Below are 144,179 nucleotides of genomic sequence, written 5' to 3' on the forward strand. Positions count from 1 at the left end.
AGTGCAGATGCCACCACAGTGAGGGCCCGTCCTTCCTGATGGGACATCAACCAGCCCCTCTCTTTTCCCTCCCCCACTCTGCTCCCTGGTTAGCTAAAGACTTGCCTGAAGCTCTGGGCAGCTGCCTGGAGGAACCTGGCATCTATGCATCCAGCCTGCAGCACCACCTTGTGGCCACTCAGGGCCAGACAGCCAAGCACAACCGCGTTCAGAGCCAGACCCAAGCCACTGCTCAGTCTGTGCTGCCAAGTCCCCCTCAATCCACGCTTGGTGCTGCTCATCTGGCCTACCTCTGGGAATCCTGGCACTTAGGATGAGAGTGCTAGAATCTTACAGCGTCACAAAGAGTTATGGGGAAAGTTTGTTTTAAGTCCACAGGAAAGGATTTAAAAAATCCTAGGTACACAAACCAATTATGTAACTTTGACTAAACTACCCCTCTGCTCTTGGAAAATGGGGCTGAGCAGGGGAGAGGGCTCTGAGACACCAAAAAAGCACAGACTTCACCTGTTCCCACTGCGAATCGGTAGGGGAAGTTATGCATCTCTAATATCTGCCATGCTGTGGATGCTTCTGGAACACAACAGAAAAGGCCAAAGGTCAGAGTCATAGTTCTTCACCCTCCTGGCTCCTGTTCACAGCTGGGAGTCTGAGACCTAGAGAGGCATAGCTGTGCTTCAGAACTGGGGACTTAATTTGTGGAAACCCTGTGTGAAATGAGTATGTAGGGTCCCTTGTTTAAAACAAGAATTTCAAGACCATAGCGAGTGGCTCACATCTGTAACGTTTGCTGCTGCTGAGGTCTCAGCATGGCCATTCGAAGCCACTTTGGGCAGGAAAAGTCGATGAGACCTTTCAATAAACTTCCAAAGTCAGAAGTGGAACTGTGGTACAAGAAGTAGAGCATTAGCCTTGAGGGATAACAAAGCTGAGGGACAGAACCCAGGCCCTGAGTTCAGGCCCTAGGACTGGTACAAAAAAAAAAAAGGAAGAAGAGAGGGAGAGAACAGGCTAGAAGTAGATACCACCACCAAGGCCCACCAAACTAATGCATAAGATACTTTTCTGAAGAGCAATGCCTGGATGTAGGCGGCAAAAGCCTGTCTGCCCCTGCTTCCACTAGAGCTAAAGTCTATTCATACCTAAAGTCCACTGAGGTACTTCAGGCACACGTGGCCTGGCCCACCATCATCCTGCTGGCTAGCATTCTCAGGGAGCCAATGTCTACTGACGGCATTTATCATTTTAATGACAGCTTCCACCAAGGATTAATATCCACACAGCGGGTACAGGAGCAGGGGTGTCCATTGCACAGTATTACCTCAGGTAATGAATTTTCATTATCATCCCATTATCCATCAGCATCTAATGTCAGTCCAGGGCTCTACTTCCAATAAAGCTAATATCTGTGCAGTTAAGTCACTTGCTTTGTGCTTTTTCTTCTTTTTGTTTTATTATGCTTACTTAAATATGAGTATTTGTGAGGACTATTGTGTGTGTTGAGCTAGGAAGGAAATTCTTCCTGTGTCCTTTTGATTCTCAAAGCTATATATTATTTAATGTTGCACACTCATTAGTCAAGATATTCTAAATTGGGCACACAAGCAGTTTTGTTTCTTCGTGTATACATGTGTATATGTAACATGCAAGTAATTATTAAATGCAGGATATAAGCTGCAGAAGAAGAGAAATTGGAGAACAGAAGCATCAATTTAGGAATAGTTTCCATTGTGTGTGTGTGTGTGTGTGTGTGTGTGTGTGTGTGTGTGTGTACTTGTATGCACGTGCGCGTGCACCCCAGTACTGGGGCTTGGACTCAGTATATTTTTTCCACTTAAGTTTGACACTCCACCACTTGAGTCACACCTTCCACCTGCAGTTGTGGGTTTTTGGTGATTCATTGGAGGTAAGAGTGTCATGGAATTTTCTGCCCAGGCTGCCTTTGAACCACAGTCCTCCGATCTCAGTCTCTCTCGTAGCTAGGATTGCAGACATAAGCCACCAGACTCAGTTCATCTTCATTTTGAAAATTCTTTCTCTTGCCAAATTTATGAACCTGCTGCTGCGCAGCTCCCTAAGATCTGTCCATTCCTAGGGAAGATAGCATGGAAGCCATACTGCTTAGGAACTTGTGTAAGATACTTTGTCTTCTGCCACAGGGCATTTCAAACCACCCAACTCAGTTTCTTTTGGGCCCATTATTCTGTTTCTACAATGTACTCAGACTCCTTTCCCGAGGTCTGTCTGCCACCATCTGGCCTAGACAAGATGGAGATGTGGAGATAAAATGACTGTCTGCTGGGATGGAGACTGAGGAAGCCTTGTCCCTTTGTCTTCTCTCTCAACAGCCTTGTCCACAGCCTAGAATGCCATGATTTCTCCTTGAGTCAAGCTATGACAATGAGTCACAGACAGTCCTACACAGACAGAGCTCTAGGGCCCTAGACCACTCTCACAGTGTTCTCTGTCCTAAAAACTGTTCATTTGGGGTTGTTTTGTTTTTCATTTTTATTTTAATGTGCTGGTCCTGAGGCTTAAACTCAGGGCCTGGGCACTGTCCCTGAGCTTTTTTGTTGCTCAAGGCTTATGCTCTACCACTTGAGTCATAGCTCCACTTCCAGATTTTTGGTGGTTAACTGAGAATAAGAGTCTCACATTCCTGCTCTGGGGTTAACTTTGAACCACCATCCTTAGATCTCAGCCTCTTGAATAGCTAGGATTACAGGCATGAGCCACCAGCACCCAGCCTAAAAACTATTTTTAAGATAGCATGGCTGATAAGACTCTGATGCTAAGGGCAAGATTGTGAAGCCTAGAGGAATGTAGTTGACAGGTAAGACTACATTCATGTGCTGCCATGTCTACCAGCCACTGTGATGCCCTTTGACACTAGAAACCCCAGGAAACAGTTTCACAGTCATCTTGAGTCTGGATGGGGCCCATAACTGTGATTATGACCAATGCACTTTATTCTGTTTGCTTTGTGCCAGCAGTGGGATTTGAACTCAAGGGCCGTGTACTCTCTCACATTTGGCTACCCACCCCACACCATGGTTGGTACTCTTATCACTTGAGCCACTTCCAGCTTTTGGTTCAGGCTAGTTGGAAATTCAAAGATGTGTCTCTCCAGACTGGCTTTGAACCATGATTCTCAGATCTGTGCCTCCTGAGTAGGGAGGATTGCAAGTCTGAGCTATCAGTTCCCAGCAAGACACAGTACTTTCGATGAAGGACAATTCAGAGCCAGGCCTATGCTAGCCCCAGACATAAGATTGTTTGTTTGTGGTAGGGTTACTTGCTATGTAGCTTAAGTTGGCCTTGAACCTACCATTCTCTGCCCAAGCCTCCTGAGTGCTGGGATTGGAGAAGTACACTACCACACCTTGCTCAGACCTAAGTCTTTTGTTTTTGCAATCATAGGAGCCCAGAACTGCCATGTACAAATCATGCTGATGCCACCTTGAGCCCTAAAACTGTGTCCCAGCTCATCCCCTTCCCCTCGCCTCTTTCTCATTCTCTCTCTTACTGGGGACCAGATCCAGGACATTTCACTCCCAGTCCTCTCTCTGTGTCCCCAGTACCTCAATCTCTCACTTACTTTTTTTTTTTTAAATCAAGGCTGGTGCTCTTCCACTTGAGCCACAGCTCTACTTCCAGCTTTTTGCTGGTTAATTGGACTTAATATTCTCATGGACTTTTCAGTCTGGCATAGCTTCAAACTACTAGCGTCAGCTTCGTGAGTAGCTAGGATTACAGCCAACAGGACCCCACTTCAGGTTCAGTCTCCAGGGACTGCCCCCCTCACAGCCCACTGCCACACTCCCCACTTCTTACTAAAGGGAACATGGGCACCTGAAGATGGAGAGAAGGTTCCTAGAAGACCCCAATCTGATGCTGGCGTTTTAAGGGTCTAAGCAGCCACTCTGCTTAGGAGTGGCAGTCTCAAGGCCACTCAGAGGCAGCCCCTCCCTTCATTCAATCAGTACCTTCCCTGTCCCCCCCCCTCTCTCCCTGGCCTCTTCTCCCCACCTCTGCTGGAGTCTGTAATTGAACTCGATGCCATCTCCTTCCTTTCCCTCAAGGAGCTTACCTCCAGATTTGGGGCACCTTGAGAGGCACAGAGGGTGGAGAGAGATCAGTCCAGGGCAGCCTGGGTGCATGTGAGACTACTGGGCTTGGAAGGAAGAGAAAAGAAGGAAACCTAGTAGCCAGTGGCCCTCCCAGGTGATTCAGGGACATGTGGCACTTCCCTAAGCTGTGGGCAAAGTCATACTTCACACAAGCCTGAAATCCTTCCCCCCGCCAGACACAGACACAGGCTGTAATGCCCTGCACTTGTCCTGCCCAACGGAGAAATCCAACATCTGTTGCAGACACAAGAGGCAGGGAGGGTGGGTCTGGGGACAGGGCAGGAGTGGCTAGGGCTCAGCATGTCTGCTGAGTCCTCTCAAGAGAGAGTCCACTCAGACCTCTGTGAACATGTGTGTCTCATACCGGAACAAAGATTTCCCTGTCTGCACACCACTACCCCCATGACACCCTGGTTAGCTCTCACTTAGCCTGCCTGTCTCAGCCACCTCCTCTAGGAAGCCTTCCCCAGCCACCCCAGGCATATAAATAATTCTCTGCCTGGATGGGTGCAGGACCCTTCTTAGTGATTGGGGTTGAAGCTGGGGTTGGGGAAACAGAGAGGCAGAGACAGAGAGAGGAAAGGGAAAGAAAGGAAAAAAAGAGAGGGAAGGAGGCAGGGAGGGAAGGTAGTCAAGAAAAGTACATGGCTGGCAGACCTTCTAAGCAAATGTGTTTCTTAGACCTGGCAGCAGAGCTAACTGATCTGGTGGGAAGCCTTTTCTGTAGGAGAAGAGTGAGAGGTGATAAGATCAATAGAACTCAGTGACAAAGGTAATAGGAATCTGAGAGTGACTCAAAAGAGCAGGGAGACCCAGATGTGAGCCTCATCTCAGTGGGTGGGATACCTCCCACAAACACTTAATAGTGGTTGGCAGAGACTCACGCCTTAGCCAATCCTGGGATGTGGTCCAGACTGTGGCAGTGCAAGGTAGCAAGCCACTGTAGGTATGATTTCAGATGTAGAGTTCATCTGACAAAGGAAATCTGCAAGAATCTAGTTGTGGCTTACACCTGTAATCCCAGGAGGCTGAGATCTGGTTCAAAGCCAGCCCAGTCAGAAAAGTCTGTGAAACTCTCATCTGCAACTAGTCACTAAAAAGCTGGAAATAGAACTGTGGCTCAAGTGGTGAGGCACTAACCTTGAGCTAAAGAGCTCAAGGACAACACCCAGGCCTTGAGTTCAAATCCCAGGCCTGGAAAAAGAAAAAGACAAACAAAAAACAGTTGCAGTAGCCTGGGAATCCAGGTCTCTGACTTGCCATAGAATTTGTACCCCACCAGAGGGCGCAGCTTTCAGCAAGCCTGGCCTACTAGCTCTGGCCCAGCTGCTTTGCTTCCTCCTCCCTTCTGTTGCTTTAGGGGAGGAAGTGAAGGTAAGAAGAGGTGAGATGGGGTGGAGGATCCTCACAAAAAAAAAAAAAAAAAAAAAGCACAAAGGCAATAATTGTCACAATGGGCTTGACGTCCAAACACAGGTGCCCAGAAAACCACCACTGAGTCAAAGACAAATGGGAAAAGGAAAAGACCCATGTCAACATAGTCATTATAAACATTGATCCCAGAAAATCCACCACTACTGGACATTTGACCTACAAATGTGATGGCCTCAACAAGAGCCATTGCTAAGATGGGGAAAGGCTCCTCTGAGTATGTCTGGGTCTTAGATAAACTGAAGGCTGAGTGTGAGTGTGATATCACCATTGAACATCTCCTTGTAGAACTTTGAGAACAGCAAGTATTATGTGACCATCATTGGCATCCCAGAACACAGAGACTTTATCAAGAACATGATTACAGGCTGACTGTGCTGTCCTGATTGTTTCTGCTGGTATTGGGGAACTTGAAGCTGATATCTCCCAGAATGGGTCAGACCCATGAGCATAGCCTTCTTGGTTCCACAATGGCTGTGAAACAGCTAGTTTTCAGTGTTAACAAAATAGATTCCACTGAGCCATAAGAGATATGAAGAAATCGGAGAGAAGTCAGCACCTACATTAAGAAACTGGCTACACCCTGTGCCAGTTTCTGGTTGGAATGATGACAACTAGAATGATGACATACTAGAACCAAGTGCCAATGTGCAGATGGCAGTGTGCAACTGCCCCATTCTAGACTTTGGATGGCATCCTGCCCCTTTGTGCCTACCCCTACAATACTGATGCTGTTGGTACTATGGGCTGAGTGGAGGGAGCATCGTGTTCTTAAACTTGGCATTCACAACTGAAGTGAAGTCTGTAGAAATGCACCACGAAGCTTCGAGTGCAGCTCCTCCCAAGGACAATATGATGGACGCTTCATCGAAGCTGGAAGCTGGTCTTAAAAGTCTGGTGATGTTGCCACGGTTCCCATGGTTTCAGGCAAGCCTGTGTGTGTGGAGAGCTTCTCTGATTCTCCTCCTCTGGATTCTCTTGCTCTTTGTGATCTGTGACAGTTGCTGTGGGTGCCATCAAAGCTGTAGACAAGAAGGCTGCTGGACCTGGCAATATCACCAGGTCTACCCAGAAAGCTTAACACCTGTCCCTTTGGCTTAACCAGTGGCAGAAGAAATGTTTGTCTTAATTGGCCAGCTAAGTTTAATAGTGAAAGACAGGAAAATGATAACCATACTTTGCAAAAACTTCAGAAGGAAAGGAAAATGTTTTGTGGGCCTTTTTTGGGGGGGGGATGTAGAGCAGTTTTAAGTGATTTATTTTTAGAAATCAAGTACTTTTCAACAGAAACATGACCAACAATCTATGACAAAATTTTGAGATGCATTAAAACAGTTTAATGAGAAAAAGGGAAGAAAAACACAGGGACAAATGCAGAAGCATATATTTGAGGTCCCAGCTCCCCAGCTCCATCACCTATACAAGGAACCATCTGAGAGGACCACTGCCAACCTCTAGGATTTACAGAATTTTAACATATCCATTCTTCCTTCTACACACTGCTATTTGAACTCAGGGACTTAATGCTTCTAGGCAAAGCTCTGTCATTTGAACTAACATCTTTCTTTGTTTTAGTTATTTTTCAAATAGAATGTTAACATGTTTACCAAGTTGAACCTCAGACTGTTATTCCCCAAACTATGCCTCTTGCTTATCTGAAATTGTTTTTTTTAAACAATTATTTACAATAAATTGTTTTGAATATCTCCTGTTCTCAGACCCAGGAACAGTTAATGGGAAAGAACAAGTCTTGGGCCAGGAGTTTGGCCTAGTGGTAGAGTGCTTGCTTAGCATGTATGAAGACCCAGGTTCAATTCCTTGGTACCATATACATGGATAAAAGCCAGAAGTGGTGCTGTGGCTCAAGCTCTAATCTTGAGAAAGTCCAAGGATAGTGCTCAGGCCCTGAGTTCAAGGCCCAGGACTGGCAAAAAAAAAAGAACAAGTCTTCATTCTCTTGGAGGTCTCTAAGTAAGGAGGAAGATGGATGAGAAGCCCTGGCTGGGCCAGTAAGCACAGCCAGGGTACCAGCTATGAAGAGGGCAAAGGAGTAGAGGTAAGGTGGTGACTCTGATCATACCTTCTCTGTATTCAGAGAAGCACTTGCAGGGATGTAGAGAGGCAGTTCCTGGAGAGGGACCTTCAAGAGCCAAGCCCTGGAGGAGGGAGGGGCTGTGCTCAGGGGGCTGCAGTGAAGTCACCGTAAGTTTATAGGAATGGTTGGTGATGTGGCTCAAGTGGTTGCCTAGCAAGTGCAAACCTCAGTACTGTCACAATTAGGAGAGTTGGAGAGAGAGAATACAAGGCCCTGGGTGCAAGCCCCAGTGTCTCAATGTACTCCTAGCTAAGGAGGCTGAGATCTGAAGAATTTCAATTCAAAGCTAGTCCAGGCAGAAAAAAATGTATAGGACTCCATCTCCAAAATAATGTGCAAAAAGCCAGACTTGAGGGGCCGGGAGTTTGGCCTAGTGGTAGAGTGCTTGCCTAGCATGCACACAAACCTGGGTTCAATTCTTTGGTACCATATACATAGAAAAAAGCCAGGGGGGGGAGGGAAATGGGGACCAAGACATGTGAAGGGGACCAAGACATGTGAAAGGGTATCAATATATGGGAATTAATGCACCATCTATCTGGCAAATATCATGTAACCCTTCTATTAATTACAAAAAAAAATATATGAAAAAAACAAAAAAAGAAAAAAGCCAGAAGTGGTACTGCGGCTCAAGTGGTAGAGCTCTGGCATTGAAAAAGCCCAAGGACAATGCTCAGACCCTGAATTCAAGGCCCGGGACTGGCAAAAAAAAAAAAAAAGTTAAAAAAAAAAGTCAGACATGAGATGTGGCTTAGTAGAGCATCAGCTGAGCAAGCCAAACAAGCATGAGGCCGAGTGCAAACCCTGCAAAGAACGAAGGAAAGGGAAGGAAAGAGAAGAAAAAAAGAACGATTTGTGGAGAGAAGTGAGGCCAGCATTGCCCCTGAGAGGCCTGTATGTGGGGTGTATGTGCTTCTCTACTACGAGGGAGGCCAGTCAGAGGCCTTTAGGAGGGGTAGGCTTTAGCTGCACAAAGACCCCATGGCTGTGTGATTGAAGAGTGGGGTTGGCAGGCCAGGAAGTTGTTTGACCATAGACCAGGATGATGGTGACTCAGTGGTAGAAGAAATAGAAGAAATGCTGAGATCTGTGTCTATTTTGGAATCATAAACATAAACAATAACAAAATACTTGCTGATAAAATGTCTGGTAAGTATCAACATTGAGATTTATGCATTACCTCTATAGATTTAGATTTAGTTCCTTCTGTGTTATAAAGATATTCTCTACTCGAGAAAATAAGAAAGAGACCAAATGTTTTGTTCCAGTTTCCATACCAAAGAGTGGCAGACTCTGGATTTTAAAAAGCAAGTCTAGGGGCCAGGAGTGTGGCCTAGTGGTAGAGTGCTTGCCTAGTATGCACAAAGATCCAGATTCGATTCCTCCATACCACATACATGGAAAAAGCCAGAAATGGTGCTGTGGCTCAAGTGGTAGGTCTCTAGCCTTAAGAAAACCCAAGGGCAGTGCTCAGGCCCTGAGCTCAAGCCCAAGACTGGCCAAAAAAAAAAAAAGCAAGTCTAAGTTGGGGTGACAATGGCTCATGCCCATAATCCTAAGTACTTAAGAGGCTGAGATCTGAGGATCATGGTTCAAAACCAGCCCAGGCAAGAAAGTCTGTGAGACCCTTATCACCAATAAACTAATCAGAAAAGGCCAGAAGCAGTGCTGTGGTTCAAGTGGTCGAGGGCTAGCCTTGAGCACAAAGAGGCTCAAGGATAGTGCCCAGGCCCTGAGTTCAAGCCCCAGGACTGACAAAAAGAAAACCAAAAGCAAGTCTGTTTGTTTCTAGAACTCTTAAAAAAAACTCTGCTAATGCTAGACTGGACAGCAGGATGTGAACAACATGGCATGAGGCAGTGCTAGCGTATTGGCTGCTGGCCTCTACTCTTACAGGAACCAGCACTTGGGTTTGGCAGGGACCTTGCAAAATCTTGCACTCAGCCTTAGAGCTGCTCTGACCCAACTGGGCCAGCTGACCTGGGGTGGCAGGGGGGAAGTAGCTGCGGCAGCTTCTAGTCATAGCAGCTTGGTGGTCCAGCTCAGATGCAGAAGTTCTGCCCAGAGAGTGAGGAAAGTCCCAGCCAAGCCTAGTCCCTTACCTACCTCAGAGCCCGTGTTAACACAATGTGAAGCCAGAACAGCTCGTGAGTCATTGCTCATGGCCTGTGAAGGCTGACATACAGGGATCCAGTTCCCCCACATTTTTTTAAATTCTTATTATTCTGGTACTACAAGGGCTCAAACTCACAGCCTAAGAGCTCCTCCTTAAGTTTGCTCAAGACTGTCTCTCTACCTCTTGAGCTACACTTCTACTCTTTTTCTTTTGTCCATTGAGAGACCTTGAACTGTGGGCCTGGGCATTGTCCCTGAGCTCTTCAGCTCAAGGCTACCACCCTACCCCTTGAGCCACAGTGCCACTTCCTTTGTGACTCCTTTTGGAGCGTGGCCTAGTGGTAGAGTGCTCACCTAGCATGCACAAAGCCCTGGTTTCGATTCCTCAGTACCACATACACAGAAAAAGCTGGAAGTGGTGCTGTGGCTCAAGTGGTGGAGCGCTAGCCTTGATAAAGCCCAAAGACAGCGCTCAGGCCCTGAGTTCAAGCCCCGGGACTGGCAAAAATGAAATAAAATAAAATAAATAGCCACACACACCAAACCTACACATTACATTAAAATAGGGCCAAGTGTTGGGTGTTCACGAAAGAAGCAGATCAGGAAAGAATATTCCAAGAGATCTTCATCCTTCTCTTCAGCCGAAAGGTATGCAGGCTCCATCACTTCTCCAGCTGCCCTCCATTGCTCCAAGTCCTCCAGTTTTTTTCCTTGAGAATCTGTTTCTTCTCCCGTACTCTCTTTAACCTATCGAATGCTTCTCGCTCTTTCATCCAGCTCTGTGAGGATAGAAGCAAGGGTTCACTCAACCCAGGGAATGACGATATACATGTACAATGCCGTTCGCACACTTGTCAGTTATCTTGAAGGCTTCATCCAGAGTCTCAAAGGAAGCCTGCAGTAAAGTCAGTTCCACCAGAAGGTCTTCTGCTTTGGCATAATTCCTCTTTAATTTAGTCAAGTTTTCACCACCCCTGGCTAAACAGGTCAGTTGGTAACTGTCAATTCCTTCATGGTAATGTTCAAACACTGGTAAGGTGACATCTATGTTATCATCTTGACTGGGGTCTTCATTTGGCTTCATGCACATTTTGAATAACAGTGAAACTCAAGTCCCTGCTGTGAACTTGACCTCAACAAGTGAAAAGGCAGTTTCTCCCAGCTCATCACCCATCAGCATTTTAGCCTCTCTCTTTCAGGATCTATTGAAACCAAAGAGTTAAGGAATCAGACTTTTTTCTTCAGTAGGTGTCAACCTGTTCGTGTTCCTTTTAAATGAGCCTTCACGATGGTCTGTGCCCCTCTCCAAGGGAAGATCTCAGTCCAGTCTTGTGACAATGAATTGGGCTGGGACTCGTGGCCTGGCAATGCCACAGGGTCATGTCACTGGATTGCCCATCTCCCATTTCCCAAGTCCTTGGCTTTTTAACAAACGTGATGAGGCAGAGATCCTCAGAAAGACTGATAGGGCCACAGGGAAAATAGTTTGCCCCTCAAATAGGTTGTCAAGGAGAGCCAAGGCCCAGGAGAGCTGAGAAGGCTGCTCAAAGGTCTCTCGAATTCAAATTCAATTTCCCTAGATGATTATCAAGAGTCTGGCTTGGTACAGACACCCATTACCGCCCGAGCACTTTGGAGCCTGAATGGAAAAGCCACATTAGAAGGGGGAAGTACAAAGGAGATATAGGAGATATTTCCACTCTGGTCTTGCTCTGGGGTCTTCTGTGAGCCCCCTCAACTCCCAGCATGCCTTCAGGGGCGGCTGTACCCCAACTTCATCCTTACCAAGCTCCAGCAGCCATCAGGCAAAGGAGGCAGGTAGGAGGAAGTAAGGAGGGGGTGAAGGGAAGATAGGAAGGAAGCTAGTTCTGGTCTCCCACGGGAATTCTGAGGTGACCTTGGGCAAATCACTTCTTTCAGGACCTCAGCTTCTCTATTTGGTGATCCGAGTGTGAGTGTCTGTCCTAAACCATGTCAGGGCTGATATGAGGAGCCAGTAAGATCAGGATAGAAAAAGTCTGGGAAAAAACAGAACCTACAACAGGGCCCTACAGTGACAGTTACTGATTAAAGTGAACAGAGCCTCTCCTTTTCCTTCTTCCTTTCCTCTCTCCCTCCTTTCTCCCTCCATTCCTTCTCACCTCCCTTCCTTCCCTCTGAGCGACAGAGAGAATGATTCAGCAGATCACTGCTCTTCCAGAACCTGTGGTGATGGTTGCGGAGATAGGAGTGGGAATCATCTCAGCCTGGAGGCTGTGACCTTGGCCTGGTTTGCTCTGATGGAGCAGATGTGGAAAGCTCAGAGCAGCCTTAAAAAAAGCAAAGGCCTATGTTCCATCTTCCACCTCATGGTGCCCTACAAGAGCAATGGAGTCCAAGGAACACTTGCTAAAAACCAGTGGGAAGACAGAAAAGAACTGGCCTTTGTGTAGAATTTCATGAAGAATGAAAATACTGCAATAAAAGGACTTTGATTGAGGGAAGGGAGTGTCTTTCTTTCTTAGCTCTGAGATTCCACATTAACTCTTATTAGAAAGAAGACATGAGATCCAATCCTTACTCCCCTCCTTTTTTTTTCTTTCTCCAGTCCTGAGCTTGAACTCAGGGCCTGAGCACTGAGCACCTTGGGCTTTCTCAAGGCTACAATTCTACCACTTGAGTCACAGCACTTCTTCCAGCTTTTTCTATGTATGTGGTACTGAGGAATTGAACCTAGGTCTTCATGCATGCTAGGCAAGCACTTTACCACTAGGCCAAATTCTTGGCCCCGATCCAATTCCCTCTGTGTCATTTTTCTGAACTAAAGGATCTTGAACCAAAGGCATGCTGCTTCAAAACTCCAAGAAGGGGGCCAGGAGTTTGGCCTAGTGGTAGAGTGCTTGCCTAACATGCATGAAGACCCAGATTCGATTCCTCAGTACCACATACATAAAAAAAAAAAAGCCAGAAGTGGTGCTGAGGCTCAAGTGGTAGAGCTCTAGCCTTGAGAAAATCCAAGGACAGTGCTCAGGCCCTGAGCTCAAACCCAGGACTGGCAAAAAAAAAAAGAAAAAAGAAAACAACTCCAAGAAAGATCTGTGTGCTGCAGCAGACAACCTTAAACATTCACAGCCTTTCCTGCCAGGTACTGAGAGCCTTCATCTTCCTATAATTAAGCACTTTGCTTCCCACTCTGAGCTTCTCCAGAGATGGTCTAAGCCCCAGACCTCCCACCTAAGTGAGACTCTATTAAAGATTGCATAGGTTGGGGAAAGGCTTGGCAAGTAGCCAGATCCTGAGCTCCAGGATTCCCAACAAGCACCCAGGCAATGCACAGACAGACCATTTTCTCACAGACACACCCTAACTAACTTCTCCCCATGGCTCTGAAACTCATGTCTCAGTGACCTGCATGGTTTTCCTACTCCCGCTTCTCCAGGACTAGGAGCATTTGGCTTCCTTCTCTGTCCTAGAGGGCAGTAGGTAAGGTAACAATCATCTCACTTGCAAGCTGAGTGTAAATGCGAAGGGGGAGGAAGGAGGACGGTGATGTCCTGCAGACCTGGTCTCTGGGATCAGCCAGAGAGAATGGACAGGAAGACAGAACAGGAACACATCTTGCAAGCCTGGAGGCTGATTGGATGTGGGAATGGGGACAGGGTGGGCTGGTTTGTGGTTGGCTTTGAGTGCCGGCCTGGCTGCTGTGTAGGTGAAGGAAACATAGCAGGAGAAACCAAAGGCGAGGGATGTAAAATGAGGGCACAGGAAATGTGCTCACCTCTGAAAAATTCACCTTTCACATGATAGGAAAAAAACTAAATTAGAGAATCAGAAAAGAAGTAGATGAAACAAACAATTGTATAGTAGGTAATTCTGTGAGATGGAAGATATGAAGAAAAGTACAAGAATTTATACTAAGATGAATCCTGGGAAGGGATGGCAGGATAATTCCACTTTTGTAAAAAAAAAAAAATAGATGAGTATGCCAGGCTTACACCTGTAATCCTAGCAACTGAAGACATTGAGATCTACCACTTGAGCCTCAGCACAATTTCCAGCTTTTTCTAAGTATGTGGTACTAAGGAATCAAACCCAGGTCTTCGTGCATGCTAGGCAAGCACTCTATCACTAGGCCAAACTCCCGGCCCTGTTTTGTTTCTTTTTGAGATCGTGTCTTGCTATTAAGACCAGGTTGGTTTTGATCTTGAATGGTAGATTTTCCTGGTTTAGTTTCCTGAGGGCTAGGAGTACAAGTGTCTACTACTACACCTGATTTTACATGAATTTTTTTAAACCTGAAATAATAAGCATCATTATTTTATTTTTTATTACTTTATTTTATTTATTTATTTGTTGGGGTTTTTTTTGTGGGTAATGGGGCTTGAACTTGGCCTGAATGCTGTCCCTGAGCTCTTCAGCTCAAGGCTACCTCCCTACCCTTGAGCCAAGTCCCACTTCCTATTTTCTAGAGGTTAATTGGAGATAAGAGTCTCAGGTCCTTTTGTGCGTGGGCTGGCTTTGAACCTTGATCCTCAGATCTTCTCAGCCTCTTGTGTAGCTAGGATTACAGATGTGAGCCACTGAGCCTGGCTAAAAGTTTTATTTTATTTTTTTTTTGCCAGTCCTGGGACTTGAACTCAGGGTCTGAGCACTCTCCTTGGGCTTTCTCAAGGCTAGAGCTTTAACACTTGAGCCAGAGCACCACTTCTGGCTTTTTCCCCCTATGTATGTGGTACTGAGAAATCGAACCTGAGTCTTCATGCGTGCTAAGCAAGCACTCTATCACCAGGCCAAATTCCTGGCTCTAAAACACCATAATTTTTTTAAATGGTGCTATCTTTATAATGAGCCACAGGGAAATATATACATATGTATACACACATATGTCATATATATGTATATGTGCATCTATGTATATGGTATGCCTGTGTGAGCAGTGGAGTTCAGTCCCAGTGAGATCCAGTGAACCAAGCCCCAGCCCCAGCCCCTCAGGATCCAGCTGAGGTCCGCAGCCCAAAGCCCTTCTCCTTCCCATGACAGAGTTGCCTTCACTGTGGCATGTTAGTCACTGTAGTTAAAGTGAAAAGAAGGAGGCTTGGAAATGTAGCTAAGGTATAGGGTGCCTGTCAATGGGAATAAATGTCAGCAAATGCAAGTCCAGTGTCAGACCAAAAAAAGAAAAACAAGAAGCAGGGGCTTCACTGTGTCTATTCTCCTCTATAGCTCATTTGTGCACTTCTCTATGCAAGTTACAATGTGTCCTTGGGCACATGACTGAAATTGGCAAAACATCCCAGACCTTTTCCTATTCTTTCTTTTTTGGGGTCTGAGATGGAGACACAAACTCAGTACCTAATGCTTTCACTCATTAGCTAGCACTCTGCCAACTGAGCCACATCTCCAATCCATTTTCCAACTGGAAATGTTATTAATTCACTCTGATTTCAAAGTGACAGCCCATTGTTGTTTTTGTTCATTAAAATATTCCTTTTCCTTTTAAACACCCTATGAATATAAGAGCATCTGAGTGATTTCAAAATCGAGGTCACTGACATTCTCTGCAGTCTGGGGGATCCCCAGGCAATCCTGAGAGTTTCACAGGTTCACAGGAACCTTCCAAGAAGCTCTGCCAATTCTGACTTCATAACTCTGACATCTTTGGTGCACAATGCCATTTCCTGGCAATTGCTCCTCCCCACTCCCGCCCTCTCCTCACCACTGCACTGTTTGCCCCAGCACTGGCAGAGTTTGTGAGTCAGCGACAAGAATTCATGAAATTCCAGCAGAGCTGGAGGAGTCCTAGGAGAGAATGGACTCTGATCCCCTCATGTGAGAATTCATTCCCTTTCTCTCCATCCATCATGACTGAGCTTCTCCTCTCTGGGCCAAACCCTATGCCAGGCTGTCTCCCCAAACATATCCTTGAAGAACATACCTACTATCTGAGGCTAGAGACAGATTGTAATGACTGCTGCAGGGCCTACCTGCTCAAGCTGTTGCTTTGGGATTATTCCAGTGCTAACTCTGGAGCGGACACAAACATTCAGATGATAGCACACAGGAACTGCCTGTGACTATATGTGACATTCTTGAATCAGAGATATCTGTCAATTTCCGTTTCCCACAACACAGACTGGGAAAAGTGACCTTCAGATTCCAGGGCCTTCATTCTGGCATTGACTTTTCCCTGCGCCAAAGGAGAAAGCCTTGAAAGGATTTCCTTTTTTGATAATCATTTGTCTTTAACCATTGAAACTTGTAGATAAGCATAGTACATCAGAGAGAAGTCAACTGTCAGCACAACCTAAACACAAACTGAGAGGAAAGATGGTTGTTATTTAAATATCCGGGAAGGAAAATGCAAGTAGCCCACCCCCAGCCCTGCTGAGAGGGGTTTTTTGACGGCCTGTTTACAGGGTCCCTCTCACATAGTGTCTCTTCAGACGAGGGGCCCCGAGCTCAGTGTCATCTATATGCTAGGGGCCAGGAGTGTGGCCTAGTAGTGATAAAGTGCTTGCCTAGCATGCATGAAGCCCTGGGTTCAATTCCTTGGTACCACATACACAGAAAGAGCCAGAAGTGGTGCTGAGGCTCAAGTGGTAGGGTGCTAGCCTTGAAAAAGCTCAAGGATATGCCCAGGCCCCGAATTCAAGCCCCACAACAGGCCCCCCCTACCCCCCCAAAAAAGTACTCAAACCTGCTGACCAATAACTCTCAGGGTGAAGCCAGAAAATGGGCTTTTAATGAGGTTCCCATTAAAAGACAAATTGTCTTCTGTCAGGTAAAGGATTGCAAAGTTCTACCTCTTAGATCTGTCTATCAAATAAAAGGAGGACATTCTAGTAAGAATGTTTGTGTGTGTGTGTTTGTGTGTGTGTGTGTGTGTGTGTGTGTGTGTGTGTGTGTGTTGTGGCTTCTAGAGGGAGTGTTAGGAGGAAGGAGGATGGAAAATCTGTTTTTTAGACTAGAGACTAAAACGAGGGAATAATATTTTTCTTTCACTTTAGCTATATTAGTTAGGAGAAATGTTCAAGAGAAATCTACCATGTCTTACTGTTTTTCATCTTGAATCTCTTAGCTCATCAAATGCTGGTACCTACTGCATCCCTGTGGGAAAATGTTTACAAGTGCTGTCTGGAGACTCTCAGCCCACGTCTGTGTCATACAGGGTTTGTCCAAGAAACCTTGGCAAGGTCCAGAGCACTTGATTCCTAGGGTGCCAGGTAGCACAAGTGGCCAAGGTCCAAGTGGGAAAAATAATATCTAGCAAGCTGTATTTATTTAACGTGCCTTCCACTTTCACCCTAAAGAAAGTCATATTTGTTTTGAGAATTCTCTTAGCCATGGTTAGTCATAGGCATAATTCCCAGGAGCCCAGCCAACCCTGGGTGGACTGAAACCAGTGAGTCACAAAAAGTACAAAGCTAAAGAGTGGCCCTGGGGACCTTGTGGAATATTGTCACCCTGCCTAATAGAACAGACGTTTTCCCTCATTTCTTAATGCGCCATCTCCCCAGGAGCATGAGAAAGTTCCAAGATCAAAAGCTGATAGCAGTGCTGGCTCTGCCCACAGCCTCCTCCTCTCATTTGTGCTCTCAGAGTGAGACTTAGCCTCCAGGAGCACTTCTGGTTCACAGGTTGGGGGAGGCACAGAGCAGCCCCAGTGTAGCCAAAGGTTGATGTAAACCCGGTACTCCTCACAACTTATTCCTGGGCAAAGGAACGATGATACTTAAAACAACATCAGATTGAAACTTTACAGGAAGTGGAGGCATGGCTCAAGTGGTAGAGTACCAGCAAAGAAACCAAGCAAGACTAAGAGTCCCTAAATTCAAGTCCTAGTACTGACACAAAAAGCAAGGAAGGAGCCAGGTACTGGTGGCTAATTCTTGTTATCATAACTACTCAGGAGGCTGAGATCTGAAGATTGTGGTTTGAAGCCAGCAGGAACAAGAAAGTCTGTGAGACTTATCTCCAATTAACTCAAGAAAATCAGAAGTGGCACTGTGGCCCAAAGTGGTAGAGTGCTAGCATTGAGCAAAAAAAAAAGCTCAAGGATAGCATCCAGATGAGTTCAAGCCACACAACTACAGCCTAGTGGTAGAGTGCTTGTCTAGCACCTACCAAGACCTGGGTTCTATTCATTGGTACCACATACATAGAAAAAGCCGGAACTGGTGCTGTGGCTCAAGTGGTAGAGCTCTAGTCCTGAGAAAGCCCAAGGATAGTGCTCAGGCCAGGCCCTGAGTGCAGTCCTCAGGACTGGCAAAAAAGAAAAAAGAAAACAAGAAGGAAGGAAGGGAAAGAGGAAGAGGGAAAGAAAGGACAGATATAAAAAAAAATTAAAAGCAGTTCACTCCAGTTGTGGAATGTTTATTTCCTCACAAGAAAATTAACCACTATGAATGACTGTCGCTTGACCTTAGAAGGGAGTGATGACTTAGCAGTGTCCAAGGTGGATGTGGCACCCAGCTTCATGGTCTTGATGGTCTGAGCACCTTTACGTAAGCTCAGATGCTGTCACTTCACTCCATCAGGTGCTGATGGACATGTAGATGAGACAGACGGGTCTAATTTGATTTCTGCAGGTATGTTTTGCTTGGCAGTGAGGCCTTCTTTAGGACAGCTATGTGATTATTGACAATTGTTTTGAAAGAGGGTCCTTTCTTGCTTTTAGGGATCTCCCGTTACAGTCCCTTGACCTGGCTTTGCCTTCTCTGCTAGATGCTATGCCTCTTCCCACTGCCCAGCTCTTTCCCACCCCTACCCAGAGGTCCTCTGCCCTTCTAGAAAGTTCTTTTCAGCTGTGACTCTTTTAATACAGTGGATTGCCATATGGGACACATTTGGGGCATGGAAATCCCCAGGAATCCCATGTCCAGTCAGCATCTAGGCTGTTCTCAAATCACCTCCTTTTGTGACCTGAGTACCTGTGGCTGATCTAGCAAAGCCTCTCACCAATAGACAGTTTTAGGTACGGATCACAATCACAGATCAGTGCTTATACCCACTAAATGTCAATATACACAGGCTGGATTCTCTGGATGGTTCCCTGGAAGCCCCTTCAATTGGCCTAAGTGAGAAAGAAATTCTCCTTTTTCATGGAGTCAAGACAGAGAGATAGACAATCCTGTCCCAGGGTCCCCTTCTTCATCATCCAGAGTTTCAGCCTTCTTGGTACTTTTGCAGAGGAAGGTTAGTTTCTTAGCATGTCCCATTCAAGTTGTCCTGTCTGATTTTCAGTGCTCCTGTGCACACTCTTAGATCAACAGGAAGGTGACTCCACCCTATCAGGTGCATTGGCTCTATACCTAGGATGCTCATAGAAACTCAGTCAGATATGGATTTAGATCTGGGTCCTTTGTTTGATAATCCCCATGTCCTTAGGTGAGTTGAGACTTTCCTGGCACCACAATCCTTATCTGTAAATTGAGTTTCAAAAGCCTATTTCATGGGGTTCGAAAAGAGTGTGAAGCAATAATACTTCAGGCATCAGTCACAGTGCCTGGCTTATAATAAATGTTCACTTAGTTGTCCATATGGTCCTGTGGAGATAGGAGGCCTCCTGCTCTTGAAAGGGCTGTTCTCCAGCAGAAAATGTTAGTGATGAGGTGGGGTTGCTGGCTTGGCTCCTGGAAGCACTGTAAGGGAAGAACATAGCTCTTATCTGCCTAGGCTGCTCAGTTGCTTCAGTTGACCTTCAATATCTCTTTGCTCCACATTTCTCCCCCTAAAACTGAGACATCAAATAGAGACAAACCCCATGAGGCTATTATGAGGAAGAGATTAAGCAACATATGAAAGGTACCTGGTACAAGGCTTGGGGTTTGGGGTTCCTTGGCAGTTGTAGATGGTACTTGGTATGTACATATCTTAATCCACCAAATATCCCTGATCATTAAAGGGAAGTATGCTGGGCCAGGAGTCTGGTCTAGTGGTAGAGTGGTTGCCTAGCATGCTCAAAGACCCTGGTTTGATTCCTCAGCACCGCATACACAGAAAAAGCTGGAAGTGATGCTGCGGTTCAGGTAGTAGAACTCTAGCCTTGAGAAAATCCAAGGACAGTGCTAATGCCCTGAATTCAAGCCCCAGGACTGGCAAGAGAGAGAGAGAGAAAGAGAGAAGTGGGGGAAAGGGTATGTTTCAAAGGGCTGCCTATATTCTAAAGAGGAAGGTGTCAATAGGGGAAAGAAAGGAGCCAAAGATATTTGAAAATGTCCTCAAGTGGTCACAGTGTTAGGGATGGTATACACCAGTAATCCTAGCACTGAGAGGCTGAGGTGCAGGATGGAAAGCTCAAGGCAAGCTTGGACTACAGAATGAGAGAGAGAGAAAGAGAGAGAGGGGGGGAGGGAGAGAGAGAGGGCATCAACCTTATCTCCAAGGATGATTTACAAGTCTTTTCTACTGATAATGTGATTTTTTTCATATGAACAGGTTGTAAAAAATGAGCATAAGAACATGATTGTGAAGAGGGGCATGGTGTTTACCCACGGGGCGTGGACTTGGTTTGTTACTGGATCAGTTACCAGTGAAGGTACAGTGAAGGGGGTCTCCAAAAGGGAGGAGGCCTCTGCCTGGCCTCTGAGCTATGAGTTTGTGATGTCCTACAAAAGAGTTTGGGAAAGCACTAATGTAGAGACCAAGAAAGTTTATTAGTAAAGCAAGACAAAGCAATGATGGACAGCACACAACCCAGACATAGAGGAGGGCACATCTGGTAATGGGTGCAATGAGTGTTGGGACATCCCAGGTATTTATAATGAAAAAGCAGGATGGGGGTTGACTCAAATTCATGGTAGGGATGAGTGGTCCTCTTTGATCTGACAGCTGCTACATTCCTTCATTCTTGTAGCGACACTGTTTTTTGTTGTTGTTGTTTTGTTTTTATCAATTGTGTCCAGAGAATTCAAGGTTGGTCTAATCACTAAATGTGGGCCATAGATGTCGTCATCCCTTCAAAGAAAGAAAGAATTCTGTTTCTTATCCATCCTTGAGGTAGGCATTTTCAAACATATTTTGCGCTGAGAGTAATCGTTTTCCCGTGTGCTTCCCACTCGCATTTTAATTTTTTTAAGATATCCTTGCTCAGTCCTGGAGCATGCTAATCAGTAGACAAACAGTTGCTCTTTCTCCAATTCTGTCATCACGATTTCCCCCCTTTTTGATAAACATTGCAGCTTAGGAATGTGAGGCTTAAAGCAAAGAAAACAGTGCTTATGCACTTTTAAGTGTTGGTCTCTGAATTTTCAACTGTTTCCTCTGTTTCGTTTTCTCTGCCTTGGATTCATGGGCAGTTTATGTCTGGTAAGCAAGTTCCTGTTTGGTAGCCATCAGCAACATCTTATGATGACTTTTTTTGCTGGTTACTTTTTTATGAGCTTACATTAGTTATAGCGGGGGTAATGTCACTGTTACATTTCCACATGTGTCTACGATATATTTAAATCAATCTTGTCCCCTCTATCGTTCTCTTTTCCCAAAACAATTTCAGCAGGTTGCTTTGTTCTAGTTTCAAAATTGCAAACAATCCATTTCAGCCATATGCATCCTCTTTCATTTTCCAGGTTAGCTCATCTCCATCCCCCTTTTACACTCCCCTCAGCCTTTTCTCTTTCCCTGACCTCCTCTCTCCCTATTGATCAATCCTTTTCATTGTGCTGTTCACATATGCTAGCAATAAATATCAAAATTATTCACCTTCTTTCTCCTTTCTCCTTTCTCTTCTTAAGTAGTCCCTTAGTTAGATTCGTGGTCTATATTTATGTAATTATATATATGGGTACATATAAATGTACACGTCTATGAATACCTATGTTTTTTTAGATCTAGCTTCCATATATGGATGGAAACATGATAGTTTACTTTTTGAACTTGTGATTGTCTCACTCAATATGATTTTCTTCAGTTGCACATATTTTCCTGAAAATGACATTTTATTCTTTTTATGGCTATGTACTATTCATATCTACATATACACACATATATGGTACATACATCCACTTTTTGTATGTATGTGTGTACATATGTGATATATTACACTGTGTCTGTGTGTGTGTGCATGCACACACATGTGCACCAGTACTAGGGCTTGAACTTAGGCCCTTGAGCTCTCATCTGGTTTTTTCCACTTAGAGCTGGTGCTCTACCACTTAAGCCACTCTTCTAGTCTGGCTTTTTTGCTAGCTAATTAGAGATAAGATTCTTATGGACTTTCTGTCCATGCTGGAATCCTCAAATCAGCCTTCTGAGCAGCCAAGAAAACAAGCATAAGGCATCAATATCAGGCTACCACATATTCTTTATACATTCATCTGTTGTTGGAAGCCTTGGCTGATTTTTATCATTTGATTTTGTTGAATGGTGCTTCAATCAACACAGATCTATAAATGTCTTTCCGGCATGCTGATTACTCTCTTTAGATTGTATTATCTCCTGGGCACAGTGGCTCACTCCTAGTTACTCAGGAGGCTGAGATCTGAGGATGACAGTTCAAAGCCAGCCCAGGCTCTAAAGTCTGTGAGACTCTTATCTCCAATTAACCAACGGAAAACCGGAAATGGTGCTGTGGCTCAAGGGGTAGGGTAGTAGTCTGAGCTGAAGTGCTCAGGGATAGTGCCCAGGCCCAGAGTTCAAGTCCCATAACCGACAAAAAAAAAAAAAAAAAAAAGAAAAGATGGGGCCAGGAGTTTGGCCTAGTGGTAGAGTGCCTGCCTAGCCTGCACGAAGACCTGGGTTCGATTCCTCAGTACCACATACATAGAAAAAGCCAGAAGTGGTGCGGTGGCTCAGGGTAGACCACTAGCCTTGAGGAAAGCCCAAGGACAGTGCTCAGGCCCTGAGCTCAAGCCCAGAAAAGAAAAGAAAAAGAAAAAAGATATTGTATTACTAAAGTAGGTCAAAGTCATAAGGCAGTCTTATTTTCAGTCATTTGAGGAACTTCCATACTGATTTTCCTAGTGGCTACACTAGTTTACATTCCCACCAACACTTCATGAGGCTTCCTTTCTTTCCCCAGAATTCTCAACAGCATTTGTTGTTGTTACTTGATGGATGCCATTCCAACTGAAGTGAGATGGAATCTTATGGCTAAAGATCTTAAGCATGTCTTTGTGTATGTATTATCCAATTGTATTTCTTCTTTATGAATACTTTAAAGAAAATATTGAACTCAAGCACACCTGTAATTTCAGCATCTGGGAGGAGGCTGAGATCGGAAGGTTGTGAATTGAGGCTGTCTGGGCTACATAGTGAGACTGTCTTAGACAAAAAAAAGAAAAGAAATCTTGCAGAAACACTTTTTACTGGTGGCAATAGGCACTGGTATTGTGGCTTCTCAGGACCCACTATCCTTCCCACTTGGTTTGGTATTTGGGAAAGCCATGGGTACAGATGATGAAGCTATATAAAATTATAAAGGGAAAAATACCTATTTTAAAAGAAGTCTGAACCTTAGATTTCGTATGTGATGAATTAAATCTCTATTACAAATGTATTTAATAAAGGTTTAATAGATTTGTATTTGGAAAAATGCAACCATGATTTGAAAGGGCATGGGGGCAGCTCAGTGATGGGTTCCACCGCAGCTCAGAGAAAGAAAAACTAGGTTTACCAGGGATGAGGTGGCTGTGTGCCTAGAGCAAATGTTGACAGAGATTTAGCCCTGTTGCTGTTGTATGTGGATTGAGGCCAGTTTTGCAAGAGTGAGGCTTAGGCATATAGAGGTTTTGTTTGTTTGTTTTGGATTTTTTTTGGGTTTATTTGCTGGTTTTGCAGTACTAATAGTAGAAACTAGACACATGGTTTCACAAAGCTAGGCAAGTTCACTGCTGAGTTACATCCCAGCCCTTTACGTTTATTTTTAGACAGGCTCTTATCAGGTTGTCCATGCTGGCCTCGAACTTTTGATCCTCTTGCCTTTGTCTCCTGAGTAAGGATCCATATTTTTTTTTTCTTTTTCTTTTGGGGCTTAAATTTGGAGCCTGGTTGCTGTCCTTTAGCTTTTTTGCCTAAGACTTGTTCTGTACCTCTTGAGCTATGGCTCTACTTCCAACTTTTTGGTGATTAATTACAGATAAGAGTCTCATGAACTTTCTTGCCCACGCTGGCTTCGAGCTGTGATCCTCAAATCTCAGCCTCCTGAGTAGCTAGGATTACAGGCATGAGCTGCTGCCACCTGCCTGGGACCCATACTTTTAAATATCCCCCCACCCCAGACCCTCTCTCTGTGTGTGTGTGTGTGTGTGTAAACCTTACATTTTTTTTTTTTAAAAGGAGGCCTCATATACTTGCTAAGCAGGTGCTTGTTCTGCATTACTAGTACTAGAAAGTACTACAAAGCTACACCTTAAGTCTTTTTTGTTTCAGTTTATTTTTGAGGTCGGTTCTCAGTTTTGCCTAGGGTAAACCTTGGACTGTAATTTTCCCTTCTCTACTGAGACAGGTGACATGCTCTCTGGCCAGCCCTGTAGGATTTTGCAAAAGTATTTTACTTTGTATCGTTTTGTCTTCAGGATTGGTATATGATTATTGTGGCAAAAAATGCCAACAGCAAATGGGCAAATCTAAAGTATTCAAATCCCATGAAACAAAACTCACATACTGGTGGGGATAGTTCATTTTTCTTAAATCGTATTTTCTAGGCTTAGGGAAAGTCATGTTACCAGGCTTAGAAAATGCTCCCTTCCGGGAGGCCCTCCCTGAAGCCCCTGGCCAGGCTGGATCACAGGCTCTCCCAGCATCCTTCATCTCCTGCTCACTTCAGATTACATCATGTGGTCGTTTTCTGTGTCCATGGGGTTCCCCCCAACTCACTTCCACCCGCAGGTTCCTCTGCTGGTCTTCAGGGATTCACAGCCCCCTCCCCCAGCCTCACAAGGCTAGACAGTAGAGTGCATCAGGAAGCATGTGAACGGAACGGAATGGCAGAGCCATAGTGCGGTGGATTAACAGCATGACTCTGCCTACTACTTCCAAGCTTGCACATTTATTTCAGATAGTTTAGCATCGTAAGCCACTCAGTGGTTGCTGCCTTCTCCCTTTGTCCCCGTGGTCGGTGTTCTCTCTGTCTGTGTTTGCTGGGAATGGCAGGAACTGGTTTCAGTGCTCCTCTCAGGCCAGAGCCCAGGGTCGGGCACCGGGCGCCTTCCTGGCCAGGTGTAATCAAGCCCAGACTTGCGAGAGAGCCATCCTCCCGCCCCCGCCTCAATTAACTCAGACTGTCCACACCCTCAACAGAGGCTCAAACACGCCCTCACGGAAAACGGCCTCGGGGTACAGAGATCCTCTAAACTAGCACCACTGGCGTGTCTGGGCCGGCCGGACGCCGCAGTCCAGGTCCTCACTTCATTCTGGATCCGGACCTCACCCCGCCCACCGGGAAGGGGAAGGCCCAGCGGCTGCCGGGCGCCGGGGGGTTCGTGGGGGCGCGCTGCGTGGCTGCCCGGCAGCGCGAGGGGCGTGGCCTCAGGGCAGCGCGAGGGGCGTGGCCACCCTCCGGGCTAGCTCGGTGACGGCGAGAGGCCACGCCCCCTGAGGGGGAGGGCGGGAGCGCGCGCGCAGGACCGGACTCGGCCCCGGAGTGGCCAGGCTGAGCGCGGCCGGCGGAGCGCAGGGCGGTGGCGCGATGGCTCCGGTCGTGGACCTCGAGGGCTACTGGGGTCCCCCGACTTCCACGCTGGACTGGTGCGAGGAGAACTACGTTGTGACCCGGTTCATCGCCGAATTCTGTGAGTGTGGCCTGCGGCGGGGAGCGAGGGCGCCGGGAAGCGAGGGCTCGGGTCTGAGGGGAGACGCCGTGTGGAGAAAGCGAACCTGACCGCCAGAGGAGACACCAGGCCCGGCCGGGGCACCGGGGCCCTGGGGACCCGACCGGGAGCTCCGTGTGTCTGTAGGAGACTGTTAGGGGTGGTCTGGGCCGGCTACGGCGTAGTGGGTGTCAGGTTGGTGGCCCCCGCCGGACCTAACTGGGTGTGGGAATTGGCACCTGGGCGGCAGTGTGGGGGCTGTGGGAGCGCCCCGAGAACGGCGGGGCAGGGATGGTCTCCGCCCACCGCCCCGAGGGCCCAGGCACCTGCTGGGCTGCGGCCACCTCCGGCTCAGCTCCAGGTCCCGCGGGTGTGCGGGAGCGCTGTCCTTTCCCTTTCTCTTTAGCCCTTCTCGGTCACCTGCGGGCGGGGACAGTTCTACCGTTTGTGATAGCCGAAATCACCCCCACTCCATCTCTTCAAGTACTAGAAAGCAAGATGTTGTCCAAGAGTGATTCCTTCCGTGTCACCTGCATTTCCCCTGCAGGAGCCGGGCTTCCGAGTCGCTGCTGCACTCTGCCTTATCACACTTCCTAAGGTTAATATTGGTCATCGCGGGTCACTGCTGCCACCGAGTGCCTCTTTTGAGGATACCAGTGTCCCCTTGCTGCGCTGCCCGGACACACTCTGTTGATCTGTCAGTGTGTGTGTGTGTGTGTGCCTCTCTCCCTCCCTCTCTCTCTCTCTCTCTCTCTCTCTCTCTCTCTCTCTGGTGGTTTTTAATAATTGGCTTCAAATATTTGCTGCTTTCAAGAGTAACTAATTTCTCTAGAAATAAAGGCAAAGTGAAGGAAGCAATAAGGCACAGGAGAAAAATTTTGCTTCAAGATAAGGAAAAACTTTCTAACCCATGATATTGTCATGGAATAGGTTGGCTTTGGGCGGGATAAGAGGACTTTGTTGCTGAAAGTGTTAAAGCAGACATTGCTCTACTAATTCATTCATTTTTAGAAGGAATGAATTGTTTAATAGTGGAAAGGAACTGGCCTTTCTTGGCCTGTAGGTCCCTTGCAGCTTTATTCATCTACATAGGAAATAATGAATCTTAGTTTAGAATGAATGTTGTAGATTAGAATCAAAAGAGAAATTGGCAGTTGAGTCAGGTGGACTAAGAGAGTAAGATACTAGTGTTCTGGCAAATAGCTCCGAGAAATGGGAAATGGCTTTAGTCCTCAGTGTCCTCAGGAGAGGAAACTGAGCAGACTTTAGGAAGGTTTTGATAGAAGAATCAGAGAGGTTGCGTGATGGGGACAAAAACATCAATGTGCGAGAAGTAATACACTCACTATCTAATGAATGTAACTGTAACTCCTTTATACATTACCTGACAATAAAATAATAAAAAAAAAGAATCAGAGAGATTGCAAGATGAGGATGGGTGAATGTGTTTTAGCCCTTGTGCATGCACCTTGGGAAAAATGATCTGGAGTAAGTTGAGGTTGAGTCATCTTGCCATAGCAGATGCAGTTTTATCATATTTACAGAATGAAAGCATTAATGACAACACTAAGAATAATTGTAGTAGTGATAATAATTAAGTGTCCACTATGTGTCCAAGTTTGCTAACTCTTTCTCTTCTCTTTTGACCTGTATAATTAATTAAAAATAGGTATTGTAATCCTCAATTCCTAGAGTAGGAAATTGAATCTACAAGTATTAACTTATCTGAAGTTTCAGTATTGTGGTGTAGAAGTAGAATTCAAATGAGTTCTTATTAAACTTTTTATTGTGAGTTTGACTGTGAGATGTCTCCCCCATGTTCATGTGTTCCCTTGGTCCCTAGCCAGTGGGGTTTTTTTTGTGCAATTGTGTGGAGACTTCAGTTGTAGGAAGTAGATCCCTGGGGAATCCCTTTTCCAGTTTTTTTTTTCTTGGCTTCCTGTCCACCGTGAAATGGAGACGTTTCTCTATCATGATATTCTGCCCAAGTGCATATAGCCAGCCTAAAAACCATGTATTGAACCCTCTGTAACCAGGAGCCAAAGATAAATAATTTGCCCTTTTAAGTTCTTAGAGCACTTTGGTTATAGCTGTGCAAAAGTAACAAACTATCATATCTGTTATCATAAATGACCTTCCCATCACTGCTTTTATTATACACTCATTGTTTTGGCACTATAGTCAAGGCTGTAGGACAGACATAAAGTCCTATACAATAACAAGATAAATTGGTCAATTATTCAAATTATTTATTTTCTGTTCAGCGATTCTTCAACATTTCTGTATGCATGTGTACACAAATTTTGGGGGGTTGTAAGGTAATGTTGAGTGTAAGGGATTGCATATTTAGATAGGGCATTCGTCAGTTTTAGCACCTAAAAAACGGTCTTTTTTTTTGCCAAGTCCTTGGACATTTTTTGCTCAAGGCACTACCCACTTGAACTACAGGCTTCATACATGCTAGGTAAGCACTCTACCACTAAGCCACACTCCCAGCCCTGAAAAACTATCTTTTTTATACCACCAACATAATTCAGGTTCATTTTTGTTTGTATAGGTTTTAAGGACCAAAGGAAAGGATAGAGGATCTCTCTTTAGTTTTGAAATAATACATCCCTTGAAGGTGGGAGTAGTTATAGGTGTGGATGGTCCTTGTTTTGTGTGGGAACACGAGATAAGGTAAAACTCTGCAAAGCAATGTTTATACTTGTTCTATGACCTTGCAAAAATTTTTTTTTTGTCAAATGTAGCAAACTCTCTTATAGTTGCTTGTAAATATATAGGGGAATGAACAAAAGAAGCAATGTTAACATTTATTTGGCCCATTCTAATTTAAATATTAAGAACAGCAAAAATAAGTACTTTATTTCTTTGTAAAATAACATGGAGTAAAATAGCATTGAGCTGGTTGTGGTGCTCAAGCCAGTAGTAATCCTAGCTACTTTGGAGGCAGAGTTCCAGTAATTGAGGTTTGAGGTCAGCCTAGGCAAAAAGAAGTATGAGTAACTCCATCTCAGCCATTGGATGCAGTGGCATACCTGCCATCCCCAGAAAACATGTGGAACCATAAGTAGCCCAGGCTAGCTGGTGTGTCAAGTGAGACCTTACCTGAAAACCAAAACCAAGACAAAAAGGGCTTGAAGGTATAACTCAAGTGGTAGAGCACCTGCCTAGAAAATACTGGGCTCTTGAGTTCTATCCCCTGTAGTGCCAAAGGGAGCAGTTTTAACAGTGTTCGTATTCTTATATAACTTAAGACATGAAATGAGTGTGTTTTTTATCCTTTCTGAATTAGGATCAGACTTATATTTTTTCACCTTTAATATTGTGAAATGCCTTCTAAGGTTTGTCTAATTTGAAGGTTGGGTTGATTTTGTTGTTGTTTTCCCCAGTCTCATTTCTGGAATATTTTTATCCTTTCACCAGAGTTGTGTTCATTCATGAGTTTGTCTTAAGTTTGTTCCTGAAACTACTTTTATAGAGTCTTTTTTAAGTATACTGTCAACATTTATATGATTGCCTATTTCTTCAGTAACTATTTACATTTATTGGAATTTCACAGCCAATCTTATACTTTATTTTTCTCTGCTTTCCTTTTGTCATTATTGGCACTTCCCTCTTTCTATTATTCACATTTGTAAAATGTCATGTAAGTTTATTATTAGGAGACAGACAATTATGTACTTTGCTATTTGTAGAGGAATTGAATAACAGAGATGCATAGTGACTTTGACAGCAACAGATTTTGAAAAAGTGACTTAGTTGGGCACAGACTGTGATATTCTTTTATTATTTATGTTATGATTTATGGATTGGAAAACTGTCAACAAAGTTTGTATTGTATTCAATTAGTTAATATACAGTAGTAACTAAAATTTTAATGTTGTTGTTGGCTTATTTAACTATACTCTGGCAATTAAAATCTTTGTCATGGCACTGGTGGCTGATGCCTGAAATCCTAGCAGCTCAGGAAGATGAGGTTTAAGGATCCTGGTTTAAAGCCAATCTGGGCAGTAAAGTCCGTGAGACTCTTATTTCCAGTAGAGATGTGGCTCAAAGTGATAGAGCACTCATTGACCATAAAACCTTAGGGACAGCACCCAGGCCCTGATTCAAACTCCAGGACTAAAAAAAAAATGTATATATTGGAACCCTGAGAAATGAAGAACACTACCTATATATTAAGCCTCCGAATAGTCCTATTAAGTAGGTGATTTTCCCCACTTTAAAGAAAAAAAGCTGAGTCATAGAGAACTTAAATAATTTTATCAGTGTCATATAGCTGTTACATAATAGAAATAATATTTAAATGTGGGTATGATAATTTTTTTACCAAGATACAAAATTTATAGGAAGTAGAATTTCAAATACTATTGTTTGTTCTTGTTTATTGGTGCTGGTAGTAGGGCTTGAACTCAGGATCTAGATGCTATCCCTTAGACTTTTGTCCCTTGGCTTAATATGTGAAAATATAGTTATATATATATTTTAATTTTATATAAACTATACTTATTTATATTTGTTTACATATTAAGCGAAGGGAAATATATTTGCTGATTCCAGGGTCCTATTTGCTATCCCTGAGCTTTTTGACTCAAGGCTAGTACTCTACAACTTGAGCCACAGCTCCACTTCCAGCTCTTTGGTGGTCAAGTGAAAAATAAGTCTCCCACAGACTTTCCTGACTGGACTTGGCTTTGAACTACAATCCTCATATCTAGATAGGATATCATATCAGTCCTCATATCTTATATAGGATTACTGGTGTAAATCATCAGTGCCTAGTACCAAAAATTAATTGAGAATTCCTAATTAGGGCTTTTTAAAGGACTAGCATAGTCTGAGGAGGTAACCTAGTTGGTTAAACGTTCATGGATGGAGAGAATGAATGGCAACTTATAATATGACCATCTACATTTTTGGCCTCTGGCTGGGGTGATTCAAAATAGATATTCTTTTCTTATGGATCTGTTGCTTTTCTTCATCCTCTTCATAGAAACTAGAAAGAAGTGAGGTAGAAAGCCCTCAGTTATATTACAGGACTCACTTAGACAAAGAGAGGTGTTTTTCTTTCCTTGCCACAGCGTCTTGAATCCGCTGCCCCTGCTATCCATGTGCCCAGAGAGCATCTGGGTGTCGGTTGCTTATGGTGTTTTGCTGCCTTTCTTTCCCTATTCTCACTGTATTTCCTGATTAGTAGCTCCAGTCAAGTAAATGAACACACATTAGACTTCTTTTGGTCCTGAGGCTCTGTGTACTGGTAGGGGTGACATTTTATTATCTTAGGGAAAATAAACCCTTCCTTGAGGATTATTAGCAGACAAGCAGCACAGCTTTTAATTGGAATTTCAGTACTTAATTTATAGTTCAAAAGTACTATACTTTTTTTTTCTTTGCCAGTCCTGGGCCTTGAGTTCAGGGCCTGAGCACTGTCCTTGGGCCTTCTCAAGGCTAGAACTTTACCACTTGACCCACAGTACCACTTCTGGCTGTTTTTCTATGTATGTGGTACTGAGGAATCAAACCCGGGTCTTCGTGCATGCTAGGCAAGCACTCTATCATTAGTCCAAACTCCTGGCCCCCCAAAGTACTATACTCTTATTTACAGTTCAAAAGTGCTGCATATTTTTACAGTACTTAAAATTTCAATATTTAACTTATAGTTCAGAGGTACTATACTTTTACTTTACAGTTCAAAAGTACTCTACTTTTATTTGACTAGTCAGCTGAGGGATGAACGTCAAATAAAAGTCAAATTAAAAAAGAATGAAGTTTGGGCTGGGCATTTAGCCTAGTGGTAGAGTGTTTGCCTAGCAAGCACTAGTTCTGTTCCTGTGACCTTAGCTAGTATAGGTAACCCATATAAGAGAAATCATATAGCACTTGCCTTGTTGTGACTGATTTCACATAGCATAATGTCCTCAAGGTTCTTTTTTTTTTTTTTTTTTTTTTTTTGTGCCAGTCCTGGGGTTGAACTCAGGGCCTGAGCACTGTCCTTGAGCTTTTTCCTCAAGGCGTGTGCTCTACTACTTTAGTTATAGTACTACTTCTGGCTTTTTTCTATGTATGCGTTACCAAGGAACCAAACTTGGGTCTTTGTGCATGGTAGGCAAGCACTCTACCACTAGGCTAAACTCCCAGCCCTGTAGCAAGTATTTTTTAAGACTGTATAATATTTCAGTATCTGGGTATACCACATTTTAAAAATCCTTTCTTCTACTGTTTCTAATGCATGAATATTATTTATAGTGTTTCTGCAAACATGGGTATATCAGTATATTTTTAAGTGTCAGAAGTATAATTGATGGATTGTGTGGTAATGCAACAACTATCTTAACCTTTTTTTTTTGCGGGGGGGAGGGGTGGTGGTCATGGAGCTTGAATTCAGCCTGGGCTCTGTCTCTGAGCTCTTCAGCTCAAGGCTACCTGGGCTTGGGCATTGTCCCTGAGCTCTTCAGCTCAAGGCTACTGTCCTACCCTTGAGCCAAGCCCCATTTCCTGTTTTCTAGAGATTAATTGGAGATAAGAATCTCTGGTCCTTTTGTGCCAGGACTGGCTTTGAACCTTGATCTCAGATCTCAGCCTCCTGAGTAGCTGGGATTACAGGTGTGAGCCTCCGGGGCAGCGCACGCGGTCCTTCTAAACCTGTGTGCATAACCACCACCGTACTCTCCTTGCTTTATTCCATTAAAACTTTTCAAATCCCGCAATTTATTATCTTAAATAAATTATACTTTTAATATACTTTATGCTTGTTTTAATTAGTCAAAGGTACATTTTACTGTCAATTAGATGAGAGCTAGTCATTGTTATCATACTCTTGATCATATGATAGACATTGCTTAAGTACATTGGTATAATTCTAATTTCACAACATTTTCATTGTAGATAGATTTTCATTCTTCTTGTGGGTACATATGATTTTTTTAAATTTATTTTTATTTTTTTTTACTTTTTTATTTACTTATTTTTTTACTTTTTTTTACATATGATTTTTAAATATTGAAAATAGCTAATAGAAATAATAACTAAAAGTCAGGGGGACTTAAAATGCAATGTTTCTCTGTGTATTCTAAGGTATTATAATAACTTTAGTTATTTTAATTTTTGGTCCTCTTACTGACTTAGAATTTTATGGTAGAAAGGGATTAAATAGTTTTTTCAAAGTCTTCTAAATTACCAGTGATAAAATGAGGTTTTGAATTCATGTAGTCAAACTCTCTCTCTCCTGCTCTCATTTTTCCCTCTGCCTCATTTTTTTCTCATTCAGTTTTACCTATTCGTTTATATTTGCTTACAATAAAATTCATCTAAGTATATGTTTTGAAAAGTTTTGGGAGATGTATACATACACCTGTATAACCACCATCTCAGTCAAGTTATAAACTACTTGTCACCCTAAAAAAATACATAGCTGTGTACTCATTTCTAATCATATACAATACTTCTTGATTTCTGAAGTAGTTAATAGTACAGTCTCACTTTACAATGGTAGATACTGACATTTAGGAGTATTAACTTGCCAAAGATCACACATTATTAAGTGGCTGAGCCAAAGCAACCCCAGAACCATATAATTCCAAACCTGTGTGCATAACCACCATACTCTCCTTGCTTTATTCTATTAAAACTTTTCAAAGCCCAACGTGTCCATGGCTTACGATTGGGAACTACTGATCTAATTTAAAAATAAGGAAAATGCTATTGAGATGTAAATTGATCTCTCTAACTCTTCGCTGCAAATTAGTTGTGAAGCCTAGACTAAAATCTATATTCAGTAGTTTCTGAATGTTTGAGCAGGGGGCGATGATGTCTATGTTGCTAATGTCCTACTGTTAATAAGTTCACCAAATCACAAAACTTTCACAGAAAAAGAGCTTTTTATGAATAATTTTATTATGGTGAAGATACTTAACACTGAAAGTACTTTAAGCAGTGCTCTTCAGATTTTAATTTGCATGTGAATATCTTGAGAGATCTTGTGAAAACATCCACTTCTGGTTTATTAGGCCAGAATGTAGTCTTACAGTCTATTTCTTACAAGCTATCGTCTAGGCTGCTGGCCTAGACACTATATACAGTTGAAGAAACAAGGTTTTAGTAACAAAGCACTTTCACATCTTTTTTTTTTTTTTTTCCTGTGAGGTATGGATGTTATATTTGTTTTAAAGAAATCCAAGTTCTGAAAAAAAAAAAAAAAGAAATCCAAGTTCAAAAAGGTGAACAATTAGTTCAGGATCAGGGGATAAGTGCTGGAATTTAGTTTTCTAAATTTAAAAGCAGGTTAGATGTTGATTCCCCTGCTGTCTTGTAACAGCAGGGGAATCAACTATATTTAAAGGAAAAAGTTTCCTTTTTAAACTGAAGCCATCTATATATGTTTTGTTAGAACCTACTTTAGATAAAAATACACAGATTGAAAGAAGCTAGTGTGGTGAACTTGCCTATAATTTCATCACTAGAGAGGTTGAGGCAGGAGGTCAGTGCTAGCCTGGGCTATACAGCAAGCCCCCTTCTCAAAAAATAAAATGGAGAAAGGGAATCACAGAAACAGCAGGACAAAGGATAAACTAATACAACAAAGATACTCAGTAGACACTGTGTTGGAAATGAACTTTACAATCTGGGAGAGTGGGGAGTGGTAATGAGGAGAAAATGAGGGAGGGGATAACAGTGTTTAAAAAGAAATGTACTCATTATCTCTTTATATAACTATAAAACTTTGTTCATCACCTATGCATTAAGTTTAAACAACAAAAAATCAAAAACAAAAAAATGCAAGGACCACAGAAAAGAATACATAAATCAGAAATTAAAGGGATCGAGGGGGCTAGGAGTTTGGCCTAGTGGTAAAGTACTTGCCTAGCATGCACAGAGACCTGGGTTTGATTCCTTGGTACCACAAACATAGGAAAAAGCTGGACGTGGTACTGTGGCTCAAGTGGTAGAGCTCTTGAAAAAACCCAGACAGTGCGCAGGCCCTGTGTTCAAGGCCCATGACTGGCAAAAAAAAATAAAGGGATGGATAAACATCAACTATACTAACAGTAATAAAAAGAAATGAAATGGATGTGCTCACTTTGGCAGCATGTATACTGAAATTAGAATGATATAGAGAAGATTAGCATGGCCCCTACACAAAGGTGACACAAAAATTCGTGAAGTGTTCCATATATATTTTTTTGCAACTTGGGAGGGGGTGGGGGAAAAGAAACTGGGAGCAAAACATGGGAAGGGGTAACAATGTTCAAGAAGTAATATATTCACCACCTTATAAATGTAACTATAACCCCTCTATACATTACCCTGACAATAAAATAAAATTGAAAAAGAAAAAGAAAGAAAGGAAAGAAGGAAGGAAGGAAAGAAGGAAGGAAGGAAGGGAGAGGGAGAGAGAGAGAGAGAGAGGGAGAAAGAGAGGGGGAAGTAGAAGCCAGGTATCAGTGGCTCACACCTGTAATTCTAGCTACTTTGGAGGTGGAGATCTAAGGATTGTGGTTTGATGCCAGTCCAGGCAGAAAAGTCCATGAGACTCATCTCCAATTAATGCCTGAAAACCAGGGAGGAAAAAAAGGAAAACTTGAAAATTATCATTTCATAAGAGGAGTCATGCAGTATATGTCTTGAGAAATGAGCTAAATTAAACTTGTTTAATTGCAGAAAGACTTCATTTTCATTTGTTCCTAAGGCCTTTTCTAAGTTCAGACCATGTTTTAGACTCATGTCTATAGTTACCAAACAGAGAAAACTTTTGAACGCTATCAATTACTTAGCATTACCTGGGTGTCCAAGGTATTAATTAGGAAGCCCTGACATCTGTTAGCAAATAGTTGTAGAAATTGTTATATTATTATTATTATTATTATTATTATTATTATTATTCCTGAGGCTTGAACTCAGGACCCTTAGCTTCTTTTGCTCAAGGTTAGTGCTCTACCACTTGAGCCACAGTGACATTTCTGGCTTTCTCTGAGTAATTTATTGGAGATTAAGAGTCTCATGGACTTTTCTGCCCTGGCTAGCTTTGAGTCAAGATCCTCTGATCTCATCCTTCTGAGTAGCTAGGATTATAGGCATGAATCAGTAGCAACTGGCTAATGACTGATTTTTTATTAATGGAGTAGTAATTGGTGCATGAATGACAATAGTATAATTACCATTTGAGGAACTCCCAAGTTGTTTCTTTGAGGATTTTTTTTTTTTTTTTTTTTTTTTTTTGCACCAGTCCTGGGCTTCTTTTGCTCAAGGCTAGCACTCTACCACTGGTTACCACAGCACCACTTCCAGCTTTTTCTGTTTATGTGGTACTGAGGAATTGAACCCAGGGCTTCATGCCTGCTAGACAAGCACTCCACCACTAAGCCACATTCCCAGCTCCTTCTTTGAGTTTTTGGGCTGTATTGGGTTTTTGTTGTTGTTGGTTTTATTTTTAGTCAGCTGTTTCTTAGCCAGTAGGAAAAAACAAACAAAAGCCCAACTAACCCAGAGCCTTTTAGGTAGTAAAGAAGAGCATTTCAGAAGGAGCAGACATGAAGAAACACTTCAGGACTCAAATGACATGAAAGAGTCCACGTGAGACAGTGAAGAGCAGTTTTATGGTGGCATGAAAGTCTTAAGTTTTCCTACTCAGAGGAAAGTAAACATATAGGATAATAGATAAGCCGGTGTACTTGGAATAAGTGTCAAATTTTCTTTCTGGACTTGGCTGCATTTGGGGCTTATAAATTTGGGCAGCTTACTTAACCATTCTCTATAATTTTATTTTCCTTAAAGCAAGAAAAATGATATTGACCATCGTTTCAAAAGCCATCTGCCCCCAATATACACGTAATGTTGGGGATTGAACTCAGAGTCTCACGTATGTTAGACGAACATTCCACAACAGAGCTAAGTGAAAATTTTCAAATAGAAAAGTTGAGGGAATACCAAAGTGAATTCTACAGACTTTCCCTCCAACTGGTTGTACCATTTTATATTTTCTGTTTTTTTTAATTGTATTTTATTGTTGGGGTAGTGTATAGAGGGGTTACAGTTACATGGTCAGGTAGTGGGTGCATTACTTTCGAACATTGATACCCCTTCTCATGTTTTTGTCTCCCTTTCCCTTCCCCTACCTCCTCCCTGTTTTGTTTTGTTTTTGCTTTTTGTTTTGTTTTGGGAAGCATTTCATTGTGCTGGCTTCCTACATTAGTCTCCTGAATGCTCAGGCACCATCCTACTTGGTTTATACTCATAACATTTGATCCAAGTTCTTGTCTTAACCATCTAGTAGGTGTATATACTTGTATCTCATTGTAGTGTCCAGTTTATTATTAACTTCAGTCCCTTCCTCATTTGGCTTGCCCTATACATACTGTACTCTTTTCAAAGCAAGGTATTTACATATAGACTATGGTCCTGTTCCCCTCTTATTGTTCATGTTGTTACTTAAGAGATAATAATATATTGTCTTATGGCATGCTGCCTGAAGCTGGAGCAGAGAGCAGTGACCATCAAGCAGGCAGTGGTCTTTGTGGATAAACCAGCCTACCTTGGCTCAGGCAGCCCTGGTCCTGTGTATCCTGTCCTAAAACAAACAAACAAGCAAAAACAAATATATAGTCTTGTAAAGTCATAAAGTTGGGGGTGATTATACAGTACTAGATAACTTAAAACAGTGAAATTGAACTTTGAGGAATTTTGATTTCCTGTTATATGAATTCAGGGTACTCCAGATTATACCATACTTTTAATTTTAGAAGATGAACTTTTGAGAATATTTTTTTTGGTCAGTTGTTGGACTTGAACTGTGCACCTGGGCATTGTCCCTGAGCTCTTCAGCTCAAGGCTGCCATCCTACCCCTTGAGCCACAGAACCACTTCTGGTTTTCTGGTGGTTAATTAGAGATGAGTTTCATGGACTTTAGTGCCCCAGCTAACTTTAACTGTGATCCTCACATCTCAGTCTCTTGAGTTGCTAGGATTTATCCCTGTAATGAATTTCTAAGATTTAAGAGAGGTATTTTATACTGTTACAGAAGAAATGGCTTGGGGGTTACTTCAGTTTCCCAGTTCTTATGTAAAAATCACAAGAATTTGAGAGCCACATGGAATGTGACTATCACAAAAATCACAGGTGGAAGTGTTAGCAAGGATTTATTGTATAACAGGATACAAAAAAGGGAAGAACAAAATATCTCCTAAAATTCAGAGGTAAGAGATGAGTTAAAAATGGTATCCAGTAGGTTTTATATTCTGAGCTGGGGAAATAAACATGGTCATGTTGTCTAGCAACCATAATCATTAGTGGCAGTAGTTCTAGGAGGCCAAGATAGGGGCTATTTATTCTCAAAAAAAAAAAAAAAAGATTATCTAGTCCTGCTGATACATGGGGACAGAGATGATGACTTTGAGGATTTTAATTTACCAGGCCAGCCTCTACTTTTTTGTTTCTCTATGGGTTTGAGGAGTTTTGCAGCTTCTAACATTGTAAAGGGAGAAGCCCCTGTATGTTTTCTATTCTTGTAAAAATTAACCTGTAAAGAAGGGGTTACTACTCTGGTTTTTCAGTTTACTTTCTGGTTCTAGTTTCTCTGTATGTCTCTTTTATTTAATATTTATTATTATTAATTTCCAGGTTATCCATTATATCTTGCCTCAGGCTAGTGAAATAAGTACGTTATGGTTGATATAATTCAGTTACACAGCTGGAAAAAGAGAAATTTTTGACTGATTGTAGGTATGAACTCTTGCTCCTACATATGGCTTTGGGGCTGTGTGTGTATGTGCACATGCTGGTCCTGTGCTGGGCTTGAACTCAGAGCCTAGGTGCTGTCCATGAGTCTTCTTGTTCAAGGCTATCACCGTAGTTAGAGATAAGCTAGCCCAGGCTGGCTTCAAACCATAATCTTCAGCTCTCAGCCAACCAATTAGCTAGGATTTTAGGTGCAAGCCACCAGTAACTGTCCCTACATATGTTCTTCAACTTCAAAGCAAGCCAAGTGAAATGTTTGGGTAAGGGTCAAGGTGAAGTAGATTCCAAAGTTATGTGCATTTAAAACCTTGCTATTAGCATTAATTTTTTTTAATGACTTGTACTGCTTTATTCACTCTAAAGCTGATAACAGGAAGGTCTGTATAAGATAATGAAACAAGGTTTCTGGGCTGTTTTATCTGCTGAATATTAGCTTACACTAGTTATTTTTGAGATAGGGTCTTTATTCTTGTCCAGGTCTACTCCTGGATTGTGATCCTTCTAGTTTTCGCTTCCTATTATAGCTGGGATGAGAAGCACAAGCCACCGTGCCCCACCTCTTCTATTGAGACTCATAGACTTTTTCTGCCTGGGCTGGCCTGGAAATGCAGTCCTTCTGATTTCAGACTTCCATGTAACTAGAATGACAGACACATATCACCATGCTTAGCCCTTGGTTGACAAGGAGTCTTGTATGTATGCCTAGACTGGAATCAAATCAGGATCTTTCTGATCCCAGCTTTCCAAGTACCTGGTTGAGGTTACTATGCTTTCCTTGGATTACTTATCTTTGCATCAAGGTTTAGAAAAGTGCCTACCTCAGAAAACTGAGATAATCATAGACTCTTCTAACACCCCCCACCTTTTTGGTAGCAGTCACATTTCTGTTCTACTAAGGTCTTTAATATCTGAAGAGTGTTTTAAAATAAATTTTCTGTCTTTTCTGCTCACCAATGGAAAAGTCCAGTGCCAGTTACTCAACCGTAGCTAGAAGTAAGAGACCCTCTCTCTAATCACAGTTCACATGTCTATTAATTTTATAGTTCATTGGATAAACCAGTTGTGATTCTAAAATCACTATTTGGGAAAATTGGTTCCTCTCTCAAGTATTGAAATAGGTATATTAAATTCCCCCATTATTAGTTTTTGCCTTTTATATTTGAGAGTTTGGTTAAAATTTATTTAGACTTATTATATCTTCCTAATGAATTGAGTTCTTTTTTGATAGATTTTGTTTGAAAAGGGTTTTTGTCTAATATAACTATGGGTTTTTTTTTGCTATATTTGTATGTTTTTCAATCTTTTACTTTGAACCTTTCTGCATTCTTACACTTTCTCTATTTGAAATGCTCATAAACTGAAAACATAGTCTTCCTTGCATCTGTAACTTAATGAGAAAAGAATACATTTTATGAAGGTCTTTATTGCTAAAATATGTTGAGCAATGATATGAGTAAACAGTTTATGCTAAGTGCTGAAGGAAGAAACATCTTGTGATACTTTCAGCAAATATTTGTTGAGTGGGCAGTTGGTATTACGCATCGATTTTAAAAGGACCTTAGATTTGTTTTAGTCAGGTATCCAGTAAGAGGCACATATACAGAAATAATTGTCACAAAGAAAGAAGTTTCTATACTTTTAGTTTCATAGAAATTGGAGATGTGTACACCATGCAGGGTAACATGGAGAAGGTCTAGGGTCAGTTGGAGTGGGGGGCTCAGAGATTGGGAGAAAACATTGGCAGTCACTGTGTTGTGGTTTCTGTGGGAAGGAACAGTATAACATAAAGAAAGTTTAAGATTGGCTAGATTGAGTTTTGAGACAAGATTTGATTGTGTATCTCAGACCAGCCTCAAACTCATTATCGTCCTGCCTCAGTGACTCATGTGTTGGGATTATAGGCATGTCCTACCACAGCCAGCTAATTTGAGTAGTGAAGCTTGGCATGGTGTTATTACCTGGCTCTGGGTGACTGGAGTGGGGTAATAGCCTAGATAGAGTATGAGAAACTTGAAAGGAGGTACAGATTGTGACTATCTACTCCTAGGAAACATAATCCTGTCAGGGTCAACAAGACCCAAGATATCAAAGCATCAGATAGAGAAAATATGGTTCTTTACAGCATTGCACTAAGTGACTATATTGTGGCAGTGGAAAGAAAGCAAATATGACTGCTGTTTCATGTTCTTGAATTATAGTGAGGGGAGATGACAAACAGGTAAACCAGTGCCCACGGAGAATAGGGAGCAGAGGAAGGCAGCGTTGCCTGTTAGAGTATGATAAAGAGTTTGGCTGTTTAGCCAAACTAGGATTACCTGTAATCCTAGCCACTCAGGAGGCTGAAATCTGAGGATGAAAGTCTATGAAACTCTTATTTTCAATTACCGTCAAAAAGTGGAGTTGTGGCTCACATGATAGAGCACTGGCCTTGAGTGAAAAAGTTAAGGGACAGCACTCAGGCCCTAAATTCCAAGCCCCAGTATTAGAGTGTGCACATGTGCAAACCCTTCCTTCCACACAGAGTTTGGCTTTTATTTGCATTTGTCAGCCTTTGCATAATTTAGCTAAGGGAATAATTGTTTTATTGTTGGTTCAGAAGAAATGTCTGGTACAAATATCAATGACTAATATTTGAGGAGTTTTTTTTTTGCTATACTACAATTATATGATAAAAAGGAATTTGGTATTTAGGATTTTTTTTCATGAAACGATGGTTACTTACAAGGATTTAGATCACAGTGGGAAATTAAAATAAGTAATTAAGATGGAACTTTAATGAAGAATGCAACAAAGCAAGCCTATGAGCTATGGCTGCATGACTTTTTTTTTTCTTTAAACAAAATTCACATTTTATTTAGATTGAAATAAACTGTACAAAATTGATTTTCTTCACCAAAAATAACAGCAATCTTTTTCTGTATTATTTCTAGATACACCACAAAACATTTATTTTTGTAGGTTTTTCTTGTAAATCAAGACGAGGCAGTAGATATATAATCACGAAAAAAGACAGAAGCAAACAGACAAGGAAGTTGCCTGTGTAGCTGGCCTTGGCTTCTGTCTTGACCATGAAGCAGAAGTATTCAACATTTACTTGCTGAAAAGCTTATGAAAATGTAGGCTCAACAAAGGAATGTAAACAGCAACAATCAGATGTAAAGGGCTGCATGGCTTTTTAAGTATGATCAGGAAGGCTGGAGTGAGCTTAGTGGTAGAATGATTTCTTAGCATGTGAAAGGCTATAAGTCAGATCCCAACACCAAAAGAAAAAGGGAAACAGAAAACAAAAAGGAACTTTCCATCAACAACTGGGCATGGTGTGGTATACTGTTATTTTAGCTCTAGGAATTGAGGGGCAGGAAGATCATGTGTTTGAAGCCAGCCTGGGGTACTTAGCAAGGCTCTGTCAAAAACCAGAGAAAACAGACTTTTCATCAAGAACGGTATAAAGGTAAAATTTAAACTTCCATAAAGGCCAAAATAAGAGAAAGGAAATAATAGCTATGTGGGTCAGAGAGGACATGTTGTTCTCAAAATTACTTTGGAGGGGGACGGGGGGCCTTGAACTCAGGGTCTGGGCACTACTGTCTCTTTTGCTCAAGGCTAACACTGTACCACTTGAGCCATAGCACCACTTCTAGCTTATTTTATTTATGTGGTACTGAGGAATCAAATCCAGGACTCCTTGCATGTAAGGCAAGCCTCTACCACTAAACCATATTCCCAGTCTTCTAAAGGTAGTTTTAAGCTAGAGAAGAGATGGATGGTGGGTCTGTAAATAATAGATAAATGGGTGGGAGAAAGCCAAGCAAAATGCAGTGATTGCATGAAGTAAATTCAAATGCCTTATACAATACATGGAACAATAGAAACATTTTCACAAAGAAAATCGTAATTGATAGCATTTTACAGCTTTAAACACTTTACCTCATAATCAGCATGTGCTTTTGTTAGTTTTTTTTTTTTTAAATTTTATTACTAGTCTTGGGGCTTGAACTCAGGACCTGGGCATTGTTCTTGACCTTTCTTAAGGCTATCACTCTATCACTGGAGCCACAGTACCAGTTCCAGCTTTGCCATATATATAGTTTCGAAGAATCAAACCCAGGGCTTTGTACATGCTAGGTGAGCATTTAATCACTAGGTCACACTCCAGTCCCCTTGTTAGGCTTTTTTTGTGTGTGTGTGTGCCAGTCCTAGGCTTGAACTCAGGGCTTGAACACTGCCCTAGGGCTTTCTCAAGGCTAGAACTCTACCACTTGAGCCTCAGCACCACTTCCAGATTTTTCTATGTGTGTGGTACCCAGGAATTGAACCCAGTGCTAGGAAAGCACTCTACCACTAGGCCAAACTCCAAGCCCACAAAACTATTTTAATTGTTTTTATAAAGGAGATTATATATGTATGTGGTACTGAGGAATCAAACCTGGTTCTTCATGCATGCTAGGCAAGCACTCTACCACTAGGCTAAACTCCCAGCCCACCTTATTAGTTTTTTAGAATTAAATTTTATTTCAATGAGAAGAATAGGAATGATTCTTAGAATATTTATAGAATAATAATATAATAATAAAATAAATATTTTATTTATTTATATTATTGTAAAGGTGATATTCAGAGGAGTTACAGTTATGTAACTTAGGCAATGAGTACATTTCTTTTTGAACAGTGTCATCCCTTCTCTCATTTTTTTCTCCCAACCCCCAAGTTGTATAGTCATTTTCTTTTTTTTTTTGCCAGTCCTGAGGCTTGGACTCAGGACCTGGGCACTATCCTTGGACACTTTTTTGGTCAAAGCTAGTGCATTTTCTGTGTATGTGGTATGGAACACAGGGCTTTATGTGTGCTAGGCCAGCACTTTACCACTAGACTATGCTCCAAGCCTGTATAGTTCATTTTCAACATAATATCTACTGAGTATCACTGCTGCATTTGTTTGCCCTTTTCCCATCATTTCTGTGCTCCCCTCTTATCTTCCCCAAAACAGATGAACTTATAAACAGAAGGTACAGAAAAAGCATTTGGCAGAATTCAACACCTTATCATGATGAAGACTCTGGAAAAGCTAGGAATTCATGGAATATTCCTCAATACAATAAAGACTAGATATGACAAACCTACAAGCCAGCGTTGTACTTAATGGTGAAAACTTAAATGAGATAAGGATTTCTACTTTCTATACTACTCTTCAATATAGTACTGGAATTCCTACCAAGAGCAATAAGGCAAAAAACAAACACTTGTTATAAAATCAGAAAAACATGCAGATTTATATGTCCTTTTCCTTTTCTCTGTTTTTCCTTATCTTTCTGCTTCATCTCTTCCTCCTTACCTTCCTTCTCTCTCTTTTCTGGTAAGGTTAAATCAATCATTCCTTTTAAGAGTTGAACAGTACTGAGCAAGGTTCACTGAACCTCAAGGTTTTTTCTTTTTTTCTTTCTTTGTTTTTTCTTTTTCTTTTCTTTTCTTTTTTTTTTTTTTTTTTTGTGAGTCATGGGGCTTTAACTTTGGGCTTGGGCACTGTCCCTGAGCACTTCAGCTCAAGGCTACTGCCCTACCCCTTGAGCCACAGCAACATTTCCCACCTCAAGTTTCTTGATTTGTAAACAAGGAATGTGACATCTAGATTACAAGTGATATTTTATATCAAAAGTCATTACATAAATGAAGGTGGCAGTAGTATGATCCCAAGAATATAAACTGAAAACAAGTTAATATATTTCTGTTTATTTTCTTCTATCTTTAGAAAATTTATTCTCTTATTTAAAATGATTGTGGAGTTTTTAAGTAATAAATCTAGTGTTCGGTTTGCAGCTTAATGGAAGAGACCAGGGGCATGATCCAGTTATATGAGTGGGTTAACAATAGTGCCATTTTAGTTGGATCACAGAGAAATCTCTGTTTTGTACCAGGGCACACTTGTCTTGGATGACCTATCCATTTTCTCTAGTTTTCTTTGAAACAGTTTTTTAGACCTTTAGAGCTCACACTTGGGGAGTGAATAACCTGGTAACAAGTATCTTATTCCGTTGAAACTTGGCCTAAAGAATTCTGGTAGAACTAGCACAATTTGAAAGATTTGGGGATGTTGAATCTGAGGAGGCATGAACATTACTCTTAATCTTTCCATACTACTTAGGAAATTAAACACTGTTTAGGAATCTAAGGTAAAGAAATTTATGTTGAGTGCTGGTGGCTCATATACGCCTGTAATCCTCGCTGCTCAGGAGGCTGAGATCTGAGGATTACATTTCAAAGCCAGGCCAGGCAGGAAAGTTCATGAAATTCTTAACTCCTGTTAGCTATCACAAGACTGGAAGTGGAGCTGTGGCTCAGAGTGGTAGACTGCTAGCCTGAGAAAGCAAGCTCAGGAACAGCACCCAGGCCCTGAGTTCAAACTCCATGATCACCAATAAAAAGAAAAAAGAAAAAGAAAAATTGCTAGGCTTATTTTTACTTAATATTTTATTTTAGAACTAATATTTGTTTGCTTGTATCACTGAATGAAATACTGCTAAATGTAAATAACCAATTACACATTTTCAAAAGGAATTCGACAACTCAGATCTCATGTTTAAACATGTCTGAACTTAACTGTTTGCCATTATTCATATTTAGCTGGAGGTTGACCAAAAGAAATTAGAGACTTACTTGCTGAGGAAGTTTGAAGAATATTTAAAATTAATAGGAGGCTAATAATAAATTTAAGAGAGAGAACCACCAATTAGGAAAAGAATAAAGTCTTTTTCTGAGAATAAAGTCTTAATGGAAATTAATGCTTTAAGATTTGAATAAATAGTTATGATAAAATAAAGACTGCTGATGTTTTTATTTTATGGAATTACATATAATATTTTATTGACAAGAATATGAGTTGGCCATGTGCTGATTTTGACATTATGACAGTATAGAATATATTGTGGTAAAGATGTAATAAGTTTAGAAGGACTCATCCTTCTGTATAGAGCAGATTCACTTTGTGGCTTTATTTAAAGGCAAAGGGTATGGGACAACAAGAGAAAGAGAGGACAAGGACAGTGGATGTGGAAGCATCTCCAAAGCAAGCACTGAAGGTGTGAAAGATGGCAAAGAACAAAACTATCCAGGGCTCTTGATTTGAGCATTGGTCTCTTCATATCAGAATTGAACCACCCAGGCTCTACTAATTAAATCTGGGCCGCAGGGTAGCTCAAGGTCAAGATTCCTATGGGATATTTTATGTTTCTCTGATCATGTAGGGTTTTTTCTCCCTACCACATTTTATTGTGGTACTGTGCATTGAACTCAGGGCCTTGCACTTTCTTAGCAAGTGTTCTACTGCCTCATTGAACAACACTCCCAAACCAATTCTTTATTCACATAAAACCTTAGTTTTAGCTGGGCATATGATTCAAGCCTGTAATCCTGGCTTTTGGGGAAGCTGTGCTTTTATTGTAGCACTCTTCACAGTAGCCAAATGATGTAATCAGCTGAGGCACCCAACAACAGATGAATTCATAAGAAGATATGTTACATATATACTATGAGCTATTAACATAGCTATAAAGAGAATTGCAGGAATCATAATTAGTGAGACAAGCAAACGAGGCCAAAAACACAAAGTGGGTATCATATGTTTTTTCATGTGGAAGCTAGACCTAAAAGACATACATAGATATAAAATACATGGACATAAACATGCATACACATGTATAATTACACGTATATAGGTATATGTTTAATATACACACCTGTATGTGATATAAATTATATACGCACAATAAATTATATGTATGTAATATATAGAGCATATATATAAATTATATATGTGCATGTAATATAAACTATATAATATGGATAAACATAGAACATGAGTCTAAGGGAGAAGAGGAACGGGAAAAGGAAAAAGACAGAGGATGAGTAATTTTGAGAAACGCTGCAACTATACATGAAGACAACCCCAAGAATCTGAACGAAGCTATTGATCAATAGATTAGTAGGGTGGGGAAAGAGAAAATAGGTTCTGTAGTGTGCGTGCGTGCGTATGTGTAGCTCTTTCTCTTTTTCCCTTTACTCCCCTCCCCTTCCCATCCCCTCAAACATTCTACCATTGAACTACATCAGCAGTCCCTTTAGAGTATATTGTATTAGAAAGAACATGTAATTAGTTACTTGTGACTGAGTATTAGCCCTACCCAGTGAGCAGATTCATTCAAATTTCTCTTTGGTAAACTTCCTTTTACTACCAGTTATATTCTTTTCTATTTAAAAATGCTTTCAACAATTAAATTTGATAAAAAGCCCTTATACGCTTGACCTCAGGGAAGACTTTAAATTCTGAGAATTCATGCCAAGATTTCAAGGAAGAAATGCTGACTTACATTAACTAAGGAATATGCATATCTCTAGGGAACATTAGTTTTTTTTTTATAGTCTTTTTAAGTAATGTAAAAAATACTAGTGGCTTCAAGGACGGTGCCTAGGCCCTGAGTTCAAGGCCCAGGACTGATTAAAAAAATATATATTTTATATATATATATATATATATATATATATATATATATATATTAGTAGCTTGGTGCCAGTGGCTCACTTCTATAATCTTAGCTACCTAGGAGGCTCAGATTTAGAGGGTTGAAGTTTGCAGCCAACTTAAAAACAATAAAAAAGAAAAACTTCACAACACTCTTACCTACAATAAGCAAAAAGCAGAACTAGAGGTATGATTCAAGTGGTAGACTACCAACTGATCAAGCAAGGTTAACAAAACATAAGATACCCTAAGTTCATGCTTCAAATATTGCCAAAATAACTGTATCAGTATAACTTCTTAAATTTGTTAGTACATTTTATGTACCAGCCACCATGCAAACAATTTAATTATAAGAATCTGTGTGGGTGCATGGTCTTGCATGTTTAAAGTTATTTTTTCTGTGGGAAGAAAGTAGGTAAATTCAGCAGAGGAATGATTATTTAAAAGTATAATGACATGGGGCCAGGAGCGTGGCCTAGTTGTAGAGTGCTTGCCTAGCATGCATAAAGCCTAGGATTCTATTCCCCAGTACATAAACGAAATAAGCCAGAAGTGGTGCTGTGGCTCAAGTGGAAGAGTGCTAACCTTGAGAAAGCCCAAGGACAGTGTCCAGGCCCAGAGTTCAAGCCCCAGGACTGGCAAAAAAAAAAAAGTATAATGACATACTTTTGGTTGTAATTTTGCATAACCAGTTGGAATACCATGTGGGATTGTATTCTACCATAAAAATCCTAATCAAATTTATGCCTTCTCTTTTTCCCTTACCATCTCCTAGTCAACTTGGTTCAAGTTCTTATCACTACATCATATTTAGAGTTTTCACCGAAGCATCCTAGTTTGTCCTCTGGCAATCTCCAGTCATTCAAGCTTTTCTTAAAGTGAATTATCTTCGCATCTTTACACTGTATCTTTGTTTTGTTCATTGCGTCCTCTAGAACAAAGTACAAACTTCTTACAGTTTGGTTGGAAGATCACAGGTGTGCCTTCCATGTTCATCTTCCTTTCAGCTTATCTTAGTAGCTTTACCTCTGATACAACTTGTTCCTAGACATAATGTAAGTCACTTCTCACAGTTCCCCTAGACACATCGTGTTCCTTCTTGATTTTACACACATTTATGTTATTTCTGCCCTGAGTACTGTTTGTTCCTTGTAAGTTCCCGAGTTCTAGTTTTCTTTTAAGGCACACTGATCTGCTATGTCTTCTGTGAAAATTTCACTAATTATACAAAAGTACGAGTTAATTATGATATTTTGTATCAACTTTAATTATGCTATACTGTAGTTTTGTGTTATATTCCTATAAATTTTCCTTATAACATTTATTGTTTTTCTTTCTCCATTCCCTTCCCTTCCCTTCATTCTTTTGTTCTTTCTGTTTTGTTTTATTTCCTTTGCATATTCTGTTTTTATTTATTTATTTAGTCGGTTGGGGGATTTGAACTCTGGTTCTGGGTGCTCTCCGAGTTCTTCAGCTCAAGGCTACCTGCCCTAACCATTAAGCCACAACGCCACTTCCGGTTTTCTAGTGGTAATCGGAGATAAGAGTCTCACGGACTTTGGTATCCGGGCTGGTTTTGAACCACGATCCTCTGATCTCAGGCTCCTGAGTAGCTAGGATTACAGGGGTGAACCTCTGCACCCAACTTCTTACTTTTTTTTTTAATTGTTGGGATAATGTATAGCATTCGTTAAGTAGTAGGTGCATTACTTCTCACACATTGATATTCCCTCTCATGGTTTTGTCCCCATTTCCCTCCCCTCTCCCATACTTTTCCAATCCCTCCCATACTTTTTTTTTGCCAGTTGTGGGTTTGAGCTCAGGGCCTGAGCACTGTCCTTGGACTTTCTCAAGGCTAGAGCTCTACCACTTGAGCCTCAGCACCACTTCCGGGTTTTTTCTAAGTATGTGATACCGAGGAATTGAAACTGTGTCTTTGTGCATGCTAGGCAAGCATTCTACCACTTGGCCAAACTCCCAGCCCGTTTTTTTTTTTTTTTTTTTCTTTTTAAAGCAGGCCAAGTGCTGGTGGCATACATCTGTAATCCTAATCTTAGATACTCAAGAGACAGATTTGAGGATTGCAGTTCAAAGCCAGCCCAGGCAGAAAAAGTTGGTGAGACTCTTATCACCAATTAACCAGCAAAAAGCCAGAGGTAGAGGCTATTATTTAAGTGGTAGAGCACCAATCTTGAGCAAAAATAAAAACAAAAAAGCCTCAAAAAGACACAGGTGCTTGAGTTCTTGAGTTTAAGCTCCAGGACAGGCACCAAAAAGCAAAACAAAACAAAAACAAGACTGAGTGCCAGTGGCTCATGCATGTAATCCTAACTACTCAGGAGTCTCAGGTCTGAGGATCGGGGTTCATAGGAAGCCTAGGAAGAAAAGTCTATTAGCATCTTACCTCCAATTAACCACGAGAAAACGGAAGGTGGCTCAAAGTGGTAGACCACTAGCTTTGAATAATAAAGCCTGGGACAGTACCCAGGCTCTGAGTTCAAGTCCTATAATTGACAAAACAAAACACAAAATTCTAGAAGGTAAACTTTATTGTATATGAACTTGCATTTACAATCCAATGTGTAAATATATTGAATTTATATTTTTCTATCAAAAGTGAAACTTTTTCTTGAGCCGGGAGTTTGGCCTAGTGGTAGAGTGCTTGCCTAGCATGCATGAAGACCCATGTTCGATTCCTCAGTATCACATACATAGAAAAAAGCCAGAAATGGTGCTGAGGCTCAAGTAGTAGAGCTCTAGCCTTGAGAAAAATCCAAGGACAGTGCTTAGGCCCTGAGCTCAAGCCCAGGACTGGCAAAATAAATAAATAAATAAATAAACAAATAAAGTGAAACCTTTTCTTATCAGTTTTTCTCATATATAATGTACATTTACGTGTATTATGCTTCTGATTTTTACATGTTTTACTCTTGATCATGTAAGTCAAAGATAAGAGCCTGACATGTGGCAGTGAGAAGAATGTAAAGGACATGACTCCAGTGAGCATTTTTCTCTCTTGTCCCTTGAACTTCTGTCTCCTGTGATAGCTTAGTACCTCTTCCCACTTGCACAGTATTTTGTCACCACAATAGGTATTATGTCTAATCTAAACATAAAAAATAATATTTAGAATAATTAAATAACCTGAGTGTTCACAAAAGAAAATATACCAATAATAAAGAAGATGAGTAAGGTGGTACACACCTCTAATTTCAGCAGTCAGAGAGCTATGACAGGACAATAATGAGTTTGAGGCCAATCTAGGCTATATTGGAAGTTGTATGCCAGTCTAGAGTACAACTTATTTTCTTACAAGATAGTAAAGTCCTGTCAGAAAGAAAAAATAAGAATGCGGGGATAGAAAGAGAAGGGAGGGAGGGAAGGAAGAGACAGACCAAATGTTATTTTCCCCTCTAAGTAAGAAACCATATTTCACTGTTACTGAAATTCTAGGGTGAAACAGTCAGTCTGACTTATTTGTTGAAATAAGTTTGCTTAGTTTTTTTGTTCAATATATTCTTGAATCACAGTCCTTTTACTGATCCTATCTTTGGCTTGGATTTACAGGTATGAGCTATATTCAGTAGTAGTTTTACTGGTTCATGGAGTAGTTCTTTGTTGAATTTTTTGAGTAACTTCCATACTGCTTTTCAGAGTGGTTGAACAAGTTTGCATTCCCACCAGCAATGTGCTAAAGTCCTGTGAACCCACATCCTTTCCAGCATCTATTATTGCTTGTATTCTTAATGAGCATTTCTTCATATGTCTCTAGGCCATTTTTACTTCTGAGAAGTCTCTAGCTCATTTGCCCATTTATTAATTGGGCAAAGCATTAATTATTATTAATTTATTATTGATTCTAGTTTTTTTAACCTCTCTGTATATTCTGGATATTAAGCTTTTGTCTGATGTATGCAAAGTAGTGGAGTGTAAAATCAAACCTCGAAAAACAGTAGCCTTGCCGAGTGCGGTGGGTCACACCTGTAATCCTAGCTACTCAGAAAGCTGAGATCTGAGGATCTCAGTTCAAAGTCAGCCCTGGCACTAAAGAACCTGAGACTCTTATCTCCAATTAACCACTAGAAAAGGGGAAGTGAGGCTGTGGCTCAAGGGTTAGCGTTGAGCTGAAGAGCTCAGAGACAGTGCCCAGGCCCAGAATTCAAGCCCCAGCCCCCCAAAAAACAAACAGTAACTTTCCTTTATGCCAATAATGAGAAGATGAAGACTGAAATCAGGAAGGCAATTCTATTTGTCATGCTCTTCTCTCCAAATAAAATACCTAGAAATTATTCTAACCAAGGATGTGAAGAAACTGTACCAACCCCCCCTCCAAAAAAAAGCCTATAAAATTTAGAAGAGGGAAATTGAAAAAGACATAAGGAAATAGAACGACCTTCTGTGCTCCTTGATTAGCAGAATATTAATATTGTGAAAATGGCTATCCTGCCCAAAGCAATCAACATATACCCATCAAACAATACCCATCAGAACCCCAACTTCATTCTTCACTGAGATAGAGAAAACAATCCAAAAATTCATATGGAACCACAAAAGGCTTCAGATCAAAAGCATCCTGGCAGGAAAAGTAGTGCCAGAGGAAGAACAATTCCAAACATTAGACTATACTACAGAGCTATAGTAATGAAACAGCCTGATAGTGGCACAAAAACAGGCCTGCAGATCAATGGAATAGAATAGAACAGAAATGAATGCACAAACATACAGCCATCTAATACTCATAAAGGAGCAAAAACATAGGCCAGAAGAAAGACAGCATCTTCAACAGATGGTGTTGAAAAAACTGGATATCCACATGTAAAAAACTGAACCTGGATCCCAGTCTATCATCTTATACCAGTATCAGTTCAAAATGGATCACTGACCTCAATATAAGACCTGAAACCATGGAACTATTATAGGAAGGGGGACTCTTCATTAGGACTCCTCAGCACAGGCAGGAACTTTCTGAACAAAGATTTAGAAGCCCAGCAAATCAAACAATTGATAAATGAGACCCCAATAAGCTAAAATGTTTCTACATAGCAAAGGATACTGTTAAAAGCTAAAAAGAAGCAGGGTGTGGTGGCATGTGCCTATAATCCTAGCTACTCAGGAGGCTGAGATTTGAAGATCACAGTTCAAAGCCAGCCCAGGGACTAAAGTCCAAGAGACTCTTATCTCCAGTTGACCATCAGAAAACCAGAAGTGGCATTGTGGCTCAAGGGATAGGGTGATAGTCTTGAGCTGAAGAGCTCAAGGACAGACTCCTGGCCCAGAGTTCCAAGTCCCATGACCAACCAAAAAAAAAAAAAAGCTAAAAAAGACAGGAAAATGTACTTTTGTTCCTGACTTGAGAAGAAATAGTTTCAGTCTTCTCCCAAGTAGTATGAGTTACTATAGGTTTGTGGTGGAAAGCTTTTATTATAAAGCATATTTATCATATACAACCTTGATTATGTTGACATGTGTTTCTTCTATTCCTAGTTTCTACAGGGCTTTTATCATGAAGAGATGTTTGAGCACTTTTTCTAAAATGATCATATGATTTGTAGAGAATTCTCAGTTTCATTTATCATGTTTTACTTGTATTGCTTATTACCCATATTGACACTTATTACATGACTAATTATTATTTGCAAAAATGAGTATTATTATTTTGCAAAAATAACAAATGTCAATAAGGAAATTTATTTGATAGGATTTATTTTGATTTGCTTACATTTTTGTAAAAAATTTTTGTGAAGTATAGAAATTTTTTTCTTGTAACTTTGAAGGTATCATTCTACCATATTTCTAAAAAATCACATATTTTATTATTAAAGGCCAAATTAATTTATCTTATTTTTGTGTTATTGATAAATAAATATAAACATCTCATGTTTTTCTTATATAGGGAATACAGTGAGTAACCTGATTATGATCATACCTCCACTTTTTGGTGCAGTTCAGAGTATGAGAGATGGACTGGAAAAACGGTACATTGCTGCTTATTTAACACTCACAGGTATGTATAACCCTTCATCTGAAAAATTATGTACAAGCCGGGCATGGTGGCTCACGCTACTCAGGAGGCTGAGATCTGAAGATCGAGCCAGCCTGGGCACTAAAGACCAATTAACTACTAGAAAACTGAAAGTGGCGCTGTGGCTTACGGGGTAGGGCAGCAGGCTTGAGCTGAAGAGCTCAGGGATAATGCCCAGGCCCAGAGTTCAAGCCCTATGACTGACAAAAAAAATTATATACAGTATTCATATGGATTGTTTTTCTTATCATTTCTAAAAATGGTTATCAGTAGGCATTTTTCTATGTTTATGGTACTGAGGAATCAAACCCAGGTCTTCGTGCATGGTAGGCAAGCACTCTACCACTAGGCCAAACTCCCAGCCCCAGTATTCTATTTGTTATACAACTTGAACACATTCTTGAAGTTCACAGCTAAATCTACAAATATTGCCAATTAATTGAAATAGGCTTCTAGTAAAACATTTTAGAAATTGCAAAATACTTTAAACATATGGAATAGAGGTTATGTAATGAATATACTCACATATCTTACCACATAGCTTTGTCAAATTATTTGTTTTGTTCTGTATTATTTTATGAGTGTTTTGGGGGATTGGTCCCACAGCCTCCTGTACATCAAGCAAGTACTGAACTACATTCCCAGCCCTACTTTGTCAGTTCTGAACATTTTGTAGTATTTGTTTTAGATTTTAACTTACCCTATTTTAAGGAAGTTTACTACACTGCAGATAAAATTCATATTTCCTTTGTAATCCTTCATTTTATCTCCTTTAGCCTCCCCACTCAACCTTGTAAAGAGCTAATTTCTGTCTTAAATCTGATCTTAAAATTTTCTCACATGCTTTATGTTTATCCTCCATATATATGTGCCCTTAAAAATGGATATGGTGGGGCCGGGAGTTTGGCCTAGTGGTAGAGTGCTTGCCTACCATGCACAAAGACCCAGGTTTGACTCCTCCGTACCACATACATAGAAAAAAGCCAGAAGTAGTGCTGAAACTAAAGTAGTAGAGCACTAGCCTGCCTCAGTAGCACATACATAGAAAAGGCTGAGAGTGGTACTGTGGCTCAAGTAGTAGAACTCTAGCCTTGAGAAAGCCCTATGACAGTGCTCAGGCCATGAGTTCAAGCCCCAGGACTGTCAAAGAAAAATGACATGAATTAAAAAAGTTAAAAGCTAAGACATGTGAGATGTGATGTCTACAGAATAGTGGAAAAGAAGTCCCTCTTGGTCTCTGCAGCAATTCAGAGCTGAAGACTAATGGCAAACTTGGGCTTCTGGCACCCCCTAGTGCTGAAATGGCTGTATGGAAAAATGGGTGGAAGATCTATTTAAAGAAAATATGGCAGAAAACTTTCCAGACTTGAAGGGAAATGCAAATATCTAGGTAATGAAGGTCAAAGCTCACCAGTAAGAGTCAATCCAGATAAGGAAACCTTAAGATACATCATCAGATTGTCATATATTAAAGATAGAGAAGAAATCCTGAAAGCAACAAAAACAAATTGAATGACATGAAAAGAACTCTCAAGATACTTGTCAGAAGACTTTTCAGCAGAAACCTTACAGGCCAGAGAGAATGAAATAATACTAATCAAGGTATAGAAAGAAATAAAACCCCAATACCAACCAAGAGTACCGTACTCAGGCTGTCCTTCATAAATGGGAGGTAAAGCTACGAGTTTATCACCAAGTTTTCCTTACAAGAAGTTTTTCAAGCATATAGAAAAAAGGCATCACTAAGCAACTTAGAAAACATCTGAGGATATAAAACGAAGTAGTATGTGAAAATATACAGACATTGGGCACCTGTGTCTCATCTAGTTACTTACAAGGCTGAGATCTGAGGATCATGGTTCAGAGCCAGCCCAGATAGGTAAGTCCTTTATACTGTTATCTCCAGTTAGCCACCAAAACAGCCATAAAATGAAACTGGCTCAGGTGATAGAGCACTATCCTTGAGCACAAAAGCTCAGGGACAGTGCCCAGGCTCCGAGTTCAAGCCCTAGAACAGACACACACAAAAGGGCCGAGGCCCTGACAAAAAAATGTTTTTTAAAATTTCTTTTTATGTAATCCAATTTGAGTTTTAAATTTGCAAAACATAAAGATGTTCTTGGTAACCAAAAACCTATTGACATAGTGAGAAGTAAAGGATCACAACATACTAGAGAAAAGTCATTTGCATAAAGGAAAATAGTGTTGGAAAGAACATACAGAGCAACTAGAAGACATAACACAACTCAATTGTAAATCCTAAGCTATCAGAAAAACCATGATCTTGAACAAAACTGAATTAAATTCGTCCATTAAAAACCTAATGCTATGTGATGATGATTCACACCTGTGATTCCTAGCTACTCAGAAGGCTAAGATCTGAGGTTTACAGTTTGAAATCAGTCAGGTCAGGAAACTTGGTGAGATTCTTATCTCCAATAAACTATCAGAAAGCCAGAAGTGGAGCTGTAGCTCATCTGTAAAGTGCTAGCCATAAGCCAGAAAAGCTAAAGAATCGGGGGAGGCCTAGTTCAAGCCCCAGTATTAGCACAAGAAAAGAAAGAGAGGAAGAAAAGAGGAAGGAAGGAAAGAAGGAAGGAAGGAGAAAAAAGAAATGAAAAAGAAAGGAAGAAAAAGAAAGGAAAAAGAAAAAATTGGTTGAATAAATTAAAGAGGGAAACCCAATTATGTTACTTCTAGCAGACTTAGTTCATCTGTAAGGACACTTACAGAATGAAAGCAAAAGGATATTCTATAGACGTTGAAACCAAAAGAGAGCAGGAATAGTTACACTAATGCCAGATAAAAATAGACGTTAGTGCAAAAATTGTAAAAAGGCAAAGCTGATCATATAATGGTAAATGGGTCAATTCGGCAGGAAGATATAAGAAATATAAATACATATGTACCTAACATCAGGGAATCTAAATATAGAAAGTGTTTAGATCTAAGGGGAGAGATAGTTAGTATTGTACATTTTTTGCTCAAGGTTAGTACTCTGCCACTTGAGACACAGTGCCACTTCTGGCTTTTTCTGTAAATGTGGTACTGAGGAATGGAACCCAGGGCTTCATGCATGCTAGCTAGTTAAGCACTCTATCTCTAGGCCACACTCACAGCCCATGCCTTGATTTTTAGAAAACATAATTTTTTACCTAGACTTAGGGAAAAAATGACTAATCAGAAATTAAAAAGATATAACACAGTCATTATCACAAAATATAGATGATCATAACTTTTATGGATAATTTTAAGTTTGGATAAAAATACTTATAATCTTGGACATCCACAACTTACCAAGTATCAATAAAAATGGTATCTCTAATCACTGAGACAAACATGAAATGAAATGTTTAAGTAAATAGAAAAAATAATTGGATGTTTCTTCTACACAAAAGTAAACTCCAAATTGGTCAGAAATCAAAAAGTAAAAACTAAAATATTATATGTACTGAAAAATCTGTAAACTCTTCCATATGCTGCATTTAGGAACAGACTTTCTATAATTCAGATCTAAAAGCAGAAAGGTTGACAAATTGAGTTATATAAAAATACAAGCTTTTGTATGATACAAGAATATTAGAAGCAAAAGGCCAAATAGTGTATTTGTAATACCCACCACAGTAAAAGGTTTAGTATTCTTTATGTAAAAAATAATTTTTAAATATTTATATTATAGGACCAAATATCTATTGGGAAACAATACTCAAAGACAGAAAATTTTTCAAGAAAGGTATTTTTTAAATACCAAGAAATATGTAAAACTTACTTGATCTACTTGTAAAATGAGAGATGCAAATAAAAAGCTCCAGTGACAAGTATTAATTCTTTTAAGATTCTTTTAAGAAGGTTCAAGTGTTTAACACCATTCTACTTTGGTAAGACTGTGGAAAAAATAGGCATTCTTCACATATTACCAGTGGTAATGCAAAAATTTTGTAGGTAAATCTATATCTATATCTACCTATCTTATCTATCTATCTATCTACTCTTTGATTAGACAGTCCTACTTTTAAGAATTTTCTGTGAAGATAAATCAGAAACTGGCTGTATAAATGGTGTATCTACATCTGATATGAAGGGATTTAAGGAATATACTGTTAATGCACAGTACAAAACATTATATATAGATATATATACAATATACAACTCTATTTAAACAGAAGCAAAATATACATTTTTTAAATAAATAGTTCCTTATTATCCAAAGAGGTTAAAATGACAGAAAAACATATGAGAAAATGCTCATCATCCCTCGTCATAAAGGAAATGCAAATAAAAACAACCCTAAGATACTACCCAATTGGAATGACCAATATTCTTCCGAGAGCAGACGAGATCGTGTGCGTTCAGGGTGGTATGGCTGTACACAGAATGACCAATATTCTGAACTCAGAAAACAACAAATGCTGGTGGGGTTGTAGAGAAAGAGGAACCCTACTGCACTGCTGGTGGGAATGTAAACTAGTTCGGCCATTCTGGAAGGCAGTTTGGAGGTTTCTTAAAAAGATTAAAATAGACCTTCCCTATGATCCTGCCGTAACACTCCTGGGCGTCTGTCCTGAGCATCATAACCCAGGATATGATAAGGACACCTGCTTAGCCATGTTTATCTCTGCACCATTCACAATAGCCAAGCAATGGAAGTAACCCAGATGCCCTACTGCAGATGAATGGATACAAAAAATGTGGTATATATACACAATGGAATTCTACATAGCCAACAGACAAGATAAAATAATGGCATTCGCTGGGAGGTGGATGAAATTAGAGCAAATCATGTTGAGTGAAATAAATCAAGACCAAAGCAACAAAAGGCACATGGTATCCTTAATATGTGGATCTTAGATCCAAACAGTACAACAGTGAAGACTCACTATTTGGGTACCCAAGGTTATGGACATGGTCTTGGAGATACAAACATAAGTACATAGACATAAAAATCCATGCTGGGCTATATACTCTATAGACAAAATGTTTGATTACATATATTAATATGTATTTATGACATATAAACCCTCAGTTTAATTTTAATTATGTTCCAAAGTCTGAGTGCCAGTGATTGTATATAGAGATTCCCTTCTTGAATACTTGTTTGTTAAACATGACATTTGAAATATGATGTAAAAATCAATGTTAATAAATTCTTTAATTAAAAAAATAAAAAATAGTTTCTTATTTAAATTTTTTCTTTTCTTTTCTTTTTTGCCAGTCATAGGCCTTAAACTCAGAGCCTGAACACTGTCCTTTGGCTTTCTCAAGGCTAGAGCTCTATCGCTTGAGCCACTGCACCACTTCTGGCTTTTTTCTGTGTATGTGGTACTGAGGAATCAAACTGGATGCTAGGCAAGCACTCTACCACTAGGCCAAACTCCTAGTGCTTAACTTCTTTTCTTATTTTAATATTTTCTTATTTAAAAAAGAAAAAAACAAAACACATCAAGCTGGGAGCTGGTGACTCACTCCTGTAATCCTAGCTACTCAGGAGGCTGCGATCTGAGCATTGCACTTCAAAGCCAGCCCAGGCAGGAAAGAAAGTTCATGAGACTCTTATTATCAGTTTACTACTAGAAAACTTAAAAGTGGGTGCTGTGACTCATAGTGGTAGAGAACTAGCCTTGAGTGAAAGAGCTAAGGGACTATGCTCAGGCCCTGAGTTCAAGTCTTATAACACTACCCAGAAAAAAGAAAAGGGAAAAAAAATGAAATTTCATTTCATTTATGTTGTAGTTCATCCCCTTTTGACATTTTGATGTGACTTCAGGGAAGAAATGATATGGAAAGGCCAGAGCAGAGTCACACTTCTCTAAGCCTATCTTTTTATATTATTATACAAAGAAAAACAAATGAACTGTGCTGTATATGAAATGGATAACTTTATATCATCAAAGTAAAAGAACAAATCCAATTAACTTTCAACATCTTCCTCTCGTGACTTTTTTCCCAATTTGAAAACAAAATAAAATGGAAGGGAATCTTGAATCTCACTTGGCTAAATTTATTTACTCTTTATTGTTCGTAGTAGTACAGGTATAGTAATGCTGAAGCTGTTTTCATATACATTTTAGAATATTAGGAGCTAGGGTTCTCACTGTTGAGAGAACTAGACAGGTTTGAATGGGGGAAGGTAAGGAAGAACACTGTGGTGTGGGGTTTGAGTTAGAGGTATCATTATTTTTAAAAACTCCTTACTAAAAGGTATGAAAATTTCTTGGCAAAATAGCTAAATTTCTGGACTCTCTTGCAATGCCAGAAGATATAAGAATACTCAGAAAATGAAGGAAACATGTCAAATGACACAAAGAAGTTTTGCCAATCCAGCATAATCTGAGCTTCAAAATGAAAAATAACGATAATAGATTTAACACAAATAAGAGCCCATAAACTCTTAAAATTCTGGAAAACAAATAGGAAAAATATTTTTGGAAAAATATTAGAACAGCAACTTAAAAAAATGTAAACAGAATGATAGGATAACTGAGTATAATGGGTTCACTAAAGAGTCCCAGTGAGTTTAGAAAGTAGTGGGTGGATGTGTTTGGACAGCGTGATTAAAGTGTTTCCTCACAGATTACTCATTTTGAAAGGGAAAAAAGGATAACAGTAGGGGAAATCTGGCAGACACCACCTTGCCCACACAAGCAGAGTTAAAATCATTAATGGTATAACCCAACAGCAGATTCTACCTGGTATGATGTGCTGTCAAAAGTGCATAAAACCTAAAATGGAGGGGTGTTCTATAAAACACAACTGTCTATGTGCATCTAAAATTTTGATATCAGAAAAGAGAATCTGGAATAGTTCCAGATTAAAAGAGATATAACAAATAAAGACAGAATGTCTTATGCCCCTGGATTGGGGCATAAGGTAAGAAAAGTCTAAAGTTCAATTTTAGCCAAATCAACCAAACTCAAAGATGGCATGCATATATGTAAGAGGATTAATGCTAAATTTCCTGAATTTGATCATTGTGATCACTGTTCCTACCTAGAAGGTACAATATCCATTGGGGATTACTCAGTTACCAAAATCTACTAGTGCTTAACTCCTTAATATAAATTGGTATGGTATTTCATATAACATATGCACATTACTCTCATATACTTTCAATCAAATTTCTATAAAACATAATGCAGTGTAAATGCTGTGTGAATTGTTGTTATTAGTAGAATCCAGGACCAATTGACAGAGAAGGCCTACTATCCAAGCTAAAGTATTAAGTCAGTCTCAGATGGTGAAACAAAATAACAATGTGTTTGTTGGTTTATTTTATGTACTTCTTAATAGGTAGATAGATAGATAGATAGATAAAATATGGCAAAATGTTCATGTGTAAATCAGTTTTAAAGGTGTATGTGTCATGGTGATATTTTTGTAATTGCTGTGCTAACTTAAATATTTTCAAAATAAGCAGGTTGATTTTAAAGAAGCAAATATTGAACACTTACTGTCTGTATAATAGTATACTAAGCAGTCTGTTGAATAAGAGATTTGGAGTAAGAAATGGTAGGAACAAAATGGGACAGTGATGATAGGAGTTATATCTTTGCCAATTTAATCATGCTTCTCTTTTTTTCTCAAACCCTTGTGAGGAATATATTCTTTTTTACTTATGTCTGTTCTTCATTTTTTTTTTTTGCCAGTCCTGGGCTTGAGCTCAGGGCCTGAACACTGTCCTTGGACTTTCTCAAGGCTAGAGCTCTACCACTTGAGCCTCAACACCATTTCCAGCTTTTTTTTCTATGTATGTGGTACCGAGGAATCAAACCTGGGTCTTCATGCATGCTAGGCAAGCACTCTACCACTAGGCCAAACTCCCGGTCCTGTTCTTCATTTTTGCTTTGGTGATTGAACTTATATCAACACACAGGGTACACACTTTTTCCAAAATATGCACTTAGATTTTAGAGTTGAGGGAGATTTTGCAGAAGGAACTTGGAATTCAGGCTTTGTGGGCAAATACTTTAGGGACAGACTGTTAAGAATTTATGAGAGTCATTGTGCTTTGGGTTGGTGCTTTAATCATCTGAAAATTCAGTCATTTTCAATATTTTTGATAAATATTTACTGAAAATATGCTAAATATAGTTCTTAAACTAGATTTCATTTATTGGAACCTGTAGTCTATCAGAAGATGCAGTCAAATAATTCCATAAATAAGGGCTTACAACTGTGATATGTAGGGAGGAAAGTTACTTAGGCTTGCGATGTAAAGTAGTGATAGAGCATGTGCTTAGCATGTACGAAGTCTTGGATATAATTACAGTATCACAAAAAAAAGAAAGAAAAATTACCAAGTGTAATCAACAGGAGCTTTCCTTTTTCATAATATTTCCTTCCATCCTGAAGAATTGTCAATTCTCCCAGTAAACCTAACTTTAGTTTAACTTATCATCCTAGTCACAGCTGCTTTGGAACCAGTCCCTTTGTCTTTTTTGGGGGGTAGAGGGCAAAGTGTCCTTATGTTGGCTGGTCTGGAACTTGTGACTTCAAGCTGTCCTCCTACCTCAGTCTCTCAGGTAGCTAGGACAGCAGATGTGCTTTTCCACATTCCTCTTCTCTTTGTCTAATACTGTCATCCCTTTTTTTTTTCTCAGTTTTTCTACTCTGGTAATCCAAATATATACATTCTATGAAAGGAAGAGGTGCTTATAACAAATAGAATAATCAAAATTGTCATCACTGATTATTTTTCTAACAAGTCTCTTTATAAATTTTTCTTTTATTAACTTGAAGGGTTAACAACCTCTTTTTTTGTGTGTGTACCCATTCTGGGCCCAGCTTGGGAGTTATGCCCCTGAACTATTTTGCTCAAAGCTAATGCTCTACCACTTAAACTACAACTCCCACTACCTTCTTTTTAGTGGTTAGAAATAAGAGTTTCACAGACTTTCCTGTCTAGTCTGCCTTGGAGCCATTATCCTCAGATCTCAGCTTCCTGAATAGCCAAGATTATAAATGTGAGCCTCAGCATACGCCTTTATTCTTTCCTTTACAAGATTTTTTAAAAAGTATATACTATGTGGCTCAAAGACAAGGTTCTGTGATTCTAACTTAGACATGAAATAAAGAACAAAAAAATAAGGTCTTTGTCCCCTTAGAGTTTATCTTACAGTGGTTGATGATGTACTTCAGATAATAACAAGTTTTTTTTATGTGAAATCTATTTGTGGTTTTGCATTTTCCAAAAGAGCAAATAATTACTAACAAGAAAGATAAATTATCAAAGGTAAGAAACAGAAAAAACCTGAAAGTCCTTAAAAAGGATCATTAGAAAGCTTCATGGCATTATAAGATAATAATTTGATTGACATTATAATACCAGCACTGACAAACAATCTTTATTACATTAGGAACACTCATCCTCTTGTCTTACTTTTACTTAATTTAGTTTATGTGATCATGATTGTCATTAACAGATGTACTTAACTGTTATACCTTTGATTCTATGGAAACATGGCCTTCTGTCATTTATTCTTGCTCACTTGTTTTGCCTCGTGGTTAAACATTGATGTGATTTAAAAGGAACTTATAGTACTTTTTTCACTTTCAAGTTACTGCCATGAAAAATAAGTTAGCTGCTTCAAAATGTAATGATTGCTCTGAACATAGTTTTCCTGCACACAGGTACATGTGAGATAATGCTGACAGTGATCATTATAGACATTACTCTTATTTTACAGTAGAGACACCAAAATCTCAAGGAAATTAAACTTTCTAAAGTAGACAAATAGTAAGTGATAAATATAGTTTATCAGGGTCTGACTCTGAAATGCTTGTGTACTTTTTCCAATGTGATCACATCTGAGCATATCTGTATTCTGTTGTAACCTTTAAAAACCTTTTGCTGGTAGTCTGCCAGAATACTTAAGAGGTTTCAGCTGAATGAAATTCTTCTATATGCTTGCTTGGAAGACTAATAAAATAGTGTGAATAACCTCATGATTCCAATTCCATTAATATTTTGATTTTATAGTCCCCTGGGAAAACTTGTTTCAGTTACCTGTGTTTTAGAATGCCCTTGATAATTTATGTAACTATAAATTTTAGATGAATTTGGACATTTCTAGCAAGCGATTTAAATGTAACTTCAAGTCAAGCATCATGACAGAATGGTGCCTTAAAAGGTTACCTTGCTGTTAACAAGGTGTCTATCTCATTTTGACAGAATCAGTTTGCATTCAAGAAGGATAAAAGAAAAAGTTTTGATTATCTTTTGATTATGTCAAGATTTCTAATTTTTATAAATGGCCAATCAAGCCAGGTGCCAGTGGCTCACACCTAGCTACTCAGGAGGCTGAGATCTGAGGATCACAGTTCAAAGCCAGCCTGGGCACGAAAAATTTGTGAAACTCTTATCTCCAGATAACCAAGAGAAGACCAGAAGTGGTGCTGTGGCTCAATTGGTTGATCGATATCCTTGCGCTGAAGAGCCCAGGCCCAGAGTTCAAGTCCCACGACCGACAAGAAAAATAAATGGCCAGTCAATACTATTTTCACAGTATTGATTGTTCTTGACACTTGTTTAATTCTTGAATTTATTTTTTATTGCCAGTCCTGGGCTTGAGCACTGTCCTTAGATTTTCTCAAGGCTAGAGTTCTACCACTTGAGCCTTAGCACCACTTTCGGCTTTTTTTTATGTATGTGGTACCAAGGAATTGAACCCTGGTCTTCGTGCATGCTAGGCAAGTGCTCTACCACTAGGTCAAACTCCCAGCCCCTAATTCTTGAATTTTTTTATTGTAATTATTTGAGTTTTTTTTTTCAGGAACTCTGCCCCTTTTGATAAATTATAGTGTATTAGTGGTGGAAACTGCTTTATTAAATTCCACTTGTGTTCTCCAGCCATGCCTGCTTTGCTCTGTAATAATTTGTCTCTTGAAATGAGATAATCCTATTTGAAAATCTTCATTCCTTGGCATATTGTTCCTAATCTGGAGTCTGTCCATTATTTTCCACAACTCTTCCACTTTATCCTACATTTCAGCTACATCAGACTGCTTGCTGATTTTAGTTCATCTCTACTTTTAACTTCTCTGTCCCAGCATGTGTATCATTCAGGATTCTGTGCTTTGTTTTATTTAGAAAGCCTTCTCTTAAACCCTCCTCAATCTCTTGGCTCTATTTTCTATGTTCCCACCACGTATGGTGTGCACTTTTATGACGACACTCATTATATTGCATGTAATTATCTTTGTGCTTTCTGCTTTCCTCTAAGACTCCTTAGTAGTCAAAGGGGGAAAGTGGCAAAAAGCGTAGTTGGACAAGAAGAAAGGTCACATAGGGTCCTGAGTCAGCAACCTGAATAGCTGGGACTATAGATGTGTTACTACACCTGTCTTGGTTAACTTTTTTTTTTTTTTTTTTTGGTCCTTCATGAGGCTTGAACTCTAGGCCTGGGTACTGTCCCTGAACTCTTCAGCTCAAGGATATCGCTTTACCACCTGAGCCACTTCCAGTTTTCTGGTGGTTAATTGGAGATTCATGGACTTTACTGCCCAGGCTGGTTTTGAACTGTGATCCTCAGATCTCAGCCTCCTGAGTCGGTAGGATTACAGGCATAAGCCACCAGCACCTGGCTCTTGGTTTACATTTTAAAACATGGCTGCTGTGTAGAAAATGGAATGGTGAGCAGTAAATGCAATGTGAAATCCAGGTAATAAAAGCTATTGCATTGGTCCATGTAGCATCCCTAGGATGACACTTGTAGAGACTCATGAGAAGTAGATGGGCTTAGGAGATACTTTCAGATTATGCCTATAGGATTCACTCACCCGTTAAACATGTGTGAAAATGAAAGAAAGAGGGCCCTGGGTGTAGCCTAGTGGTAGAGTGCTCACCTCCCATGCACAAAGACCTGGGCTCGATTTCTCAGTACCACATACATAGAAAATGCTAGAAGTGGTGCTGTGGCTCAAGTAGCAGAGCGCTAGTGAAAAGTGAGCAAAAAGTGTCCAAGGACAGTGCCCAAGCTCTGAGTTCAAGCCCCAGGACTGGCCAAAAAAAAAAAAAAGAAAAGCCAGAGTTTCAAATATCCATTTTCTTGTTTGGGAAGCTGTATAGGTAGGAGATGGAGAAAGCTAAGGTGTAGAGGGAAGGTCTGCCATTCTGTTTTGATGCTGTCTAGGAATGCCTATGAGACATTAGTCAAGTAGTGATTTGCACGTGTGAGGTTGGGGCTTAGGCATCGTTGCCTTATTGAAGTTAGTACTTAAGGGCACTGGCATAGGTGCAGCCACCAAGTTGAGAATGTAGAGCACCCAAGGCTTGCCGACACAAGTGCATCACTCAGAGGCAGGCTTGGAATGTAGACATATTTGAATTGGCCCATATTTGAAGTTTAAACCTTTTAAACTAGTTGCCTACTTTGGAAAACTGACAATATATATATGAAAATTGAGATATCTACCTTGTCTTAAATAAACAAAAGATTTCACGTTGATGCCATAGCTCAAATGGTATAGGGAGAGTGCTTGCCAATCAAGGCCCCAGTGCTAAAGAAAAATTAGCATATCTTGGTTGTATGCCTGTGACTCACACTTATAATCCTACCTATGGAGGCTAAGATCTGAGGATCAGTGTTTGAAGCCAGCCCAGGCAGCCAGGAAAGTCTACAGACTTTTATCTCTAACTGCCAAAAAGCCAGAAGTGAAACTGTGACTCCAGTGGTATAGCATTAGTTTTGAGCAAAAAAGCCCAGGGACAGCGTCCAGGTCCTGGGTTCAAGCCTCAGTACTAATGTGTGCTCACATAAGCACGCAGGCACACACACACACACACACACACACACACACACACACACACACACACACATATTCCCAACCTGTAAGCCTATATTTTTTCCCAGTAACACCCAGCCTGAGCTAATATCTTTAGTATGGTCTTTCCAATTTCCCACAATCTTTACTGTTCTCTCTCTCTTTTTAACCTGTTTTATCCAGATGCAAATCTAGGTTTTGAATGTACCTCTCCAAACTTCCAAACTTAGACATAAAGAATACAAGGAGTGGACAAAGAAGCCTATAAAGAAGCAACTATGAGATAAGAGAACCGGAGAATAGACTATTACAGAAAACTTGAGAGAATCTCAGAAGGTGTATTTGAATGAAAGAGGGCCCAGGTTGGCTTCAGTCCTTGGTCACTCTCTAGTGACAGTTTTTACAAAGAATACCTACAAGTCATAAGTTTACTCTCAAAATAGTCTTAAACCATGAGCATCCTACCCAGGACCTCCCAATAACTAGAATTACAGGTATGGAGTGCCACACCTGGATTATGATTTTTGAACTGTTTTATTTGGTGCTTCTAACTTTGTCTTAATTCATGTTCTTACCATAAAATGATCCTCTCCAATTTTTTGGATCATTTTTTTTGGAAATTTATTTACTGAAGGAATACTTTTTAAAATACTTGTAGCATTCCAAGAAAATTTTATGTGCAGCTTTAAATTAGAACTTGTAATGTTTAATTAATTAGCTAATTAACTTTTTGGTACAGTCTTAAAATGACTCTCAGGCTGGTCTTGAAACTCTTGAGTTTCAAACAGCCCTCCTGCCTCAGCTTCCCAAATAGATGGGACTACAGTTAATTACACCTAGCTAATTAAATTTTTTAAATTTATTTTTACCTGATACAGAAAAACATAAAAATTGTGCACATTAATGGGATGATGCGATGCTATGACACATGTATACATTGCATAAGGTTTTAGTCAGGGAACCTTTTATCATTTATTTAAGATATACAGTTTCAAAATCCTTCCCTTCTACCCTTTGAAATTCAGATTGAATTATTACTTCTTACTTTTACATCACATAATTCATGAAAATTGTAGAGTTTCATGCTTTCCCAGATACTGCCAGAATTGGTGGAATTTTGGGCTGTTCTTTTGCTTTCAGGACTGGGTTTTCACTGATAGGAATGTTTGCATTCCTTCCCTGTATGTCATAGTTTTTCCTTTGGATCTGGGTATGGGTCAGCGTTATAAAACATTTTAAGAAGCTCACAGTAAGTCAGTATTTATACCCTACTTCATTTTGTTTTCAGTATTTTAAAGTGTCTGAGAGTGCTTGGATTAGAGAAGAAATGACCAAAGTGCTTCCTGAACTTACTGTAAGATGTGGAAAGTGGCTAGGTTTCCTCATCTGGTTCACATTAGGCATCCTGATTATTTCTTCTTGCTTCCTTTTCTTCCTGTTTCTTACAACTGCTTTCTTAGATTATAGACACAAAACCAGTTTTGTACTTGACTAGTTCTCTTCCTTTTCCTCTCTAGACTCTTATTTGCCAAACTCTATGTTTTTTCATGATCTCTACAATTTGCCTCTGTATTTTCTTAAGATCTTGGTTTGGTTTTTTTTTTGTTTTGTTTTTTACTTACTTGGATTTTTCATGGAATGAGGCACAATGAAATCTTGTTCTTAAGTAAAAGTTCTGTTCTTTTGAACACTCACTCAGCACAACTTTACACAATTTTTGAAATTTATCTTTGTTACTTCCAGGAAAGATACAATGCAGAGAAAGGTTTTAGAGCTAGATTGACTGTATTTCTTGTCTTATTTCTACTATTTATGCAACCACAGATAATTCTTTTTTTTTTTTTTTGCCAGTCCTGGGCTTGAGCTCAGGGCCTGAGCACTGTCCTTGGGTTTTTTTCTCAAGGCTAGAGCTCCACCACTTAGCTACAGCAGCACTTCTGGCTTTTTCTATGTATGTGGTATTGAGGAATCAAACCCAGCTCTTCATGTGTGCTAGACAAGTACTCTTTCACTAGGCCAAACTCCCCACCATGTTTGAATTTTTTTTTTTTGCCGTTCCTGGGCTTGAGCTCAGGGCCTGAGCACTGTCCTTGGACTTTCTAAAGGCTAGAGCTCCACCACCTAAGCCTCAGCACCACTTCCAGCTTTTTTCTATGTATGTGGTACCAAGGAATCGAACCCAGGTCTTCGTGCATGCTAGGCAAGCACTCTACACTAGGCCAAACTCCCGGCCCTGAAATTATTTCTAAGGAAAGAAGCTGAAAGGAATAAAGAGCAGAAAAATAAAGTTGATGTAGTGTTTACATAAGATTTCAGTAAGCAAAGACACAGGTTAGCAGCAAATAGGACTGGACAGTAGGTGTAAATAGATTCCTGGCAGAAAGAATGGGTGAGCATAGGATAGTATGAGCTCAGAAACAGAGGGAGAGGCTGTCCAGTGTTGCTGGATCACAGGTCACAGTGTCAGAAATGTGTGAAGCCTGATTATAGAGCTCTGTGCCTGCTTTTATAAACTAAGTAAGACAAAAGTAAGTTTCAGGAGTGGAATGTATATCAGTGGCAAACCCCCAGGAACCTATTTCCTGCAATTAGGCTTAACTCCTAGTAGTCCATTTAGCTGTGAACTCATCAATGGATGATGATGTTAGCACCCTCCTTATCTAATCACTTCTCAAGAGTGCCACTAGCTGAGGATCAGGCCTTCAGCATGTGATCTTGTAGAAGGACATTCCACACCCAAATTATAGTATTATGTAAATATATCTCAATAAAGATGGCTAGCAAACTAGCAAAAAAAATCAGTAGTTTGCTTTAAAAGAACAAAAGTATACTATTGTGTGAAGAAAGGTGTTATTCTAATACATCTCTGTATTCTATATCTATGCAAATGTCAGTTGCAGCAGAATATTTCTTCAAGAAATAAAATCAAGGAGTAAATCTAGTGCTACCTGCCCTGAAAGGAATTTGAAAACAGAGAAGGCCATAGGTTTTCCATCAGAGTACTATCTTATGTGTTACTCAGCTTGCAAATCAATTATAAAGATCTCTAAAACATCAGACTTTTGATGCTATGTCATTTTGTGTATGTTTGTTAGTACCAGGTCTTTAATTCAGGGCCTTATACTTTAACTCACTTCTTTTGCCACTTGTGCCATACCTCCACTCTGGTATTTTTTCTTGTTAACTGGAACTAAGTCTCTATTGGACTTTTCTACCCAGACTGGCCTGGAATTGTGATCTTTAAGGTCTCAGGCCCCTGAATAGCTAGAATTACAGGCATAAACCATTGGTGTCTGGATTAATGCTATACAATTTATAATAGCAAGAGAACATTTTTTAAATGTTTGGGTAAAAATATTCCTTGAGTGAGGCTTGATGAATTGGCTATTCTACTTTTAGAATAAATAATCTCACTTCACTTTCACTTTTTATAGTGATTTTTCTTGGATGGCCTCATATATAATATTTACCATGATTTTAATCCTCATTCCTATATATCCTTAAGTGATTAGTACCTCTACACTCATTCTTGCTTTCTTTGACAGCTTTCACAAGGGTCCCTCCCATGCTACTTTGACTTTCTTCAGTGTTTTTGCCTATCTCCTCCAGTAGACTATATGCTTCATTAAGAAGAATAGTTGAATCTTATCTTTCTACTCCTCAATCTATAACTGAACTTAGCAAATAGGAAATACTTAGTAGACGTTGAACTAAACCTAATCAGAAAAGAAAACATATTACTAGGTATAATTAGGTGTTTAAAAAGTGAAACACAAGGCCGGGAGTTTGGCCTAGTGGTTAAAGTGCTTGCCTAGCATGCATGAAGACCCAGGTTTGATTCCTTGGTACCACATACATAGAAAAAAGCCAGAAGTGGTGCTGAGGCTCAAGTGGTACAGCTCTAGTCTTGAGAAAGTCCAAGGACAGTGTGCAGGCCCTGAGCTCAAGCCCAGGACTGGCAAAAAAAAAAAAAAAGTGAAACACAAGACTTATTAAAAATAGACCTTAAAGTTTCATTTTGTTAAAAACACCTAATTCAATACTAAATTTTTATTAGTCACTGAGTTTGTTGTAAGCACTGAAAATGCTTGTTGTAGAAACAGTAACTCTCCTTTTAGTCATTTCTGATAACTAAATGCAGTACCATTAACAGGCTTGGGAACACCACTGGGTTCTCTTAGTAAGCATACCATTGTTTGGATCACTAGCATAGGGAGTGCTAAAGAGTAGCTGACTAGCGATACACATTTAAGCTTTTCCTGTGCGCCCAGTAATATAGTTAACAGCAATGACAGGATATTGTTAGTCTAATTTCCTATCTAGTGGGAGGAACGTAAGAAAACATATAATGTTGGCTGGGAAAGTGCAAGGTGCTAAGTTCAAACTCCATACCTACCCAGAAAGAAAAAGAAAACTTCTAATGTGCTTGTTTCCATCTATATCAAAGTCTGAATTACAGAACTTACCCATCATTAGCTGTATCATTCTATAAGATTTTAAAAACTTTGTTTCCCTAAAACTTAGTGCTTTCATACATTATTGTCTCCTCAGGTCACTCAGTCCACCGCCAAAGAATTTAATGCTAATTGTTTTTTATTTGTTTGTTTTAATTTCAGTGGTAGGAATGGGATCCTGGTGCTTCCACATGACTCTGAAATATGAAATGCAGGTTAGTAATGACACAATTGATTATTCCTCAAATACTAGACATGTTTCAGATGTGAGAAAAGAACACACACAACTAAAGGGTAAAGTGATGGGGTGGGATTTGTAATCTCTGGAATGTCCTTCATTTCAAAGGGCCCAGACAGACTAAGTAAAGAAGCAGGCAGATAAATTATCATCCATAAAAGAATGAAAGCAGTGTAACTTTTTAATAGCTCTGTTTAGTTATATACAATTAAAGAGAATTAAAGCTGGGAATGTGGCTTAGTGGTACAGTGCTTACCTAGCATGTATGAATCCCTGGGTCCAATTCTTCAGTATCAAATACATAGAAAAAAAACCAGAAATGGCCCTGTGGTTCAAGTAGTAAGTAGAGTGCTAGCCTTGAGCAAAAGAAGCTCAGGGACAGTGCCCAGGCCCTGAGTTCAAGCCCCAGGATTGGGAAGAGGAAGAAGAAGAAGAAGAGAGGAAGAAGAAGAAGAAGAAGAAGAAGAAGAAGAAGAAGAAGAAGAAGAAGAAGAAGAAGAAGAGGAAGAGGGAGGAGGAGAAGAAGAGAGGAAGAAGAAGAAGAAGAAGAAGAAGAAGAAGAAGAAGAAGAAGAAGAAGAAGAAGAAGAAGAAGAAGAAGAAGAAGAAGAAGAGAGGAGGAAGAGGAGGAAGAAGAGGAGGGGGAGGAGGAAGAAGAAAAAGAAAAAGAGAAAGAAAGAAAGAACATAGATATTCAAAAGACTGAGAACTGAACAAATTACAAATTACAGATGAACTTCCTTGAACTTGCTTTCACTGGTTTCTCCCCTTTGTTTTTGCTTTTCTTCCTTTTCTTTCCTCTAAAATTTTTAATACTTTAAGACTTTAAAAATAATCATGTTTGGGGGGGCCAGGAGTTTGGCCTAGTGGTAAAGTGCTTGCCTAGCATGCATGAAGATCCAGGTTCGATTCCTTGGTACCCCACATACATAGCAAAAAGCCAGAAGTGGTGCTGAGGCTCAAGTGGTAGAGTGCTAGCCTTGAGAAAGTCCAAGGACAGTGCTCAGGCTCTGAACTCAAGCCCAGGACTGGCAAAAAAAAAATAATAATAATCATGTTTGGGGCACAGGAATTTGGCCTAGTGGTAGAGTACTTGCCTAGCATGAATGAAGACCCAGGTCCGATTCCTTGATACCACATACATAGAAAAAAGCTGCAAGTGGTGCTGAGGCTCAAGTGGTAGAGCTCTAGCCTTGAGAAAGTCCAAGGACAGTGCCCAGGCCCAGAACTCAAGCCCAGGACTGACAATAATAATAATAATAATAATAATAATAATAATAATAATAATAATAGGCCAGGAGTTTGGCCTAGTGGTACAGTGCTTGCCTACCATGCACAAAGACCCTGGTTCAATTCCTCCGTACCATATACACAGAAAAAAATGCCAGAAGTGGTGCTGTGGCTCAAATGGTAGAGCTCTAGCCTTGAGAAAACCCAAGGACAAAGCTCAGGCTCTGAGCCCAAGCCTGGTTCCATATATATATATATATATATATATATAATAATCATGTTTAGATTGTTTTAGGCTCTTACTTTTTTTTTGGTCAGGGTAATGTATAGAGGGGTTACAGTTAGATTCACCAGGTAGTAGGTGAATTACTTCTTACACATTGATACCCCATCATGTTTTTGTCCCCATTTTCCTCCTAGACTCTTATTTTTATGAGGTGGTTAGATTAAAGGAAGATCTATGTAGTTGAAAATGTACACTCCCAAAATTTGAGCCAAATGATTTTCAAACTGTTTTCAGATGATTTTCATACTGAAGGGCAAAGCCTACAAATATTGCTTATTTTGAAAATATAAAAGGAAACAGCTAGGGCTGGGAGTGTAGCCCAGTGGTAGAGTGCTCACCTAGCATGCACAAATCCCTGGGTTCAATTCCCAGAAACTGCATACACAGAAAAAGCTAGTACTGGTGCTGTGGCTCAAGTGGCAGAGTGCTAGCCTTGAGCAAAAAGTGTCCAAGGACGGTGCCCAGACTCTGAGTTCAAGCCCTAGGACTGGGGGGAAAAAAAGGAAGTAACAGTATCTACTTCTTCACTCTACTTTTAGTCTTTCTAAGCACTGTCGCAGGAGTTGAACCATTATTAGCCTTGTAAGAAATACTAAGTTTATTTATTATTTTTAAAGCAGTGTTTTTTTCTTTCTGCTTGCTGATGGGTGAGACAGTTTTACTCTGGGTACGTTTTACTTTGTTCCGTTTTACTTTGATTGAAGTATTTGAGTTAAATGCTCATTTTGCTAATGAATAGGCTAGCCATTAGCAGATTTGTTTTATCTGCTATTAATTGCTATTAAACAAATTTTCATCTAGAGAGTTAGCTGGTGTGCTTAATTTTTCCATATCCCAGCTACAGATAGGGACCTTGGGCTGGAGTGTGGTGTGGTGGTAGAATGCTTGCCTACATAGACCAAGCTCTGAGTTCGATTCCTTGGTACCACATACACAGAAAAAGCCGGAAATGGTGCTGTGACTCCAGTGGCAGAGTGCTAGCCTTGAGAAAGCTCAATGACAGGGCCCAGGCCCTGAGTTCAAGCCCCAGGATTGGCAAAAAAAAAAAAAGATTTAGCCTAAAATGTTGTTATAACTTCATTTTTTCCTGTCCTTTAATTAAACCATACAATAGTCTAACCTTAAAATGAAGTTGATGTCCTTTAGATCATTAGTCCCAAAGAAACATGGAAACAGGGAAGTAATGCTGTGGTTCAAAGTGGTAGAGCGCTAGTCTTGACCAGAAAAGTTTATGAATAGCACTTATACCCTGAGTTCAAGCCCTATGATGGAACCAAAACCAAAACCAAAAACCATGAAGCAGCTATTCCCCCTCCCCACCATTGAAATATTTTTAAATATTTAAAATGAGCTTTATAGATTTGTAATACACTAAATATACTTAATGTCAGCTAATGTGAGTTCTTAAAAGTGTCACTGAGTGTTTGATTATATAGGAAAAACAGTGATTTTGAGAATAACATAGCTATGTCATTGCTTATCTCTTGGTAAAAATTCAAAAAAATCTGTGTCTACAATATTGAGTTTAAGATTTAGAAAAACAAGAATTGTTAAATAAATTGCATCTATTCTTGTTGATGTAGAATATGAAGTGTTAGTAATGCAAATATCACTATTTCTTCTCTACTGACAAGTCTGGTTTATCCCAGCTCATTTTCTAGCATGGTGGGGAATGACTTTGACAGGTTGATGACTTTTCAAGATAACAGAAATATTCAGGTCTTCCACCCACTGGGCCACCTCTAATATTTAGATGTAAGTGATATTCCAAGAAATGCTCTTAATAGACTTGAGTGTTACATCATTTCATTTTAAAAGGAAATAACTAGGGTTACTGAGTAGGATTACAGTAACTAGGATTACTGAGCACCTGTGTAACTAGGGTTACAGGTGTGAACCACCAGTGCCTACCTAGCATTAATCATTTTTCAGAGGTAGCTAACAATTCAGTCTTACTTTGTCTTTCTAAGTGAACTAATCCAAGAGCGGACTCTTACAATATTTTTGAACCAGACTACTCCTCTGTACACTAGAGGCTACAGAATATATCCTGCTTACCCTAGATTGCCTTACCCCCCAAAATCACAGTAAATGCCTTTACCCTTATTTTCCCTTTGGTCCTTGTACCTTCTGATAATACTAGTACTTCCCTATATAGTCTTCTGTAGTGTGGCACTGTATAACCCCGCTTGGGAACTGTAACTATCTTTTCAATGGAAATTGCCATTTCATCTGTTGGCCTCGATCTGAATAATAACAAAACCAACATTTAAAATCATATCCTCACCACCATAAACATTTTCAATGGCTTTACCACTCTTTTTCTCTCTCTTTTTGGTAGTACTGAGGTTTTGAACTTGTTAGGTAGGTGCTCTACCACTTGAGCCATACCTCCAGAGGATCTTTTGTTGTTTTCATTACTTTCTCACTAGGGTCTTACATTTATGACCAATTTAACTTGGATTGTGATCCTCCTGTTTATGCTTCCCACATAGCTAGGATATTAGGCATGAGCCCCTGTACTGCACCTTTTTATTGGTTGAGATAAGGTCTGATGAACTTTTTGCTCTAGCATTACACCTCAGTTCCCCTGATAGCTACCTACTGAGTAGTTAGGAATACAAGTGTGAACCACTTGAAGCCAGCCATCATTAAGAAAAAAATTTAGCTGGGACTGAGAGTTTGGCCTAGTGGTAGACTGCTTGCCTAGCATGCATGAAGACCTGGGTTCAATTCCTCAGTACCACATACATAGAAAAAGCTAGAAGTGGTGCTGTGGCTCAAGTGGTAGAGCTCTAGCCTTGAGAAAACCCAAGGACAGTGCTTAGGCCCTAAGCCCAAGCCCAGAACTGGCAAAAAAGAAAAAATTTAGCTGGGCGTGTTGGCTCACACCTGTAATCCTAGCTACTCAGGAGGCTGAGATCAAGGTTCAAAGCCAGCCCGGGCACTAAAGGACCTGAGACTCTTATCTCCAGTTAACCTCTAGAAAATGGGAAATGGGGCTTGGCTCAAGGGTAGGGTTGTAACCTTGAGCTGAAGAGCTCAGGGACAGCACCCAGGCTGAGTTCAAGCCCTATGACCCACAAAAAGAAAAAGAAAGAAAAGGAAAAAAAATTAAGAAACCTTTTTTTTTTTTGCCTAAAACATTTTCCTGCTCTGTTTGTTTCTTAGCCCCCTCTTGTTTTATATTTCTTCTGTCAGTAACTAAACTTCAAAGACATGGGGCTCTTTTTCAGTTACTCAAACTCCCTTCCTGTCATAGAACATTTCCATATGCTATTCCATCTTTTAAAGCTTCTTGTCTTACTTCCAGTGCCTTTTTAAATCCCATGTACATATATTTCAGGTCTCATTTTTGTGTCATTGTATTATAAAGATTTTGTAAAACCTTTTCTTGCCCGTCCTGAGTCTTGAATTTGGGGCCTAGGCACTGTCCCTGATCTGCTTCTGCTCAAGGCTAGTGCTCTACCGCTTGAGTCACAACAAAACTTCTAGACTTTCCTGATTGGTTTATTATAGATGAAAGTCTCACAGACTTTCCTGCCCAGGCTGGCTGCTAACTGTGATCCCCTGAGTGGGTAGAATTACAGGTATGAGCCACCAGTGCACATCTTTAAAACCATTTTTTATGATCATAATATCCTTCATAGTACTTTTCATAAGTATAATTAAATTCTCATTCATACAATTAACTGTTTAGGGTGTCTTTCTCCTATTCTACAATGTTAATCACCATGAGAACAAGAACTGTAGTGAAGGAGTGACATTGTCCAAAAAGAAATGTACTTATTACCTGACTATAACCCCTCTGTTTGTCACCTGTATAATAACTAAAAAACAACAACTTTTTATCTCTATCACATAGGTGCTGCTTAATAATTTAGTCAACTGAATAAAAGAATGATAGGAGCCGGGTACGGTGACTCATGCCTGTAATCCTAGATACTCAAGAGGCTGAGATCTGAGGATCACAGTTCAAAGCCAGCCCAGGAACTAAAGACCAAGAGACTCTTATCTCCAACCAATCACTAGAAAAGGGGAAGTGGGGCTATGGCTCAAAGGGTGAGGTAGTAGCCTTGAGCTCAAGAGCTCAGGAACAGCACCCAGGCCCAGAGTTCAAGCCACATGACCCACAAATATAAAAAGAGTGATAGAAGTTAATTCAGCTCCTTTCATGGACTGAGTGGATAGTCTGTGACATAACTCTGAGAAAGTGGATTTTTTCATGTCCTGTCCTCTAAATGTGTTGCTAGAAAGACTGTAGAAATGGGCTGTGGAGCCTGGTGCAGTGGCTTATGCCTGTTATCCTAACTACTCAGGAGGCTAAGATCTGAGGATCAGAGTTTGAAGCTAGCCCTGGCAGGAAAGTCCATAAGACTCTCTTCTCCAATTAACTACAAAAGAAAAAAAATGGAAGTGGAGATATGACTCACAAGGTAGAGCCTTGGGCAGAAAAGTGCAGGCGCGCGTGCGCGCGCACACACACACACACACACACACACACACACACACACACACATCTACAATACTTTCCTTAGTGTTCAGCATGCAGTTTAGTACATAAAGGCTATAGTTACTATTATTATTGTTGTTGTTGTTGTTGTGCTGGTAATAAATATTGTAGAGACGTAGGTTACTTGGGTTAATAAATTTGTTTCTGTGGCCATTAATATTTTTATTTGTGTTAGTAAATATTTTTGTTCAAGTTATATAGGAAGGAAGGAAATGCAAAAGACTTCTGATAGGACCTACAGATATGTAGGTAGTGGTCACTATTCTTTCCTAGAAGAATAATATAGTTTGTGATAGCAAATGGTATGAGCAGCATGATTACAAAGCCCCGCTGCGGGAATGAGTGAGTTCGGTATGCTACTTAGGGTATTCATTAGAACAGATAGATAACCTATTTATTTAAATGCAACCTGTTATACATACACACTCAGTAAATTAACTAATGGTAAATATATAAAAGTATATCAGGTATAAAGGTATTGTGTTTCAAGCCTAAGTTGACCAAAAAAAAAGTTAGCAGAACCTCATCTCAACAAACAATTTGTGTATGCTAGCTCATACCTCTGATCTTACTATGTGGGAGATGCAGGTGGGAGTACAGAGGCTGGCTCCCGGTAAAAAAAAATCATTGAGACCCTATCTGAAAATTAACTAGAGCTAAAAAGGGCTTGAGGGTATCATTGAAATGGTAGGGTGGCCACTGAGCAAGCAGGAGGTGCTTAGTTCAAACTTCACTACTACCAAGAACTTTAGTAATTCTATAGAATTAGTAGAAGAAATTAAATAGTAATGGATCATCTTTGTTTTCTTCTTTTGAGCTGGTAACTGAATGCAATACTGAACATATACTGTACCATTAAGCTATACCCCCACCCCAAGAGATGTCAGTCTTAAGTCATTCTAGTATTTTAGCATTCTGATATTTTATTTTGGTGTCTATAATTGGAGCTTTATCATATTAAAATGTTTTTTTTTGTTTCATATATAGCTGTTGGATGAACTCCCAATGATTTATAGCTGCTGCGTATTTGTGTACTGCATGTAAGTACTTAAATTTAACTTAGTTATTTAATATATATGTATATAGATGTATAGATGTATATATATATATATTTTTTTTTTTTTGCCAGTCCTAGGCTTGAACTCAGGGCCTGAGCACTCTACCACTAGGCCAAACTCCCGGCCCCTTAATTAGAATCTTAATGTAGCTTAAATTGTGTAATTTGCCTTTCTTTGAGTGAAGAATATGTTATTATGCCATAAAGTATTGAAGTAGTTTCCCAGTAGTGTAGACAGTTTCTTAACAGAAATTTAGCAATTAAGCTATGTCTCTTGCCCATTTTTGGAGATGGATTCTAGTGAATTTTTCTGTCCAGGTTGGCCACAAATCATGATCCCCTAAATCCCAGCCTCCTGAATAGCTAGGGTTATAGGCATGAGCCACTGTCATCTAGCCAATACAATGTTTTTGAGTTTCACTTATGTTATTAGTATACTAGTACATTCTCTTTTTAATAGTAGCAGTCTGTTATACAAATGTACCATTCACCAAAGATGGACATTAAGATTGTGGCCAATTTGGTGCTACTTTGAGTAAAGTGACTATGTACAGGTACGTACAAGTCTTTTATGTGAATATATGTCTTTTGTTTTGTTTTGTTTTGCATTTGCCAGTCATGGGGTTTGAACTCAAGGCCAGGGTATTGTCCCTGAGCTAGCACTCTACCACTTCAGCCACAGGACCACTGCTGGCTTTTCTGTTTACGTGGTACTAAGCAGTGGAACCCAAGGCTTCATGCATGCTAGGCAAGGACTCTACCATTAAGCCACATTCTTATCCCAATATATATTTTCATTTCTCTTGGGTAAGCACCTAGAAATGGCATTGTTGATTATATGATGAGTATATATGTGACTATATAGGAAACTACCAGCCATTGTCCTATTGTTGGTTATATCATATTTATTTCTATGAACAATATCAAAGTCACATTTACACCATATTTTCCTGACACTTGGTATTAATTATTGATCAGTTTTACTTCAGTCATTCCAGGGAAGATTGAATACACCTCTGTGGTGTTTCAATATACACCTCTCTTAATGACTAACGACATGGTCCATCTTTTTACTTGCTACTGGGTCATTTCTATATTATCTTCAAATATTTTGCCCCATCACCTTTCTTTTGTAAAGAGTTTCGAGCTTTTTTTAAATTCTTTTAACCTTATAAATTTTTTGTATATTTTGGGTTCAATAACACAAAATAAACAGAAATAAAAATTTGTATTTCATCCAGGCACTGGTGACTTACACCTATAATCCTACCTATTCTATGGGTCATGGTTAGAAGCCCGAAGTCTATAAGGCTCTTATCTCCAGTCTGTTCTATTGATTTCTGTGTCAGTACCATTCTGTCTTGCTCTTATAGTACTGTTGTAAATACTGTAGTCAAACAGAATAAGTCTTTCAGTTTTGTTATCAGTATAACTTTGGAAATTTTAAGCCTTTTGGCATTTTTACATAATTTAGATAATTTTAGATAAATTTTACATAAATTTGTCAATTTCTACCCCCCCAAAAAGTCTGCTAGTGTTGAATGTGATTAGGATTAGAGGTGTGGCTTAAGCGGTATGCACTAAATTCAGGCCTCCATACTGCCAAAAAAATTTTTATTGTAATGACAATGACTCTAAACTAAACACTTGATATCTTAACACTAGCAAGTCTTTTAAACCTTAAGCGTGGCATAATTCTTGCATTTATTTAGATTGTCACTAATTTCTCAGTTCTTTTTTGTTTTCAATGCATAGACCTTGCTAACTTTAATTCTATATTTTGTATTATTTGGGGTACAATTTTAAATAGAGCCAACATTTTAAATTATATTTTACTATTTGCCTTGATTGATTGATTCCTTGCTAGTCCTGGGGCTTGAACTTAGGGCTTAGGTGCTGACCCTGAGCTCTTTTGCTCAAGTCTGGCAATCTACCATTTGAGCTACCACTTCCAGATAATAGTCTCGAGGACTTTTTTGCCTAGTCTAGCTTCCAACAGTGATTTTTTTCATCTTAGCCTCCTGAGTAGCTAGGATTACAAGTATAATAAGCCACTGGTGCCTGGCTTATATTTTCTTTTTGAACGACTTAGGTATCAGCATAAGTTAGCTTCGGACTCTCCAGCTTTCAGGAGGCAGCCCACTGTTCCAGCTTCAGCCTTCTGGAGCCTGTAGGCAGGGCAGGACTTCAAGGAGAAGAAGAGTAGGTGGGAAGAAATGTTAAGTAATAAGCAGATCACCCAGTCTGTGGCAAGTAGTAAAGCAGAATTCTGTTAAGTTCCTTCTCATCTGTTCTAAAGAAAACTTCTCTTGTCTTTTTTTTTTTAAGGTTTGAATGTTTCAAGATGAAGAATTCAGTAAACTACCATCTGCTTTTTACCTTAGTTCTGTTCAGTTTAATAGTAACCACAGTAAGTTATATTTTGTCTAACAGATTAAGTGAATTTTCCTGTTATGAAGTTTTGCACATTTTGGTTCTAATGTTTACTTTCAGCTGCTCAAACTGAAATGTTTCTGTCCAAAAGTGGAATTTCATTTTCAGATATTGCTCTTTAATTTCCCATTCAAGCATCACTCTCTGTAAAAAGAAGAGATTAAAAAGAGAATATTTATTGGCAGTGAAAAATAGTTAATTTTCCTCATGGATGTATATAGCATCTCCTACTTGCTAAAAACAAAAGAAAAAGAGAGAAAGATTAGCTGTATCCCATTGGCCCTGTGTGACTGTTTTACCGGCCAGCCTTTTCCTAGTAAGTTAAGATAGCCCATCATCTCATCCTACCCTATGTTTTTTATCAAATGAGTCACATTTTATGTTAAGAAAATATTAATCTCAACAAACACTGAAAACCTCCATCCTAGGCACTGGAAATACAAAGATAATCAAGACATAGTTGCTATCCATGAAGAGTTAATTGTTATTTATTTATTTATTTTGGTGGAAAGTTAAAGGAAGAAAATTGAGAGTTGAAGCCTATACTGTACTCTATAAGGAGAACTGAGGGCCCCCCTCCCGAAAAAGATACAAAAATTTCATTGCACTCTTGCCTAGGGACCTGATAAACGCCTTGTCAGCAGTGGAAATCTAACTCTAGAGTGACTCCTTTATGAAGCTTTCCATGACCTACTAAACCTTTTTTCCTAATGGCTGGTACTCTACAACTTGAGTTATATTTTCAATTCCAGCATTTTGCTAGTTATTTTGAGATAATAGTGTCGCATAGTGTTGTTTTCCTGATCTGACTTTGACTTAGGATCCTCAGCCTCTGAGGAACTAGAATTGAAGGTGTAAGCCGCTGGCACTTGGCTGAACTGTTGTTTGTTTTGTTTTGCCAGTCCTGAGGCTTCAACTTAGAGCCTCGGCATTGTCCCTGAGCTTCTTTTGTTCAAGGCTAGCACTCTACCATTTGAGCCACAGCACCACTTCTGGCTTTTTCTGTTTATGTGGTACTGAGGAATCAAACCCAGGGCTTCATGCATGCTAGGCGAGTACTAAGCTACATTCTCAGCCTTGAACTGGTTATTTTTGAGACAGGATTTCACTTTCTGCTTCAGCATGTACTTGGACCATAGTCCTTATATTTTTCACTTTGCATCATAGTTGAGATGATAGATACACACTACCTACCCATATATTAGTTGAGAAGTGATCTTACAAACTTTCTGCACAGACTTCCTTGATCTGCATTCATCCTAATCTCAGCCTCCCACACAGGTAGGTGTGAGCCACTGGTGGCCAGCTAAGTGTTTGAGATTCTATCCTCAAGGCAATATGGATTCATTAGTTGATTTAAAATTGGTATGTGTGTGTGAGGGGAGCATAGTCAGGTATGTTTTAGACAGATTACTCTGATTATCAAGCATGGATTAAAAGAATGTGGTAGCTACACTTGGGGACTTTTCATATACTTCTGTAAGATATAAGACTCAAGACTAAATTCTTACAACTTTGAAGCTGAAAATATATAAATGTCAATCTGTAGTAGATGTGACCCATGAATAAAGAGGGTGGGGGTAGAGGAAGGAAGGAAAAAATGGTTTCACAGTTTGTGGCCTAGTGGTTGCCATACACACAATATCTTTTTTAAAAAAAGAAATTAACCTTGATTTTTCATATTTCAAATGACATATTTAACAAGCAAGTATTCAAGAAGGGAATCTCTATATACAATCACTGGCACTTAGATTTTAGAACATAATTAAAATTAGGCTGAGGATTTATATGTCATAGATACATATTAATCTATGTAATTAATCTTTATGTCTATGTAGTTGTGTTTATATTTCCAATACCTTGTCCTTAGCATTGGGTATGCAAATATTGAGTCATCACTCTTGTACTGTGTGGATCTAATAGCCACATATTAAGGATACCATGCACCTTTTGTTCCTTTGGTCTTGACTTGTCTCACTCATCATGATTCACTCTAGATTCATTCACTTCCCTGCGAACGCCATTATTTTATCTTGTCTGTTGGCTATGTAGAATTACATTGTGTATATATACATAAATATATCACATTTTTTGTATCCTGTAGATACTGGATATTAAGCATTTGTCTGATCTATTGTAAATATCTTTTCCCAGTTGGCTGGCAGTCTTTTTACTTTAGCAGCTCTGCTTTTATCTGTGCAGAAACGTTTTATTTTTAGGTAGTCCCATTTATCGAGTCTCTCTCCAATTTGTTGTGACCCTGGGATTCTGATCAGGAAGCTTTTGCCTATGCCTATGAATTCCAGTGTCTCTCCAACTCTATCGTGTAGCAATTTCAAGGTTTCTGGTCTGACGTTGAGGTCTTTGATCCATTTTGAGTTAATGCTTGTGCATGGTAAAGGGCTAGGGTCAATTTTTAGTTTTCTGCATGTGGCTGCCCAGTTTTGCCAGCACCAATAATTGAATAGGCTGTGTTTGTTCCACTGTATATCTTTGGCTCCTTTGTCAAATACAAGTTGACTATAGGTATGTGGTTTTATTTCTGGATCTTTTATTCTGTTCCATTGATTTTCTGGTCTGTTTTTGTGCCAGTGCTATGCACTGCTCTATAGTAGAGTCTGGTACTGTAATACAACCTGCATTGCTCTTTTTGCATAGAATTGTTTTGGCTATTCTAGGTCTTTTCTTATTCCATATGAACCTTTGGATTATATCTTATATTTCAGTAAAGAATGTCTTTGGATTTTGATGGGGATTACATTGAATTTGTATATCAATTTTGGCAGTATGGCCATTTTCACTGTGTTAGTTCTCCCTACCCATGAGCATGGGATGGCTTTCCATTTCCTGGTGTCCCCTTTAATTTCTTTTGTTAGGGTTTTATAGTTTTAATTAAATGATTCCTTTACATCTTTCATTAAGTTAATTCCTAAGTATTTTATTCTTTTGGAGGCTATTGCAAATGGGATCATTTTCTTGATTTTGCCTTCTGTTTGCATACACACAATATCTTAAATGTGATAGGAATCCTGAAAGGTGAGCAGCTTTTGAAGGAATGGTAGGTTTGTAGCATGGCATAGCAGTCGATAAATTAGGTTAAATTAGTAAGGTATATTCGGTTTGATGTGCCCAATATTAATGTCACCATGCAAGCTGCTCTAAAGATGCAGGTTATGAATTGACCAGGCTATAGGTCGTACTAGAAATGTAGAGATAGGCGGAATGCCACAGAAATAACATAGACCTGCCAGATGCAGTGGCTCACACCTGTAATCCTAGCTACTCAGGAGGCAGAGATGTGAGAATCAAGGTTCAAAGCCAGCGTGGGCACAAAAGAACCTGAGACTCTTATCTCCAATTAACCTCTAGAAAACAGGAAGTGGAGCTTGGCTCAAGGGTAGGGTGGTAGCCTTGAGCTGAAGAGCTCAAGGACAGTGCCCAGGCAGAGTTCAAACCCCATGACCCACAAAAAAAAAAAAAAAAACATAGACCATTAAAATGACTAAGACATAACCTTACGGAATAAAGACACTGAAGGACTGATGCAAGAAATGAGCCAGCAAAAAAGACTGAGAGCAAGAAATCTGAGTTACAGAAAAGTGAACATAACTTGAGGAATAAAAAATGTCCAAGAAGTAGAAAGTATAGTATTAGTTGCATCTGAATGGATGAAGACAGGATTGAAGAGTGAGAGCTGAATAAAAGAAATGTTTCAGGGGCCAGGAGTTTGGCCTAGTGGTAGAGTACTTGCCTAGAATGCATGAAGATCCGGGTTCAGTTTCTCAGTACCACATATATAGAAAAGCCAGAAGTGGTGCTGTGGCTCAAGTAGTAGAGCTCTAGCCTCGAGGAAAACCCAAGGACAGTGCTCAGGCCCTGAGTTCAGTCCCTAGGAATGGCAACAACAACAAAAAAATCAATTTTAAGACAGGCAGAAGATGATTCCAACTAGTTGAGATGTTAAATAGGAGCTTTATAAAGTACACATACATACTATTTTCTTGAGTTTCCATGTATGGCATTAGAGCCTAAAATTAGGATTTCTGTGAAATGAATATTTCTAGGTAAGTGAGTAGTTTAGAAACAGAAGACACTATAAAAATTTGAGGGCCAGGAGTGTAGCCTAGTGGTAGAGTGCTTGCCCAGCATTCCTGACGCCCTGAGTTTCATTCCTTGGTACCACGTACACAGAAAAAGCCAGAAGTGGCGCTGATGATCAAGTGGTAGAGCGTTAGCCTTCAGAAAGCTCAAGGACAGTGCCCTGGCTCTGAGTTCAAGCCCCAGAACTGGCAGAAGGAGAGGTGAGGGGGAGGGAGGAAAGAAAGTAAGAGAGAGAAAAAGAAAGAGAGAAAGAAAGAAAATTGTTTTAAATTACTTTTGAGTATCTACTATATCTAGACACCTGGATGGATTTTAGCTTTTCAGTCCTCATTTGTATTACTCAAGAAAGGAAAAATAAATCTTTTGATTAAATGACTTGCTCAAGACCTGCAGCAATTACATGGCATAGGTTGAAATTTTGTCTTCTGACTCTTAAGTCCAGTGTTATTTCTACTAGTGACCAGTTGTACTTCAAGGGCTGTCAGTATAACTGATTCACTTCTCATGAGTGTCTGTGTATCCTTGTCCCTCCATGACAGGCCAGAGTAGTCTACAGAAGATTTGAAATGTTTCATTATCATATCAGCTAGCACTTGGATAAAACCTTCTGTAGTAGTTAGGTCCTGGTCCTCTGTGCCATCATGCCTAATCTGACTTGTTTGACATAGCTGGGATCAGGTCCAAGAAGGACTGGGGAAACAGGAGAAGTTTGGACTCAGCAGAATACTTGGAATAGGATTTTGTTCTCTATAATACAGGTCACTAATCATGTGTCTTTTAACATCTTGCAGGTTTACCTTAAGGTAAAAGAGCCTATTTTCCACCAGGTAATTTTATTTAATTACCATACATTTTGTTGTTTACATACCTGCTTTTTTGTTTTTCTAATCTAGGAAATTATGTGCATGTACAGCTTTTGAAAATGAAATAGTAGAAGTCCTAAGAATGTTCAGGGTTTTAAGGCGTTTGCAAATTCAAGGGTCTACAGAAGCCAGGTATTGCTCATGGGGGAATATACCTTGTGTAGCCAGTGCCCAGGTCCAGCGTGTTAGGATTCATCACACCCTATAAAACATTGCTCTTTACAAGCAGAAAGAGCTAGGGAGCATTACACATACATGCAACAAACATGCACACACAATGTCTTTTTATCTTGTTATGATCTACAAAAGACAATGCAAATTCCTTCAATATATCTCCCTTAATATACTTTAAGGGCCTGGAGTGTGGTAGAATGCTCACCTAGCACGCACAAAACCCTGGGTTCGATTTCTTGGTGTCACGTACACAGAAAAGCCAGAACTGGTGCTGTGGCTTAAGTAGTAGAGTGCTAGCCTCGAGAAAGCTCAAGGACAATGCCCAGGCCCTGAGTTCAAGCCCCAGGAATGGCAATATATAAACATATTTTTTAATAAAATTTTTGAGGTATGAGATTAATTACATTGAATGAAGCAAACACAGGAGACTGTTGTAGGAAATGATGTTTTAAAGTACATACTAGTATGTTAAACTAGAATGAAATAAAATTACAGTCTGCAAATAGATTATTTACTGAGTGCTTTGCTTCCTATCACAAGGATTTCTAATCTCACCAGCAGACCTACAAATCACTTATTAATGCACATATATTATGGAAAATAACTCAATATCCCCCTTGACCTTGTATCACAACTATGTACTTAGTACTGGAGTTCAACTCAGGGCCTTGCAAGTGGTTGTATTCACCTATAATTTCAGCCCTTAGAAGGCCGATGATTCTGGAGGATTGGAGAGTTTGAGGACAGCCTACTTTACTAAGTGAGACTGTGTCTCCTCCATCCCATCCAGCTGTCCTCTCTCACACACACAGTCATGTAAAATACCTCCCCCCCAATACACACACACACAGTTAAAGTTATATAAAAGACAAGAACTGTTCTGGAATAAAGAGGACTTGAGACTTTTTCACCATAGACTGAAAATAGCAGTAAAGGGAAAAGAAAGATGTATTATATGATATGAACATTTCACAAGAAGTGACAAAGGAATTGTCTCAGTTCATCTTCCCAGGTATAGCATTAGGTTTAAATAGAGGATAAAATTGGGTTCATGGGACAAGAAGTCTAAATGATTATTAAGCAATCTCATTCATAGTCCTATTGTTCCTAGAACCCAAAGTAGCTAGTTACAAAGACAGAGCAAAGACATGTAAAATGGAGGTGAGGATGCCAGCTTTTATATGGTCCTTCCACTTAATTTATGGTAAGTAGTAACTACTTTTTAACATAAACAGTTCCTAAGTATCTGTTATGCTAATTTTTTCCTTAGAGGTTAGCACAACTATTATGTAATTGCACATTTTAAAAACTCTGTTTTTTGGCCGGGAGTTTGGCCTAGTGGTAGAATGCTTGCCTAGCATACAGGAAACCCTAGGTTATATTTCTTGGTACCACATGTACAGAAAAGACCAGAAGTAGTGCTGTGGCTCAAGTAGTAGAGCACTAGCCTTGAGAAAGCTCAGGACAGTTCCCCCACCCTGAGTTCAAGCCCCAGGATTGGCCAAAAAAAAAGCTATAGTGAAAGATTAATCATGTTTACACTGAATTGACTTTGACTGCAGAAAGCACTTTCTTTGCCAAAGAATGATGATTTCGTTTCTTTTCCCTATCCAGGTCATGTATGGAATGTTGGTCTTTACTTTAGTACTTCGGTCTATTTATATTGTTACGTGGTAAGTAATAATATAACTAATGTATTCTGAAATTTGTAACAATATATCTGAAGCAAAAATTGAGTAAAACGTAACTATCAATATTTCTATGTCCAGAAGAGATGTTGATAGGAAATTATAGCCTAACATTTATTATAGCATAAGAATTACCTGTTCTTCCAGAAAGTTGTTAATGGACATTGTATGAAAATGAGAATTCCAAAAATCAAAGAATTTGAGGAAAGCTTCAATTTTCATTCTTGGCATACTTTTGGATGTGTATAATGTTGGTTAGGATATAAAGACCTTGAAGAATCCTGTAATAGCCAGACACCAGTGGCTCATACCTGTAATCCTAGCCACTCAGTAGTTTGCATTCAAAATGAACTCAAGCAGGAAAGTGTGAGTCTGTGAGACTCTTATCCCCAATAAACTACTCAGAAAAAGCTGGGAATAATGCCATGACTCAAGTGGTAGAGTCCTAGCCTTGAGCACAAAGAGGCTCAAGGATAGTACATAGTAGTCCCTGAGTTCAAGTCCCAGGAATGGCCAAAAAAAAAAAAAGATATCCTATAATAAAGATATTTGCCAGGCACTGATGGCTCATGCCTATAATCCTGGCTATTCAGGAAGCTGAGATCTGAGAATCAAAGCCAGCCTTGGCAGGAAAGTCTATGACATTCTTATCTCCAATTTTAATTGTCAGAAACCAAAAGGTGGCACTGTGGCTCTAAGTGGTAGAGAGCTTTGAGCAAAAAGAGCTCAGGAGCTGGGTGCTTGTGGCTCACGCCTGTACTCCTAGCTACTCAGGAGGCTAAGATCTGCGGATCTCTTCAGAGCCAGCTCAGCCACAAACGTCCAGGAGACTCTTATCTCCAATTTACCACCAGAAAACTAGAAATGGTGCTGTGGCTTAAGTGGTAGAGCACTAGCTTTGATCTGAAGAGCCCAGGCCCTGACTTCAAGCCACATGACCACATTATTAGGGAAGCCTTTTTAATGATACCTCAATAAAAGCTGTCATAAATAAAAATAATGGTTTAATGGAAAGTCATTTGGGAAATAAGCCTAATTTTAGTAAGATTTCATGATGATAAAGTAAGAAATAACATTTATGGGAATGCTTTAAATATGTGCTGGCCATATAGCAGGTACTTCATAATTAGATAGTATGATTTGTGGGATTGTTCCTTCCTTTTCTCTTGTAAAATAAAGTATTTTGAGATAATTATTTAATTTGTTACTGTCTTTTATTTCAGCCATTCTAATTTGTGCACTAATAATTTTACTATCAATTTGCATTTTCCTAATAACTAATGATGTTGAATATATATTCTTGTATTTATTTGCTATCAGTATGACTGCTTTGGTGAAATACCTGATCATGTCTTTGCCCATGGTTAGCATAGTTTTCCTGCTTTTATACTTAATTTTGAGATTCGAACTCTTTATAAAATACATGGTTTGCAGATTGTTTCTCCTGATCTGGATCTTGGCTTTCTCTTCATTGCAGGGCCTTTTAATGAGCAGATACCTTTATTTATTTATTATTTATTTTATTTTTTTTTTTGCCAGTCCTGGGCTTGGGTTCAGGGCCTGAGCACTGTCCTTGGACTTTCTCAAGTTTAGAGCTCTACCACTTGAGCCTCAGCACCACTTCCAGCTTTTTCTGATGTATGTGGTACTGAGGAATCGAACCTGGGTCTTCGTGCATGCTAGGCAAGCACTCTGCCACTAGGCCAAATTCCCAGCCCTGCAAATACCTTTAATTTTGATGAAGTCAAATTTTTAGTTCTCCTTTTATGTCAAATCTAAGAACTTAGCTATAGGCCCCAAAAACTTTTCCTTCCATACTTTTTTCTAAAAGATTATGGATTTTTATATGTTTACATTTAAGTACATGATTTATTTTAATTAAATTTATATAAGGTCTGAAGCCTGAGTTGAGGTTTTCTTTTTATCTGTGAATTCTAACTGCTACAAGACCACTGATTGAAGTACTATCCTTTCTTCAGTGAATTACATCAGCATCTTTGTGAAAAAATATTTGGGTATACTTGTATGATTCTATTTCCATTGTATCTATTCATCCATTGATCAACATACTTCTCTCTCTTCTAATACTACACAGTCTTTAGTACTGTATCTATATAAGCCTCTAAATCATAAAGATTTATTACTTTCCATTCTTTTTCAAAACTTTTGATATTAAGATCCTATACCTACCTACCTGCCTACCTACCTGTCTGCCTGTCTGCCTGCCTGCCTGCCTGCCTGCCTGCCTCCCTTCCATCTTCACTTCTTTCTTTCCTTCTTTCCCAATACAGGGAATCAAATCTAAAGCCTCATATATGATAGGCAAGCACTCCACTGAGATACATTCCCAGCCTCTTTATGAATTTTAGAATAGTATTGTTTATATTTAAAGTCTTACTGGGATTTTGATAACTTATTATCCTTACTATGCTGAGTCATCCAATCCACCAAGAAAGTATATCTCTCAATTTATTTAAATGGTTTTCTTTTCATTAGCATTGTGTACTTCTCATATTTAAGCAATTATGGGTAGCATTATTTTTGTTTGTTTCATCTTACTCATTTTTTTAGCAATAGGACTCATCAAATAAAGGGTATTTCACATGCTGTCATTCTACCACTGAGCCCTGTGTTGCATTTTTAATTATATGAAATATTCATTGCTATTATATAGCAAAACATGTATTTTGCTTTATGTTTACTTTCTATTCTGCTACCTTGCTAGTCAGTAATTCAGAAAGTATTTTTGAGATTTACTACAAATGGAGACTTTGATATCATCCCCTCTAATATGTATGCTTTTAAATCTTTCTTTTCCTTTTTGCCTTGACAAGACAGACCTACCAGGACAATGTTGAATAGAAATTGTAAGAGTAAATATCCTTGCTTCCCAGGTTTAGGGGATACGCATGTAATTAACTGTCTTTAAGCATAGTGTTAGCTATAAGCCTTTTGTACATATTTCTTTTTTTTTTTTTTTTTGCCAGTCCTGGGCTTGAGCTCAGGGCCTGAGCACTGTCCTTGGACTTTCTCAAGGCTAGAGCTCTACCACTTGAGCCTCAGCACCACTTCCGGCTTTTTTTTATGTATGTGGTACCGAGGAATCGATCCCGGGTCTTCATGCATGCTAGGCAAGCACTTTAACCACTAGGCCAAACTCCTGGCCCCTTGTACATATTTCTTATCAAATTGAAATTTTTACCATTTTACTTTGTAAGGGCTGCCATAACAAAATACTACACCTTACATGGCTTAAATAATAGATATCTATTTTCCTAAAAGCCAAAACTATAAGATTTAAGGTAGACAAACCCTTCCTTACCTTTTCCTAGATTGCTGGCTACATTAGTATTCCTTGACTTATGGGCTATGCTTTTGTTGTCACGTGGTCTTCTTCCTGTCTACCTAGGACTGCCTTCTTTATTATGGTACCAGTCTTCTTCATTTCAAATGACTCCATATCAAGTAATATCCATAATGACCCTACTTAAAACTAAAAATACATTCTAAAGTATAGGATTAACAATTCAATTTTACCACACCCTGTTTAAAATACAATTATCTGAAATATTTTTCTTACATAAATTCAGAATAAGAACAGACAATATTAATTGTTTTTCCTTCAATTGTAATATATTTTTAGAAAACTCTATACAGGAGAGAGAAAATGTATTTTTCTACATTCTTACTGTTACCATTGCTTTTTCTTCCTTCCTGGTATTCCAAAATCCTTCTTTCCTCCTTTCCTTTTTGCTTCTTTAGCCATTCTTTCAAGGTAGGTCTTTCTTCACTTGATAATGTCTTGACTTTTACCTTATTCCTAAAGAACATATTCACTGGATATACAGCTCTTTTCTTTCAGAACTTGAAAAATATGCTGCCCCCTTCTGGCTTTCACTTCCTTTTTTTTTTTCTTTTGGCCAGTCCTGGGGCTTGAACTCAGGGCTGGGGCACTGTCCTTGGACACTTTTTGCTCAAGGCTAGCACTTGGCCACTTGAGTCATAGAGCCACTTCCAGCTTTTTTCTGTGTATGTGGTTCTGAGGAATGGAACCCAGGGCTTCATGCATGCTAGGTGAGCACACCACTAGGCCACACTCCCAGCCCTCAGCTTCTTAAATCTTTATGCTTACAGGAGGTTTTTTTCTTTATTTGGGGGAGATAGATTGGTTTTGCTGTTTTTACTATTCTCTTTTTTGCTACATTTAAAAATTTTGAGGCTGGGCATGGTGGCTCATGCCTGTAATCTAATTATTCAGGAGGCTGAGATCTGAAAATTGTGGTTCAAAGCTAGCCCCGGCACTAAAAAGTCCGTGACATTCTTATCTCCAGTTAATAACCAAAAAAAACCCAGAAGTGGCACTGTGATTCAAGGGATAGGGCGGTAACCTTGTACTGAAGAGCTCAGGGACAATGCTCAGGTTAAGGGGTAGGGCAGTAGCCTTGAGCTGAAGAGCTCAAGGACAGCACTCAGCTCCAGAGTTAAGTCCCACGACCAGCAAAAAAAAAAAAAAAAAAAAGTCATTCAAGTATTTTTTTTAGTCCTCTTTCTTTCTTCCTTTTGATACATCAATAACACTTAGATATATTAATAAAACTTAGATTTTTTTTTTGTATACCCACATAGGTCTCTCAGTGCTTCCTCATTAACTGTCAGAAGTTCAGGTTCTGTCTTAGTCTTCATTGGCAACCCAGTGGGCTGAGAGGGAATTCCTGCTTCTGAAACAAGCCTCACCAGCCTCACTGATACTATTCTAGCAGAAAGAGGCAGGAATCCATAATAGTTTCTTACCAGGTGATCGCCACAGACACTCCAGTTGTTTTATTACATAAGGCTAATGACAAAAGTTCTGATTCTCCAGTAGGAGTAGTAAAGATGGAGGTCCAGTCTCCTAACACTGCTGGATGAGAAGGAAAGTCCCATGTTCTCTTCTTGGTCATCTTAGCTGGGTAAAGGATTGGAGTACCTTTCTGTGGCCTATAACAACAGAAATCTGGGCTCTAGGTTTGCTGTGTGGGTTGGGTTGGGGACCAAAGCCTTTTTGTATGGTGTTTAGAGAGAGTGTTACCTAGAAAGTTTTCTTTCTTTCTGTGCTTTCGTGGCCTGTTGACTGAAGACTAGGTTTTGCTCAGGCTCTTTTTGTTTGTGTTTAGTATTGTTTCTAAGGTGGTGGCTTCTTAGACTCCAAGACTAGAGTATGTTAAACAAAAAGAAAATGCATAGTATATGAACCTAGAGAGTATTATGCTAAGTGAAATAAATCAGGCATAAAAGGAGAAAACTTCGTGATCTCACCTATATGTGGATTCTCAAAAGGTTGAAATCGTAGTACAGAGTGAAATGGAAGATACCAGTGATAAGAATTGAGGAGGGGGGGGAATGGGAGATGTTGGTCAGAGGGTACAAAGTTTCAATTAAATAGGAGAAATAAGGACCGGGAGTTTGGCCAAGTGGTAGAGTGCTTGCCTAGCATGTATAAAGACCCAGGTTTGATTCCTTGGTACCACATATACAGAAAAAAAAAGGTGGAAGTGGTGCTGTGGCTCAAGTGGTAGAGCACTAGCCTTGAGAAAAATCCAAGGACAGTGCTCAGACTCTGAGTGCAAGCCCCATGACTGGCAAAAAAAAAATTAAATAGGAGAAATAAAATTTTAGTATCTGTTGCAGATCAGGATGAGACTATATTTAGCAATAATGCATATTTCCAAATAGCTAAAGAGTAAATTTCAAATATCACTAAAAGATAAATACATTAGCTTGCTTTAGTCATTCTACATTGTGTATGAGTATATATGAACACCATATTATGCCCCCCCAAGTATATAAAATTATGATATCATGGTTAGAATAATATTCGTGATTTTTTTTTTGCCAGTACTGGGGCTTGAACTCAGGGCCGTGGGCTTTCTCAAGGCTATAGCTCTACTACTTGAGCCACAGCACCACTTCCAGATTTTTTTCTATGTATATGGTACTGAGAAATTGAACCCCGGTCTTCATGCATGCTAGACTAAGCACTCTACCACTAGGCCAAACTCCTGGCCTAATATTCATGATTTTTTAAGTGAAGGAAACTACCTATCACTTCTCAATTCTTAATTTTTAGCTATTTTACCTAATTCTCTCCAAAGAAGACTCTTCTAATATTGTTTTATTTGTAATGTCCAAGAATTTTGTCATATTTAGTGGAAAGAATAGGAAAAAGTATACGCCTTCTTCCTAAATGCAGAAGTCCCCAGTTTATTCTGATTTTTAAATCTGCAGAAGTGTGAAAAAATAAAACATAATCATTGACTTAAGTCTGATAAATATTATACCAGTACTTTTAGAAACACATTGACAAATCTTTAAAAACCCACTTAATAGAAGTAATCCTATAAAATAAGATCATCTTTCATCTGCCTTGCCACAACCTCTTTCTTATATTTATATTTGGTGATCATTTCATTTAGTGTTATCATCTACTTATCTGTCTGCCAACTGACATTATGAGCTTTTTAAAGTCGTAATTGACTTGGTAATTCCTGGAGTCCAAGATTGTGCTTATCTATAAAAGTTCTTGATATCAAATTGAAACTGTCAAAATTCTGTTTTAATATGTCTGCTAAGATACCTGAAATTTCCTCCCATAACAAATACATGGAAATTCTAGATAAAATGCAGCAAACATTGTTTGAATTCTAGCTGAGCTGAAGGAAACATAAGGAAAATCAAAATTAAAGAAGGAGCTACACTCAGGAGGCTGAGATCTGAGGATCAAGGTTCAAAGCCAGCCCAGACACAAAAGCACCCAAGACTCTTATTTCCAGTTAACCTCTAGAAAACAGGAAGTGGGGCTTGGCTTCAAGGGTACTTAAAGGGTAGGGTGGTAGTTGAAGAGCTCAGGGATAGCACCAAGGCCCAGTTTAAGCCCCATGACCCACAAAAAAGAAGAAGGAAGAAGAAGGAAGAAGAAGAAAGAAGAAGGTAGAAGAAGAAGGAGGGGGAGGAAGAGGAGGAGGAGGAAGCAGAAGATGAGGAACAGTAGGAGAACCAGGAGGCCGCAAACAAGCAGCTACAAAAATTTATGAGGAATGGGCCAGGAGTTTGGCCTAATGGTAAGAGTGCTTGCCTAGCATGCACGAAGACCCAGGTTTGATTCCTTGGGACTACATACTTAGAAAAAAGCTGGAAGTGGTGCTGTGGCTCAAGTGGTAGAGCTCTAGCCTTGAGAAAGCCCAAAGAGTGCTCAGGCCCTGAGCTCAAGCCCAGGACTGGCAAAAAAAAAAAAAAGCCCGGGCTGCCTTTGAACCTTGATCCTCAGCTCTCAGCCTCTTGAGTAGCTAGGATTATAGGCATGCAGGCAGGCAAAGAAACTATAAGGCTTTCAAATTTCTACAAAAAAATCATTTCTAACTAAAACCATATAGTCAACCAAATGAAATATGGAGAAAATATTTTTTCATATGTTAAAGTTCTGTTAAAAAGTTTTAAATCCACTGTGTGCTGGTGGCTCACTCCTGTAATCCTAGAGCTACTCAGGAGAATCTGAGGATCACAGCTCAAAGCCAGTCCAACCAGGAAAATCCATGCAATCTATCTCCAATTAACCACCAGAGCACCAACCTTGAGCAAGTGAGTTCAGGGACAGTGCCTGAGCTCACAGCTTCCCCTCTCCCCCCAAAAGCTTGTATCCCATAAACTATTACAGAAGGTTTCTTCTGTTAAGATGATTTGATAAGAAAGGCATAGGATTCAAGATAGGAGAGCCAATCTAGAAAAGATGTGGGACAATTGTCAAGGTGAAGGAAAGGAGCTCCTCAGATGATAGTACAGCAGACAAGCAGACAGTCTAGGCTGAAACCCTACTCCAGACAAATTTTGAGGGCCTTCTGTGTTTTATATTCTTACCCCTGATGACATATGGGTAGATGTCCCCAGAATCTCGTCTGTACTTAGCTTGCATGGATCATGTGCTGATGAAGTTCTTGCTCTCTCTTCTGTGCCCTGCTACCTGGATAATCAAAGACATTCATTTCACTTCACCCCCAGAAGAATTTTACTTTGAACTACTGAAGAGAGTTGAAAAGTGGCCATGGTAAGTAAGTTTAGAAGCAGAAAACAGGCAGCATTTCATTCTCAGTGATTATATCACTGTCACATTTCTACACCTGGCCCACCTTGTCACTCTCCCAAGAGCCCTGTAACCTTTCCTGGGGCTCATTCTCACTTTCCCCAAATGGGAGGTGTGATAAACTCTAAAAAATTGAAAACAAAATATGATTTTTCCAAATTCATCTTCTCTTGAGAACCTTCATCGAGTCATAGCAATAGCATCCTTTCATTTGTTGCCAGGTTTGTTTTCCTGATGGCTTTTAAATTAACCACCTTTTGCATTTATTTATATGCAAATACTTCGAGTTAAAATAACAAAATATTTGAAAATATCTTTCCAGTCATCATATTTTTTAAATAGAGAAGAAAAACTGCATGGTGATGCTTGTAGATCAACAAAAAGCATTCTGTAAATTTCAGTACCCATTTACTTAAAAACAAAACAAAATGAAAACAAATGGCCTTATAAACTAGTGATAAAGGGAAACTTTTTAAGATGTAAACTTAATAGCATGTAACATACTAGTCAGAATAGTCAAGATATGCCTTTTGAAAATTCCCTTTGACATCAAATATAAGATAAAGATATCCTGCTATCACCATTTTATTCAACATTGTTGTAGTAGACATTCTGCCCAAGATGGTATTTGACAATAGCCTAATTATATAAAGAAAAAAAAATCACAGAATATGTATCCATAAAAACCGCTGGAAGCAATGAGTGAAATTTAGCATAGTCTCAAGTTTCTAGTCAGAATTCAAACAAAATCATTATTTCTTTGTGTTAGCTATGAGGAAAAAAGATTTTTGAAAGAACAGTATAACACATCAAAAGTTCCTGGTTAAAATAACATGGCAGATCTGCAAATTTGTTGTTTTGTTTGTTTTTTGCTGAGAGAAATTAAATAAGTGCAAACCTAAATAAATGGAGAGCCATAACCTTTTATGAGTTAGAAGACATATATTATATAATATATATTCACTTTCAAATTGAACTTAAGGTTTAAGACAATAATAAAGTCTCAGCAGAAAAATCTCAATATCTTTTGTAAAAATGGAGAAACTCAGTTATGATGTACACATCAGATGAGTAGGCTCTAGAATAACCCAAACAGTTGTGAAAAAGAAAAGCACAGCTTGAGGACAAATGTATACTTAGCCTGCACAAAGCTCTGGGAACAATCTCCAACACCAGGTCAGCCAGTCACATTGGCTCACACCTGTAATCCTAGCTACTCAGGAGGCTGAGATCTAAGGACCACAGTTCAGAGCTAGCCCAGGCACTAAAGTCCATGAAACTCTTTATCTCCAGTTAACCGCCAGAAACCTGAAGTGGCACTGTGGCTCAAGGGGTAGAGCGGTAATCTTGAGCTGAAGAGCTTAGGGGCAGCACCCAGGCCCAGAGTTCAAGTCCCACTCCAACAAAAAAAAATGCCAAGGTCATTTGACAGAGAAAATCCCCTCAACTTAGTAGATTATCTATTTAATTGAGAAAAGACCAGTGGTGCTTAGAACAACTGAATTTTCGTACCACCGTACTGAAAATTGAAACTCATGCACATGCTAACAAGATAGGTGTTCTACAGCTTCACTGAAGCCACACTCCCAACCCCTTGGCCCTTTTCATTTTTGTGCTTTGACTTTTTTTCTGATAGGGTCTCGTTAACTTGCCTAATCTGACTTCTAACTAATAATTCTCTTGCCTCCCAAGTAATTTGAATTATAGGCATGTAGCAACTGTATATTCTTTTTTTTTTTGCCAGACCTGGGGCTTGAACTCAGGTCCTGAATCTGAATACTGTCCTTGGGGGCTTTCTCAAGGCTAGAGCTCTACCACTTGACCTACAGCACCACCTCCAGCTTTTTCTGTGTATGTGGTACTAAGGAATCAAACCCAGGTCTTTGTGCATGCTAGGCAAGCCCTCTACCACTAGGCCAGACTCCCAGCCCCACAACTATATATATTCTTAAGGGGAAAAAATGGATGCATGGATTTCAACCTAATACCATCACCTTTTATTCTTTTCTTTTTTTGTGGTACTGGAGTTTATTCTTCATATGCAGGGGCTCCTTCCTTCATGGTGAACATTCTACCTACCACTGAGCTACTGCCCCAGCCCTATTATGAATATGTCATGGAAATGAACCATACATCTATATGTGAAACAAAACTTGTAAAGCTCAGTAGAAAAATAGAAATCTTTAAGCCACCAGCGAAGCAAATACTATTATTTAGAACACAAGCGAAAACTGTAAAGAGAAATAATAAACCTCACCATAATTCTGTTAGTTTGCACCAATAATCCCAGCTAATCAGAAGACTGAGGCAGGAGATTCACTTGAGCCAGGATTTCAAGGTCATTCTGGGCAAACATAGTTGTAACTTCTTAGAAATTACAAATGTTAGTTCTTCAAAACTACAGTGCTTAAAAAATGAAAGTTGAAAGGCAAGTCAGATACTTTGGAATCTGTCTGTAAAATACATGTTCAATATATTAAAATACATATATAACAAAGGACCTTTTGCTGAAGATAGATATGATCTATCCATATGCATAGCTCCATCTCATAGAGTAAGATAAACAATAAACACTGTATCTAAGAAGATACATGGATAGCAAACAAGTACATAAAATGATGCTCAATAATAATTAGGAAATACAAATGGAAAACAATGAGATATGTGAAATGCCACTACACTAGTAGAGATGCCACTGTTAGAACAGCTACATGAAGGGGCCTGATTCACTAAGTAGTAATGAGGATGTGTTTCAACTAGGATGTGCTTACATGACTGGTGGAAATGTAAAATTGGCACTATATCTTAAGAAGTTCTGGGGCTAAAGAGTAAATAGCTTAGTGGTAGCATGCTTACATAAAATTTGCAAAGTCCTACATTTAATCACACATCTTAATTATGAATGCTCATAGATGCTTTTTTCATGGTCAAAAACCAAAAACAGGGCTCAGGGGTTTGGCCTAGTGGTAAAGTGCTTGCCTAGCATGCACCAAGATCCAGGTTCAGTTCCTTGGTACCACATACATAGAAAAAATGGGAAGTGGTGCTGTGGCAGCTCTATCTTTGAGAAAGCCCAAGGACAGTGCTCAGGCCCTGAGTTCAAATGCCAGGACTGGCAAAAAACAAAAACCAAACTAAAAACAGTATCTGGACAGATATCCCAACTGTGTTGTGTCCATGGAATGAATACTACTCAGCAATAAAAGTGTTGATGCACACCAACATGAATGAATGAATCTTAAAATGCCAATTGAAAGGAGTCTATATAGTATGACTGCATTCTAAAAAATGCAAACCACGCTTTGGAAGTAATGATAACATATCTTTCTTGTGGTGTTAGTTTGATGGTATTTAAAGATATATTCAGATATGCATTTTAAATATATATATAACCAGCCTGGTGCAGTGGCTCACACCTATAATCCCAACTACTGAGGATGCTGAGATCTGAGGATCAGAGTTCAAAGCAAGCTGGGTCAGACAAAACCACAAACAGACAAAACCACAAAACTCATCCCCAATTAACCAGCAAAGAACTGGATATGGAGTGGTAGAGTGCCAGCCTCTGAGCAGGAGTATGAGGCTCTGAACTCAAGCCCCTGAACTGGTGGATGCACATACATACACTAAACACACACACAGTCCACCTCATTAAAACTATAAATTATATAAAAGCTACTGTCAATATTTTAGATAACTCACCAACCTTCACTTTCCTCATCAGTGAAGTAAAAATAATACCTCCATCAGGATTTATTTGGCTATTTATATACCCCATCTAAATATTACCTCTATGGCACCTTTTTTCTTACTAGGCCTTTTTAGTAACTCTGTTGCAACTAGTAGTGTATATGTTTACTTGTTTACCTCCCCCAACTATACTGTAAGTTCCTAGAGAACAGACTTTGGTCTTATTACTATTAACCCACCTAGATGCTCAGAACAATAACTGGCAAATAGTAAACATCCAACATATATTATATAATGATAGTATGTGAATGAGTATGAGAATGTATGTATACATACCTGTGTATTACCTAGCAGAGCATGTGATTCAACTCATGTTCACTCTAACACACCATCTGCTGTCTCTTGCATGGCATTGAAAAAGTTATGTTAATTTTACCAGATTACTTTCCTAATAAACTGAACAAAGTCTTGGTAGCCCTCTTTTTTTTTTTTGCCTTTTTAATGGCTAAATATATTTGACAAATGCTCAGGTGCAAGCGTGGATTCTGTAGTCCCAACTACTTAGTAGGCAGAAGGACTGTTTAGGCTCAGGGGTTAGAGACCTAAAATTTTTTAAGTAATTTATTTCTATGACACTATGTATCAAATTTATTGAAGGGTTTTATACTAATGACTTTTCCTTCTTGTAAAGGCAATGACTTCAGCACTAACCATGACATAGCTAGAACATTTTTAATTTTGCTTTTCTTTTTCCCCACAGGGTATACCCATGGCTTAAAGGACTGGGCTATACATCCTTGGGTGTATTTTTATTGGGATTTTTATTTTGGAACATAGATAACATCTTTTGTTATTCATTGAGGTAAGATATATTTCCTGTCTTAAGAAATTGTTTCAAAATCATTTTATTACCAGAGAATTAATAGGTATATAGAAATATCTGTGCTCTGAAATAAATTTTTACCAATGTTGGTCTTGCACAACACAGTGAAATTATATTTTAAAAATACCTATTTAACCAGGGAGTATGGCCTAGTGGTATAGTGCTTGGCTAGTATGCATGAAGCCCTGGACTTGACTCCTTGGTACAAAAACACAGAAAAAGACAGAAGTGGTGCTGTGGCTTAAGTGGTAGAGTGGTAGGTAGCCTTGGGCCCTGAGTTCAACCCCCAGGACTAGCAAAAAACAAAAACAAAACACAGGGATAACTGTTTAAACTACATGAAAATTTGAACCTTCAAGTATTTTATAACTTCTGTAGGCTTTAAGTATTTTGTGCATGTACACCACAAAACTACAGTCAGATGTTTATTGTATCTTTAAGATCTGCCTGATAAGCTTTACTGCGTAAAACTGATTTGTAAAAACCATGTTAAATGCATATAAACTTGGACCTTCATATGGTTAATGTTGTTTTTGTTTTTGTTTTTGTTTTGCCATGCTAGGCAAGTAGCCACTCTACCATTAGGACATATTCCTAGCCCATTAATGTTATTTTCTAAGGAAGGTAAATTCCTGTTACCATCTTGTCAGCAATTACATATTGACAGTATTTGGACTCTTAAGCTTAGATCTCTGTATTCTAGTCTTTCACTTAGTAACTTTCTGGGCTTGAATCGCCGTAAAATAAGCACATTAGGAAGATTAATAAATCATTTCAGCTCAAAATTCTGTGACCTAACAACTTTGCAAAAATATGGAGGACAGAGGATTATAACATTCTGTGAACAGCACAGGGGGGCCATAGCAAGATTCATAACATGGAAAACTCAGGATGAATGACCTGCTCTCTGCAACAAGTAAATTGCAGAGTTGCTGGAGCAAACAGAATTGATATAGATTAGGAGATTTAAAAGATGTATTATAGAGGATAGAGGTGTAGTTCAGTAGTACAGCACTTGTCTAGCACCCATGAAATGATCGGTTTGATTGTACCCACTCCTTTCCTCCTCCCCAAAAGAAAGAGATTAACCAAACATACTGTCATTCAAACTTAAATGCATGAGAAATGTGAAAGTCTGATAAGTAAATACTTGATATTAAAGACTATTACTAATATTTTAGGCATGAAATGGTATTCGTGCTTATGTTTTAAATACTTATCCTCTATGCGTATCTCAGATATATACACTGAAAGAAAATTGTGTAATATCCAATAATTGCTTCAAACTAATATGAGAGGGAGGGGAAAGTGATGAATATTTAAATGATGCCAGTTGACCATAAATTGATAATGGTAGATAATAGATACATTGTTAGTTTGTCTACTTTTTCATAGTAAAGTTTCACATAGTAAAACACTTACATAACTAAATGTAGACTTTAAATGTAGATAAACAAGCAATATACCCTGCTTTGAAAACTAAGATCTACTGTGTTGGGAACTCAAAGATAAGGAACAATGATGAGGGTATTAATTGGGAGATGTTATATACATGTGTGGGAATAGCACAGTGAAACCGCTACCCCCTTCTACAATTAATGTATGCTAATAAAAATGTTTAAAATAAAACTACGATCTAGGTGAGGTTCTGAAAAGGAATATGCCACAAACTCCAGAGGAGAGCTTTCACCCTGCTGCATAGACAGATCATCATCCCCTCATCAGGACCGTACATACACTGGGTGCCCCAAAATTCACGGAGTTGTCTAGAAAAATAATTTGATATTTTTTTTTTGCCTGTCCTGGGTCTTGAACTCAGCCTAAACACTGTCCTTGGGCTTTCTCAAAGCTAGCACTCTACCACTTGAGCCATAGTGCCACTTTTGGCTTTTTCTGGTACTGAGGAATCAAACCGGGGTCTTCGTGCGTGCTAGGCCCAAGCACTCTGCCACCAGGCCAAATTTCTGGTTCTAAAACACCATAATTTTTTTAATGGTGCTATCTTTATAATGAGCCACAGGGAAATACATACGTATGTATACACACATATGTCATATATATGTGTATATGTGCATATATGTATGTGGTATGTCCCTTGGTATCTTTCTGATAAGTGTTAGTGTAGCATATACTGAATTGAATTATCTAGAATTTGAGCTCCAGCTCTACCTCTAGCTGAATTACTCGACAAACTAACATAATCTCTCCATATTTTAAATTCTTAATCTGTAAGCTAAGCTAATAATATCTTCCTTAGAGAATTGCTGGCTACAAGGTAAAATCATAGACTTTATAGACAACATGGTGATAAACTTGACAGGAAACACATGTGTCCACTTTCTTCAGTGGCTAGCTAACTAGACTAGTATTTCCCAAAATGTGTTCCAGATAATAGTTGTTCCATGAGGTGTTCATAAGAATTACCTGAACGGCCAGGAATTTGACCTAGTGGTAGAGTGCTTGCCTAGCATGCATGAAGACCTGGGTTCAATTCCTCAGTACCACATACACAGAAAAGGCCAGAAGTGGTGCTGTGGCCCAAGTGATAGAGCCCTAGCCTTAAGAAAACCCAAGAATAGCACTCAGGCCCTGAATTCCAGCCACAGGACTGCAAAAAAAAAAAAAATACCTGAAAGAAGTTCCAGAGATTTGCAGGTTACCTGAAGAAAAAATTCTTAGGATATACTTTTTAAAGTGTTTAATATATTAACATACAGTGAGAGTTATTAAATGATCATGAACCCAGGTTTCCTATATTAACTTGATTCCTTTTTTCATTTTTCTACTAGGAATACTATTCTTTACAGTATATTTTGAAAAACAACACCGCAGACCTAAGGAAGTTAAATAACTGCCATATTTGAAAGCAAAACTTCACACTGCTCCAGCACTGTGAGCTTTGGTGTGAAATGTTTTAAATTTTAACATGCTGATTTTTCCTTCTCCACACAGGAACTTCAGAAAGAAGTTACCACCTATTCTCGGCGTTAGCACACAGTTTCATGCATGGTGGCATATTTTAACAGGCCTCGGTTCTTATCTCCACATCCTTTTCAGGTAGGAAATGCAAATCATTTTTTAACCTAGTATAGTAAGGGTTTCCCTTTTTTCCATTTTGGTATAAGTATAAATGTTGGAAAATGTTTGAGAAGAAATATACTCACTACCTCACGTATGTAACTGTAATCCTTCTGTACATCACCCTGACAACCAAATCAAATTTAAAAACTGTGTTAGAGATGGAACTGGAAGCTTATTTCCAGCTTTGCCTCTGTGTCAAGTATATGGAAGCATATATCTCATGTTCATTTTACCAGTTGTCCCAGTGATTTCTCTTTCTCCTTTCTGAGATAGCTTCCTATACAGAAACATACAGAACATTTAGTTTTTATGGGATACCTTTAGGCTTCAACTAATTTCTTTCTGCCTTGACTAATTTCTCATTCTTGATGGTCTTAAAGAGCACAGGACTTTTGTTGTATAGAATGGCCCTCAACTTAACCTTTAGGGTTGCTTATGACCCAGACCTAAGCCATGAACTATTGGCTCAAAGGAACGTTTTCTTCTCTTTGTAAATATTTCCCAGAACTGACTTGACTGCTGCTTTTTCCCCCGTGTCCTTGTAGTAGAGTCTGATGAAAGTCAGCCTTTTACAGAGATTCTTATTTTGTGGCAGTATACACTTGAGTATTCAGAGGTAATGGAGTATCATTGTAGACAAAGACTTTGGAATAGCTATAGTTACATTGTTGTATTGTATAGTTATATAGTTAATAGTTGTGTGTACATGCATGTGTTTATATGTGTTTGTGTGTGAAGGTGGGTGTGATAGCATGATCAAATGAATCATACCATGGTTCATGGTTAAATGGTATATCTGAATAGAAGGGATATAGGACTTCACCACACCAAACTTGCTATTTTTTTCTATAAGTTTGAGACTACTTCTAAATTCCAAAAAACAAAGAAAAATATGTTTTTGAGATGATTGTAATAAGTGAGCTAATTTTTAAAAATGTTTGTCTACCTGACACTCAATGAAATGCCCTCTAAAATAATGACATGTCCTTTTTTGTGGAAAAAAAGCTTAATAGACGTATATGTGCTTGTAAAGACATGATCTCTGTCTAAGCGTATGAGGACCAATAGTAATACTAGTTACCTCTGACCAAGGAACTGGGAACTGGGAGTCAAGAATAGAAGACATACATCCTGCCAGATATGGTGGCACATGCTTAGAATCATAGCCCTTGGGAGGCAGAGTCAGGGAAACCACATGTCTAGACTACCCTGGCCTGTATTGCAGACACTATTTCAAAACAAGAGCTGGGGATGTAACTTAGTGGCACAGTGTCCTGTGTTCAATTCCAAGCATAAGAATGGAAGGGAGGAAGGAAAGAAATTGCCTTTTTACTGTATATTCTTTCATATTTTTGTTTTTGTCAAGTTGATTGCATTACCTGTTAAAAATATATTAACTTAAATAATAGAATACAGTTGTTTTTCTGTTAAAAACTGAGCAAATATTTTGATTCAGATTTGAGTAGAAATGATATGACTACATATTCTTAGTAGTGTAAATTAACAAAAGCCTTTTGAGTGAGACAGTACTGGAGCTTGAAATGGTCTTATATTTATTGGGCTTGCTTACGCAGATGATTCCTCTATCATTTGAAGTATACCCCCAGCCTGACTTTTGTTAGTTATTTTGAAGATAGACTCTCAAGAGTTTTCTGCCTGGGCTGACTTTGAACCATGATACTCTGAATGTCAGCCTCTAGAATATCGTCTTTTAGGTGTAAGCCACCAACACCAGGCCAATCCAGCCCTTTTGAAAAATTTTTGACAATACTAGACTTTGAACATAGGACTTCATGCTGGCAAGATAGGCCTTCTACCACTTAAGTCACAACTTCACCCCCCCAAAAAAAATTGATATTGTGTGTTTATAAAGACAAAATATTGGGCTGGGGATAATAGAGTGCTTGCCTATTGTGTATGAAGCTCTGAGTTTAACCTTCAGAACTTCCAATAAATATTGACAGTCTCTATCCCAATTATTATAATCCTAGGAATTTACCAGAAAGAAATTGCCAAGAAATTTAAGAATGTTCTTATCATAATGTTAAATAAGAGTTCTTTTCCTAATGTTACTAATTTAGCAAAACAGTATGAAGAAAAAAATAGACTACTCAGCAAAGAAAAAAATGTAAAATAAATTATATTCTTTTTTCTGTCATTTATAAATATGAAAACTTTATAGCAACATAGAAAAATACTTGGGTGTGTCAATATACTTAAACCTGCAGAAAATTAACTTGCATATAAAAATGTGAATGTAGATAAGCAAAAGCCAGGTGCTAGTGGCTCATGCCTGTAATTCTAGCTATTCCGGAGGCTGAGATCTGAGAATCACTGTTCAAAACCATCCACTAGAAAACCAGAAGTGGCACTGTGGCTCAAGGGGTAGTTTGGTAAGCCTTGAACTAAAATGCTCAGAGACAGTGCCCAGGCCCAGAGTTCAAGCCCCAAAACCCCAAAAAAAACAAAAGATTTTATGGTATAGTTTTTTTTTCTTTTTAAGTGTTTTATTGTTGTTTTTAGAAGAAGGCTGAGAAAAACAATGTTTTTTAAAGATGCTTTACCCTCAGTACAAGAGTGAGGACTCAATATTTGTATACCCAATGGTTTGGACATGGTATTGGAGATAAGCACAACTACATAGACATAAAAACCTATGACTCTATAGACATAATGTTTTATTACATAGTTTAATATGTATCTATGATATACAAACCCTTACCCTAATTTTGATTATGTTCTAAAAACTAAGTGCCAGTGATTGTATATAGAGATTCCCCTCTTGAATACTTGTTTGTTAAACATGTCATTTGAAATATGATGTAAAAATCAATGTTAATAAATTCTTTTTTTAAAAAAGATGCTTTATCCTAATAATTAAAAGAAGTACAGATGTTTATACTTCAGGCATATGGAAATTTGTGGTTTTTAAGTACCTCAATGAATGGAATAGAATGAATGGTGAATAGAAAACTTCAAAGGGATGATTTGAGAGTTTAATGATATAACACATGTGTTGAGCATGAATATTCTGATATTTGTTTCAAAGAGTTGACACAGAAAATTAAAAATATCTGATGTCAGGCCAGTCTGGGCTCCATAGTGACATGTCTCAAACAAAATAATTTGATGAATATCTGAGTTCAAGCCTGGTGTGGGTGATGTCCACCTTTGATTTCAGCTCTTGGGAAGCTATGGCAGGAAGATGAAGAGTTCAAGGCTGGCCTAGGATACATAGCAAGTTTAAGATGAGTCTGGACTGTATGGTGACAGCGTCTCAAATATGTATGTGAAACTGGGCTCACACCTGTAATCCTAGGTATTCAGGAAGCTGAGATCTAAGAATCTAGGTTGTCAGCCCAGGCAGAAAAGTCTGAGAGAGTCTTATTTCCAAATACCAACAAAGAACTGGAATTGGAAGCATGTTTTGAGTGCCAGCTGTGAGCAGAAGAGGCCTAGTGAGACCTCAAGTTTTAAGCCACAGTACCAGAAAAAAAAAGTTTGTGTGTGTGTGCTGCTTGGGAGAGAGAGAGAGAGAGAGAGAGAGAGAGAGAGAGACAGAGAGAGAGAGAGAGAGAGAGAGAGAGACAGAGAGAGACAGAGAGAGACAGAGAGAGAGAGAGAGAGAGAGAGAGAGAGACAGAGACAGAGACAGAGACAGAGACAGAGACAGAGAGAGACAGAGAGAGAGAGAAAGAGACAGAGAGAGGAAGACAGAGACAGAGAGTTAGAGACAGAAAGTTCAGATCATGGCTCTATTACCACCTCCTAGGCTATGGACAGGACTAAATTTGAAAAGTACCAGTAGAGCAGGTCTGGCCAGCCCCTTTCCTCAAAGTTCACATAGGAAAGAATTAATGGCAAAAATGGCAAGAAAAATATTATTTGGCATAGAAAGTACCAGGAAAACCAAGTGTCCTCACCACTATCTTTGGAGATGCTGACAGAACATAGGTAGTCTTGGTCAAATTATGGTCTAGTCAGTCACTGTCTCTGGAAAGCCAAGCAGAGCCTGAGTGGCCATGCTAAGAAAGTTGCTTCTGCATAGAGACAGTAGAGCTAGATAGTTTCTAATTATAAGGTGTTCTTTGATCAGATGTGTTGATCAGACCTGTTTCTGGAATCAAGGTGACCAGAGTAGAAAACAGCTCAGAGAAAGGACAAATCAGCAATGCTGGAGTTAGATAGGCAGTGAGTGGAAACTTATAGGCACTACTCCAGTGCTCTGAACAGGACTTTGTAACTATTGATTATACTGGCTCTGAGAATCTCAAAAATACCTATGGAGAGAGCTGGAGTTATGAGTAAAGATTGTACAAATGCTCATTCTTCTGTTTTTGTTGGGATCTGTTCTTGGGGAAAAAAAGGCTTTGACCTTGTGGATTCATCAATAAACCCATTTACACACACACACACACACACACACACACACTCACACAAATCATATCTATATCCACTATAGTACTGTAGTCTTAAAGAGGAGGCAGAGTGCCAGCTCTACATGAATATTTCTTAAATAATTAACAGGTACACATGCAGATTTGAGTAGGAATCTGAAGCAAAATTTAAGGTGACAAAGGAGACAGGTACGAAATTCATTTTGACTGTGTAGAGAAGCAAAGCTTTTTCCCATTGTATATCTGCAGGTCCACGTGATGGGGAAGTCAGTGCTTTTAGTAGAAGCAGCCACTAAGTGTCCAGCCTAGCTCCATCATTTCATAATCATGGGATACACCTGAGCTCTAAACCTCAGTCTCCTAAGTTATTAAATATTCAATAGATGGTTGAAATGATTAAATTGAGTAGGATCTACTTTATTTCAGAGGTCTATTATGTATCCTAGCCTGTACTGGAACTTGCATTGTAACTCAGACAGGCCTCCAGATCACATTCTTTTTGCCCTCAAATCCTGGGATTACAGAAATGCAGCACTGTGCTAAACTTCAGCATGTAACTTTTGAAGTAATGTCAGCCTTGGTTATACAAAAACATTTTCTGCAATAAATAACTTTTTAGTTTTTGGCTTTTGAGTAACATATTAAGTACATTAAACTATATCATAGTCATATTACTCAAATTTGCTGAGCTTGGTGGCACATACCTATAATCCTGGCAATCAGGAAGCAGAGGCTACATAGTAAGACCTGTCTCACAAGGACAAAAAGAAAAAAAATTACATTTATCTATTAGATTGTTTGATCTTTCTTATTTGAAATGCTATGTATGTTTTAAATATGTAGTCATGATATATATTACTATTCAAATACATTTAGATTGTGTACTATACATTAAACTATATGTGCTATATATTACACACAGTATAAATTTTCAGGGGTGAATCCATCTGTGCTTTGCTATCTGCATTGAATTTAAGATTTCATCTCTAGTAGTGTAATATATATAAATATATATATTACCCTGTGATCCAGCCTTACCATTCTTGGTCTTCTACCCAGAGTATTACAGATTTATTGCTGCACTATTCACAATAGCCAAGTTATGGAAACATCCTAGATGATGTACAGTGGATGAGTGGATCAAGAAAATGTGGTACATGTATATAATGGAATTTTACCCATCTGTTTGAATAATCTCATTTTCAGGGATGGACCTGGGAAAAAAATGCATTAAGTAAAGTCAGGCTCAGAGAGACAAACAACTCATATTTTCTTTCATATGTGGAAGCTGGATTGTTAAAATACAAATACACATAGTAACATATATAGGTCTCTATGCATCTACATACAAACTGCATAAAGAATGGTATACTTACCATACTTAAGGGAGGAATCCAAAGGTATAACTCCTCTGAACAGCTAATTTACTGTACAAAATGAACAGCAGGAAGTAGAAACATGTTTTAGGAGATAGGCAAAGGGAGGAGGCACAAGCATGGAGTGGAGAAGGGTGAGTAAATGCGGTCATTACATTCAGTGCATACTATGTAAAAATTGAACTATGTAACTTGAGGGTAGGGATGGGAGGGGGAAAGATAGGGAGAATGATGGAAAGGGTGACATTGATCAAGAAATATAACCTCACTTACAGAATAGTAACCCCTTGTACAGTGACTTAATAATACATTTTTAAAATCACATTGCTAAACCTCAAAAAAATGCTTGAGGAATGAACAAACCACATACCAATATTGTTTTTCTTAACTTTGCATATACAGAGGCACTATGATTAGACTTGTCAATAAGCCAGTTTGCATGGATTAAAAATTAATCTAAAGAGTTTCTCCCTGCTTTTTCTTTTAGTTTATATACAAGAACACTTTACCTGAGATACAGGCCAAAAGTAAAGGTAAGTCTGTATCCTGGGGTGGGGTGGGGGAGTAGTAGGTACATATATGTGTGTTTACTGGCAAATACAGAGAAGATGGGATGAATGTAGGAAATCAAATGGGGGCGTGGGGTGGTAGTGCTATGAAATAATCTTTGGAACAAGAAGATAAAAATCTTCTATTTGTACTAAATGATCTTGGAGCTGTTAATAGCTACATTATAGAGTTGTTTTGAGGATTACAGTTTTAATTCCCACTTCCATTTGACAAAGTAAATATCTGATAGATTAAAATCAATTAAGTGAAAATAACTTTTGAGATGTGGTGCAAGTCTGGAAGGAGTGTGCTGTGCCCAGGCTACTGAAAATACCAGGACAGTCACTAGCAAACACCAACAGTCTAGGTACTGCCCCATAGATTCTTTCTCATTCCTTTCCAGTCATGGAACAATCATCTTTTCTTATTTTGTCCTTATTTAGTTTCTCTTCGGGATCTGGCCAATGATCATGCTTGAACGTCTCAGAAATCACTGATAATTATTTTGCCAAGGGAAAAAAATGCCACCTGCCATAGTCCTGGGAGGATAGATAAGAAAGTCCAGAAGACCTACACATCCATCGCAACAGAGGAGAAACTTTCTAACTAATGCTGCCAGTCCCATGGAGAATGGGGAATGGGCCTGTTGGATGATTAGTTTCTAGCTTTAGCTCATTTTTTCCCCCTCATCTTCATTCTGAGATGTTTATAAAGAAACAAATATGATGTGTTATATTCAAGAATGCCTGGGAAATTAGGCTTCTCTTAACAGCAGTCTTTGGAAAATAATCCCCCCCCCCTCTCTTTTTTGACAAGGGTTGCATGTGAATAATTTTCTTAATATTCCATTAATGAAAACAGCCATCAAGGACTGGCAAACCCACATATCTGGATGTTAGCACTTAGCTGCATCAGCCTTGATTTCTACTGTTATCATACTAACCATTGACCTCATAGATGGTTTTCCAAAAAGTTTTTTAAAGAGCTAATTGTGGAACTCTAGGTATTTTTTTCTTTGTCTTGGTGCCTGTTGACGTTTCATAGCAAACTCTGGCCAGCCACCAGATTCTCTTCTTGTTAGTTCCCAGGATTTGCTGTAGGATCCAACAGCAAATCTGTGTGGCAACATAGCCAGAGCAGATGGATTATCTAGCATCTTTTCTCAAGCTCCACAGAACATCTGTAGAATGCTGTCCCTACAATCAGCATTCTGTAACTTCTGGCTGCTCTGTAAAGATCTTTATGTTATCTATGTTTTTATGGCTAGGCCATTATTATCAGTGATCTAGCCTACTCATATCCTATTCTTTTTACTTAACTTACTTGAAGTTATCAGAGAATATCATAAAACTGACTTTTTTATATTGGGGATTTTTTCTTGTTCTTGGGGAGCTCATAGTTATTCCTAGGGAAATGTCAGGTTAACTAGATGAAATGGTCAGGGTCTTAAAGCTTTATTACATAAAACTTACTAAAACATCTCCATTTTTTTGAGGGAAATAGATATAAGGATTGAAATAACTCAGACTTACATCTAAAACTTAGAGTGCTAAGAAACAGCAGTGCAAAAATGTGTGGGAAATTCAGTCACTTAACAAACAAAAATGAAGACATTTAATGATTACATCTTGAGCTACAGCTTCAAAAGGAAAATAGCTTTTTTCCTTAGAAAAGTTGGTAACATATTTTATTTTTACAGTATTATGTCAGTAGCTCTAGTACATAAAGGAAAAAATTTTTTCCTTCACCTATTAGCCTTAATGTGAGCCCAAATCCTATTTTCCTGTCATTAGTATCCAACATGCCATTTAGGCAGGTACTTCCATCTGCATTTATATTTTTAAAAATCACTTGCCAAAACATAAGTTGAAGAAAACCTTGGAAGTGCTTAGGAGAGAATAAAGCCAAACAGTTCCAATGCACAAAGAATAAAAATAGTCTTTCTTTTGATGGAAAATTCTGACTTCATACATTGCTACATTCACTTGTAACTTGTGAATTTTAATGGCATTTTTTGTTTGATTAGTTAGTTTTGTTTGGTTTTGTTTTTGTTGGTTGTGGGGCTTGAACTCAGGTTCTGGGTTCTATCCCTGAGCTTTTCTGCTCAATTCTACTGCTCTACACTTTGAGCCATAGCTCCACCCACTTGCAGCTTTCTGGTGGTTAATTGGAGATAAGAGTCAGCAAATTCTTTCCTGGATTGGCTTTGAACTGTGATTGTCAGATCTCAGCCCCATGCGTAGCTAGGATTACAGGTGTGAGCCATCCGTGCTCAGCTGAATTGTTTTTATTTTTGTAGCATTCAGTCAAACATTGCTCTTCATAAAGCATTTCTGTATGGGTGTTGGAAACATGGCTCAAGTGGTACAGCACCTCCTTAGTAAGCACGAAGCCTTCAGTTTAAACCTCAGTACTGGGAAGAAAACCAATCTGAATAGGAACAAAGGGTTTACTTATAGGAGCAAGGAATCTATGTATAGGAACAAAGACACAACTCTCCTGACAGTGCTGCAACATTGTAAGACAGACATTGTGCAGAATTAAGGTTGGGTTACAGTCACTGAACGCACACCCCAAGACTGTGCCATTTAGAGCAGTTTGTTCAATGTGCCATTCACCCACCACCACCATTGGTTGCTTTTTCAATAAACTGCTCCACACCTCACTGGAAAGCTATATGCACATCTCTGGATAGCCAGATCTTCAGAGACCGACCAGTAAAACCTAGAATAAAACATTTTAGTTGTGTTCAGCAGAAAGTGGAAATCACATTTCCAAGTCTGTTGCACCTGACACAGTGGCCCTCCTATCAGCACAAAGTAATACATTGAAGACTTTGTTTCTGTGCCCCACTGTGTGAAATCACTGATGACCTATAAACTGTTGTGATTGCCTTTATTTCAGTGGATTCTTTTTTTAACTTCTTGGGTTCTGAGTAAATATTACAGAAGAGTTGGGTACCTGCTTCTCTCCCTCCTCTTCATTTGCATAGAAAATTTCCTTAGTCTAGAGTATACCAAAAAGTCTATATCCTGATGAGCAAATAGTAATTTGTTTTTAAGTCACCTGTTGTTGAAAGGTGCTTACCTTTCAATCTAAGGTGACTGATATGAAGGGTGTGAGCCTGGAGCAAATTCCATTTTATAAAAAAAAAATATAAGAGTTTAGGACTTTGTGAAAGAAGCAGTTTCCTCACCTTGGATGGACTCATGCTGCCATTTCCACTTGTAAGGTGAAAGCAGTTTGGTGTTTCGAGGGTTCTTGTTTGTTTGCTTGCTTTTTTGTTTTTTTGAAAGCTGGGTGAAAAATGTTTGTATCATTTTTTTCCCCATGCCTCCAACACAAGCTTTCCTAAAACATGCCTATCTGCTGAAGAGATATCTTACCTTTGTGATATACTGATCAGCAAGAGGGATTCCAAACAATAATATTGGTTTAACATAGATACTACAGTTTAACACAAAATGCCAAATCCCAGGACAATCTAGGTTTTATTTACACAAGCGTTTTTCTTATACTGAGAAGAGCATGTCTGATTCGGACAAGATTAACCTAAAAACTTCTATATCTAGGACATTAAAATCTCTACTTATGAAAGTAAACCCTGTTATGGCAGTATGTTCTGTTCTGTTCCGAATTTAATTAATATTTCTAAAGGGTCTAGTAATTTAAGTTTCTCCACTGGGTCCTATGAGTTCCACTTTTTTTTTCACTCTTGAAACCAATTTCTCAGTTATTGCTAAATTTGATTATTTCAACTTCCAACTCCACATTTATGAAATCGGAAGTTCTTTTGGTTGTGGTGTATGATAAGCATTTTTGTAAGACTGATGTTTCAAAAAGAATATCTTAATTGGAATTGGCAATTTTGTGGCTATTTGCAGATCTACCTCTGTCTTGTATTTTACATCATTCAAAGAAAGATATAATTAGTTTGGTCATGTTGTCTTGTTTTTCATGGCTGAAAATACAGCCTTTTCACAGTTATGACCATTTGCAACTAAAATTTGGTTAACCCCTATTATGGAAAGAGCTGTAAATTTATATTAAAAAAATCTTGATTCATGTAACAGAAAATTGCAGTGCTGCTTTGTAAAACTTCTGCTTCCTTTAAGAAGGATGATTTGAAGGGAAGACTGACATCATTTCCTTGATTATTTTTTAAACCAGTTCAGATTCTGGGGTTTAAACCCAGAGCCCCACATACCCTCAAATACTTGCTTCAGCATTTTTTTTTTGTGGGTCAAGGGGCTTGAACTCTTAGCCTGGGCGTTGTCCCTGAACTCTTCAACTCGAGGCTACTGTCCTGCCCATGAACCAAGCCCCACTTCCCGTTTTCTAGAGGTTAGTTGGAGATAAGAGTCTCAGGTTCTTTTGTGTCCAGGCTGGCTTTGAACCTTGATCCTCAGATCTCAGCCTTCTGAGCAGCTAGGATTACAGGCGTGAACCACTGCGCCTGGCTTGCTCCAACATTTTTGAGATTAGCTCTATTTCCCCAAACATCTGATCCTCAGATCGTCCTGGTGCCCCAAGTAGGTAAGATTAGAGGTGTGAGCCACCACTGGCTCTTTTTCCCAAGGGAGTGTGGGGGGGATAGGAGTTGCTGAGAACCTGTGAGACTAGGCCACTGGACTGAACCTGATCTCCAAAGCTGCCGGCCCAGTCAGCTCCATATTCACGCATAGGATACTACTTCTCTGAAACTCTAGCCTTGGACTATAAAACTTTGCCTGAAACTTTAACAGTGTTGAAAAAAAGTGGCAATTTTAAGAGAGACCAGCACAGCACACTTCCCCAAGGCAAGGCCTTTCTTGGATAGGCAATCAGATCACTGAAGAATTTAGCCAGTATTCTTAGCTATCCAACTTCTAATGCAAGGCAAATGTCCAGTGTTTTTCAGTCTTCATTTATCATTAAATCCAACAAATTACTCCCTGTTCAGGTTGACCACTAGTATAGAAAAGATGGATCATTATATTCCATGATGGAAAATCCTGAAGTCCAAATCTAGGGATTCACTTTCAGAACTGTAAGTGAGTTCACTCCCCATACTCTGTTGGCTCAACTGCTGTCAGTGTTGTTGAGCCAACAACAGGTCACATAACAGGTTCATGTGATCTGCTCAGTTGCTTTAAAGAATACACTGCTTACACTTGAACTAGCTTGAGTCATTGGCAACTTGAATATTCACAAAATTGTCAAAGTTTCTGAAACTTCCATTGATGTTAGGTCATCAAGTTTAAATTGAGTTTGCAGAATTAATTCTAAGGATGTCACAGAGCACATTTATTAGAGAAAAATGTAAGCACCTATGGTTCCCTGTAAACCTAAAGAGATCATATGCAACCTGAGAGATAACGATTTTTTTAAATTGTTACACTATCAAACCCTAGGCCGTAGCCCCCAGGGTTTGGCACACTGTAGTCCAAGGCCAAATGCAGTTTTCAGTAGTATGGCATATTTACTTTTTTTTTTTTTTTGCCAGTCCTGGGCCTTGAACTCGGGGCCAGGACACTGTCCTTGGGATTTTTCAAGGCTAGACCTCTACCACTTGAGCTACAGCACCATTTCTGGCTTTTTTTTTTTTTTATGTATGTGGTACCGAGGAATTGAACCCAGGTCTTCATGTATGCTAGGCAAGCACTCTACCACTAGGCTATACTGCCAGTCCCCATATTTACTTTTTAAAGCATGGTTGAAACAGAATAATGTAAGGTCTGGGACTAGAGCTCTGATAGAGTGCGTGCCTAGCATGTGCTAATGCCCTGGGTTTGATCCTAAGAACTGCTAGGGGGGGGAAACAATATGAGCCTGAAACCAGAGTCTCAAGCTGTGGCTCCAGCAGTTTGCCTTTCCTGCTCTAGATCCTATCAGATAAGCACTGTGGAATGTGGAAGTACAGCAGGCCCGCCTTACCTCACATCTCTGTATTTCCTTCCTTCCTCCCCCCCCCTCCCTTTTCCTTCCTTCCCTCCCTTCTTCCTTCCTTTCTTCCTTCTCTTTTTTATTTTAATTTGTGCCAGTCCTAGGTTTTTTGTTCATGGCTAGTGAGCCACAGCTCTACTTCTGGCTTTGGGGAGGGGGGGGCTGGGTGTGTATGGTGGGGTAAGAACTAAGATCCTCAGATCTCAACCTTTTGAGTAGCTAGGATTTCAGGCATAAGCCACCAGCAACCAACAACTTGGTGTATTTTTTTTCAAAACGAAAATGTTCTATATGCTTCACACATTGTTCATTTCCTTGCTGAATGCCATTATAGGACTTGTGGTTCAATATTTTATAAAATTATTTTACACATCTTACTACATTTGGCCACTGCCTGTAATAAAGTGCCTAAGCCTCTAAGAAATTTACTGAGCAAGGTCCATGGTTTTATTTTTATATGTAACAAAGGAAACCTATTCTCTTCAGTAAAACCTAAAAGTTCTGGTTGCACTCAGCTTTTGAGATGATTTACAGAAAGTTGAAGTCTTCTGACTATTTTTGCTCACATCCTCTAAAACAACACTGTAAGCTAGTTGTCAAAGCCAAATATGCTAAATAGGCTTATGAATACTGCTTCTCTTTTTTATTTTCTAAAAGGAAAATGGTAAGGTTCTTTCCACAATGTCCCTTTCTGACTTCTTTGTATTTCTCTTTTTTTAGAGCTTACTCATTCTTTTTTTTTAGTCTATGCCTAATTCAATATTTTATTTTTTTAAGTTTTAATTTATATTTTTATTGTAATTAATAAAAGGGTTACATGATATTTGCCAGATAGAAGGAGCATTAATTCACATACATTGATACCCTTCCACATGTCTTGGTACCCATCACCCTCCCCCCCACCCCACCCCCACCCCTTACTCATTCTTAGAGATAAAAAAAGTCTATTTTAAAAGATAGCAAAGAGCTTGCCTAGCCAGTGCAATGTCCTGTGTTTGATTCCCCAGTACCAAAAAAGACAAATAAAAATACAGTTAAAAATACCAATAAATTACTAGGAGTTTGGCCTAGTGGTAGAGTGCTTGTCTAGCATGCATGAAGATCCAGGTTCGAGTCCTTGGCACCACATACATAGAAAAAGCCGGAATCGATGCTGTGGCTCAAGTGGTAGAGCTCTAGCCTTGAGAAAGCTCAGGGACAGTGCTCAGGCCCTAAGTTCAAGCCCAGGACTGGCAAAAAAAAATACCAACAAACAAAATAAAAGACAATAACTACAATCAGTTTCTGTTTAGCTACTGATTGGATGTGGGTTACTCTCAAGCAGTTCCAGACTTTTAGTATACCTGAGTCATCTATCAGTGTGACTAACAGATAATGCCTTCAAGTCAATAGAACATTTCCTAGTTTATCACTTACAGCTATATGTTCTACAAGCAGTTATTTAATAAACATATAGAATGGATTGAATCTGTCTCTTCAAGGTATCATTTTCAGGTAATCTCAAGTATGTTTAATCACTTTCCATTTGATTTGTCAATCCACTATTGTTTTGTTCTATAAAATATTAGAATAATGTATTTTTATCTAATCCATAATCTAGGCAGTATTTTAGCATTATCTATTGCAGGTGAAAATATTAAATGCTACTATTTCAAGTAAGACTTGTGGTAATGTTTTATTCCCTGCTATGATTATAATGTCTACATGTGGATGAAAGGTAAGGCTACTTCCTAAAGTTTGGTCACTGTATGGATGCTCTAGTTGGGGTGGTTAGCTTGCCACGATACACAGTACACACTGGGTAAATTGCATTTGAGTTCACACCTTTTGCTAATTTGCTTAAGGCTGACAACAAACCCTGTTGGAAGTAGACCAAGTAGACTGGATCTTTTTTGCTGTTATACTCCTGATTGTACTACCGTAGAACCTACAAACAAACCCAGGCTGTAAATGTAAAAGCCAATAACTTTGCTCTTAAACATTTATGATCTGTAAACACACAGCATCCTCAAGTAGAGAGCTCTGGAATAAACACCTGACCCAGCTTCCTACTATGAAACAGAGTGTATTGGGAGCCACAAAGTCATACTGCATAAATCACATGTGTTTGACAATAATCTAGGTGTCACCTACCAGGTTTAAAACAAATGAGCAATCTCTCACAACTTGCCACTTTGCTAAACTTCAGCTTTTCAAATATTAGCTTTCCAAGCCAAGCCTGCTGAAATGATCATCTTGGTCACCCTGACCATATGGTTGATTCTTCAGCTGGTCCTTCCTTTGTGTGTTAGGCATGGGCAGCTTGCCTGGACCAATAGATAGATGTGAACAAGAGGCAAACCAGGAACTCTTGCCTGGCAGAACACAGGTGAATTTGTGGAACCATGTAGGATGTGCTTTGTGATGGGGTGATTGAAAATAAGATTTAGTTGTTTTACATACCCTCCTAGAGCCACCCTAACACATGCTTCCTACCTACACCCATTCATCATTTGATCTAACCAGTTTTATGAGCTCTCTATTAGCTCCTCTGTAGCTGGAATCACCCTCAACTCTCATTTCAGCCCTGGAATGACTGAAGTTTACCAACCGGATCTTCTTAGATGGCTAAGTCTGAAAGCAAGGCTTGATTCTCAAAGGGAAATGTTGGGCAAGTAGGAGAGAAAGAGGATTCATTTATTGAACCCTCGTGTGTGACTACCCAGCCAATCTACTTTCTTCCAAATAACTATACCAATTACATTTGGAGTGAATGTCATGGAAGAAGAGTGCAGAGAGCTATTGGAATGTACATTTGGTCACTGGAGTAGGAAAACAACATCAAAAGCCAAAGGAGAATTCCAAGCGTGGTGGTAACACCAGCACCTGGGAGGCCAAAGCAAGAGAATTTAAAGTGAACAGGTTGCAGCAGAGAGGGCAGCAGGGGAGTGTCTGGAGAGGTGGGTAGGAATTAAGTCATGTTAGAGCTTTGAAAGCTCTTGAAACTGTAGAGTTCACTAAAAGGAAGTAATGAGGATAGGTGCAGATGGGTGGAAGGAAAACAGTCCTGGTAAAGGACTGTAGAGATGGAAAACCAAATAGAGTTATATGAGGAGATTTAGGGTAAATTATAGTATATAACTATATTCTGGTTTGAGATTTGATTTGTTAGATCTTTTTTTAACCTTGTCTCAAAAACAAAACAAAACCAAGCTATCACCATGTAGCTCAGACTGGCCTTAACTTGCCATGCTCCTCCCTCTCTCTCTTGAATGCTGAGATTATGGTCACGTGTCACTGTACCCAATGGAATGTATTGGATGGGAAGTCTGAGACATCCTGATAGCATAAGAATGTTAAACATGGAGCTACAAGGTTGCATTTAAGAAGGATGAGTGGTCTGGGAGCGTGGTCCTCGTGCCACATGAAGCCCTGGGTTCTATTCCTCGGTACCACATACACACACACTTGTGGTTCAAGTGGTATAGAGCTCCAGCCTTGAGAAAGCCCAAGGACAGTGCTCAGGCCCTGAGTTCAAGCCCCAGGACTGGTGTGTGAGATCATGAGGGACAAGAACATGATCTCAGACTAAGTCTTCAAAAATAAGCCATTTCAGGATTGGGTGGAAGAATTTTGAAAGACAAAGACACTCCAAGCCAGACAGCATACCCAGTCAACTGCGGAAGCCTAGTGAGGGCCTGACCTCTCGTTCCTCAGAGTCAGCAGACGTTAGTGTCTGAGCTGGGTGTGACTGTTGGCAGAGATGGCTACGTGGACAGCTTAAGGGGTGGAGGACGGTAGCCATGGAGCACAGGTCCCACCTAGAGCCCATGGCATTCATCCTGATGCTGTGACGACTACTGAGTACATTAACTCCTTGCCAGATGTCTCAGGGCCTGGGTTGGTATCCCACTTCTCCAATGAAAAATCACTTGATTGTACGTCTACATTTGAGAAATGTAAGATTGTCCTAGGGTTGGCCTCATTGGGTAGGATCTAATTTTAACAGTTTCTGAACAGGATTGTTCTTGAAAGGGTACCTAAGAACTTCCCAACAGCCATAAGCACTCAGCCAAACTTCGTGAGCATACTCACTCGCCTGTGCAGCAATGTTCCTCTCCCTCACAACCTGTTTATTTTGGAGGTGGGGACAAATTTTAATCTCTTTTTCCACTCCTAGGTCTAAAGTGTGGCAGAACACACATTGGACTGAGACTTTACACCACACAATGTATAACGAGCTGAAAAAGGAAGTTGTCTCATTCTAATCCTTTGATGCTATAAACCTTGTGGAAGCCATCATTCCAAATACTCTCTGCCATCTAAACCTGGGCTCAGCCCCTCCCCTGCCTCCCCTCCCTCCCATCACTCCTTTTTCCCTCCTTTCTGCCATCGTCCAGATCCTCCTAAGCTCTCAGGTGAGAGGTATAAGAAGCTGAACACTGTCACAGAACATCCACTAAGTTACCAAGCTGTGGGGGTTCTCTCCCCTTCTGACAGCCTTGTCCACTGAAGCCTGTCCTTCCTTTCCTCAGTGGACCACTGGACCGCCTCCCTTCTTGGTCCATCATGGCATGCAGCAATGGACTCTTGAAAACAAGTGTGGCACTCACACATTCTTTAAAGCAATATTATTCATTTTCTCTGGATCAATTATTTATAATCTAAATGATTAGCCAGATATTTGCAAAATAGGAGTAATCAAAACTATAAAAGAACTAACTAGCTACCATGATCATACATTGATAATTGTTCAAACTCTATGTCTCAGTGTCCACGGCCTTCTCACAGTCCTTCTGTCTTTGTAACTCACTCCTAATGTCCCTCCAGCCACACCTCAGCTCAAGTGTTTCCCAGACACATCTGTTCTCTCTCCTGTCTCTCTGCAAACACACAGTTACTCTCTTTATACCCACCTTTACCTGGAAAACTTCCCATCTTCAGTCCATGTGATTCATTAAATATTGCTAAGAATTTCTTGAACTCCTTGCCACTCCTTGCATGTGGGGCAGTCTTAGGATGTTTTGAATAACTAAATGTGATAGGGGCAACTTTGTACAAGTTGTACGGCCCAACCCCACTGGGGAAGTGCCCAGAGCAGTGCCCAGTTCAGCAGCTCAGAGCTAAAGCATGGCAGACAGGCCCAGCCAACCCAGCTGAGCTAGCCAGAGCTAGCACAGCCACATAAGGAAGCCCAGATGAGTTCAGACCAAGAAACCTCCAGGAAAACCACAGAATCTTGAGAAATAATGAACAGCAGTTATTTTAAGCTCTTAAGTTATAGGAACCCTTGTTCATGATAACACATGCCCGATGAAACATAGCTTAAATGTGAAATCTTTCCCAGTGGACTCAGGAGCTGTCTTCCAAGTTCCCTCCTTGGGTTCTGACATCATACCATCTTAAAACCACTTTGTACCTAACTCCTATCTCCCAGGATGCAGTGAGTTCCTTGAGGACCAGAACTGAGAATTCATCTCTCTGTCTTGAACATTGGCAGAAATGGGATGAACCCTTGACTGCTTGCTATTTCAGAATGCTCCAGTCTTAGAAGTATAACTCAGTGGTAGAGTATTGTGCTTAACATACACAAAACCCTTGGTTCAATCCCCAGTAACCCCTAAAAAAATACAGTAGATAAAAGATCAGTAACTGGGCCAGGAGCATAGCCTAGGGGTAACATGCTCACCTAGCATGCACAATGCCCTGGGTTCGATTCCCTGGACCCACATACACAGAAAAAGTTGGAAGTGGTGCTGTGGCTCAAGTGGCAGAGTGCTAGCCTTGAACAAAAATGGTCCAAAGACAGTGCCCAGGCCCCAGTGCTGGCAAAAAAAAAAAAATCAGTAATTCATTAAACCCATTAAAAAGGATTTCTATATAAGCACTTTATATAAAACTTGGTTGAGGACTGGGAGTTTGGCCTATTGGTAGAGTGCTTGCCTAGCGTGCTCAAAGACCCAGGGTCAATTCCTCGGTACATAGAAAAAAGCTGGAAGTGGTGGTGAGGCTCAAGTGGTAGAATTCTAGCCTTGAGAAAGTCCAAGGACAGTGCTCAGGCCCAGAGCTCAAGCCTAGGATTGGCAAAAAAACAAAAACAAAACAACAACAAAAAGACTTGGTTGATGGGGCCAGGAGTTTATCCTAGTGGTGGAGTGATTGCCTAGCATGCATGAAAACCAGGGTTCGATTTCTCGGTACCACATACATGGAAAAAAGCCAGAAATGGTGCTGTGGCTCAAGTGATAGAAGTCTAGCCTTGAGAAAGCCCAAGAACCCAAGGACAGTGCCCAAGCCCTGAGTTCAAGACCCCGGACTGGCAAAAAATAAAATAAAAACTTGGTTGACAAGAATTTTAAAGCATGTCCTATGTTAATAGAAGAAGCCCATGGGGGGTGGGGGCGGAGGGAAATGGGTACCAAGACATGTGAAAGGGTATCAATGTATGTGAATTAATGCACCTTCTACCTGGCAAATATCATGTAACCCTTTTACTAATTACAATAAAAAAATTAAAAAAAAAAAAAAGAAGCGCAGACCCTGGAATAGCTCATGAGCTAGCAGGAAAACTGAGTCCTACAATACAGTATTAAATAATTCCTACGTAATTGTGTCTGTGGACAAATTGGCCAAAGATCAAGAAGAGGCTCCAGGAAGGGATGATATCATAACCATACAGTGCAAGCAAGCTGAGCAGTCCCGTGCTTCCTGATGGAGAAGGCAGATTGGTCAAAAGCATGAACCTTGAACCAAGCCTCAGTCCTGGGTGTGAAAGCCTAGTTGTATGAAATAAAGACTGGAACCCAGCCTGGAATGGCCTGTGCCTAATTCTCTTCTCTCAGACATCCAAGGTAAGAAAGGGATCTGGGTTTCTTCCTACTGAGGAGACATTATTTTTCCATCTCCCCACTCCCTTTTTAGAGCAAGAACCAAGGAGACCAGGGGAAGAGTTACTAGGACCCAGACTGCTTGAGTCCAGTGCACCGCCACCCCTCCCTAGGGGTTCAGGCTTCTGAACACTAGGGGGTTGAGGTCAAAGCCCCAGTAGTAACAAAGGCTTCCTATCTGCTGGGCAAGGACTTCTGAAATTCCTGGGGTTCTGAGGGGCTGATGGGTGGCCAGGAATATGTGTTCCAACTACCTGGATTTTCAATCAGAGAGCCAAAGCAGTTCCTAGAAATGAAGGGGAGAGAATTCTGGGCAATGTGAGCAGTATTACAAGTATAGGGCAATAAAGAGGCCCAGAAAGGTTGGTCTGAGAACCATGTGAGAAGGCTAGACTTTTCCCACACCAGCATGATTACCTCGGCCCCAGTCAGTCCACTGTTAATATTCTCTTAATGCTTAATTATATGGCAGCTATGGTTCTAAGTGCCTTATTAACTCCAAATCTTGGGACACGGCGATAAACTACTTGCTCAAGATCCCACTTTAAAAAAAAAGCCAAAGAAGTCCCTTTTCACCAATTTTGCACCAAGGAGACAGGATCTCTTGGCCTGGACTTACCAGGAGATGACCTGAAGGAGGTGGTACTGAAACTGAGTCCCAAGAGACAAGGGAGCAGGGCCAGTGGAGAACAGCAAAACTTAAGGTAGGGGGGTTTCAGGGCACCAGGAGCAAATGATGGTCCAGCAAAAACAACCACAGAAGGCATGCCCAAAGCTCCACCGTAAACCAAGACCTCAGGTGGCAGTGTAGCATCTAAACACAGTGGTGAGTGAGCCTGCGCTACCTTCTGTAGAGGGAGGGCGTGGCCCCACACCACTGTCTGTTAGATATTGAAAGCTGGCTGTGATCCAGGTTCCTGGATCACATTCATCAAAGGAACCAGTTTCGTTGAAATGCAATTTCTGCAGTACGACTGAATTCATTGTGTTATTTTTTTTTTTGCCAGTCCTGGGGCTTGAATTCAGGCCTGAGCACTGTCCTTGGGCTTTCTCAAGGCTAGAGCTCTACCACTTAAGCCACAGCACCACTTCCAGCTTTTTCTAGGTATGTAGTACCGAGGAATTGAACCCTGGTCTTCATGCATGCTAGGCAAGCACACTACCACTAGGCCAAGCTTCTGGCCCCCATTCATTGTATTTTTTAGAAATGTGAAGGAGGAATGTTTTCCTTTTTTGTTCCCATGTATTTTGAGGGTTGCTGGGGATTGAACTCCAGATTTCCGATATGTTGGGCAAGTACTCTATTTGAGTTACACCACCAGCTCTTCAATTTCTGTGTTCCTGTTTTCTTTTTAGTTATGATTTTAGCATCTTTAATTGTACAAAAGGGTTATAATTCAACCTGTTAAGTTTCTGAGTACAATGCATCTTGATCAGTACTCCTTTTATTGCCCACACTCACACGCACTCCAAGTTTCTTTCACCCCTACTTTTTTTGTGCTAGTACTGGGATTTTATCAGGCTGGCCTGAAACTTCCTATCTCAACCTTCCAAGTGGCTGGTATTACAGGTATGTACCACTATGGATGGATAGGAAAACTTTTTTATTGGTAATACTGGGATTGAACACAGGACTTTATGCTTGCTAAGCAAGTGCTTTACCATTTATGCCATTCCCTCAGAATATTTTTTAAATGCTTTATGGTCAGTCGGTTTTTTTTAATGCTTTATGGTGGATGTTTTTTATGCTTTATGGTGGGTAGGGTTTTTTTTAATGCTTTATGGAGGATTTTTTATGCTTATTGACTTTTTAGTAATTTTTTAAAAAGCGTTTGTAAGGCAGTTCTGCATCACACAAATGTTTTCTTATTTCATTGAAAGACAAATGTTAACATCCTCAATTTTCCAGATGAAGAACTGGAACCTAGAATGTTAGCTAACTCATAAAAGGAGCTGGGACTCAATGCCTACTTGTTTGCAATTTGGATTCTATTGCCTTGTTTTATTTTTTGAGCCAGTGAAGTGTACTATTGTGAGTCCCAAGGAGTCCAGGCACTGGACTATACATTGAATATATATAAAAATGAGCTCACCTTGCTGTCCCTTTTCTCCTGGGACGCAGCTTGGTTCTATCCCAGTACCTAACTGCTGCCCTTCTTCATTTAGCCACCTAACCTCTATGCCATTTCAAGTGACAACTATATATAGCTTTCATCCATTTTGTATGCACTAGATCCCAGTTCAATTCAGTAATCCCTACTGTGTGCAGACCACTCTGCCAGAAAACATTGAGTGCACACTCCAGGAAGAGTAGTCCTTCAACAACTCTTGACTGGCACAATTACAACAGCTAATATACACCAAGTACTATGTGCCAAGTGCTATGCTAAATTCTTTGCACACAATTTTTTTTGTCAGTCATAGGGCTTGAACTCTGGGGCTGGGTGTTGTCCCTGAGCTCTTCAGCTCAAGGCTAGTGTTCTACCACTTGAGCCACAGTGCCACTTCCAGTTTTCTGCTGGTTAACTGGAGATTAAGAGTCTCACGAACTTTAGTGCCCAGGCTGGCCTTGAACGGATATTCTCAGATCTCAGCCTCCCGAGAAGCTAGGATTACAGGCGTGAGCCACCAGCACCTGACTACACACATTATTTAGCTGCCTTCTTCCTCCTCCCCACCCCCTCCTTCTCCTTTTTCTTTACCAGGGAGGGTCTTGGACTTGCTAGACAGGCACGCTATTACTTTGAGCCACGTCCCTCAGTCCTTGCTTTATTTTTCAGATAGGAACTCACTGGCTCCCCAGCTTGGTTTTGAAGATGGGGGGAGAGAGTGTCTCACTCTTTGCCCAGGTCCTTCTCCATATGGCTAGGATCACAGGCATGAGCCACTGCATCTGACCCTCACAGAAACTTCTTTGTTGTTGTTGTTGTGGGGCTTGAACTCAGGGCCTGGATGCTGTCCCCGAGCTGTTGCACTCAAGGCTAGCCCTCTACCACTTAGAGCCACAGGGCCATTTCTGGTTTTCTGGTGGTTAATTGGAGATAAGAGTCTCATGGATCTCTGCCTACTGGTTTAGCTAGGATTACAGGTGTGAGCCACTAGCACCATCCAGAAATTCTTAAGAAGCTAGATGAGGTTGCACATGCCTGATAGTCTTGAGTATTTGAGAGGCTCATGCAAGAGGCTCTTAAGTTCAAGACTATCATGGGACTACATACACCCTGCCTCAAAAATCAAGTGATAGAGGACTAGTGCTTGGCCTAGTGGTAGAGTACTAGAATTGAGAAAGCTCAAGGATGTACACAGACCCAGAGTTCAAGCCCCAGGACTGGCAAAAAAAAAAAAAAGTTATAAAAAAATAACTTTTAAGCCGGGCGAGGTGACTGAGGCCTATAATCCTAGCTACTCAGGAGGCTGAGACCTGAGGATCACAGTTCAAAGCCTGCCTGGGCACTACAGACTTTGAGACTTTTTTTTTGCCAGTCCTGGGCTTGAGCTCAGGGCCTGAGCACTGTCCTTGGACTTTCTCAAGGCTAGAGCTTTACCACTTGAGCCTCAGCACCACTTCTGGCTTTTTTTTCTATGTATGTGGTACCGAGGAATCGAACCCAGGTCTTCATGCATGCTAGGCAAGCACTTTAACCACTCGGCCAAACTCCCAGCCCAGACTTTGAGACTCTTATCTCCAATTAATCTCTAGAAAAGGGGATGTGAGGTTGTAGCTAGCGCCAGGGGTAAGGTGATAGCCCTGAACTGAAGAGCTCAGGGACAGCACCCAAGCACAGCGTTCAAGCCCCATGACCCACAAAAAATATATAATAAATTTGAAGACGTAGGTACATGCTCAATTATGCAGATAGAAAATGGTGGAGATTAAATTTGAATTCAATTTTTTCTTTGCCAGTCCTGGGGCTTGAACTCAGGGCCGAACACTGTCCTTGGGCTTTCTCAAGGCTAGCGCTCTACCACTTGAGCCACAGCACCATTTTCAGCTTTTTCTATGTATGTGGTACCAAGGAAATGAACCCAGGTCTTGGTGCATGCTAGGCAAGCACCCTACCACGAGGCCAAACTCCCAGCCCCTGGAATTTGAATTCAAATGACCAGCACCTATCCACTGTTGTGTCAACCTCCCTCTGAGTCTATGCAGAACACTGAGGCACAGGAGTGAACAGAAGAGATGCAGCCTTGCACTCAAGGTGCTTCCAGCCTAGTAGGGAAGGCAACCTAGGAATGACTAACAAAGTGCTTTGAATACCACAAAACTTTCCCCAAGGATTTGTCTCTGCCAGTGCAGCAACGGACGGGAAACAGGGAGGAAGGAAAGTCAGTTCATGTGAGGACTCACACCAGGAAAAGCTCTTAGGAAGAAGCTTGGTGGTAGGCTATATAATGTGGTTGATGGCTCCCAGGAAGCCTGGAGGAATAAATGAATGACATGTATATCAACATTGTTCAAAGATCACTCCCACTAGCACAAGAGGGTCTGGGAGGAAGGGAAGAAGGGAGAGAGTAGTCAGAAGGCTACTTCTTCTGAGCGGGATTCATCTGATAGCCTGGATTGGCCAGTTGACAGAGGGAATGGATGCATACAGGATGCTGAAATATTTAGAAATAACTGGTCTAGAAATGAGGGAAAGAAGCCAATTAAGGATTCTGGCTTGAACAACACAGGGCAGTGACACTCTGGGACAACTCTGGGATAGGGGAGGACAGTTCAGGTTGCATCAAAGTGGTTGTAGCACGGCATTAGCAACTCAGGCCTGTGATCCTAGCTACGCTGGGGATTGGGGTTTGACATCAGCCAAACAGGAAAGTTCATGATACTCTTTATTTCCAGTTAACCACCAAAAAGCTGGAAATGGAGCTGTTGCTCAAGTGGTAGAGTGCCTACCTTGAGGGGGGAAAACAACAAAAACACACACACCTAAGAAATGGTGCCCTGGCCCTAAGTTTAAGCCTGAGTACCGACACCATTTTTTTTCTTTTTTTGGGGGGGGGGCAGTCATGGGGCCTGAACTCAGGGCCTGAGCCCTGTCCTTGGACTTTCTCAAGGCTAGAGCCCTACCACTTGAGCCTCAGCACCACTTCCAGCTTTTTTCTATGTATGTGGTACCGAGGAATTGAACCGGGGTCCTCATGCATGCTAGGCAAGCACTCTACCACTAAGCCAAATCCCCGGCCCCAACACAATTTTATCAAGAAAAAAGAAACTGGTGGAGCTGGAGGGTCAAAAATCCTAACCTTGGTGTTCTCACAGTGGCTATATATTTCCTTATTGTCACACCCACCCTGCAGAGTAATAATCTACTAACGCTTCATCCCGTCCTTCCTCCCTTCTTTGTAGTTTTTGTTTGTTTTTGCTTTTAACTCAGGACCTCTGGTTTGCTAGACAAATGTTCCAACCACCCCTTGAGCCGCACCTTAATCCTTTTTTTTTTAACTTCGGTCATTTTCCAGCCACAGTCTTGAGGTTTTGCGCTCCTACACCAATAGGACTGCAGTTCAGGCCAGCACACAACTGGCTTGCAGTGTTGAAATGGGGGGGGTGCTTGTTAGCCCACCCACTTTTCTTGATCTCTGGCCCAGGAGGAGCTGGAACTACGGGCACACAGCCTGGACACCTGGGACGCTCCGTGTTTTCTTGAGCCTGGGATGCTGTTGGCTCTTACGAGCGCAGTTACAGAGGGCTGGGTTCCCGCAGATGTGCCGTGGTGTTGGGAGTGGCGTGCCATCTGATGCCAAGGACTTGTGCCTCATCTCTGCCTCGATTTACCCATCTCTTCCCCCCTCCCTCCCCCCAGATGGCTCTTCCCTGCCGCAGAGCTATGAATCCCATGACTCTGGCCTTCCTCCTGGTGGGCGTGAGTTTCCTGGCCTTGCACCTGTGGCTCCTCGAGACCCCGCGGCCCCCGGACGAGGGGAAGGGGAGGCGGGAGGAGGAGGGGGGGGAGAGGCGGGAGGGGGAGGGGCGCACCGAGGGTCTCCACTCCCCCGCCGCCGCCGCAGGGCAGCCGGGGGCGCCGCCCCAGGGACCGCGGTGCCTGGCCAACACCTCAGTAGCGAACAGCACGGCGGGCTTCTGGCAGCTGCCCGCGCGGATCCAGGACTTCCTGCAGTACCGCCACTGCCGCCGCTTCCCGCCGCTGTGGGACGCGCCCAGCAAGTGCGCGGGCGGCGGCCGCCAGGTCTTTCTGCTGCTGGCCGTGAAGTCGGCGCCTGCGCACTACGAGCGGCGCGAGCTGATCCGGCGCACGTGGGGGCGGGAGCGCGGCGGCGGGCGGCCCGTGCGCCGCCTCTTCCTGCTGGGCACCCCGACGCCCGAGGAGGCGGCGCGCGCGCCGGGGCTGACGGAGCTGGTGGGCCTGGAGGCGCGCGAGCACGGCGACGTGCTGCAGTGGGACTTCAGCGACACCTTCCTCAACCTGTCGCTCAAGCACCTGCACCTGCTCGACTGGCTGCCCGCCCGCTGCCCCGGCGCCAGCTTCCTGCTCAGCTGCGACGACGACGTCTTCGTGCACACGGCCAACGTGCTCCGCTTCCTGGAGGGGCAGGCCCCGGGCCGTCACCTCTTCACCGGGCAGCTCATGGACGGCTCCGTGCCCATCCGCGACCCCCGCAGCAAGTACTTCGTGCCCCCGCAGCTCTTCCCCGGCGAGGCCTACCCGGTGTACTGCAGCGGCGGCGGCTTCCTCCTGTCCCGCCACACGGCCCAGGCCCTGCGCGCCGCCGCCCGCCGCACCCCGCTCTTCCCCATCGACGACGCCTTCCTGGGCATGTGTCTGCAGCGCGCCAGCCTGGAGCCCAGCAGCCACGAGGGCATCCGGCCCTTCGGGGTGCAGCTTCCGGGCGTCCAGCGCTCCTCCTTCGACCCCTGCGTGTACCGAGAGCTGCTGCTCGTGCACCGCTTCGCGCCCTACGAGATGCTGCTCATGTGGAAGGCGCTGCACGACCCGGCGCTGAGTTGCATCCGGGGACACAGGGTACCCTAAGGACCTCCGGGGAGCGGGTTGGGGGGGGGCTGTCGGTGCACAGATGGACGGCCTCAACCACCAGGGCCCCCGCGTGGGACGCTCCACGCACGCTGTGATGCCTGATGATAGGATCTCACTGAGATCGTTGAGGGAAGAAATGTTGGAAATACTAGTGTCTTATTTTCCTGTCCCACCTCCTTCCCTTTCCCCACCCCATCATCCAGGGCTTTACTGGTCTGGAGACCTGGACCCACTGTAACTTTGGTTATTTAAATCTCCCAGTGCTCACATGCTGGCAAGATTGTGCACCAGTCTTGTTCAAGAAGATAAATGCAAAAATCCTATAAAATGAGAATGGGGTGGCTCACACCTACAACCCTAAAAACTCAGGATATAAAGATCCAAAGAAAGGGGCCTGGAGTTTGGCCTAGTGGTTAAAGTGCTTGCCTAGCATGCACAAAGACCTGGGTTCGATTCCTCGGAACCACATACTTAGAAAAAAGCCAGAAGTGGTGCTGAGGCTCAAGTGGTAGAGCTCTAGCCTTGAGAAAGTCCAAGGACAGTGCTCAGGCCCTGAGCTCAAGCCCAGGACTGGCAAAAAAAAAAAAAAGATCCAAAGAAAATATATAGCAAGGACCCATCTCAAACAATAAGGTGGGTGTGGTGGCACACCGGTTGGCTTAGTAACATAGAAGGCATAGGAGAATTTTGGCTTAAGACCATATTTAAAAATTATTAGAACATAAAGCGGCAGAGGTGTGGCTGAAGCCGTTGAGCATCTGCTTCCCAAGTGTGAAGCCCAGGCCCATTCTTTTCCCCCTTGTATCACAAACGGGGTGGGGGAGGAGGACGCTATATAAAAAATTCTGGAGGGCTGGGAGCATGGCCTAGTGATAGTAGAGTGCCTGCCTTGCACGATCCCTGAGTTTGATTCCTCGGTACTAAATACACAGAAAAGGACAGAAGTGGTGCTGTGGCTCATGTGGTAGAGCACTAGCCTTGAGAATACCCTGAGTTCAAGCCCCAGGACTGTCAAAAAAATTAAAAATTCTAGAAACCTGGCATTGGTGGATCACACCCATAATCCTAGCTACTCGGGGGACTGCGATCAGAGGATTGCATTTCAAAGCCAGGCACACAAGTCTGTGAGACCCACCTCCAATTCACCACCAGAAAGCCGGAACTGGTGCTGTGGCTCAAAGTGGCAGAGTGCTTACCTTGAACCAGAGATCTTAAGGACAGCACTCATGCCCCAAGTTCAAGCCCCACACTGACCAAAAAAAAATAAATGCTAGAAGTATTTGGGTGTGGTAGCACTGAGAAATGCCAACACTCAGGAGGTTGAAGCAGGAGCATCACAGGAACCAGAGAGAGCGAGAAGAAGAAAGAAAAGAGAAAGACATAAGGGAGAGAAAGGGGGACATGATACCAGAAGACAAATGCAGTAATAACCAAAAAAAAGTATCAGACCTAGATGGATTTTCACAGAAAATCCAGGTGAATTTAACATTAGAAAATCATCCCAGGGTGAAAGATATGGCTCTGGACCATATAGCTCAACAGTAAAGGACTTGTTTACCTAGTATGTATGCGCAGACCAGCGTACCATCCCAACACTCAATCACATAAAGAGAAATGTGAGCATCAGACTGTATGGGAAGCTTTTAAAAGAATTCAAATTCAGGGGTGGGTATGTAGCTAGTGCTTGCCTAGCAAAAAGGACAAAAAAAGTCAACATCCATTATATATTCCCCATTTTCTAACAATGCCTAACATGCAATCTGCCCACATATTGTTAAAAACTCAAGATAGCCCACCACTTGTGCCTCATGCCTTTCATCCTAGCAGGAGGCTGAGATCTGAAGATCAAGGTTTGAAGCTAGCCTAGGAGAGAAGTTCTTGAGACCAGGCCCTGAATGGCCCCAGTACCAGCAGACACACACACGATAGTGGTTTAGTTTTACTATCCAATACAAACAAAAAACATTTATTAAAATAAAATGCATGCTGATGTATAAACTTCTTGGGTAAAACAACAAACTTCACTATTTCCAAATCTCCCTCTAGGGGGCAGTACACTACCTTAAAAAAAAAAACAAACCCGGCTACTCTATATAGACTCCACCCACTCCCAAACACACATCACCCCCAACCAGTTAAATTAGTAAGAAAGTGTACTAAAATTTCCAGCCTATAACTCTAGCAAAAACCTCCTGCCTGGGCTTCCAGACTAAGCCTCTTGAGTAGATGAAAAGTTATTTTTAAAAACTACCACTTCAGCCAAGTGCTGGTGGCTCATGCCTGTAATCCTAGCTATTCAAGTGACTGATCTGAAGATCAAGGTTCGAAGCCAGCCCGGGCAGGAAACTCCATGAGACTAATCTCCAATAAACTGAAAAAAGCCAGAAGTGAAACTGTGACTCTCGTGGTAGAGTGCTTGTCTTGAGCAAAAGAAGCTCAAAGACAGCACTCAAGCCAAGAGTTCAAGTCCCAGGACTAGGAAAAAAGAAAAAAAAAAAAACACTACTACTGGGCTGAATGAGGCTCCGAGTTAGAGCACCTGCTAAGCAAGTGCACGGCCTTGACTACAAAGCCCAGTCCTGCCAAGAAGTAAGTACAAAAAATGAAAAACACCATTGCTAATAGAAAAAAGGCACTTCAAACGAATTTTTAAAAACAGATACACATAACATTTTAAAAATACAGTATTTTATCATTCCCACTTGGCAGATGTGAAAACAGGCTAGAATGACACATCCAAGGTCTGTTGGGCCTAAAAAACTAGTTGCCAGTCTTCCTGTCTGCTGTCCTTGGGCCCTGACCCCTGCCTAGCTACCACACAAAATGTCCACTCCCTCCAAAGCCTGGAGGCCACAGGCCCAGGCCTGCAGGCGTCTACCATTAGGAGGCAGATAGCAGTTTGACCGTTATCCTCATGGGGTTAATTCCCACAGCTGGGTTGGCCCTCCCTCTGCCCTACAGCTCTGGGAAAAGTGCCAATCTCTCTGCGTTAAATCAACATTCTAACAATTTCTTCAGAGATGGGCCCTCTCCACCCTGGGACAGTCATTTACAGACTAATTCTGTCCTGGTGAGGGTTGTCCCCCCCCCCATAGCCTACACCCCGAGCAGCCTCAGAATGACAAACAGCTCCGTTAATGCATTTCTCTCAACAGAACAGTCTTTCCAGAAGATTAATCCTGATGCTCCCAAGAACAGAAAAATGACATCAGTTTTTAAATGCCATTCTGGAGCTTTTCTCTTGCTCTCTGCAGTTTTAAGCAAGAGAAAGATATGGGATGTGGATTTGCACAAGGCTGCTGGGGTGAGAGGAAGCGGGGAAGAGGGGCAGGGAAGAGGGCAGGGAATAATGGGAAAGGGTGGCCAGGGGGCACTCACCCCAAGAAGAAATAAATGGAGGCTGACAAGGTAATTAGAGTTGAAAGAGGTGGCCTTGGTGTGCTAGGGGCGTGACCGAGAGGAAGTCGGGGATCAGAAAGGCAGGGGACTTAGGTTAAAGCCGTCTTGTAAGTAGGTGCTGTGAAGCTTGGAGATGATATGAGCATCTGTGCTGGCGAAGCCTGTGGGATCCCCAGCTCCCACGTGAGCTCTCAAGGATGCAGACAGATGCTTCAGTGCTGAGGCTCCTTCCAGCAGTCCTCACCTAGCCCCTGCTGAAATGGGGGTCCAGAGGGTGAGCATCGCCCACACCTCTGGGCTCTCAGGCAGTAGAATGTCTGGCCCTTAAGTTTGTTCAGCCACAGCTTCTGTCCCTAGGTACCAAGGGACACAGATCCACCTCTTCCTCGTTGCCCTCCAGACCTAAATACCTCAAGGCCTCAGGCATAGCCAAGACCCCTTGAGCACCTTCTTCAGCCATAGGCCTCCACCCCACTCCCCTGTTCAGTGCTGACTGAGCTGGGAACCAGCAGCAGAACGGAGCTCCTCTTTCCCCACAGGCTGGAGTGAGGACTGCCAGCCTCTATCTTCTGGAGGGAAAGGCAGTACTAGCAGTGGTACACGGAGGACCTGCCACCACCCTTGATCCCGTACTGTGGCACACAGGGACCCAGCTGCTCTTCTTGGTAGAAAGCAGTTTCCAGTCCCTCGACTGTCTGGAGCCTTGGACAGGATAACTCCCTTGGAGAATCTTGGAGTCTGCGTCAGCAGCTGTCAGGACTTAGTAGAATCCAGATGGCCACTCCCAGCACTTAGAAAAAAAATCAGTATGGCAAGGCCTGGTGCCAGTGGCTCACATCCATAATTCCTGCTACTTGGGGAGCTGAGATCTGAGAATAGAGGTTTTGAGCCAACCCAGGCAGGAGAGTCCATGAGACACTTACCTCCAATTAGCCACTGAAAGAAAAAATAAAACAAAACGGAGCTAAATGGTTGAGCACAAAAGTTTAGGGGACAATACCCAGGCCCTGAGTTCAACAGCTTGAACGACAACAAAAATGTTAAACAGGACACAGACATGAGGCTTGGCATTAACAAGTGTGCTTATTAGTTTGTTGGGGTCCATGGGTTCAATTGCACCAATTTTTTTTCTTAAGTTAAACACACAGCTGGGTGCTGGGCTCACATCAGTAATCCTAGCTACTTATGAGGCTGAGAACTGAAGATTGTGGTTTGAAGCCAGATTAGACAGGAAAGCCCTTGAGATGCTTATTGCCAATCAGTAAAAACTAGCACAGTGGCTGAACTTGTAGAGCTCGAGCAGAAGAGCCCTAGCCTTGAGAGAAAAAGCTAAATGTCAGTGTCCAGACCCCAAGTTCAAGTCCCAGTACTAGTGCATGTGTACAATGATTAAAAAGTTAAAACACAAGCCTGTAATCCTAGCTCCTCAAGAGACTGAAATCTGAGGATCATGGTTCAAAACCAGCCTGAGCAGGAAAGTCCATGAGACCTTTTTTTTTCTTTGGTCTATAATGGGACTTGAACTCTGGGCCTGGGCACTGTCCCTGAGCTCTTCAGTTCAAGACTAGCTCTCTACCACTTGAGGCACAGCACCACTTCCGACTTTCTGGTGGATAATTGGAGATAAGAGTCTCACAGTCTTTGGTGCCTGGGTTGGCTTTGAACCTTGATCCTCAGATCTCAGCCCCCTGAATAGCTAAGATTACAGGCGTGAATCACTGGCGCCTGGCTCATGAGACTTTCAATTCCAGTTAACTACCAGAAAACCAGAAGCAGAGCTATGGCTCAAAATGGTAGAGTGCTAGCCTTGAGTGAAGTAGCTCAGTGCCCAGGCCCAGAGTTCAAGCCCCATGACTGACAAAAAAAAAAAAAAAAGTTAAACACAATCTCTACAGGGACCAGCAATTCTACTCCTAAATACATCCATAGTGATTGAAAACAGATGTCCACACAGAAATTTGTGAATGTTAACAGCAGAATTATAGTAGCCAAAAAAAGAGGAAAATCCCAAATATTCATCATCAGAATGGATAAACAAAATCTGGAATATTAGCACAATGGGCTATTATCCAGCCATGAAAATGAATCAAGTATTGACTCACACTACAACATGGATAAACTTTGAAAGTATTATGCAAAGGAAAGCAGGCACAAAGGAAAGGTCACAAATTGTAGGATTCACTGTATGAAACATTCAGAAGGGGCAAATCCAGAGACAAACTATATTTGTTGCCAAAGGCTGTGGGGAGGAGGAACTCAGAGGACTGCTAATGGGTAATGGGCTTTTTTGTGTGTGTGATGAAAATGTTCTAAAATTAGTTGTGATGATGGCAATTTTAGTATATATTTAAAATCACTGGATTGATGATGGGGTGGGCCCTGCATCCTTGTGTGTGCTAAGCATGTGTGTACCGCTGAAATGTGAGCCCAGACTCTGCAGGATGAACTTAACGGTATGTGAATTATACCTCAATGCACATAAGAAAGTCAAAGAGGAGTCATTCTCTTCTTCCTTCCTTTTCCATTTCATTTTCCACTACTCCTTAAGGGGCCAGTCTCTATCTCTTGGTCTCTGCTTCCTGTGTTTCCTCTGTGTCAAAGACCAGGCCTATATATGTTCTTATAATTTCTTGTATGAAGTAGCACAGTCCACATTCTTTTGACATTTGATTCTTCCCCTCCCTCCCTTCCTTCCTTTCCTTTTTCAATACTGGGGATTGAACCTAGAGACTTCTGGCTCTACCAGTGATCTGTGTTCCAGGATGTTTTATTACTATCCAAGATAGCGACAACAAATAAAATGCTTTAGAAAACAGTAGCATTTAGAGTAACTCATAGGCCATTTTTTCTGTTACTCCCTTTTACATGAGGTCTGAAGTTCTTTTTTCTTTTTTAAATACAGTGTCTTATCATGTAGCCCAGGCTGGTCTCCAAATCATAATCCTCTTGTTTCAACCTCCAAAATACTAGAATTACAGGTGTGAGGCACTACATTGGGCCCAATTGGAAATTCTACTTCTGACTAGACCTCCCCTTCCTCCCCAAGCAGTACTGACTGCTTGCCTGAGCTGGTTAGGTGGGACCGGTTAGTATCGTTATCTTAATATTCTGCCACAAGATACCATATCTTAGGAGCCTCCACTATGAGTCACTCAGCATACCAAGCATTATTGTGAATCCTGTGGATTCTCAATGTGCTTGCTGTGTTGCTGGGAATATATAGATTTCTGTTCCCAGGTGGCCAGGCATATGTAGTCCCAGTACTGGGTGCAGTGGCTTACGCCTGTAATCCTAGCTACTCAGGAGGCTGAGATTTGCGGATCCAGGTTCAAAGCCAGCCCAGGCATTGAAGTCTGCGAGATTTTTTTTTTCTTTTTGCCGGGCCTGGGGTTTGGATTCAAGGCCTGGGCTCAAGGCTAGTTCTCTACCACTTGAGCCACAGCTCCACTTCTGGCTTTTTTTGTGTTTGTGATACCAAGGAATCAAACCCAGGGCTTTGTGCATGCTACGCAAGCACTCTACCATTAGGCCACACTCCCAGCCGGAGACCGTGAGAGAGACTCTTATCTTCAATTAACCACTAGAAAACTGGAAGTGTTGCTGTGGATCAAGGAGTAGGGTGGTAGCCTTGAGCTGAAGAGCTCAGGGACAGAGCCCAGGCCCAGAGTTCAAGCCCCACTACTGGAAAAAAAAAAAAAAAAAAAAAAAGGCTGAGATCTGAGGGTTATAATTCAAAGCCAGCCTAGGCAGGAAAGTCTATAAGATTTATCTCCAGTAAAACACCAAAAGCTGGAAATAAAGTTGTGCCCAAGTGATAGAGTGCTAGAACTGACCAAAAAAAGCCCAGGGACAGGCCTGATAAGCCTCAGTACTGGAACCAAAAACAAAACAGAAAACAAAAAAGGGAAGAAAGCATTATGTTTCACCGGGGAACCTGTGCTATTAAAAGGAATAATGAAGATAAAATTTCTGTCTCCCTACATTGGTAGGTGAGGAGTCCTGCAGAGCTAGAAAAAAAGATAGAGTCTGCTCTGGGCGATAAAAGAGCTGCATGGAGAGGGGACAGGACTGCCTGGGAGGAAATGAGCTTGCAGTTATGGTGCTTCCAAGGAGAGGTCAGACAGCAGGGCAAGTTGTTGCTGAGGTAGCCAGCAGGGGGGAGGAGGAAGAGAAGTTGGAGGAGGAGTGAGGGGATGGCACAAGATATATTGTGTGACCTGGGGCACCTCCCTGAGGCTCAGTTGTCATCTGCAAAAGGGGACCAATAAAGTCTCCCTCACCACATGCTGGTGACAATTAAATGAAAAAGCATGTACACATCAAGTCTTTTTAATGGTACCAGTAGATGACTAAGCTCATAAAAACCAACTAACAAGGTCCTGGAGCCAAAACACCACCAGAGCCCCACCCCTTCTCAAACCTGTTGGGCAAACTTTGCTGGTGCTTTTCTGGACACTCTTCTCCTTAAGGAACAGGGTCGTTGTCTGGGGCAATGACCACATGGTCTGGGGACCATACTAAGTTGGTGCCCTGGACCCATCGATCAGTGAAGGTGGGAGCTGCCAGGGAAGGGTCTTCCAGTCTTCACGTGCCAGGAGGCCCAGGACTCTAGCCGTTCAGGATTCTCTCTACTATTGGGGACAACTCTCTTTACAAAATGAAGGGGGCGGGCTCCATGACAATAACACCCGGGCCAGCTGGACACGAGTGGCTCACATCTATTAATTACTAAAGAGATTGAAATCTGAGAATTGTGGTTCAAAGCTAGCGCAGGCAGGAAAGTCCATGAGATTCTTATATCTGATTAACCAGCAAAAAACTGGAAGTAGATCTGTAGCTCAAGTGGTAGTGCACCCATCTTGATTGGAAAAGGTAAGGGATAGCACCCAGGCTCCTGAGTTCAAGCCAGTATCACCATACACATATACACATCCAACAATTGCAAGGTAGTGTGCTCTTTCTACAGTGGGTTGGGCCACTAGTGAATCCAGGCAAAGCCCATGCTTACAAGCACCACAGGACAACTGTCTGTGACTCCAACCATGAGATATAGAATGGGCCTGAGCAGCCTCTGAACCTGACAGTTCTGTCAAGTTTGCTGCACCTAGCAGCAAGGCCACCTTGCTGTGGCCACCTGACCAAAGGTAATGCTGTCTACTACCTAGCCTACTTGATGGGACCTTTATTGTACCCTGCAACTTGCCTATACTGAACATCACACACTTCTGCCAAAAATGTCATGCTATAGATGACAAGAGCCAGGCTGAGGAGGTATAAAAGATTTGTCTGTTTTAGATGCTAACTGGTAGACGGAGGACTGTAAGGACTGGATCCTTAGATTCTTGACATGACTTGGCCACATTTAGGGGACATTTAGGGAACAAAAGGGTAAATCGAAAGGCCATTTAGCCCTAGTGGCTGACAGCTTGAGGAACTCAATAGCAGAGACCAGGAAACTGGAAGGGAGGATGAGTGGGCTGGGGTTTCTCCTCTACAAGGTGGGAGCCTGGATGAGTTGGTCAGAGAAGCATCATTGTTGCCTCAGGGGGCTAGGCTAGTACAGATTTGGTCAGCCACATGCCTCAGAAAGCCACACTCTCCACTCTGGGTGGGGATTCCAGTTCCCACTTCAGGGATGAAGAAACCGAGGGTTGGTGTGCTCCAGATCATTCTGAAAGCCAGTGAGCTCAGGATCTAGGCCTTTCTGCTGAGGTCTAATCAGTGCACAGGTAAATGCTCAAGACAGATTGGGGAAGGGGGTAAACAGATGGGGGGAGGAACTGGGGACCTAAGGGGAAGACGCGGGGAACTTTTCATATGTGATAAGATCTTTCAGTGCACCTCATCACGATTATCCCCCCTCCATCCAAAAAAGATGGAGAAAAGGAGAAGTGTTCGCCGTATCAGGTCCTTTTGGCAACCACCCGCCTTGGTCCTAATAGTAATACTACAAGATGCAAAAGCCCTCGTCTGGCTGGCTGGATCGTCTGCCCAACCGGATCTGACGATGCTGTACAACCAGCCCTCCTGTAGCAGCCAACCTGGACTGGACGTGGGGGTCTTCTCTGGGGATGCTCCCTGCCACGGACAGGACTAGGAGGGGACCGCGGGAGCCTGGGACTCCACGGGGCAGGGGAGTCCGGGCGGGTGCTGTGCAGAGACCCGCATCCGCCCTCCCACTTTCTCAGCTAGAGTTCTGCAGCCGCCTCCCGGGAGCTGACTCCACGCGCGGTGCCAGTGCGCACGCGCTCCCCGAGGCCACGCCCCATTCCCCCAAATGGGCGGAGTCTGTGGGGCGGGGCGGAGGCTGAGGGGCGGGGCCGGGCCGGGCTGGGCGGGCAGAGCTCGGGGAGTCGGAGCTCCAGCCCCCCGCCCAGGGCCTGGCGGCTGTGTCTTGAACGGGACCCCCGGGCAGCCGCGCCGGTCGGCTCAGCCTCCGACCCGGTGCCCGCGCCGCGTCCTGCATCCCCGGAGCCCGCTGGAGCCGCGGCGTGCGGCAGGTAGGAGGCGCTGCGTGGAGGGAGGTGTGTGCGGGCTCTGGGTGCGGGCTACGGGTGCGGGCGCCACGCTCGCGTGTGTTCCAGGTGGTGTGTGCCCGTGCGGAGCGCGCCAGTGCCGGCCTGGTGAACACCTATGGGAGGAGGGTGCCGCGGCCCCCTGGCGCGGCGAGAGCGGAGGGTCGCGGCAGCCTGGGGGGGGCCGGGGCCTCGGCGATCCGCCCCGACCCCAAGGGGGCATCCACACCACCGCCCGCGGCCCACAGCCGGGGCCCTTTCGTCACCTCCCGGGTGTTATGGAGTGGGTTTCCCAGTGCGGACGAGCTCTGCCCGGCGCTTATCACCGGGGCTCCAACTGTTCCTTCTCTTCCTGACAAGTCCCCTTTCCTGTTCCCCCATCCTCCCCTCCGCGCCCATTCACCCCTCCAGCCCCGGCCTGCGCGGGGCGGGCGCGGCTGAGGCCCCAGCTGCTCGAGTCCGCTCCCCTTCTTGGCCCTCGTCCTCAGGCTGAGAGGGACCCGGCTCCATGGCTGCAGGGCTGGTGTGCGGTGTTGGGGGCGGGGCGGGGTGGGGTCTGGCAGGGAACGTCTCTTTTCTGATCCTATCTAGATTCCTACAGACCTAGGGGTACCCTCTGGAGGTAAAGTAGGACCAAAGGTTATTCACAGGTACCAAGTTTCCACCACCCCCTCCCCTACATTTCCCGTGGTCGAGTCAAGCCCTGGATCCCACACAGATCAGAGATAAGGGGTGAACTTACAGAATTGGAACCCAGATCCTTCAGGTTCAAGCCACAATCTCTGTCCTGTCTCCGGTGAGAAAGACCAGTGCTGATGGAAACTAAGTATTCAGACAGTCAGAAGAGCCTGCCAGGGTTGAGACCTCCCAGAGGGCTAGAGTGGGGGGCTAGGGGGGAGCTGTGGAGAGGCCCTGGGTCCGGTAATGGGGGCCCTGTTGCTGTGGCTGCTGTCCCTGGCCAGGCAGAGCTGCAGTGAGAGGCGCCTGGGTGGAGTCAGCCCTGAGGCGATTCTCTTCCTAGGCAGGTGGGTGCACAGATTGGCCCTGTCCACAGGGCAGAAAACACTAGGCAGGGGCCCATGCTGGCTGGGAGCTGGACACAAATTCCTTTGGAGATTCATCACTGTGGGCTAGAAGTTCACCGAGGGGAATTGAAAAGGCGAGACAGGACCAGCTGGGGCACCATGAGTGCAAAGCTCCAGCTGTGAAGCCTGATGCTAGTCTGGAGAGTGGGGATTATATAGGTCAAGTGTGTGAGTGTGTGTGTGTGTGTGTGAGAGAGAGAGAGAGAGAGAGAGAGAGAGAGAGAGAGAGAGAGAGAGAGAGAGAGAGAGAGAGAGAGGAGGGATAAAGAAAACTCGGTTTAGAAAGGATGGGGACATGAGATGAGGACATGGCTCGGGTGTGGTGGGAGTTAACTGGTTAGGGGTGGATGCAGGTTATGAGAGATCTGTGGGATTGGGAGATGGGGAGGGCATTTGGGCCACAGGGCCAAGTGCTTTTCCATCTCTACTGGCCAATCTTCCTTGGCTTTCTCTACAGACTCTCAGGAGAGTCCTATAGTCCTGGACACTGTTCCTGAGGCTACTCCCTAACACCCTCCTACCACAGGTTCTGCCTTCCTACCTGCTGGCTTTTTGCCTGCCTACCTGCCTATGACCTCGAGGCAGAGTGTCACCCTTCAGTCTCAGTTTCCTCATGTGGAATGGGCATAAGCACCACATAATCACCAGAATTTAGGAATGAGGATGATGAAATCAGGACACTCATGAAGTACCTATTGTTTAGTAGCCATAAGTAATTGGAATTGGCCATTAACACAGGGTCCTGAGGAGAGTGGAGGAAGGAGAGACTGGTGTTGGGTGAGAGTGAAAGGCTGCAGGACTCGTCTCTAATGAGTGAGGAGAACTCACCAAGTTCCTTCCCTAAAGACTCCTGGGAAAGATCCTGAGAAAGGGCAGCTGAGACTTCCTGTGTGTACGTGAAGGCCTCAGCCTGGAGTCCTAGGCTTCCCCCCAGCTGTGGAGGACAGGTTGTACAGACCCTCTCCTCAGTCAACCATGCAGTCCGCACAGCCCCTGGCAGCTGTCTGCAGCTGGTCTTAGCACATTTGCCCCCTGCCCTGTCTCTGCTCCCATCTGCTAAAGCATTTTGAGTAACTTTGGGCTTCTCCCAGATACCTCTTGAATCCCCCACAAAACATTTCTTGGCTTTTGTAGATCCCAGGCTTGGTGTTCAAGACCCTCACTTTTTTGTATCTGCTGGTTCTAAGAGCTTGAACTCAGAGCGCGGATGCTATCCCTTAGCTTTTCCACTCAAGGCTAATGCTCTACCATTAATTCGTGATTAGAGCTTCATAGACTTTCCTCTCCTGGCTGGCTTTGAACTATAATCCTCAGATCTAGTCTCCTGAATGGTGAGGATACAGACATGAGCCACTGGTACCTCCCAAGGACTCTCAGTGTTGCAGCCTTCTCTGGGTTGTTGGTGCTGCCCTGAGATTGCCTCACTTTGGTTCAGGTGGGGCTGCAGACTCCCCCCCTGGCTTCCAGCCTTGCCTTTCCCTCCTCACTAAAGGCAAAGTGGGCCAGGTCCCTTTGGGACTCTAATCCGGATGTCTTACAAAGCCAGCTCTTGGCTTGGACAGAGGATTTTGAAATGTGTGTGGTTGCTGGCCTGTGAGGGGTGACATTCTCCTTGGCCAGGCAATGCTTTGGGGAACCCCGCTTTCCCAGAGCTGGTTGGAGGGTGTGCCGGTGGCTGAGGCTAGTGTGACCTGTGATTTTCTCCCTTCATGGGGCATGTGGTCAACTGGAAGAAGATGCCTGTAGCCAGAGCAGACCCAAGTCCTTCCATCTTTTGGTACCAGCTACCCATCATTGTCGGGTGTGGTCACACAAGATAGATGGGAGGCTTAGAGCTTGCTGGCCTGATCTCCTGTCCCAGCTCAAGTCCTGGGTGCTCTCATCTCTCACTCTCAGTAACTTCTTAATTTCTGCCAGTCAGAAAAGATGAGACTCAAGGGGTTTAGTCCTAGTAACAGTAACTAAGACCCTGAAGTACGGGATGATTGTTTTATGTTGAGGCAATTCAATTTATGATGTTTGGCTTGATCCCTGGCTCCTGGAGCAGGAGAGAGCAGCTGGGCTTCGTCATCTTACCCTGGCCCCTGCTGTCCAGGCCGCCGCCCTTCCCTAACCTTGCTATAGCAAAGTGCTGGAAAGTCTATGGCGTACGTTGACGTGTTAACGTTAACGTGGGTTTATCTCTCTTCGTTTCAGAGGTCAGAGTCCACTGGGAGCTTGTGGGACTAAAAATCCACGCTAGTTCTCTCCTGAGGCTCAGGGGAAAATCTGCTCCTTATCCCTTCCAGCTCTGGTGGCTGCTCACATTCCTAGGACCCAATCATCTCCGTCTCTGTTCTGTCCTGTCCTTGCCTTCTCCTCATGGTTCCCCTCTGCTTCCTTTTTTATTTTGTGTTATTTATATGTTGGGTGGAACCCAGGGCCTCATCCCCACAGAGATGCACCCCTGCTCTGTCTCCGCCTCTGAGGATACTTGGGATTACATTTAGGGTCCATCCAGATAAGCCAGGATAATCTCTCCTTCTCCGTCTCCCTGATCACAGCTGCGAGTCCCACATAAGGCGGCATTCACAGGTTCTAGGCATTTAGATATGAATTTCTTTGGGGGCTATTATTTGGCCCATGCCAGGGAGAACCAGTGGCGTCACTGCAGGCACCATGCCCAGCCATGCTAGTACCACAGCTTCTGGCTTCCCTGAGTCAAAGTCCTGGTGACCCCATGAGCTCATTCCTTGAGTCTGTGTGTCTTCCCCTCCCCTGAAGGTCTTGCTGTTAGGACCTAGGGCTGCTGTATCCAATCCTAGAGTGTCCCTGGCCTGCATCCCTTAGTTCTGCCTCACACTCCATTTCACCCCCCACCCCAGGATGAAATAGGGAGATGTCATTCTGGCTGTGTGTCCTTCAGGGACTATTTCTACAGCCTGCTCTTCAGGCCTGTGTCCTTAGCCTCTTTTCTTTCAGCCTTGTGAGTTGACACATCCTGCCTTAGCCTGGCTTTCAGGCCCCATCGCTAACTGGTGGTGATACAGTTTTTGTATTAATGTTTCTTTCCTTCTTCCCTCTCCCCTATACCCTATCTTCCCACCTTGTCTAATGGGTTTCTTTCTCCTAGAATGTTCTTTCCTCGACAGACTATCTTTATTTCTCAAAACTACATTCCATCCTTTGAGATTCTGCTCACTTGCCACCTCCTCCACACAGCCTTTCTGGTCCTGCCTGAATGACTCCTGCTGTCCTAGAGCAGTTCCCCCAGCCTTCCTGGGGTCTCAGTCTCCCCTAGCAGGCTCACAGCTAGGGCAGATCCCTATCTGACTCACACTGCCTTTGCCTGGGTGAGAGAGATGATGGTGGCCCTGGCAGAGCAGGACTTTGACACAGGATGGGCTCTTGTCCTTGCCTTTAAATGGTCTTCTCTGAGCCTTTGTCTCCAATCTGTGCTGTGAAAATAGCACAGCTTATTTCTAAAACTGCAGGAACTAGATGGACAGTTGATGGCTCACACCTATAATCCTGGCTACTCAAGAGGCTGAGATGTGAGACTCAAGGTTTGAAGCCAGCCTGGGCTGAAAAGTCTGTGAGGTGCATATCTTGAATTATCTGCCAAAAAGTCAGATGTGGAGCTGTGGCTCAAGTTGTAGAGTGCTAGCCTTGAGCAAAAGAGCTCAAGAACAGCACCCAAGCCCAGAGTTGAAGGCCCAGTACTAGCACACGCGTATGCACACACACGCGTATGCACACACACACACACACACACACACACACACACACAATAATTGCAGGCACAAGAACTGAGAAATGATGGCTTGTTTTCCCCATCTGAGAAATGGGGATCATTACTCATTAGGTTTCAGACCTTCAATTCTGGAGATAAGTATGTTTGGGCCTGGTGGTTGGATTAATATGTTAGAAAAATCACTCTGTGTCAGGGTGGAGAATTGATTGGACACAGACAGAAATGATAAGGGGAAGGGAGGAGAGAGACAGGATTTCCCAGTCCTGGTGCCAGCCTGCCTGGCATGACTCATGGGGCCTGACGCCTCTGTTTGGGAGCCAGAACCCAGGATCCCAGAAGCTTGGCGGCCCCAGCCCAGCTCTGCCTCCACACATTCTCTGTCCCTGTCAGTAGAAAGAGTATATGGGAGAAGTGTGGCTGGGAGATCCACACATCCATAGCTACTCTACTCTTTCTCCCCTCTCTGAACACAGTTAAAATGGGGCTCATAGAGCCAGTGGAGAATGCCTTCACACGCCAAGTGACCAGTCAGCCCCCAGCTCTGAGGCTGTGCCCCCCACAGGCCCCCACCCTGGCATTGGCCTGGCTTATTACATCAATGTCTGGCCCTTGGTTCAACCCCTGGCTCCCTGCACCTCCAGGAGCAGCCAAAGCCTGCCATCCTGGCATCCCCAGCCCTGCACATCTATCCTGCCTCAGTGCCTGCCCCAGTGTCATGACCCCAGCTGTTCCTGCTGCTCCTGCTTCCTCCTTCCACCTCCCCTGCGTCCAGCAGTGGGTGTCTGTAGACATATCAAGGGGCATTGAACCCCCCCTAAATTTTGAAACCCTAAATTATAAAGCTGTTCAGCCCCTTCCTGTCCTATGAGGAATGGTGGGACAGTGTGTTTTGCCTAGAGTGGGGTACAGTGAGAGATGGGGGTGAGGGGGACTGTGGTTGCCAGATTACAGGCGTGGCTATCGCTGGCTTCTCAATACCTACCCTGCCTGGCCCAAGACATGATGGGAGGGGGA

The 144,179-nt window shown here is 41.2% G+C and overlaps 3 protein-coding genes, 1 non-coding gene and 1 pseudogene across 4 annotated transcripts in view; 4 read left to right on the forward strand and 1 right to left on the reverse strand.

The window, feature by feature from the left end:
* Positions 1-10,323: 10,323 nt before the first annotated feature.
* Positions 10,324-11,388, reverse strand: LOC150053523 (V-type proton ATPase subunit D pseudogene; annotated as a pseudogene).
* A 13,948-nt stretch (positions 11,389-25,336) lies between these two features.
* Acer3 (alkaline ceramidase 3) lies at positions 25,337-111,807 on the forward strand. Its single transcript, XM_090348465.1, has 11 exons — positions 25,337-25,478; positions 52,635-52,745; positions 70,139-70,191; positions 77,230-77,282; positions 79,628-79,709; positions 84,625-84,660; positions 86,485-86,543; positions 99,122-99,223; positions 102,197-102,301; positions 108,586-108,631; positions 109,091-111,807. The coding sequence occupies exons 1-11, from the start codon at positions 25,376-25,378 to the stop codon at positions 109,142-109,144; spliced, it is 804 nt and encodes a 267-aa protein (XP_090204591.1). The 5' UTR covers positions 25,337-25,375; the 3' UTR covers positions 109,145-111,807.
* Positions 34,568-34,674, forward strand: LOC150053525 (U6 spliceosomal RNA). Its single transcript, XR_016538193.1, has one exon. It is a non-coding gene; the product is annotated as a U6 spliceosomal RNA (small nuclear RNA).
* Positions 111,808-127,242: 15,435 nt separating the features above from the next.
* B3gnt6 (UDP-GlcNAc:betaGal beta-1,3-N-acetylglucosaminyltransferase 6) lies at positions 127,243-130,192 on the forward strand. Its single transcript, XM_090349120.1, has one exon. The coding sequence runs from the start codon at positions 127,243-127,245 to the stop codon at positions 128,428-128,430; it is 1,188 nt and encodes a 395-aa protein (XP_090205246.1). The 3' UTR covers positions 128,431-130,192.
* Positions 130,193-138,231: 8,039 nt separating this feature from the next.
* Capn5 (calpain 5) overlaps positions 138,232-144,179 on the forward strand; it is a 50,585-nt gene continuing 44,637 nt past the window's right edge. The window contains exon 1 of the mRNA XM_090348466.1: positions 138,232-138,332. The gene's annotated coding sequence lies outside the window, so the exon portion shown is untranslated. The remainder of the gene's footprint in view (positions 138,333-144,179) is intronic.

The sequence above is a fragment of the Megascapheus bottae genome, chromosome 16 (assembly GCF_031878675.1).
Source record: "Megascapheus bottae isolate mThoBot1 chromosome 16, mThoBot2.hap1, whole genome shotgun sequence".
Taxonomy (NCBI): domain Eukaryota; kingdom Metazoa; phylum Chordata; class Mammalia; order Rodentia; family Geomyidae; genus Megascapheus; species Megascapheus bottae.

Excerpts from the sequence above, each read along its gene's own strand:
- Acer3 (XM_090348465.1), top strand. The coding sequence starts at position 25,376 with ATGGCTCCGGTCGTGGACCTCGAGGGCTACTGGGGTCCCCCGACTTCC. Across the intron at positions 79,710-84,624 it reads TCAGTTTAATAGTAACCACA|GTTTACCTTAAGGTAAAAGA; the intron begins GTAAGTTATATT and ends AACATCTTGCAG. Across the intron at positions 99,224-102,196 it reads ATCTTTTGTTATTCATTGAG|GAACTTCAGAAAGAAGTTAC; the intron begins GTAAGATATATT and ends TTCTCCACACAG.
- B3gnt6 (XM_090349120.1), top strand. The coding sequence starts at position 127,243 with ATGGCTCTTCCCTGCCGCAGAGCTATGAATCCCATGACTCTGGCCTTC.